We start from the raw sequence: 137775 nt of genomic DNA, 5'->3' as shown, positions 1-137775 counted from the left end.
GGCATAGGGGGACATCTCATGGGGTTTTCCTTTTTTTTTTTTTTTTTTAAAGATTTTATTTATTTGACAGAGAGGGAGCAGGAGAGCACACCAGGGGGAGTGGCAGAGGAAGAAACAGGCTCCCCACCAAACAGCCCGATTTGGGCTCGATCCCAGTGCCCCAGGACCACGACCTAAGCCAAAGGCAGTTTCCTAACCAACTGAGCCACCCAGGTGCCCCAAGCTTTCTTCTCTTTAAAGTAATTTTGATTACTTTAAATAATCAGTTCAGTTGGTTAAGCGTTTGCCTTTGGCTCGGGTCATGATTCCAAGGTCCTGAGATCCAGTCCCGAACTGGGCTCCTTGCTCAGTGGGGAGAATGCTTCTTCTGCCTCTACCCACTCCCTCCTGCTCATACTGTCTCTTTTGCCCTCAAATAAATGAATAAATAAAACTTCCTAAAGTAATTTTGATTCAGCTCTTTTGAGTGTTAACTGTTGCCCTATAGCTAATGATGCACATTCTCTTTCAAAGATTTTGTATACAATAACTCCTAAGAGAGTGATTCCCAGATATAGATGGTTGAAATAGAATTCTTATCAATATATTATTTTCCTTTCATTGGACCTTCTAGAATTAGATTATATAAGTATTGTGTTTCTAAAGGAGTACATTGGCCCATAATTACTTTAGCCATACTTAAAGTTTGACATGACCAGCTGGAGGTATTTGCAGCATTAAAGTCTATTTCTGTATATATCAAGTATACTAAAAAATCTGTAACTTAGTATTTACTTTAATAATTGGTGATGGTCTAAAAGTAACAGAACCCCCTCCCCCACAAAACACAAAACAGCAAAATCCTAGCAAAACTTATTAATGTTTTGTTTCTTCATTCTCTTTAAGAATTTTCCTCGTTTTGGGGGTGCCTGGGTGGCTCAGTTGGTTAAGTGTCTGCCTTCAGCTCAGGTCATGATCTCAGGGTCCTGGGATAGAGCCCCGCATCAGGATCTCTGCTCAGTGGGGAACCTACTTCTCTCTCTCCCTTTGCCCTCCACGCCCCCTCCCTCCATGCTCAAGTGTGCTCTCTCTCTCACACACAAATAAACATATAAAGGAATTTTCCTCATTTTTTAACATATGCTTATCATTGGCAGAATGCATCCATTGTCATTTGGTTGAGTTTTTCGCCCAAGCCCCAGCAAAATATATTAAGTTGTTTATTGGTTTCCGTAATAATTTTATAGACCAATTTAGGGGAGTTGAGTCATAGCAGCAAGAGAACATACATATATATTTAATTAAGACTTCTTTTATATATTCTTTAGCATTTTTTTATCCATGTGCTCCATGTTTATTTTTAGACTTGTTTTTAGATAGTTTAACTTATCAATACTTATGAAAATATAATACTTTAAAATGTTAATCTTTGTTTCCTTCATTTGGGGGAAATTTTCTTTCCTTGACTTAGACTCTTTGTGTAATTTGGGATGTATTTTCTCATAGGTTGATATTAAAGAATGAAATTATTTGTGGCTTTGATTTTTAAAATTTTATGAAGTTTACAAGGGCATATATGGCACACACAGCTAGGCGTAGGCATATCAGAAGTACCCAGTACACACTAAGGAGGGCACTTGCTGGGATGGGCACTGGGCACTACAGGCAACTAATGAGTCATTGGACGCTGTGTCTAATACTAATGATGTACTACTATATGTTGGCTAACTGAACATAATAAATTTTTTTTTTTTTAAAGTACACAGTGACTATGTGAGTACAAGGCCCTTTCCCTGTTATAGCACCTTAACCAGGAGAAAGACAACTGGGATCAAATCCTCCTTAACCTTCTTACCCTTTGCAGTGCTGGGAAGCTGAACCACAAATAAGATTTTGGTTCCTGGGTATGAATCACCAATGTGGCTGCTGCCCAAAGCTTTTGTATTTTTCCTTTTAAAATAACAAATTCCCTCCATTAAATGTACCCTCTTTGTGTAGAGCTCTGGGAGTTTCTATGACATGATGTGTGTACCTGCCTCTCTCAGCAAGGTACAGAGCAGGAATCTCAGCACAGAATGTACCTCTTGTTAATTTAAATTCAATGGATCCCCTACCCCTGCTAATCTGTTCTTTGGCCAGAGCATATTTCCATTGCAGTAATGACATGTAAATGACATCTAACAGTGTGTAGCCATTTGAATCTGTCTTCCTTCACACAGCATAGTACTATTAAGGAGATTAATCTTTATAAAAATGCCATATTCACTTTATAGCTCTAGTGCTACCTGACCAGCAACATCTCTTTCCAAACACAGCCTGCCAGTGTCGCTTATTTGCAAGAAATAAATCATTTTTAATGTTGGAGGGAGACATATAAAGTTTATTAAAATACAGCTTGACAATTACTCTGCAAGTATGGATGAAGATTAATGGGTGCAACGACAAAAGGGCTGAGAGCAGTGAATGTGACACTCTAGAGATGACTTCCTTTTCCGGGCATGGAATTTATAACTTCTTTATCACTGGGTTTATTTCAGCTGAATCATGAAGAGGATCTTGTCCGTAAGAAACAGTGACAAAGGCAGTTTAGGCAAAGAAAACAGTGTGAACAAGGGTATGGCAATGTGAGAACACATAGTACATTTTGATGTCACAGTGTAATACAACGTGGTTACGGAAAACAGTGAGCATCAATCTCAATTTCCTAAACCAAATACGAGACCGCTTTACCATCTGATGGTCTGTAGTCTGGAGAGCCTATCACTGAGTTACATCATGCTAAGCAAGTATGTAACTGGAATTGTACTGTCACCTGAAAAACAATGATAAATTTTTTTGTAATATAATTAATTAGTGAGCATTTTGTTGACCTGTGTTGGTTCATAAATTGGCCTCCATGCAAAGAGGGCAAGGAGAGAGTGAAGAAGGAGGCAGGCCACTCCAGACGGGCAAGCTTAATAAGCAAGAGAACAAGGCTTGTCTTGGGTGTACCCCCTAGAATCTTAAAAGGGGATCGAGTGGCCTTAACTGGGTTCAGTCACATAGAACAGCCTGATTGTCTCAACAACACATTAATCCCTCAAGGCTGCGTCCTTGGGACAGTCCCAGCTATGGAAACGACGAGTAGATCATACATTCCAAGGCAGAGGAAGACATGAGGAGCCACGGGTTCAGCTCTCCTGTCAGCCAGTGGTCTGTCCTCTTGATGACCCCTCCAACGACTTCGCAGGCAGACAGAGCCGATTGGCAGTGATTATGTACCAACTTAGGCTTTTTGCTTTTGTTTTTAAATGCTTGAGGGTGGGGAAAAAAATAGAGGACTAAGCATCCGAGTTTTTAAACAGGTTATCTGGTACCAAAGCCTCGTCTCCCAGCTGGGGTTGCAGAAGCAACTGTCTTCTGAGACCAATAAAGGGCCTTATTCCTAACCCTCATGAACCTACTGACCTACCGTTCTTCATCATTCTTCATCAGCACAATTCATACTATTATCATTTCAATTTTATTTATTTATTGTTTGTTTGTTTGTTTGTTTGTTTAAAGATTCAGAGCGAGCCAGCACAAGTGGGGGTAGGGGCAGAGGGAGAGGAAGAAGCCGACTCTCCGCTGAGCAGGGAGCCCGTTGCGGGTCTTGACCCTAGTTCCTCTCTGCAATTTCTAGAACTGCTAAGCCATCCCCAAACAGCTGCATTCAGCGAGGTGCTTGGCGCTCAGCCCCACCCGGGGAGCCTTCCCTGAGCTTGAGCGCGGGCCGTGGGGTGCGAGAGCGACAAACCACCAGCAGGAGGGGCTGGCGGGCGGGCTGCGGGCCTGCGGGCGGGGGTCGCGGGCAGAGGTCAAGCAGGAGCCCCGCGCAGCCTCACTTGGCTGCTCCGGCCATGGGCCGATTAAACCGGGAGCCAGGACCCCTGGCCAACCCGAAATGTAGCAGGGACGGCGGGGAAGCCCGGAGGTGGATCCATCCTCCCTGTCCCCGCGGCCTGGGCTCTGTAACATCTTTGACTCCTGCCCCGGCCGCAGCAGCGACTGGCGGAGCCTGGCCGAGGTCACCGGCAAGGTCGGAGAGGTAGGAGACCGAGTGGGGCGCAGGGCGCCTCCTGGTGTGCAAATCGGGGGCTTACTGGCAGGCGAAGGGAGGACTGTCACGGGGCATCTTTATGGACGGCTGGATGTTGTGATTGGTTCTGACCCAGGCGCCGCTCCTGCCTTTGCAGTGATCCCTTTGCCCTCGGTGATTTTAGTTTTCCCAGCGGTGGTGGTTGCCTCCTTGCGGTCTTGTGTTTTTTTCCTCTGATAGCCTACTCCTTAAAATCTCTTTAATAAAATCTGTGAGAAACTTCTGCTAGATCCTGAAGGCATCCTAGTGGCGGAACTTCTACTTCTCAAGAAGGATAATCAGACACTGATTCTGTTACAATACCTTTTGCTACTGTAAATTAGATCTCTGTTGAGGGAAGACCCTCCTGTCCTCAACTCCTTAAAGCTAGTCAAAGAAAACCTAGCCTAATACACAGTGTTTAGAGCAGCAACAGTGTTCCGTAGTCATTCCTACTTACTGTTCAGTAGTTATACAGAATATTAAAGTTATTTTGTAATTTTCCAAATACTCTTAGGTTTTACAAGTTTAAATCTGTCATGTATGGGAAGTATAATTATCTACAGCTTTAAAAAGGTTAAGTGCAAGACTTTACTGTTTAGGATATGATCTTGTCTTTTTATTGGCTTATTGATTTTAGTCTATTCTATTAAGGTCAGTTTGACTTGTAAAAATAGGAAGCGAGCCTCTAACCCACCACACAATTTAAAAATTGAATATTAAACCCAGTTTATTAGATCATATCCTGAAAAACCCCTGAGTGCAAGTGCTTTCCATTTTCTCCAATAGAAATACCATGTCTTCATAAAGAATGTTTAAAAGTGGATTTATGTAATATAAAATATGCTTTTATTGTAAATAGACAACATATTTTGCAAGAAAATGTTTGACCCATGTTTAAAAGGAAAGGAGACGTTAAAGTTTATTGCATTTTTACTATAACCCACATATCTCCTTTTCAGCGGTCACGTAAATAGTAATGGCACTCTCTAAGACAAATATTATCACCAGGTTCTAAGCTCCTATGAGAGGAAAGTGGATAATATCCTTCTGTTTAATTGAGTAGAGATACAAGGGGAAGTGAGAAGAAAAATATTTATTGAGTATCTTTTATATTTAGCAAGCATCATAAGGGCAATAAAATATTCAATTAAGTAATCCTTATTAAACTGGGAGATAGTTTCAGTTAGAGTCATTTATAAGTCTCTAGCACCAGAAATATAGAAGATTTATCATTGAGATGTGTTATTAGAGAACACCTTGGTTTCACAGTATATGCAAGCAATAATGGAGTCAATGTCTTTTTATATTGTGATAGTTGCTTTAACAGAATATTACCATGGAATTATAACTGATACTTCCTTTTAGTATCAAAATAAAATAATAAAGATAATAGAGTAAATTTTTATTGAAATCTCAACTCAGACCATTATGGGAACATTTGTATGGGGAATAAACTATTTTTCATTCGTTCTCCTGCAGGAGAAGCTGCATAAAGGAATTAACTATAAGTCAAAAGAGGAGGAGTTTGTTAAAATGGTTAACATATTTCTAGTTATAAGACATAGTCTGAAGACATACAGCAGGCACTGAGGAAAATTCTTTTACATGTTTTCACTTAAGATTTTGTTTGTTTTTATTTGTTCACACGTAAGGCGTTAATAGTGTCCTTGTCCTTTCTTTATTGTATATTTCTTATGGTTTTTTGAACAGTTAGCCCAAAAAATAATATAAGACATTATTAAGTATTTGCAATCATCACAATCCTAGTTTACACACTAGTACTATCTTAGAATTTATTCAAACATGGTCAGAACTAATAGAGACTTGAAAGCAATCTTCATCTGGTTTTCTCCTCTCTTTGTACATACCTACCACAATGAAGATGCAGTTAAAATATCCTAGATCTGATGCTTTACATTAGTAAGTGAGTAGAATTAGCACAAAGATACTAAGTGGCAAACTAGTTGTTTTGCTCATCTTTAAAAAAAAAAAAAATATATATATATATACACATATATATATATTTCTAGGTTATTTTGTACTATCAGTAACAAAAACATTTTCTCTCATCTAATCTCTCATGTTTACACGTGGATGCCAATTGTAATAGAATATAAAATTAAGGAGCTATTTTGTTGTATTCCATAACGGGATTTTTTTGTATAAGTTTCTCCTGTGTCAGAGGGCACAGATGGGTCCTTTTTGGATATGCCGTAACAGTGTAACTATCCATGTGAAAATGTAGTTTTCCAAAAATGTAGATATTTTTGATGACTAGAATTATACGGTATTATATGATGAAAAGTAGAGTGTATTTAATGCTGCAAAGGAAGTTTACTTTTGGCACTCATTTATTTATATCATTTTATGTAGTATTAGAGTTTCTGTAAACTTGGCCATTAAAGCAAGCTTTTTAAGCTTTTAAATTTACGTTATATTTCACAAAGCTTTTGAGTCTCAACTTCCTGAAGAATCCTGACTGGTCTTATCAGAACAAAGTGCCAATGGTTTTGGTTTTGAACCCACAAGTTCTTATAAGTAGCAGTATGTTTGATACACTTTTTCTTCTTTATAGTTCTTCATCGTATTCTGTGTTCTGTGCATTTAGAGTTTGAATTTATGTCTTCTGCCATCTCAGTGAACTGAATGAACAAAATGCATTTATTAATTCCACTTATATGTTGAGCACCTGTTGTGGATTTGTTCCAGAGGAAAATAGACAGGAATTGGGAAAAAAGAAAAGCAATGAAAATTCTCCAAATGTTCTGTTTTCAGGAAAATGTATAGCTAAATGAGGAAAGTAAAATGATACATGTGCCTATTGAAAAATTTGATATTGATAGTTTAGGACTTTTAATTTACGCTCCTGTTGTTGCTGCTTTTTTTTTTGTTTGTTTTGTTTTTTTAAGATTTTATTTATTTATTTGACAGACAGAGATCACAAGTAGGCAGAGAGGCAGGCAGAGAGAGAGAGAGGAGGAAGCAGGCTCCCCGCCAAGGAGAGAACCCGATGTGGGTCTCGATCCCAGGACCCTGGGATCATGACCTGAGCTGAAGGCAGAGGCTTTAACCCTCTGAGCCACCCAGGCGCCCATTGCTGCTATTTTAATGTTAGGGTTATTCAAGACAGAGCCCAATTTAAATGGAAAAGGAGCTGGAAAGAACTTGTGACAATTTTAGAGATAAGAAAACTTCTCAAATTCATATAGTGTGTTGATGTTGGAAAAGGGTTAGAATCATATGAACCCAGTAGTCTCAGTAAATGGTTGTTGACTGATTAATTGATTAAAATTGTTAATTTGTCAAATCTGTTAAGTAGCCAATCCAATTTGAGTGAAACAGATGAAAATATGGATTTTTTTTGCAGTCTAATTTAGCCAGTCTACCTTTATTTATTTTTTTTTTAAGATTTTATTTATTTATTTGACCCAGGGAGAGCAAGTGAACGAGAGGGAGAGAGAGAGACAGAGAGCAAGCACAAGCAGGGGGAATGGCAGGCAGGGAAGAAGCAGTCGCCCCGCTCAGCAAGGAGCAAGATGTGGGGCTCAATTCAGGGCCCCTGGGCTCATGACCTGAGCTGAAGGCAGGCACTTAACTGACTGAGCCACTCAGGTGCCCCCAGTCTACCTTTAGATAAAAAGAATGCTTATCACCATCTTAATATTGTTATTCTAAAATTCTAAAACTCAACCATTATCCTTGATCTTCACCTTTAGTAAGGTGAAGATCTTTACTTAGCTGCCTTATTCTCTGTGTGGATTTCTTATAATGGGAATTTCTTTAAATGTTGTTGGTTTGTGGGCTCAGCAAAAAAGGATAAGCATCACGTTTCTTTATGCTATGTAGTTTATGGACTATAATTGTAATGAACATTAATCAAAAGAAAGAATATGGTTATGTACAACTTGATTAATACAAGAATTTATTTCCTAACATTACTATCAATATAAAGTAGACTTAGCAATAACAATTAGGCTCATGCTTCATATAACTGAGGTGTTAATAAGTCAATGAGAAATGGGACTTGACTTTAGTATAACAATTCAGGGACTGCTGCCTTGATAAGAATACCTTCCCATGCGGAGCCTGGGTGGTTCAGTTGCTTAAGCGACCTGCCTTCAGCTCAGGTCATGATCCGGGATCGAGTCCCGCATCGGGCTCCCAGCACCATGGGGAGTCTCCTTCTCCCTCTGACCTTCTCCCCTCTCATGTTCTCTCTCACTGTCTCTCTCTCTCTCTCTCAAATAAATAATAAAATCTTTAAAAAGAAAAAAAGGTAATATTACAAAAAAAAAAAAAAGAATAGTTTCCTGGTTCTCTGATGGTGGAAATATACCTTGTTGTTGAAAGGGGAAAGAGGAGAAAAGAGGAAGAAGTGAAAAGAGGAGAAGTTGATAGCACAAGCTACTTCTTTCCTCATCACACCCTAAATATGTGTATATATACAACTGTATCTGTATCTTTTTTGTTTCCTTCTTTGGAGCTTGGTGTTAATGATTGCCCCTGACATGTTTTTTTCTGTATAGAGTAGCTTATATCAAATAATAAACTTAGCTGCTTGAAGGCATCAGAGTATACTGAAACAGCTAGGACAGGAGGGACCAAGATCCTGAAGAGAAGAAAGTGTATTGAAAGTGATGAAGTTCTAGAATATGAGTGAGGTTTGGTGGGGTGGAGTCCAGAGCAGATGACCAAGAAAGAATTCTCGAGACATCTTTGGTGCAAAATAGTGGTTTATTTAAAAAAGGGGACAGGACCTATGGGCAGAGAGAGCAGAGGTTTTGAGCGGTGGCAGGTTATGTACGATGGGGTTGGGGGAGGTAAGGGGAAAGGGAGGTTTCAATAGAACTTTCATATGCTAAAGAGGACCTACAAGATACCAGATACCAGAGGCCTTGCCACTTTCAAGGTCATTTTTCTCTTTTTAGCAAGCTATTAACATTAAGATAGTTGGGAGATTCCTAAAGAATGTCACATATGTCCCACCCAGGAGTGAGGGTGAGGGAAGGTTGCAGGGTGTCAGCTTTTGCTTTGTCCTCAGCCAGACTTCTGTTCCCTCATCAAAAGGAGCTCTTTGGGATGCCTGGGTGGCTCAGTTGGTTTAGTCACTCTTGATCTCAGCTCAGTTCTTGATCCCAGGGTTGTGAGTTCAAGCCCTGCACTGTGCTTCATGCTAGGTGTGGAGCCTACTTTAAAAAAAAAAAAAAGTATACTATCAGTATACCATCTGACGTGTCATGAATATGAAAAAGGACAATTCTAATGCATTGCTGGTTGAAATACAAATTACTATTGCTTTCTGAGGAATTCATTGACAAAATTAGACCAGTTTTTAAATATAGTCTTGAGTAAGCATTTTCTCATCTAAATATAAATTCCACAGATATAAAAAGTCCATATTAAGGGTATTTGGAAGAGATCTTTATAACAGATGTAGGTATGAAATAGATTAATTTTAGTTTGGTCCAGTTCAGTTCAATGATGTTTTGGTCATCAGTGTTAAGCATAAGTTAGGCATTGGGTTCATTGGGTTCTGAAGATGAATAATAAGCAAGGTTCTTCTCCTTATGGAGCTTAGAGCCTAGTCGGTGAAATAAAACTTGAAACAGATAAAATTTCAACACAGTAGATAAAAACAGATGTATTGGAGATGAGCAAAGTTTGTTTTCATGGGGTCTATGTGTGAAGCAAGAAGTATGAGTAGCTGAAGCGGAGGAAATACACACACCCAGATCATGGATGAATGTATACATTATAAATGAGCTAAGACTTGGTCATGTTGAGGGCAGTTTCTTATTATATGAAACTGAAGCCCAAGCAAAATGTTGGGACTTAGAGAAAACACATTTGTGCTTCAGTAGATAAGGAAAACAGATAAAGCACCAGAGTTGATGGATAATGTAAAAATATTATACATGGGCAAAGTGAGAGCAGTAGGCCAAGGAGAGAAGTTAACAACATCATTGAGTAAGAATTAGCATTGCAAGAAACCTTTCATGAAATAGAAAAAGAAAAGAACAAGAGATGCCAAGAGCACTTTCAGAGTTTATTGCTGTGCTCTGTCTTCGAGAATCTGGTAAAAAATTTTGATGAAAACATAAGGTTCTTGGGGGCACCTGCTGGCTCAGTCACTAGAGCACGTAACTCTTGATCTCTCAGTCATAAGTTCAAGCCCCACACGGGGTGTAGAGATTATTTAAAAATAAAATCTTACGGGCATCTGGGTGACTCAATTGTTAAGCGTCTGCCTTCAGCCCGGGTCATGATCCCACGGTTCTGGGATCCAGCCCTGCATCAGGCTCCCTGCTCCACGGGAAGCCTGCTTCTCCCTTTCCCACTCCCCCTGCTTGTGTTCCCTCTCTTGCTGTGTCTCTCTCTGCCAAATAAATAAATAAAATCTTAAAAAAAATAAAATCTTAAAAAAACACAAAACATAATGTTCCTTTCCAAAAAGTCTTTGTGTAAAATCCAGCATACAGAATAAATCATACGTTGTATTTTTTATTAGATGGTAATTCCTAAAGATTAATATAAAATAATATACTATAATGGAACACTCAATATTAACTAGTAGTATTTAATATAACACATAATAAATATGAACTAATACTCATTAATATAAGACAAATAATCAGCATTTATATTAACACCATTAGGCATGGCTGGGAGTTATCTTTGGTAGTTAAAAAGGGAAGAAAGAGGTCTATTCCAAGGCTTCATTTTATTGAAAGTCTATCATTAAAGCCCTGTTCAACATGACATTATTTGTAGTAAGTACCATGTTTCCCCAACATTTCTTAATACTCTTACAGAAAATGACATTCATTTGCTTACACATTTTGAACTGTGGTTTCTTCTTGTTCTGCATTAAGCAGGTGTCAAGTAGTGAAGGTGTCACAGAGCTACTCAGTGTGTCACTTGTTACCGGCTAGGCAGATTCTCCCATATGACTTTGATGGACTTGCATGTTCAGGGACCTATGTGGTGAACTACAATCTCACCCCCTCCCTTTTTAGAAAGAGCCACACAAACCTATGGTGGGTGTTTGTTTTATTGCAAAAGAATACACAAATGTATATTTCTGATCTATGTGATAAATTTGGGAGAAGTTTATTCTTTAGACACAAGGGAAAAAGCATATATATTTTTAATCATGCTTACCCAATGAACCTGATTAGGCCTATACTTTCTCTTTTCTCACTATCTCACACTCAATTTTTTACCTCTAACTAAAATTTAGTAATACTTCAGTTCATCAGGTGATTACTGTATGCAGGGGTGAGGATAATGCTTTCCATTTACTATATCATTTCATCATCACCACAGACCTGTGTGATAGGCATTTATAACTATTATGTTAGAAACAGACAAATTGAGACATAATAGGACCCAGAGCTGGAATTCTGGAAAGTTCTGCCAACTTCAAAGTCCAGGCATTTAACTGTTGTAGGATTAGCTCAAACCTCTTCTCGAATCAAAGATAATATGTTATCAAACTAGCATTTGGTTACTGAGGTCATAAAACCATATGTCAGACTTAACCCAAGTCGTGAAGATTTCTGATTCTCCATTCCCTCATCTATACCCTCTTGAGTCGAGATTGCTAATTGGCAGTTGCCTTAACCAGATCTTTCTTTTTTAGATTTTATTTATTTATTTGACAGAGAAAGACAGAGAAAGATAGCACACATGAGCAGGGGCAGAGGCAGAGGGAGAAGCAGGCTCCCCACTGAACGAGGAGCCTGATGTGGGACTCAATCCCAGGACCCTGGGATCATGACCTGAGCCAAAGGCAGCCACTTAACCAACTGAACCACCCAGGTGTCCCTCAACCAGTTCTTTCTTTGGCCAGAACAAGGTTGTTGTTGTGTCTAATTTTTTAATTACAACTTATTATTAAATTAATTGCAGCTTAAAAATTAAAATGTACTATAAAAAAAGAAAAGGGTAAAAAAACATTTTTTTAGTTTTTCTTGAAACATCTGACAAAATAGAACCACATTCCAGTCAGCTGGGATGGACTGTTCCCTTTAAATTGCCAATGTACTTTCGACTTCCTAAGTCCTACTCCTTTCAGTTGCCTTGCCCTGAACAGAAGTCAGCCATTTACATCTTGGGCACCACCTGTGTGGTCATCTAAGGATTCATTGGGACCTCATGTCGTATTTTCCAAACTGCTCTCTGCGTAGGTGGCAGGTAAGACTCCAGAATTCCCACACAATCATCCACCAAAGCCATTGTCACATGCAATTAACTTTGAATAAATCTTAACTAAGCTTAAAAACTATTTCCCCAAATACTTGAAATGTCTTATTTCTTACTTCTCAAATTCTCCTATGTGTTTAATGTTATTTCTAATTTGTTTTTAAAATTATTATTACTTCATAATACATTTATAAGTATTTATAATTACATAACACAAGTTCATGAGTATAATCACTCTCCATTCTTTTGAAGAATTTCCCTTATAATTTTGGTATATTTAACCATCCAACACATATTTTAGGTTATTTTAGAGGACTGGCTTTTTTTTTTTTAAGTATACTCTACCCCCAGTGTGGAGCCCAACACAGAGCTTGAACTCATGACCTGAGATCAAAACCTGAGCTGAGATCAAAAGTTAGACGCTTAACCACCTGAGCCATCTGTGCACCCCAGAGGACAGACTTTTTTTTTCCTTATTAACATATAATGTATTATTTGTTTCAGGGTACAGGTCTGTGATACATCAGTCTTACACAATTCACAGCGCTCACCACAGCACATAACCACCCCAATGTCCATCACCAGGCCACCCTATCTATCCCTCCTCATGCCCCATCAGCAGCTCTCAGCTTGTTTCCTGAGATTAAGAGTCTCTTCTGGTTTGTCTCCCTCCCTGGTCCCATTTTGTTTCATTTTTCCCTCCCTTACCCCCACGAGCCCCTGCCCAACCTCTCAACTTCCTCATATCAGAGAGATCATATGATAATTATTTTTCTCTGACTTATTTCACTTAGCATAATACCCTCTGGTTCCATCCACGTCGTTGCAAATGGTAAAATTTCGTTTTTTTGTTTTTTTTGTTTTTTGTTAGTGGCATAGTATTTCACATCTTCTTTATCCATTCATGTGTTGGCGGACATCTAGGTTCTTTCCATAGTTTGGCTGTTGCAGACATTGCTGCTATAAACATTCAGATGCACATGCCCCTTTGGATCACTACATTTCTATCTTTAGGGAAATACCCAGTAGTGCGATTGCTGGGTGATAGGGTAGCTCTACTTTCAACTTTTTGAGGAACCTCCACACTGTTTTCCAGAGTGGCTGCACCAACTTGCATTCCCACCAATAGTGTAAGAGGGTTCCCCTTTCTCTGCATCCTTTCCAACATCTGTCATTTCCTGACTGGTTAATTTTAGCCATTCTGACTGGTGTAAGGTGGTATCTCATTGTGGTTTTGATTGTCTTTCCCTGATGCCGAGTGATGTGGAACACTTTTTCATGAGTCTGTTGGCCATCTGGATGTCTTCTTTGCAGAAATGTCTGTTCATGTCCTCTGCCCATTTCTTGATTGGCTTATTTGTTCTTTGGGTGTTGGGTTTGATAAGTTCTTTATACATTTTGTGTACTAGTCTTTTATCTGGTATGTCATTTGCAAATACCTTTTCCTATTCTATCAGAAAAGATATTTTAGTTTTGTTGACTATTTCCTTTGCTGTGCAAAAGCTTTTTATCTTGATGAAGGAGGACTGACTTTTTAAAATGCTGCTTTGTGTCCATAAAAAAGGGCAAACTTTTATACTTTCTGAAATCATTCTTCATATATTCATATGCACTCTGACTGTAATTAAACTCTCTAGAATTAGATTAAACAAGTATTATATTTTAATTTAACTTATTGCTCCACCACTTACTTAAACCATAATTTAAATTTTACATGACCAGGTAGTCTGTAACAAAAACAACAACAACAACAACAAAAAGTCTATATTCAGAAGTGGTGGCATGCTCAGAAAATGTGATCTGGAAGCGACTATACTGTGCTGCAAGGAAGTACTTGCTGAGTCCAGGTAATTCCAAGCTGCCTATTAAGGCTGGAGAGCCCTATTGTGATAGGAGACTCCAGAGAAATAGGCGGGAGTGCAGCCCCCCAATGAAGAGCCCTGCAGGCTATCTTATGGACAGAGCTAAAGGGGAGCCATGTAGGACTGTTAGGAGGCTTGGGGATTGGGGGGGGCACGAATGAAGACAGGTGAGTGCACATACTCATCAACACTAGGAGGGGCAGTGGTGAGCTATGCTAATGTATTGTCAGTAGGAAGGTGAGAAATGAATGGAATTCAGTGATATTAAAGAAAAAGACAAGTTTTAAAAAAATTTGTATTTATTTATTAACAGAGAGATAGACAGCACAAGTAGACAGAGCAGCAGGCAGAGGGAGAGGAAGAAGCAGACAGCCTGATGTGGGACTCCATCCTAGGACCCTGGGATCCTGACCTGAGGCAAAGGTACCTTTGCCGACTGAGCCACCCAGGTGCCCCAAAAAAGACAAGTTTTTAAATGCAGTGGCTGCAGGGGCGAAATAGAGGCAAAGATGTCTTTTCTTCAGGCAGAAAAGAATGTGAAGAAACAGCTTCTCTGTGGCAGGGTTTACTTCCGGTGCCCTGGCTTCAGTTTCTTGAGCATCTGTGGGCATTAGAGTGAGCCTGGTGACCACACTCTCTTCCATTGTCCGTCTATCAAGGTTTCGGCCGTTTAAACGGAGCAGTGCTGGCTGCTGCACAGGCGGGGGCACTGTGGGCTTCCTCATCTCCACCTACTGACCGCGGCTTTGGAGAGAAGGTAGTGGGTCCTTCCAGTCAGTATATCCAAGGCAGTCTCTTGATTACTCACATTTCTGACAAGGGCAGAGAGAGGAACCTGCTCATCAGGGCAGACCTTCTTGCCCTGAGATTTCTAGGACCCAGACTGAAGTCTTTTCCTCAGTCCTTGCAATGATTCAGGAGCATCGGATTTCTCTATTAAATCCCTTTGACGTACAACATCACAGTGCCATTGGTTTTCAGCACCGCAACTTAACTGACACAACTTTATCACTATTTGTAAGTGGCCCATATATTATTTATATCTGTTTCCCCTGTGATACCCAACCAATCATGACCTACAGACGAATTTAATTAAATGAAAAACACAATAAATATTACTATTTTGATTTCTTAGGAATTTCTCCCACAACTAGGAGATTACAAAACATGACTGTGCTGCCAATTTGATACTCACTCTATTCTACTGTTTTCCATGATTCTCATAATGAACAGGTCACGATGATTTATTAAAGCAAGCTGTTCACTGTTTAAATAATCAGGTTTAAAGAGGACCATAAAAGGAGAATTTTTCTGCCAAGGACTCCTGGGAGTCTTCTTGTTTTATAACCTGCTTCTAATGGTGAGCTATACATCTGATTTTAAGAAATGAAACATGAACCTAGTGATTTGTTTTTTGAAACCTTTATTTAATTCAGATAATGTCCTCTATCATCTACAAAATCCTTTTATTACAGTGCTTTGGTGGTATGCCTTTTTCATTACTGCCTGAAGTTGAAATTGCCACTCAATAAAAACAACTTGTAGCTCTAAGAAGAAACCAACAGGAAATTCAAGTTCCCTGAAGCAAGATGGGGGATTTTTCTGATAGTTAAAGGGGAAGAAAGGTCTTTTCAAAGGCATTATTTTATTGAAAGTCTCTCACTAAAACCATTGTTCAACATGATGTAATTTACAAGAAGCCATATGTTTCCTCAACATGACAATATCTTTAGTCTCTTTTTGTAGTGAATTATACTCCTGTGTTTGCTTATTTTGAGGTGTAGTTCCTTCCTCATCTAGGGTAAGTGTTACAACATTAAACATGAAACCTAGATATATAATGTTTCACTACAACTTGGAAGACATGAATTGTCAGTGTTACCTATGTGGAGTGCTACATTCTCATTCCATTCCCCCTTTGGAAACTTCCAAAAGTACACAAAGTACACATTGTCCTTGTTGTTTTCTTGATTGAAAACTAATATAACTAAACAATTTTTATTTGTGTGATAAGACTTTTATTCATTCTGTAGACCCAGAAAGACAGAAATGTATATATGGACATAGTTACACTTAACCAATGAATTAGACCTATACTTTCACACTAATTTCTTATAAAAATTTTCATTACTTTGTAAAATTTAATAATAGCCCCATTAATCAAGTGATTACTGTATGTCAGGAATAGGACTAAGTGCTTTCCAATTACTATCCCCCTTAACCCCCACTACAACCTTGGAAAAGATGCTGTTATCCCTTTATGCTACAAATGAAGAAGCTAAGATATAATAGGATCCAGAGCTGGGATTTCTAGAATAGGTCTGCCCAGCCACAAAGTCTGCTCTCTTAACCATTGCATGATCAGCCCATTTTCCCAAGTCAAAGACAATGTGTTAGTGAAAAGGACATTTGGACACTGAAGTCAAAGAACATATGCCAGCCTTACCAAAGTCATGATTTCTGATCTTCCATTCTCTTATCCATGAAATGAATGAGAACCTTGCTCCTGAGCAGAAGCTGCTGATCAGCGAATTGTTTCTTTGGTCTGACAAGCAATGTTTTCTTTTGTTTGTTTGTTTGTTTGTTTGTTTTAAAGATTTTATTTATTTATTTGACAGATAGAGATCACAAATAGGCAGAGAGGCAGGCAGAGAGAGAGAGAGAGAGGAGGAAGCAGGCTCCCTGCTGAGCAGAGAGCCCGATGCGGGGATCGATCCCAGGACCCAGGGATCATGACTTGAGCCGAAGGCAGAGGCTTTAACCCACTGAGCCACCCAGGCGCCCCTTCTTTTGTTTGTTTTAAACTAGTTTCTGAATTTTAGAATTGTAGTGTTTAATAAATACAAAAAAATAAAAATAAAAATTGGGGCATCTGGGTGGATCAGTTGGTTAAGCATCTGCCTTCAGCTCAGGTCATGATCCCAGTGTCCTTGGATGGAGCCCCACATCCAGGCTCCCTTCGCAGTAGGGAATCTGCGCCTCCCTCTGCCTCTGCTGCTCCCCCTGCTTGTGCTGTCTCTCTCTCTGTCAAATAAATAAAATCTTAAAAAAAAAAATAAAAGAATGAAAGAAGAAAAACTTTGCTTTTTAGAAAAAAAGAGAGATGACCCAGCAAAGTAGCCTGGAATTCTGTTAGTATAACAATCAGCTGGTGGTAGCACCTACTTCTATATAATCGATGCAACTTCATGCCCTAGTCCCCACCTCTCCCAGTTGTCTTGCACTGAACCATTGTCCCATATTTATCTCTCCTGCCCTACCTCTATGGAATTCTGAGTATGTACCCTTACCTCAAGCCATGTTTCCCAAACTGTCCTCTGCAGAGCTGGTGGGGAGTGCTTCAGGACTTTCACTCCATTTTCAGTTAGAGCCTTTGGACAAAATGTCTTAAAACAAACTTAAAAATCATTGACCTTGGTGACTTCTCCAGCTCTAAAATAGGTAAATATTTTTTAACTGTTTTTATTAGTATACAGGTAGGAAAATATAGAAATTCTATGATAGGCTTAAAATATTCCAACAAAAAAGTAAGATCATATATTTAGAGATTAAGAAGGAAAGAAATTTACTATGTCCATGCAAATAGATAACAATACAAATAATATTTTAACTTTCTGTGAAAGATCTGCACACCATGGCCCACAAGTCAGATCTGATTTGCAGTCTGTTTTGGGGGATACAGTTTTGTTGCAACACAGCCATACTGAAAAATTTATAATTTATCTATGATTGTTTTCACTTGACAGTGAAAGGAAAGTAGTGTCAACAGAGACCATGTTGTCTGAAAAATATTATATTTGTCCCTTTTTCAGAAAAAGTTTGCCAACCCTAGAGGAAAAGCTGGGCAACATCCATTGAGCAGAATGGTTCTAGCTCAGATAGGACTAAGTCATTATATAGATTTGCCAGTGTTAAGTGATGACTAAGACACTGTTCCTCCCCACTTAGACTACATATTCTGATTGGTGCGTTCACTCTATCACAAAATACTGAATAGGATATTTCAATAAATGGTGCTTATAATTAATACAGATATATACAGAATATAGCTCTGTTACTTAGTATTTGACAGGCATTAGGCTACATATTATGTATAGATAAATATATAGTATATATATATATTAATTTTATTTAATATTTATGCCATCACAATGATAAGCACTATTATATTATTTCCATTTTCCAGATAGTTTAAGTAGCAGGCTTAATGTCACATTTAAACCTAGGCATCAGGGCGCCTGGGTGGCTCAGTGGTTTAAAGCCTCTGCCTTCGGCTCAAGTCATGATCTCAGGTTCCTGGGATCAAGGCCCACATTGGGCTCTCTGCTCAGTGGGGAGCCTGCTTCCTCCTCTCTCTCTGCCTGCCTCTCTGCCTACTTGTGATCTCTGTCTGTCAAATAAATAAATCTTTAAAAAAAAATAAAAAATAAACCTAGGCATCAATGCAACAAGGTAGTCACAGGAGTATATATGGTGGGAGGGGGGAATTTATTTTTTTTAAAGATTTTATTTATTTACTTGACAGATCACTAGGCAGAGAGGCAGGCAGAGAGAAAGGGGGAAGCAGGCTCCCCGCCGAGCAGAAAGCCCGATGTGGGGCTCGATCCCAGGACCCTGAGATCATGACCTGAGCCAAAGGCAGAGGCTTAACCCACTGAGCCACCCAGGGGCCCCAGGAGGGGGGAATATTACCTTGCCTTCACTCTCAGAGAAATTTGCTAGAGGTGTTGTTGTATTAGCCAAATTATAAAAATTTAGAATAGGAGGGGTGCCTGAATGATTCAGTTGGGTAAGTGTCCAACTCTTGATTTTGGCTCAGGTCATGATCCCAGGGTTGTGAAGTCAAGCTCCATGTGGGGCTCTGGGGTGAGCATGGAGCCTGCTTGAGATCTTCCCTCTCCCTCTTCCTCTGTGTCTCCCCAGCTCCCAGGGACTCTCTAACTGTCCCCCTGCCAAAAAAAAAACCAAATTCTTTTTAAAACTTTACCATAGGAGGGGCACCAGGTGGCTCAGTCAGTTAAGTGTCTGCCTTCAGGTCAGGTCAGAATCCCAGAGTCCTAGGATGGAGCCCCACATCAGGCTCCCTGCTCAGAGGGAAGTCTGCTTCTCTCTCTCCTTCTGCCTGTCCCCCCTGCTCGTGCTCTCTCTCTCCAAATAAATAAATAGATAGATAAATAGATAAATAAATAAAATAAAAACCCTTGGGGGAAAAAAATAGAAATAAAGTGAAACATAGACGTATCACATGACCAGCAACTCCATTCCTAGATCTCTGTCTAAAATAATGAGCATACATGTACACCCACAGACTTACACTAAGTTGATGACAACATTATTTACATGACCAAAAAGCAGAAACAACCCCAAATGTCAACTGATGGCTAAACAAAATGCACCATATCCACACAATGGAATATTATTTGCCAACAACAAGGAATAAAGTAAATAAAGGAATAAAATAAAATAGAGTAGGATAAAGCTACAACATGGATAATCTCAAAAAGTGGAAGAAGCCAGTTACAAAAGAACACATATATTCCGTTTTTATAGGATGTCCAGAAAGGCAACTATATGGAAACAGAAAAGAAATTAGTTGTTGCTAAAACTGCAGGTTGGGATGGAGTGCAACTGTAAGTGGGCATGAGATTTATCTTTAGAGTGATGGAAGTGTTCTAATACTAGACTGTGATGATGTTGCACAGTTCTGTAGATAGGCTTACATTCATTAAATTATACACTAAAAGCAAGTGAATTTTATGTTAATGTTTATAATAAAGATACCATAAAAAATTACTTTGCATTTTATAAAATTTTGGTTTATTTTAAATTGGATTAAGTGTGATTGGGAGAGTTGGACAAAAGCTAAATTTACTGATATTTATTAGATTATTTCATAAAAAATCCATTTCCTAAATAATGGAATTTCTGCTTTAATATTATCAAAGTTCCTTCTATAGTTGCAGAATTTAACTAATTATATATTGCAAGTTATAATTATGAGTCTCAAAATGCTTCATGATTTAGAAAGGGATGATAACATAAATCATATAAACAAAAATAGAAATGATACATAGTTTTCCCACCTGCTACAACGTTTTATTTAAGTCTTCTAGAAGAATCTAAATAACATTCAATTATAATCATGATACTTACTAGGAAGATAGTTCAGTTATAAAGGCATTTTATAATATGTACTTTGGAAGCAAACGGTAATACTTATGTATATGGATGGCTGTTGAAAGGGATAATATACACCTTTTCCAACTCCATTCAAAGGAACTTTAGTATTCTAATCTCATTTCTAAATCACATCATGGAAAATATTAAGTTGAAACAAGTTAATTTCCTTATTAAAATAACTATTCATAAAAGCTATTTTTATTGTGTACAAGTGACAAAAACAAATCTTTGAAAAGTAATTTCTCAGTATTATATAAAGTATTGTGACTGACAAGATAGGAAAACTGCTTAGCTGGTAAATCTTATGGCCCTATGTTGCAATTTATGTGGTTTTGCATGGCTGGTGGAGGTGTAATCAATTTGTCAACCTCTGAGTATGAGTTTATGTCTCAAAGTAAATTCTGTCAGAGGTTAAGCTATTTTTACTCAACTGAATATTTTCAAAAAATCTCCTTCAAGCCAATAATGTTGAGATCTGTTTAAATAAAAGGTTTGCTTTCTGGCTGATGGGTGAAAGATCCATTCATTTTACTTGTTTTCTCCTATTGTGGCCAAATATATGTAATATAAAGTTATCAGGTTAACCATTTTAAGTGTACATTTCAGTAGGAATAAATACATTCACTCTATTGTGTAGCCATTACCACCAATCATCTCCCGAAGTTTTTTATCTTTCCAAACTGATTATTGCCCCCACCCCCAGTCCTTGGGAACCACCATTCTACCTTCTGTCTCTATGAACTTCACTACTCTAGGTACTTTGTATACATGGAATCATACAGTATTTGTCCTTTGAACTGGCTTATTTCAATTAGCATAATGTCTTCAGGGTTCACCCATGTTTTGTATCAGAACTTCTGTACTTGTATCAGAATTTGTATTGTATTGTATCAGAATTTCTTTCCTTTTTAAAACAATAATATTCCATTCCACACATATACCACATTTTGCTGACAGTTCGTCCATCAGTGGACACCTGGGTTTCATCCACATTTTAGCTATTGTGAGTAATGCTACTTCGAACATGGGTGTGGAAAGATTCATTATAATAACCAGCATTCATGCCAAGGCAGACAGCCCCCCTCTCCGAGGTTTTCCACATTATTTCCTAGAGGCATGCCCACGATAAACACTATAAAATTCACAGTTAATGGATATTCTCAGTGAATTTTCTTTAATGTATCACATCTCTAGTTCACTCCTCATTAAGAAAAAGGAACTTGCTAGTCTTGGGAGCAAGATATCTATTCCATTTAGTGTCTCTGTCTGGGAGCAGTAGCCTCCTGATATAAACTCAGATTCAGAGCCAAGACATTAATTTATGAAGCTTAAGTATTGATTTGGTAATGCCATTATCCCCTCTCCCCATTCCCCCCCCCCCCCCGGATGCTTTTGCCAAAAAAGGTAGATGTATCTGGGAGAGAGCCAGACTCTCTCATTTAGTAAAACACACACTGGCCAAGGAATTCATATATTATATAAACCTGTGTTTTCAATAAGTGTACTCCAAATTATACTGTACACTGTTACAGGCTAACACTGAGAAACTATGCACCTTTATATAATAACAAGATACAAGAAAAAGAATAATTATGTGGTGTTGCACCTTTACTTTATTAAAAGTACACTATTATATACATTCACTTTAGTTACTCTGAATCAGATGCTAAGTGCTCTCTCTTCACACTCCTCCTCAGCACCCATTCCCACACATATACACACTTTTTTTTCTTAAACTCTGTGCAGTAGGTATTACTATCATCATTCCCATTGTGCAGAAAAATGAGGTTAAGAGACATTAAGTATGCTGTCCAAGGTTACACAGCTAGTAAATAGGTGGCAGATCTAGGATTAGAGCCCAGGTGTCCTGACTCCAAGGTTAGTACACTTAATTTGCTCTGTCTTCTCGCTTCCCCTTGAGGGGTTTTACCCAGACAAGTTCATTATCATTTTGCAAATGAACATGACAAGTGCAGAGTTATTTTCTCCCCTTCTCCCCCGCAAAAAATCATCATATGGAAGTTTCTGTTGGTGGGCTTTTCTCTTTATTCAAGTTACATTATACTTATTAACTCTTGGCTTCATTTCATCTTCCTCCAGATATTCTATACTATTTCTCTCTCAGTGATACCTGCCATAATTTCCCTGGTGTCATCGATATTTACACTAGTGGTACCATGCATCCACTGTTTTTCCCTCCTTTTAAAAAATAAAGAAAAAGTGAAAAAATCTGAATCTTATACCAACTTTTGATGAACTTTACTAGATATATGTTAAAACATCATTTTTATTACTTTGTTTTTTCCCACAATCCTGTAACTAAGTTTTATTTGATATATTCTTGCAGACCCACGCCAGCGTAGATAAATTTTCCATTGAGATTTGGAAAACAATTTAAATTCTTTTTTTTTTCTATCTTAACTCACTATATCAAGGAAAAATGGTTGTTACAAGTCTATTATAAACTCATAAAATAGTATTCATTAGTCAAAAACTGAGGAGAAAAATGGGACCCACTGTATTTTAAATTATATAATTTGTTTTAAGTTGTATAATTTGTTGAGAATTAGGTAAGTAATGTTGTCCTCCAAGAAAATATAAACGTTGCTTGCATTTCTACAGATATTGTTGGACAAAAAAAATTTACAAAAAGCTTTTTACAACTTTATCTTGTTTATAGCTATTACTTTATTCCTTGTGATTTCACAAATAAACTGAGACAATTGATGTTTATTTTTCTGCCCCAGTTTTTTGTTAAACATTTATTCATTTGAGAGAGAGAGCTGGCTTGTGGGGGGGGTTGGGTAGGGTGGAGGAGCAGAGGAAGAGGGAGAGGGAGAGGGAGAATCTCAAGCAGACTCCCCACTGAGCATGGAGCCCTACAAACGGATGGATCCCAGAACCCTGACCTGATACTGACCTGAGCCAAAATCAAGAGTCGGTCTCCTGAGCCACCCAGTTGCCCTTCTGTCCATTTTATTAGGACTTAATATGCTGAAATAAAAGATGTACACTGAAAAATCTCTGGGTTTTCATCCTGCTCACCTTAAATTTTTCTTCCATAATTAGGTCTGAAGATGAAAATCATCTGCCCAACCCCACCAAAAAGTTATATTTCACTTTTGTTGTATATCTATAATTGGGTGCCTTTTTGCATGTAAAAGGGGACTACATACAAGTTATACGCAGTGCAAAGGTTTTTTTTTTTCCCCAAAATGAGTTAATACTTACACTTTTGGAAACAGGCTTAAAATTCTTTAATTGCAATTTATCTTTCAAAAAAAGTTATAAACTATTTTTTTTAAAGATTTATTTATTTGAGGGGCGCCTGGGTGGCTCAGTGGGTTAAAGCCTCTGCCTTCGGCTCAGGTCATGATCCCAGGGTCCTGGGATCGAGCCCCATATCGGGCTCTCTGCTCGGCAGGGAGCCTGCTTCCTTCTCTCTCTCTGCCTGCCTCTCTGCCTACTTGTGATCTCTATCTGTCAAATAAATAAATAAAATCTTTAAAAAAAAAAAAAGATTTATTTATTTGAGAGAGAGTGAGTGAGCAAGAGAGAGTACTACCAGGTTGGAAGGGCAGAAGGAGGGGGAGAAGCAAACTCCCCACTGAGCAGGGATCCCAATGGGGAACTCAATCCCAGAACCCTGGGATTATGACCTGAAAGCAGACACTTAATGGACTGAACCACCCAGGCACCCAAGTATAAACTATTTTCAGAAGGACTTCTTTTGGGCATCTCCTGTGTTTATCATCATGCTTCATCCAAGCCTCAGTCCTCCAAATCCATAAGTGGAACTGTGGCCTGAATCCTGGAACCCACCAGGACATTAGGACTACTTTCTGTTAACTAATGTTTTCTTTTCCCTAAGGTACTAGCTCTGAGGGCAAAGTCCCAAGTGATGGCTAAGGGGACTCAGGAACTGTGGCTGCTGAATAGAACTAGGAAAGTGAGGTTTCATTTAATGACATAGAATGATGCAGAAACAGTTGTGGGGTTTTTTGGGGTTTTTTGTTTGGTTTTAAATTTGTTTTGTTTTGGGCGCCTGGGTGGCTCAGTGGGTTAAGACTCTGCCTTTGGCTCAGGTCATGATCTCAGGGTCCTGGGATCGAGCCCCACATCAGGCTTTCTGCTCAGCGGGGAGCCTGCTTCCCCTTCTCTCTCTCTGTCTGCCTCTGCCTACTTGTGATCTCTGTCTGTCAAATAAATAAATAAAATCTTTTAAAAAATTTGTTTTGTTTTGTTTGTTTGTTTGTTTTTTAAGGCGGGCACCTGCTTCCTCTGCAGAGGCAACCACACATATAAAAATAACTTCAGAAGAAAGACAATCCACCCGGGCAGCCTTGGGAGTCATGTGACTATGTGTGGCAGGATCCTGGGTTACTGGGTCACCATTGGACAACTTGAAAGAACACTGGAATCAACAGCAAATATAAAATGGGTAACCCTAGGTGTTTTGAAGTCTCAATGTCCTCCCTTCCACTTCTTAAAACTGTCATAGAGGCAGAGGAGGAGAGCTACCAGTGTTGAATCTCCGCTCCCTCCTTCCATCCTTCATCACCGAGGCCTGAGGTGATAGGGGCAACTTCTGAGAAGCATGTGCACCTTTGGAGGCAAGTCAGCACCCCCAATTACCAGGTTAAAAATCCGTCTATAGGAGTAATCAAGGGCACTGCCCCTTCCAACAGAACCCCGCAAGGCGGCTTTTATTGAAGGTCCATCTGAACAATTTCCAGGATGATCAAGTTGTCTTAAAGCATTTGTTAAAACAGTGAGACGCGAGGGGCCATGCTATATGCCGTGAGCTTGTCCCCTGGACGCGACCGCTGTTGAGATACAAGGTGGTGGAGCCACAGCCGCAAAGGGCCAGACGCAGCCTCCAGGGAGGGGGGGGGAGTGGGCGTGGCTTCCCGCCGGGTGGGCGTGGCTTGGGAGCGGGACGTAGCCGCAAAGCGGCGGCGCGAAAGACGCTATTCCTGGGAAGGACTGCTGCGTTCCAGAGCGAGAACACGCAGCGGCTCTGAAGAGTTAGCAAGAACCGGCCGAGAGAGTCCTGTGATAGGTCTGAGGTGTCCCCATCCTGCCTGCGCCCACGGCTCCGGGCTCTGCGACACTTTGGACCCCACGAGCGGCAGCAAGATGCTCGGCCGACTCTGGGCACTGGCGCTGCTGCTCCTGGCCCCGGGGCAAGGTCGGCAAGGTAGGGCACCGGCGGAGGGGAACCCTGGGACGACACTCTGGCCTTAGGGAAAAGGGGGCTGAGTTCTGGATGACACGCGGAGGGTCCCTGCGCATTTTTATGGCCGCATCTGCTATTTGTCCCTCACCGCCCTCCGCCGTCCCCTACCGCAATCCTTGAATGATCAACTTGCACCCTTTCGGCGCTCCGTTTTTTTTCCTGCGTTCAGGAGGTTGTCGCCTCCTCTTCTCCCGCTCTGAGACCCTCAGTACTGTTACTGTTCCTCTGGTTGTTTCCTGCTGATATCCTGGTTATCCTGGTCTTTGGGTCCCTTTAGTTTACTCTAAGCAACTTTTACTGCATCTGTCAGGCGTCCTTGCGGAAAGGGAATCCGAATTATTCGAAAAGAGTTGAGTTCCAAACGGCGCGATTTCTGCCCCAGTCCCACCCCACCGCTGGAAATAAGTAATTGATGAACATTTATCCCCACAATAAGTTGGGGCGCCTGAGTGGCTCAGTTGGTTGACCTACTGCCTTCGGCTCGCATCATGATCCTGGAGTCCTGGAATCAAGTCCGGCATCGGGCTCCCAGCTCCGCGGGGAGTCTGCTTCTCCCTCCGATCTTCTCACTTCTCATGCTCTCTTTCACTGTCTCTCTCTCAAGTAAATAATTAAAATCTTAAAAATAAAATAAGTCAGTAAGTTTTGTGTGTGACTTTTTAGTTTATCTGTTAGAATCCCTCTTCCTGCTGTAAGAGATCTCTACGAAAATATAGCGCCACTCCCTCCTCTTTAACCCATGACAAAGAAAACCGTTTAGAATTCAGTGAAGTTAAAACAAAACATTTATTAGGTCTTCCTTATTGTTTTTGTGTATATATAGATAAAAGTATTAAGTGAAGGGTAACTTATTCTTTTAAATTTCCTTATATTTTTCAGAACTAAATCTGATCTGTGTACAACTTCGAAAAAAGTTATGGGCAACTTTCATAATTGCTTAGGGTATAATTTTGTCTTCTCATCTTGTTAATCTCAGTATTTTACTAAGTTAAATTTAACTCTTTAATAAATTAAAAAAGGGAGGGGGAAGAGCAAGCAATCTTTCCCTCATGAAAGAATTTTAAAATAATATTAAACCCCAATTTATTATTTCCTGAAATGATACCTTTTTTTTTTTTGAAGATTTTTATTTATTTGTCAGAGAGATAAGAGCACAAGCAGAGGGAGCTGAAGGCTGAGGGAGAAGCAGGCTCCCAAGGCAGAACTCTCTCCCAGGATCCTGGGATCATGACCTGAGCCAAAAACAGACACTTAACCAACTGAGCCACCCAGGCGTCCCTCCTGAAATGATACCTTAGGAAGGTATCATTCTTCTATACCTTCTTTGGTTTGCTTACAGATGTACTAGATCTTCCTGAAGAACTGTTCTTGAAAAACAGGTAAACATACATGTAATAACATTAAATATGCATGTATTATGGTTAGATAAAATATTTCCAGAAAAATGACCAGTATTTATAAAGAGAATCTGCTTCAGTGTTGACTATAGATCATAGAATCCCTTCTTGCCTCCATATAATCTCTCTACTGAAGGCAGATATTAACCCTTACTAGGTTTTAACTCATATCTTGGTAAAGTTGGTAATTTTTTAATCTTGAATAGAGTCAAGATAGGAGAGAGGAAGTAAATATGAGTTCTTTTTTTTTTTTTTTTCAAACAGCATCATTGAAATATAGCTCATATACCATATAAATCACTCACAGTGTGCGATAGTTATTACTATGTACAGTGATCTGGGTTTTAGCATATTCACAGATAAATGCAGCCACTATCATCAGTTTTAGAACATTTTTATCACTTTGAAATACTGTACTCTAGCTTTAGATCCCCTATTCCTTCCATTACCCTCTCGCCTTTCCAACTGTAAGCCATCTCTGACCTACATTGTTCTATGGATTTGCCTATTCCGTGTATTTTATGTAAATGGAATCATATACTATGTTGTCTTTTGTGACTGACTTTTTTCACCTAGCATCATGTTTTCAAGGTTCATTCACGTTGTACCATATTTAGTCCTTCATCTCTTTTTGTAGTGGAATAGTTTTCCATTCTGTGTTTACCACATTTTGTATGTACATTCATCAGTTGATGAACATTGGGGGGTTTTCCACCTTTGGGCTATTATAAATAATACTACTTTGAACATCCTGGTATAGGTTTTTGTGTGGACACATGATTTCATTTCTCCTAGGCATATATGTAACTGGAGGTAGAATTACTGAATCAGGGAATAATTCTGTTTAGCCTTTTGAGGAACAGCCAGATTGTTTTCCATAGCGGCTGTGCTGTTCTATCATCCCATAGAAGTATACGAAGATTCTAATTCATCCACATTCTTGTCAACATTGAGATTTTGATTTTAGCCATCCTGTTATGTATGAAATGACATTTCTTTGTGGTTTGATTTGCATTTCCCTGGTGGCTAACAATGCCAAGTGCTTTTCATGTGCTTATTGGATATTAGTATATCTTCTGTGAAGAAATATTACTCTGATACTTCAATGGTTTTTTTTAATTGGGTTGAGTTATATGAGTTATTTTTGTTGTTGAGTTGTATGAATTATGTATGTATTATAGATACAATTCTCTTACCAGATACATGATTTGCAATTTTTTTCCCATTCTGTGAGTTGTCTTTTCACTTTCTTAATAACATTATGTCTTTTGAAGCATGGAAGTTTTAATTTTAATGAAATCCAATTTATCTTTTTTTTTTTGTTGCTTGTGCTTTGTTGTCATATCGTGGCATTTGTTGCCAAATCTAAAGACATGAAGATTTACCCCAGTGGTTTGTTTTTTACCCCAGTTTTTTTTTAAGAGTTTTATAGTTTTTGCTCTTGTATTTTGGTCTTTGATACATTTTGAGTTAATTTTTATATATGGAACAGCATAAGGGTCCAAGTTTATTCTTTTGCATGTGAATATCCAGTTTTCCCAGCACCATCTGTTGAAAAGACTGTCCTTTCCCCATTAAATGACCTTGTCACCTAACGCCGAAAATCAGTTGAAAACTAGATGGAAACGTGGGTTTATTTCTGGACTCTCAATTTTATTCATTGATCTTTGTTTATCCATATATCAACACTATGCTGTTTTGATTGCAGGTGCTTGTAGTAAATTATGAAATGGAAAATATGATTCCTCCTATTTAGTTTTTCTTTTTCAAGATTGTTTTAGCTATACTGTGTCCCTTGAAATTCCATATGAATTTCGAATTAGTTTGCCTATGTTTACAAAGGAGTCCCTTGATATTCTGATAGGGATTTGATGAACCTTCACATTAATTTGGGAAGGATTGCAATCTGAACAACGTTAAATCTTCTGATCTATGAACAAGGATGTATTTCCATTTACGTAGATCTCCAGTTTCTTTCAGCAATATTGTGCGATGTTTAGAGTGTAAGTTTGGACTTCTTTTGTTAAATTTATCCCTAAGTATTTTGTTCTTTTGAGGCTATGTAGGTGGAGTCGATTTTTAAATTTTCATTTTCAATCTATTCACTGTACATGTATAAGAGTATAATTAAGTTTTATATCTTGATTTTGCATCCTAAAACCTTGTTAAATGTGTTCATTATAACTTTTGTGTGTATGGATTTCTTAGGGATTTTTACATAAAAAATCATGTCATCCGTGACTAGAGATAGTTTTACTTCTTCTTTTCCAATCCGGATACCTTTTATTTATTTATCTTGCCTATTTGTCCTAGTTAGAACCTGAAGTAGCATGTGGAATAAAATCAGGGAGAGTGGGCATTCCTAATTTTGTGAGAAAGCACCCAGTCTTACTTCATCAAGTATGATGTAAACTGGAGGGGTTTTTTTATATGTTAGTTTTTTGGGTTTTTTTCTGTTTGGGGGTGTGTGTGTGTGTGTGTAGATTCTTTTTTTTTTTTTTTTTGTCATAGAGAGAGAAGTGAGAGCGAGCACAGGCAGACAGAGTGGCAGGCAGAGGCAGAGGGAGAAGCAGGCTCCCTGCCAAGCAAGGAGCCTGATATGGGACTCGATCCCAGGATGCTGGGATCATGACCTGAGCCGAAGGCAGCCGCTTAACCAACTGAGCCACCCAGGCGTCCCATGTGTAGATTCTCTTTATCAGGTTGAGTAAGTTCTATTCTATTGCTAGTTTGTTCAGTATATATATATAAAAAGGGGGGTTAGATATTTTTCAAATTATTTTTCTGGGTCTTTTGAAAGTACTTGAAAATTTTTTTGTTTTTATTCTATCAATATTAGTATATTATGTTGATTCATTTTTGGAAGTTAAATCAATCTTACATACCTGGTTTAAATCCCACTTGGTCATGGTTTATAATTCTTTGTCTAATTTCTGGATTCATGTTGCTAGTATTTTGCTGAGGATGTTTGCATCCATATTCAAAAAATGTATTGGGGCACCTGGGTGGCTCATTGGGTTAAAGCCTCTGCCTTTGGCTCAGGTCATGATCCCAGCTCCTGGGATGGAGCCCTGCATCGGGCTCTCTGCTCGGTAGGGAGCCTGCTTCCTTCCCTCTTTCTGCTTGCCTCTCTGTCTACTTGTGATCTTTCTGTCGAATAAATAAATGGAAACTTAAAAAAAAAAAAAAAGATGTATTGGTCTGCAGTCTTCTTTTCCTGTGATATCTTTTTTTCTGGTTTTTGTATCAGTAATACTGGGTTCATAGAATGAGTCTGGAAATATTCCATCCTTTTATATTATTTGTGCTTGTGAAGAATTGGTATTATTGTTTAAGTGTTTGGTAGAATACAGCATTGATGCCATCTGAATTTGGCCTTTTTTTATGGGTGTGTTTTTTTTTTTAACTCAATATTTTCACATGATGTATCTATTTGGATTGCCTATTTCTACTTGAGTCAGTTTTGTCATGTCTTTTTAGGAATTTGTCAATCTTATTTAATTTATCTAATTTATTATAATATATTCCTTTTTAAAAAATGTTTATTTATTCTAGAGAAAGAGAGTGCACAGCATGTTGGGCAGGGGAGAGAGAGAGGGAGAGAGTCTTAAGCAGATTCCATGCTGAGCACAAATCCCCATGCAGGGCTCAAACTCATGACCCTGAGATCACGATCTGAGCCAAAACCAAGAGTCCAACACTTAACCTGCTGTGCCACCCAGGTGCCCCTGTAATAATATTTCTTAATAAAATCTTTAGTGGTGTCTCCTCTTTCATTTCGGATTCTGGTAATTGAGTCTTCTCTCTTTATTCCCAGTCTCTTTAGAGATCTGCCAATTCTGTTGATTTTTTTCAAAGAACCAGCTTTTGGTTTCATTGATTTTCTCCATTGTTTTTCTATTCTCAATTTTATTAATTTACTCTCTAATCTTTAAATTTTCTTTTCTTCTGCTTCCTTAAGATACAGTCTGCTTTTCTTTCTCCATTGTTAAGGCGCAAGGTTAGCTTGTATTACATTGGGATCTTACTCTTGTCTAATGTAGGCATATATAGCTACAAGTTTTCTGCTAATTTAGCAGCATCTCATAGATTTTGGTATACTGTATCTTTGTTTTAATCTTTTCAGTATATTTTCTCATTTTCTTACTAATTTCTTTTTTGACCCATCAATTATCTAGGTTAATTTCCAGGTATTTGTAAGCTCTTTAAATTTATTTCTGCTGTTGATTTATAATTTCATTCCATTGTGGTCAGAGAACACATTTTTCATGATTTCTATCTTCTTTGAATTGATTGAGGTTTATCTTGCGGTTTAGTTTACTGTCTATCCTGAAGAATGTTTCATGTATACTTCAGAGGAACTTCTATTTGCTGTTGTTGGCAGGTGTGTTCTGTAGATGCCTGTTAGGGTAAGGTGGTTTATAGTATTGTTGTAGCTCTATTTCTTTGTTGACCTTCTGCCCATTTTTCTATTCATATTGAAAGTGGAGTATTGTGGAATGCCTGGGTGGCTTAGTCATTTAAGCATCTGGCTCTTGATTTCTGCTCAGGTCATCATCCCAGGGTGGAGTCTGCTTGTCCCTCTCACTCTGCTCTTCTCCCTCCCATGGACTGAACCTATCATCATTACAAAATGCCCGTCCTTATCTCTAGTAACATTTTTAAAGATTTTTTTGGTTTGATATGAATATAGCCAATCCTGTTTTCTTGTGGGTGCTGCTTGTATGTTATTTTTCCATACTTACACTTTCAGTCTATTTGTATTCTTCACAAGAGGCATTTAGTTTTGCCTCTTGTTATATGAAGGAGGGCAAAGTAAAGAGATAAAGCAAACTAGTCACTCTATCAGACCTTGCTTTTTAGTCTTCTGTGTTGTTGCAGAACTCATAGTCTTATTTTGAATATCAGAAGCCTTAGGGAAGCTATATAAATTTTAAAAAATCACAAATATTTAAAATTACCATAGAGCAATACACCAAAGGTTTATGATTATAAACTCAGGTATAATGAAGTAGCTGTTTTCAGGAGTTAAGCATATTTAAAACGGTGATTTATCTACTTTCCTAACATATTTGTTTGTTTACCAGTTATGAATCTTAAGGATTCTTGGCCATTGTGTTAAAATTAGAAAACAATCTAGTACAGATCATTTTATATCTACAAACAAAAGTAGAAAACCATTTTCATATTGTATCATTATGTACCTATTATTTATAACTTGGCAAATTCTCCCAAAGTATTTGAAATCCAGGTATTACAGATTCTATTATATACGATCTAACTTATTTGAATCCTCCTGGGAAAGACAGAATAAATAGAAATGTCAATTTTAATGTATATTTTATATGTATTTTTGTTATGAGGGAAAAGTTATATTGGTAGTTTGCTAGAAAGCTTAGCACATCATACATGTCATAAAATTGACTTATGAGTGAGCTCTAATTGTAGAGCTCTTCTTTTAGTATTTGAGGAGCTAAGCCCCCAGATTTCCAAATGGGAGCCCAAACCAAGGATGGGATAGGATGGGAATTATAAGGATATAATTCTCACTTAGTTAACTGTATGTTGCATTCTAGAGTTAAGGTTATAATGAGGTTTTTAAGAATGTGGCTTGTTTATTGCTAATAGATTTTAAAATTTTCTGCAGAGACCTTTAACATTTTTTAAAAAGACAAGTAGATTTTTTGGGAAAAAATGAAATGAACAATACAAAATATGGGTTACTATTATATGAGTTAAGAATTTACCTCTATAAATGAAACAAGTTGGGATTGGGAGGGAGACAAACTATAAGTGACTCTTAATCTCACAAAACAAACTGAGGGTTGCTGGGGGGAGGGGGGTTGGGAGAGGGGGGGTGGGGTTATGGACATTGGGTAGGGTATGTGCTATGGTGAGTGCTGTGAAGTGTGTAAACCTGGAGAATCACAGACCTGTACCTCTGGGGGAAAAAAATATATGTTTATAAAAAATAAAATTAAAAAAAAAAAGAATTTACCTCTAAAATAAATACTATATAAAAATAAATTAATTAAAAAATTTTCCTCTGTAAATATTACATAGTTCTTTAGTAATGTTTGATGTGGGGAACAAAGGCAAAAGAAAAAATTAAATTTCCTTATTGCCTAGAGCCCACTGACATGTCCTTAAGATAGGCAGAGTGATTTCCTCTAAGAACTCAACTGTCTCAATGTTAATACTTTGCTAAGGGCAAAAGGCAATTTTACATTAATATTAACCCAACCTCCAGGATCCTTTAAGTCTCCTTTAACATAAAAAAATTCCTTTGAAAACTTCCTTTGTCTCTACCCTCCAAGAGACATGTTAGCAATTATCCCCTAAGCATATGGTCCACCAATACATGAGACACTTTAGGGGTCTTATGACTAAGGTTTCACTAGACAGTAATAAATGACCATTTCCTAACAATAGCTATCCCCCTCAAGGTCCTAGAAACCTTGCCTCCAAAATTCGTTATAGGCCTTCACTATCCCTAACCCCCTCCCAACTTAAAAGTATATAATTGGTCACAACCTCAGTGCAGCTGTTTCTGCCCATGGGTCCTGTCACCATGCATTAATAAATGCACCTTTTTGCACCAAAGACATCTCAAGAATGCTTTTTTGAACGTTTGTTCTAAACCCCAACATTTCCGCACACTGTTGTTGTTACGCTGTGATTGCCAGTACATTTACTACATCTTTAGCTTTGATTTAGAAAACAATTATTCGAAGTGCAAAGTCAGAGGAAATGTGAGCACTACAGAAGCGTTAAAGAAGGAGAAATACTCTTCAGAATCAAGTTAGAGTTATGACTTTTTTCCCAAGACAAAATTCTTTTAGGAAAGAGATCAGTGAAAATGTTTCAATAATTCATGCAAACCTCACTAGGAATCTTTTTTTAAATATTTTCCTTGGTTTCTAACCAGGTACAATGTTGTGGTACTGATAGGATCTTAGAATTATTTCAAAATTAAACGAAATGAAGCATGTCTCCTGAGTTCTAGCCATACACATTTTATGAAATATTTATCTAATGTTGACAGTTTGAGATCATCAAAGTCAATAGTATTTTTTGGATTATACTTTTCTGGGGATGTTGAAAACTTGTGGAGCAAGAGATAAAACAAGGAGAAACCTTTTGTGTTCATTCCTAAATTTTTCTACTATGAAAATTTCTTTGGGAATATCTTTTGTCTTGGAGAACAATATATTTTGTACAATTCAGTTGCTATCTCTGCCAACAACAAAAAGCAAAAAAAAAAAATTATAATAAGTTTTTATAAGCTACATTTATGATATTGACTTATAAATTAATATCTCTAGTTTATTGGGCTCTTATAAGTGATTTTTATTTAAAAACACTTCTGTAACTTAAAATTATGTAATAAATTTTGAGAGTTTTTGTTCAGTTAGATAATTTTTTCCCACAGTGAGGTACTTTAGTAATGATTGAATTTTTCTTTCACATTTCTATTTTATAGATAGTATCTGTATTATAGTAGTTTCCTTCAACATACATAATAGCTAATATTTGGAGATTTTATACCTACTGTATCAACAAGAAACTCTAATATTCAAATAAGGACAGTTCTTTATGCTTCCTATTATTTGAGAGTACAGGAGCTTCAAACAAGAGTTATAATTCTGGTTACATTTCTAGGACATGTTTCTAGGATTACTGCCTCTGTTTCTCTCTTCTTTCTGGGAGAGGAGCTTTATGTTCTGCCTCTGTGGGTTTGACAGAAAAAGTATCCTCCAGGCCAAGTGCTACTCAGAAAATGGCTTCCCTAAAAAAAACCTAGAGAGTCTCCCTTTCTCCAGGGTCTTTTCTTGTTTCTCCTTCAAAACTGTTCTCCTACACCCCTTTCCTTTTCCTGTGCCTGGTCATAAAAAGGGACTTCAATACTTTATATTACAAAAAAAGAAAAAGGAAAAAAAACTGAAAACTATATTCTTTCCTGTACTCAAGAATGCGGGAAACTTCAGTAGGAGGGCATTTTGCAAAAATTAGCTTGGCCTTAAAAGCTTAATTCGTTGCCTTCCAGGACTTGGCAGAGATGGGATGTGGGGGGCATATGGCTATTGGGGAGGGATATGTGTCATGAAGGGTCAGTAATGGCATTCAGATCTGGAGGGCTACTCTCAAGAGGCATCTTTGCAGGGTCTGTGACTTCAGATGATAAGAGTAAACAAATCCTAACTCAACAGTGAGCAGCAGTATTGCTTGTCCAAATTAAATGAAAATAAAGTTCTTGAAATTTAAGTACCTCAAAAATACATTCTATAGTTTATTGATTGGTTTATTGCATTTATGGAAAATGCAAGTCATCTTTGACTTACTAAGAAATCCTGACATGTCATATGGTCATTATGTGCAGTTGTAGGTTTTTGCTTAATTTGGGAGGAGAATCAGTTTTAACTGAGGAATAAACTGTGTTAATGAGGAAAACACATACATAAGACACTGTCTTTCCATCCTAGCTCGGGAGTGCTCTCCTGGGGGACACCGGTTTCTTCAGAGTCCTTACAGAAGTGTGCATTTTGACTCAATGCACCTCCAGCATTCTCCCTCTCAAGACCTGATATGTGACCATTCTCTCTCTCCCGGATGGTATCGGTTTCTCATCTTTGACAGACCTGCTGAGATGCCAACCAAATGTGTTGAGGTATTTCAACTCACTAAGAACTACATGTTTGTTTTCTTATGTATTTTTTCATATGAGGATTGAATCTTGTTAAAACCAATTTATTTCTCTCTCTGGAATATGATTTTACTTTTGTGTCAAGATTGAGTTAATCCAAAGGAATATTGTGCCATGTTCCCTGTTGTAATAATAATAGTAATAGCTAATGTTACGCTCATGCAGTCCACCAAGGGTTTTTACCTACACTATCTTATGTAGTTTTTACAACCCTAGAATAAAGTCTGTTACCCTTATTTCCATCATAGAACACAGGACACACAGATTCTTAAGCGAAAACACCCCTGCTAGAGTTATCCAAACAGCCACATATCGATCACAGGCCACTAGTCTCCAGGGTTCCTGTACTTACCTCTAAGTAACTTGCGAACAGTAAAATACTGTGTTGTCTAAGTGCTTCAAGTTCTTGTCAGTCTTAAATAGAAGGCTCCTTCTATGTGAGGGCTCTTCATTCTCCTTATTGTTACCTACATTTTGTGAATTATGCAGAAGCAGGAATTATTTTCCCTTTCAAACGTAATGTAAAAAAAACTCAGGGAAGATATCCAAATTTTAACAGTATTTAAGCTGTGACACTGTGGCCATCTTATTCTTTCCTTTTTGTTTATTTGCTTGTCACTTTTGTGACATTTTGTTTGTAATAAACTAAAAAAATCAGAATTTAGAAGTAAAATTTGAGGAAATTACAGGAAATTCATTACATCCTTAAATATTTGTGTTTTTTCTCCTTTGGCTGAACTAATTATAATTGAATCTAGAACCTCACACAAATGTAAAAGTGAACTGATTTCACTGGGGCTGTGCCCCAGGGAGAAGTGTTCTCTGCCCCCACTCTCTCATTCCCTACTTGATTCAAAGCTTTAGAGGAGCCACCTGGAGAATCCGTAGGACTTTTTTGTTTTTCTTTTCTTTTCTTTTCTTTTTAACTCTAGAGGATAATACAAGTCTGTGTAAATGAAAATGTTTATTTATGATGATTAAAGTAATTCATGTACATTACAGAAAACTTAGAAAATGAAGGACTATTATTAGAATAACATTCATTCATCATATACCCACACAGTCATAGTACCATAAAAACATTTTGCTATCATTCCCTCTTTTTATATTGTTCTTTAAGGTTCATGCTACATGTCCAATTGCATAACATGCTTTTTTCAGGTAGTTACAGCATTAGCATTTTCCTATGCTATTGAAAATCTTTAATATTAATTTTGAAAATAATATTCTGTCATATGCATATACTGTATTTATATAAACCATTGCCATGTGTGAGCCTTTGGGCTCTTGCTATAATAAGTAATTCTGCAATTAGTAAACATGCATATAAATCACTTATATTTTAGTGTATTTATTAAGATTATTTTATAATTAAAATTAGTAAAGGTTAATGTCTTTTTGAAGTTTTTGATACATATAATTGTTTTTTTAAAATATGCTAATCTCAGGGCACCTGGGTGGCTCAGTGGGTTAAAGCCTCTGCCTTCGGCTCAGGTCATGATCTCAGGGTCCTGGGATTGAGCCCTGCGTCGGGCTCTCTGCTCAGCGGGGAGCCTGCTTCCCCCTCTCTCTCTGCCTGCCTCTCTGCCTACTTGTGATCTCTGTCTGTCACATAAATAAATAAATAATAATCTTTTTAAAAAATATGTTAATCTCTCATTTTAGGAGCAGTAGGTAAAAATACCTTTTTTAATACTGGATACTTTCATGTATTCATTAGACATCTGTATTTCTTTTGTGAATTATGTGTTTGTGTCTTTTACCCATCTATGATCTTACAGTTTTTAAGTGGATAATATTATATAATTAAAATAAAATAAGAAATATAATAATGTGACAATAAATAATATACTAAATATAATGTTATTAAATAGTTCTTATTTAATTCTGTTGGGTTTTTTTTTTAAGATTTTATTTATTTATTTCACAGACAGAGATCACAAGGAGGCAGAGGCAGGCGGGGGTGGGGGGAGCAGGCTCCCTACTGAGCAGAAAGCCCGATGTGGGACTCAATACCAGGACCCTGAGATCATGACCTGAGCCGAAGGTAGAGGCTTAACCCACTGAGCCACCCAGATGCACCCAATTCTTATTAACTCTTATTTGTCTTATATTTTTAAAATTATTATTTAAACATAACTATCAATCTTTTCCTTTATGATTTCCATTGTTTTTAAGTATAGAAATCATAATATTGAGTATTATAATCTGGATAACAATCTGAAAAAAAAACTGAGTCATTGCTATGTAGAAATTATGTTATGTACATAATTATGTTTATACCTTACCATAGCACATACTACAATCCACCTAGAACAAAAAGGAAGGATGCTGAGTGTCTTGCCTGAGGTCATGCTTTTAGCAAGTGCCTGTGTGGGTCGTTCCTAAATCATATGCAGTTTATTTTTCCTGGGTTAGTTTCCTATTTAATTCCATTTTCCAACTGGAAATATTTTGATAATTGGCTTTAAGGGAGACTTTTCTTTCAAATTGCCAACCAATTGTTTCATCACTGGATTTGAACAGTCCTTTCCTTTTCTTCTCATTTTTGATGCCTCGTGAACTATACATTCTTTTTTTTTTTTTTTAAGATTTTATTTATTTATTTGACAGACAAAGATCACAAGTAGGCAGAGAGGCAGGCAGGAGGAAAAGGGGAGAGGAGGCTCCCTGCTGAGCAGAGAGCCTGATTGGGGGGTGGGGGACTTAATCCCAGGACCCTGAGATCATGACCTGACCTGAAGGCAGAGGCTTAACCCCCTGAGCTACCCAGGCACCCCACATTAACTTCTTTTTAAAAAATTATTTATATAAGTTCAATTTAGTTAACATATACTGTATTATTAGTTTCAAGCGTAGAATTTAGTGATTCATCAGTTCTGTATAACTCTCAGTGCTCATTATATCAAGTGGCCTTCTTAATGCCCATTACCCAATTACCTCCTCCCCCACCTCCTTCCCCCCCCAGTAATCTAACATATACTACATCCAGTAATTTTAGAAGAAATTTCCAAGGTGAGTTTATCTTTTTGCTCTATATTAAGATGACTTCAGATTCTCTTATCTTAGAATGTATCACTATGGTGGTAAGTTATCTGATACTGAATTTGTCTTATTTACATTACAAAGGTAATATAGAATAAATTTAAATGGAATAAGATAATATTAGTTATGAACAATTAACCTTAAATTTAGTATTCTTTAAATTTAGTAGCTATATAAATTTCCTCTTACAGTACAGGTACAAGTTATTAGAGTTTTTTAAATAATAGTCTATTATTTTAAAGGTTGTTTAGAAGAAAATGCAAAGTTGACTTATGTGTGAAAATAAATTGGATTTTCAACTTTGTTTTCTCTGTTGCAAAAGGTGAATCACTGTGGAACACAGGCCCCCATCTGGCTATCTCTGAGAGATTCAGAGACACTGCCTTCACCTGGAGAGATCAAGCAACTGACAGCTTGTGCCACGTGGCAGTTTTCATTTAGTGCTACAAAAGACTGCTGCCTTTTTCAAATCCCAGTGTCTGTAAGAAACTGTGGAAACTTTTTTGTGTACTTACTACAGCCCACTCAGGGATGTATGGGATATTGTGCACAAGGTAAGAAAATATGAGTGATATCCAAGAGCTGTTAATCGCAGAACTGTTTGTGTTGGTGTTTTGGGGCCATTCTTTGGATGGGTTGTGTTGAAATAATACAGATTTCAGGAAGAGTCTCGGTCTGCCACTGTTTGTAGGGTGAAGCTAAATTTCTGGTTTAAATTAGCCAAACCTATTTAGGGTTCTTTCCTCCCTTTGGACATGATGATTGAATGTGTTAAAAATTCATTGGTTTCCTCATGTCCCTTCACTTTTTCAATTAAGAGATGAAGAATGGTGAGTAAAAGAGATCATGAAAATATGTTTGATATTATTTCATCTTTCATTCATTAATATGGATTGAATGTTTATCCTTTGCCAGGAATTATTTTAGGACGTAGGGTTATGGTAATGAACAAGACAAATGGGTTATCTTACCTCATGCAACTCATATTCTAGTGGAGTGCCTCAGACAACACACATAAATGAACTGACTATGACCCAAAGAATAAAATAAATATCCGTGAGTCCCTACTATATCGAGGCATGATTAGAGAAATAAATTGGTGGAGGAAAGGAGATAAAGCTTTCTTAAGGACAAATGCAAATATGTGTAGCTACTATCCTACCTATAAGGTGTAGTCTAATTCCTTTTGTTTTGGTTGTGGACTGTACTTAGTGACCTCCTTCCAAATAATAGTATATAGGAAGGAAAATACAGTGGTTTCATAGTGGAGAAATCTAGTAGACACTTTATTAATCAAGTGACCAAGGTTAATATCACTAGTGATAATGTATGTTGATATTGGGCTCCTACTAATAATATGCAATAAGATGCTCTTCTCTTTTGTGGTGTTCTTCCCTAAAAGCCATTACCCTGGTATAATCATGAGAAAATTCATGTAAGTCCAAAGTCAGAAGCATTCTGCAAAATACCTGAACAATACTTTTCCAAAGTGTCAAAATCATGAAAAGCCATGAAAGAGTGCAAAAACTGTCACAGATTGGAAAGGACTAAGGAAACATGAATAATAATGCAATATGATGATAGCCTGGATTTAATACCAAAACAGAAAAGAATGCTGCTGGAAAACTAGTAAAATCCAAATGGAGTTTTCAGTTTATTTAAGAATAGATTCCTAAGGTTAGTTTCTGAGTTTTAATAAATGTATCATGGTTTCATAATATGTGAACATTAGTGGAAGGGGTATTATTACAGGTAAAGATCCATATTATTTTCATAATTTTTATGTGAGTCTAAAATTAACTTTAAATAAAATGTTTTATCACAACCCAAAAATAAAACAAAAAATAAAATTAGTTTTGAAAGCAGTATGTGTATAAATTAGAGAAAAAAACAATTGACTGACACAGGGATGCTGTCTTACAAGAATGCCTGAAAAAGGTTTCTCTCAGTAGATGATGAACTTGAGCTGAGCTCTGAATGAGGGGAATAAGTCAGCCATGGAAATATACGGGGAAAGAGCATTCCGTGTAGGAAAAACAACAAATGCCAGTGTCCTAGGATAGACATGAAGATGGCCGTTTAAGGAACTGAAGGAGGAACAACGTGGCAGGACGACTGAGTAGATGAGACTTTAGAGATGAGGTCAGAAAAGTAGGAAGGGGACAGTAGGGTCTGTAGACCATGGTAGGAACTTAGATTTAGTCATAACTGCAGTATAAAACTTTATGGGATTTAAAGTAGGTGGAGGGCGCCTGGGTGGCTCAGTGGGATAAGCCGCTGCCTTCGGCTCAGGTCATGATCTCAGGGTCCTGGGATCGAGTCCCGCATCGGGCTCTCTGCTCAGCAGGGAGCCTGCTTCCCTCTCTCTCTCTGCCTGCCTCTCTGTCTACTTGTGATCTCTGTCTGTCAAATCAATAAAAAAAAAAAAAAAAAAAATCTTAAAGTAGGTGGATGTGGTCTAAGGATTGTATTTAAAGGGCCACTATTCCTGCAGTAAGACTCTGTTTAGGAAGCTTTGGAAAGACGGTGGTCGCTCTAAGGTTGCAGCGGGGGAAGGAAATGGTTTATACCATGTGACAGAGAAAAGAGGTTATTGAGTTGAGATGTCTTTTGGAAGTAGAGCTCATACACTGGGTATGGGAGAAGATGGACAGAAAGGAACCAAGGACAAAGCCTAGGTTATTTTCTTGGGCAATGGAAATGGGAAAGTAAGACATCAGTTGGGAGAGAAATGGAAAGTTGCACTTTGGCCTGTTCCGTAAGAGGGAACATGAGATATAGAGACATAAAATGTACACCAGGTTCATGAGCCTGCCACTGATACGGTATTGACTAAGGATACTGGGGAATAGGGGCGCTTGTGGGTAGCTCTCATAATACACCATCATGGAGCTCACAATAGATAATCGAACTTACTGAGTTTTTGTTTGTTTGTTTCATTCTCTCTGTACTCTATTATGACTGTGAACATTTTGAAGACCATGTACCCTTTACATCAGGGTCTCAAAACCTTGTGTCCTTAAAAAGTAAGGATTCAACAAATGGATGTTTAATAGAAGTTGTTTTTTTCTTTTAAGATTTCATTCACTCATTTGTGAGAGATGGGGAGAGAGAGAGAGAATGAACAGTGAGGAGGAGCAGAGGGAGAGAGAAAGAGAAGCAGACTCCCAGCTTAACCGAAAGCTCCATTCAAGGCTCGATCCCAGGACCCTGAGATTGTGACCCAAGCCGAAGGCAGATGCTCAAATAACTGAGCCACCCAGGTGCCCTTAGAAGTATTTTATAGAACTAGTGACCCAACTCCTCAGATACGAGGAGTAGAAATATTCTCAAAATAGAAACTCAAAGTAGAAATATTCTCAAAATAGAAACTACATAATCGTGATTTTTTTTTTTTTTTTTTTTGCTTGGGCTGTGTTAGATAAGAATGGAACCAACAATTGAGGGATTTATTCTTGGGGTAGAGGGAGTGTGCTGATATGTGACTAGATTATGGGAGGAAATCAACTTCCCCCTATGTTATCTGGACTCCTTCATATGTAGTCGATTGAAAATGCTGGGAGATACTGTTGTAGATCAGCCATCTTAAACTAGGCAAACACTGGATTGAGCAAACAATAAAAATTGTATGAGTAACACCTATGAATATTTTCATCCTGAGGTTCTTAGACTCTCCACATTAAAATAAAAATAAACAAACATAAACGAATAACAGATCCGACAAAACAATGGCAAAGAGTATATATGTGGAACCACAAATTGCAATGAATGATGTGAATGAGAAGATTAAAAGTTGCTGTAGCTAAGAACACCAGAGGTGAGGGAGGGTGAAATTTATGAGATGCTGAAAAAGCCTCTACTGAAAGCAGGGCATTGACATTGAGAGTTTGAGGGTAGATAGATAGTCCTGGGGCAGATAAAGAGTGTGGGGAAGAACCTCCCAGAGAGCAAGGGCAGCACATGAACAGCCTTGAGGCAATGAGTGTGGTGCTGCTCTCATGAGCAAAGCAGCACAGAGATGTTGGATCACAGAGAGTGAGGGAGAGCCTAACAAGACCTGGATTTGGGAAGGCAGCAATGCCTGATCCTTAGGGAGCTCTTCATTTTATTCTCTGTGCTATGAGAGGTCTTAGGAGAATTATCCTGAGAGCATGAGCCAGTAAATCTTCATCTTTCTTACACAGCTGCTGGCCAGCTAAACCTGGCGGAAAGCAGTACGTTCACTGAGGAAGGACAGCTTCTGCTCAGCTAATAGAGCTAGTGTTACTCATTGGGAAGGAGAAAATCCAGAGAGATGCATCCATTTCATTGAGTGGCCAAGTTGAGAGATTTTGAAAAATGTCTTTTAAGTGTTTTTCAATATTTGTGTCATTAAAAAGTTAATTTTTATAAAATTTCAAATAATATTGCCAAGTATTTGTGGAAAATTGTTTAGGTGTTTCAATGGGAAAAAAAAACAATAATATGCCTACATTATTTTAAGAAATATTGATTACTGTTAAAAATGAAAACAAAACTTTCATACCAGAGAATATCATAAAATAAAAACAACCAAGTCATCAGAAATACTGTTTACATTGAATTTATAAACAAAATACATGAAATTTGCATTTTTATGGCATACCCTTAAAACTTAAAAAAAAATTCCTGTAGATGCCTTTTCCACCCATTCAGTTTTTCAAGCTTGAATATTCGAGAATTACTTCTCTTATTCTCCATATTCAAGTCCTGCTACTGGTTTTAATTAAGGAGAATTTGGGGGCGAAGATTGTTATTTTTTACTCTTTGTGTGTAAGTTATTAGTCAGATGAACACATGAATTATCCTCTCTGATGTGCCAATTTAAAAAAGCTTACCTTAAAATACTATTTAGACTGGAATTAGACTTCATGGATAGCAAACAAAAATGAGTCAATCTGCATTGTGTCTCTTTTTCTTGCTTACCAAGAATCTGTAGCAGATGTTCCCAGTTGATGGTGGTTTGGCCATGTTACAGTGTCAGGCTGAGGACTCTGTGAGTCTCTAGGCTTTTGCTTTGCCTTCACAGTGAGGGGATGAAGGTCCAGTTTAAGCCCTTTATGTGCATTTTAGACAAGATGAAATGGGAAGCCCTAAGGGTGGAAAGAGGGCATGTGCTAACTGGAACACTTCCCTTTAAGGAGTTGATTTGAAAGAAGTCTTATGACAGCTACTTTAGAAGAATTCTTTGGCTTTTTTTCACACAGTTTATCTGTACTTTCTAGAAGCCAAATAAGAAGGTTAATTCAATATTATACTTATCAATGCCATTCAAACAAAAAGACTTATATATAATTATTAAGAATTCATTGGGGGATGCCGTGGTGATTCAATCAGTTAAGCGTCTGCCTTTGGCTCGGGTCATGATCGTAGGGTCCTGCTCAGCAGGGAGTCTCCTTCTCCCTCTGCCTGCCACTACCCCTGCTTGTGTGCTCTCTCTCTCTGACAAATAAATAAATAAAATTAAAAAGAAATATGTAAGGTTTAAACACCCCAACTGAAAGTCAGAAATTTTCAGATGGGATAATAAAAGCAACAACCAACTACACGTTCCCCAGAAGAACCCATTTTAAATATAAAGAAAGATGAGATTGAAGATATAAGGATAGAAAAAGATAAACTTAAGTACCACAAATCACAAGAAATCTAGAGTAGTAATATTAATATTAGACAAAGTAAATTATTGAGCAAAGGATATTACCTAGAAAAACAAGGGTCATTTCCTAAAGATAAAAGGGTCAATTGAAAAACAAGACAAAAGAATTCTAAAGATTTGTGTATTTAATAATGGAATTCAAACTACATGAAGCAAAACTTACAGGACTTCAACAAGAAATAGACAAATCTATGGTTCATGTTGGAGATTAGCACCCATCAGTCGATAATTGAGCACATAGAAACAAAAACAAAAAAATGGAGGAGACTAGAAAACTCTATCAACCAATTTCATCTAAATAACATTTAGAGAAGATTCCACAAATGATTGAGTAGCCCACATTCTTTACAAGTGCACAGGAAGTATTATCAAGATAGATTACATTCTAGACCCTAAGTAAGGAAATTAGAATATTAGAAAAAGTTTGATGTTAGTAAAAAAAAAATTAAAAAAAAACCCACTAAATATACAGTGAAAACAAAGTTTACAAATAAAAAACCCCTCAGCTTATAGTTAAGATTATTTATTTATTTTAGAGAGAGAGAGTGAGAGAGGGAACACAAGCTGGGGGAGTGGGAGAGGGCTTCCCGCAGAGTGGGGAGCCCCATGTGGGGCTCGATCCCAGGACCCTGGGATCATGACTTTAGCCAAAGGCAGATACTTAACAACTGAGCCACCCAGGCAACCATCAGTTCATAGTTAAGAAATTAGAAGTAGCAGCGCAAATGAAACCCAAAGTAAGCAGGAAAGAAATAATGACCAGAGTGAAAATCAATGAAATAATACACAAAACAAAAAACTTAAGATAATCAAAAGCTAGTTTGAGAAATTCAATAAAATTAATAATTCTCTAGCCAATTCAATCAGTACAAAACGATAAGACAGAAATTTCCAATATCAGGATAAGAGAGCTAATACAAGTACAGACTCTATGAATATTAATAAAGAAGAATTACGAATAACTCCCAGTACATTTGACAACTTAAATGAAGTAGACAAGTTTCTTGAAATGCACAGATAACAAGAGCTCACTCAAAAAAGATAATTTCAATGGCCCTATATTTATTAAACAAATTATATTTCTGGTTAAAATCTATCCCATAGACAGAACAAACAAATGAAAAACCCTGGCCCAGATGGTTTGGGAATTCTTCCTAATAATAAAGGAGGAAATAATACTAATTTTACACAACTTTTCCAGAAAAATGAGTAGTAGAAACTACAGGACTCCCCAAGTCCCACATTACTCTGACACTAAGAGCAGACACACATGACAAGAAAACTATGAAACAATATCACTTGTGAATATAAATACAGATGATATCATCTATTTAGAAAACATCCAGTGGAATCTACAAAAAACCACTGGAGCTAGCAGAGATACTGACTAAAAAGATCAACATATAAAAGTTATATGTAATTCTTTATATATCAGCAAAAATTTCGTCTAAAAATACCAATTATAGGGGCGCCTGGGTGGCTCAGTGGGTTAAAGCCTCTGCCTTCAGCTCAGGTCATGATCCCAGGGTCCTAGGATCGAGCCCTGTATCGGGCTCCCTGCTCGGCAGGGAGCCTGCTTCCTCCTCTCTCTCTACCTGCCTCTCTGCCTACTTGTGATCTCTGTCTGTCAAATAAATAAATAAAATCTTAAAAAAAATAAAAATAAAAATAAAAATACCAATTATAGTACTAAGTATATGGAATACTTAGGAATAAATATGGAGAAAGATGTATAAGACCTATTAAGAACAGTAAAACTTTTTTAAGAGAAATTGGGAAACTTAAAATAATGGAGAGATAAACCATGTTTATGGAACAATGATTCGATGTTAAGAAATCAGTTCTCGGGGCGCCTGGGTGGCTCAGTGCATTAAAACCTCTGCCTTCGGCTCAGGTCATGATCTCAGGGTCCTGGGATCAAGCCCCTAATCGGGCTCTGCTCAGCGGGGACCCTGCTTCCTCCTCTCTCTCTCTCTCTCTCTCTGCCTGCCTCTCTGCCTACTTATGATCTTTTCTTGTCAAATAAATAAATAAAATTAAAAAAAAAAAAAAAGAAATCAGTTCTCCTTGGAATAATTTATAGCTCTAAAACAATCCTGATCAATATCTCAGCAAGTTTTTTTGTGGACATTGAAAAATTTATCCTAAAAATTTTAAAGAAATACAAGATATCAATATCCACAACTATAGTGATAAGGAAAAGAATTGGACAATTTATGCTAACTTTTAGACATATTCTAAAGTTATAGTAATCTACAGAGTATTGCATCAAGATAGACAAATAGATGGGTGGAAAAGTATAGAGTCTAGAAATAAATCAACACACATAGTTAACTGATTTCAACACAGGAACACAGTCAGTTCTTAAGGACAAGTTTCAACAAATTGGGTTTCCATATACAAATAAAATGATCAAAATGCAAATAAAAAATAACTCACAATAAATATTAGTTTGAGTTGCAAGTAAAAGAAAACAAGTAAAAAGAATGTTTAAAAATGATGGACTCTAACAATTTTAGGATCTGTCATTGAATCCAAGAAAGAGTTAAATAAGAAGTCCTCAGAAGGTATGGCAATAGAGCAGCTCCCATGATGTTGGCAGTAAGAGTCTGTAGACATTCCTGTAGAGCTTCATCAGTGACTTGACCCAGTTTTCAACTCCTGTCTCTAGGTTCAAATTCTAAATTTTTCCAAGAAGCAATATGATGAGCCTATCTTTGTTCAGGTAGTTACCCTTATCCCAATGAATTGAGTTTGGCATTGAGAATTATTATATAGTTATAGTTATAGTTATTACCATGATAGCTGCTGACTCATTTCTGTAATCCTGCACATGGTTAGAGGGGAGGCAAGTTACATGGAAGTGGTTCAAACCAACTCTCATATAAATTTATGGAAATTGTAGTTTTGTTATTTAATAATGTAGACTAAAATTTAGAAAACAAGATATGAAAGCTGTGGTTGTTTTAAAATATGATTATAAATTATCTCCATTTAATCTCATCTTGAAAAGGGAAAATATTATTATTAAAAAAGAGAACTAGTAAGTCTAGGTCTGTATTAAAACATACTTCTCCAAAGAATTGTCATTTCAGATATTTATGTATTTATATCTTTACGCTCAACTGAATAAGGATACAAATCTGAACCTTTTTCAGCTATTTCTGATGCAGAATTATACCCATGTCATCCTGATGAAATTGAAATTGGAGGTCTCTGTGTTCGTAAGTACCATATTTTATTTTTAAATAATTATTTATAAACTAATAATTTCAATGGGTTTTTATGTACTGTAACTTACTTTAGATGTTAATTATACTATTTGAGAGAGAGAGCTAGTGAGAGAGAGAGAGAGCACACACCAGAGCACGGGTGAGGGATAGAGGGAGATAGGGAAGCAGACTCCCTGCTAAGCAAGGAGCCCAGTGTGGGACTCCATCCCAGGACCCTGGGATCATGACCTGAACGGAAGGCAGATGCTTAACTGACTGAGCCACCCAGGTACCTGAAATCAAAACACATTAGATTCCCAAATTTAATTTTGCAAATGACCAGAGATAGAAACTGCAAAGTCTTCCTAAATTTCTAGAGAAAACTTTAAACATTTTTAACATCAGAAAAAATGAAAAGACTAAGACTATTTTTTAACACTTGATATATTCCACTGAACAGTATAATCACTCTTGTGATGAGCAGCTCTTTCAATCCACAGTAATGATAAGTTGAGTTGTAAGAGTAAATGATAAGAGTAAAACAGTGAGTCATTTAAATTTACATTATAATGACTTTTTAAAGTGAGAAATTATAATGTAAAAGACCTTAATTTTATTGTTTGTTCTGTCTTAGAAAAGGAAATCTTTCAGAAATTGCTTTAAAGGAGGTAAATTACTTTTATGTCCAAGAGCTAGACTCTTCAAGAGTAGACACATCCAACATGCGTTAATATAAACTTGAGCTGATAATTTCTCTGCTGTCAGTATTTCTGTGATTATGGATCAAAATAAGAACATGCAACTTTGCTGATTGCTAGAGAATAATTATCTCTCTAAGTACTATCTTCCTTTTCCTAATATAAATCCCTGAGTTAGTCTCCGTGAGTTTTCCCCATCACCAAGTCTCTGTTCTTTAAGATTCCTGACTTCAGATGATGCATTTTCTCCCATCAGGTCAGCTGTCTGCCTCATTGCCACCACCACCCCCAGAAAGGCCCAAAGTTGTGGTGGAGCTGATTGGATCCAGGCTTTTCTGTAGGTGTGCTTTTGAGGTTTCCTCTACAAACACCTCAGTGGGATTTCTCATAACTTGGTCTAGGCTTTCTTCTCAAGAAGTGAAAGAAGAGCTGAAGCAAGAGACCACAGTTCAGGCATCCTCTCTTTTAGAACTGGATGGCATAAATCTCAGGCTCGGAGATAGGGTATGTTCACAAACAATTGGATTTTCTTTTCTTTTCATGATGTGTTAATTTTCAAAATGGATTTTTTTTAATATAACATATCCTAAACATACTTTTGGCCTCAGAATATAAAGTACTATTGTTTTTCTTTTTCTTTTTTTCCTTTGCAAGCGTGCCAACTCCAGTGATAATTGGATGAGTCAATAATTTTAGTGACTACATGTGAAGATCCGCTGTTGCGGTTGGCTGGATTATCAAGGAACCCATATAACTGCATGTCTCATTCTGGTTTTAAAATGATACGTTTTTATTCTAGAAAGATATTTTCATTTTTTTAATGATGCTATCACTTATTATCTACTTTTAAATATATCTTAAAACACAAAGTCTACAACACTTTATGTTGAGGTTTTGAATAGCTAATATTTTTAAATGATGGACTTTTTCCCAGTTTTCAAGCAAGTTTTAAAACTATTTCATTTCTTATTATCTTGTTTGCACTATCTACCCAAAGTACTTAATTATAATAGTCTACATGTATTTTCTCCATAATTTTATTGCTAAATGATTATTTGTTAATTGTATTCGTAGATATTCTGTAGTGCTTCCGTCTTTTTATTGGAGAAACCACATGTACAGAGTTTAGCCATCGAAAGCCAAGAATTTTTTGCAGGCATTAAGGTATGTAGCCATGGGGGTGGATCAGAAAGATTATTTCTCTATCACTGTGTTTTCCATACTGCGATCTGTGGATGCTGGTTCTAGGACCTCATCACCGACTATTGAGATCCCTGAGTCTGTATTTTTGAAAAGTAACCCAAATGACTGTAAGGCACAATGATGTTTGAGGGCCCCTATTAATGAACAAAAATTGGAATATATTTGCATATTTTTTCAGAAGTAGCTCAGACTAGAATGAAATAAAAGTTTTAGTCCCATAATTCATTCCATCATATAACTAAAAGTTAGAGCATTGATATTTAGTTATACATTTTGGAAGACAGGACAAGGTCCGGTACTGAAGCCTCTGACTGGAATAGAATTGACCCAGGGATCTGTGCTCTGTGAACTGTGATGAGGGGCCTCATTAAAGGAGGCAGCATCTGTGGTCACTGCTGGTAGCACAGGCATCCAAGAACAGGTGAGCTTTTGCAGCAGACGAGCAGGTATGACAGCGAATCCAGAAGGGGTGGAAGGAAATGGGGGAGTATCAGGAGGTCTAGTCAGGCAAGCACTGAACACCCTCTGCGGTCTCAGCCACGGTGCTGGAGTTTGGCCTGGATTCAGCTCCAGTTAGGGGACAAGATGGGATGATTGATAGATTGTGAGATTAACACTCAGAACCAGGGCAGAACCTGTTCCTGGAGAACGTCCACTTATACACAACAGGGACCAGGGAAAGAAGGGAGAAGAGTAACCATGTTGTCGAACAGCATAATTACAGTGGAGGGAGAGCAGAGCTCAGACCTTGGAGCACGGAACTTTTGGATCTCCATTGGTGAACACTCAGCAGACATCAGGGTTCCGCGGTCCGCCGCCAGAAAATGTTTCTGATTAGGCCAACAAGGAGAAAATGTGGTGCGAAGAAGCATCTGTTTGGAGAGCTAGCCAGGAACTAAGATGGATTAAAAACTTGCTGGCTCACAAAAGGATTGGCCTATGAACTGGATAGGACCGGTCCTAGATTTTCAGTACTCAGTAATCCAACGAGGAAAACAGAGGCAGTGAAAGAAGCTGATGGTTGAGATATTTAAAGTGATAATAGTATTTTGATTTATATATTAAAAAATACATAGATATTCTATTTGCAGCGATGTGGATGGAGCTAGAGTATGTAATGCTGAGCCAAAAATGTCGGAGAAAAACAAATACCATATGATTTCATTCATGTGTGGAATTTAAGAAACAAAACAGATGAAATATGGGAGGGGGGAAAGAAAGAGAGGGAAATAAACCATAAGAGACTTTTTTTTTAAATTAAGACTTTATTTATTTATTTGAGAGAGAGGGAATGAGTGCACAAGCAGGCAGAGGGGCAGGCAGAGGGAGAGGGAGAAGCAGACTCCCCACTGACCTGGGAGCCCACTGCAGGGCTCGATCCCAAGACCCTGGTATCATGACCTGAGTCGAAGTCAGACACTTAACTGACTACGCTTAACTGACTGAGACACCCAGGCGCCCCATAAGAGACTCTTAATGATAGAGAACAAACTGAGGGTTGATAGAGCAAGGTGGGCAGGGAGTGGGCCAAGTGGGTGATGGATATTAAGGAGGGCACTTATGATGAGCATGGGTATTATATGTAAGTGGTGTATCACTAAATTCTACTCCTGAAACTAGTATTGCACTATATGTTAACTAACTAGAATTTAAATAGGAGTTTGAAAAAAAAAAAAAACCTTACATTTTTAATTTATGTTAGGAATGGATATTAGTCCCTAAGAATAAATACACTCTTACCTTGGTGAGTCAGTAAATGTTGACAAAGCAATGGAAGAATATAGTCGTCTTTGTCTCCTCCATTCTCCAGTACCCATCCCAGAACCAGAATCACTAAGGCAGTACCAGGCTGCCTAACGTGTTGGGGAACCAGATTATGGCTCAGCTTGGAGCAGTCCAGCAATTTCACATGCTGCCAGTGTTTTTAAGGGTTTGGTTTTAATTGATCTTGTTTAATTAAAAAATTCCAGGGCTTCAGTTATTACTCCTAGCTTATTTAGCAAAATACGAGCTGTCAAGAAAAATGCTCTTGCAGAATTTTATCTTAGGAATAAATTCTGTTTTGACATGACTGCTCTGCATGCTTTCTTTTGCCAGTTACACCCAGAGTTAAGCATTATATCAGAAGATGGGAAAGAATATCAGTTGAAGATAGCGAGCACAGTTCCTGTCATTTGTTCTGAACCCAGTGAGCTTGGCCAGCAGTGCAAAATCTCATTAAAACTGAAAACTGTTGATCAAGGTAATATTTTAAATTCACTTAATTTTATTATTAGATTTCAGATAATAATTAATGCTTTTTTTTTCTTCTAGAAAAAGTCACTGGAGTGTGTACATGTAATTAATTATGTTGTGTGTTTACATCAAGTTATGGCTCACTCATATTAATACTTCTGGGCTATTATCATGACTGTCAAAACAATCTGTGTTGCAGTTCTCATTTATCCCTCCTGGCCTGGAAGCTTTTGTTAAAACCAACCAACAAGCCCAGTAATGAGCAGCTCCTCCTCTTATTCTCTCCTCCTCTCATTCTCTTCCTCCTCTCACTTATTATTATTTTTTTTCTTTGCTTTGTTTTCGGAGATGGAGGGACAAACTGCTCTTGAAGATTTTCCAAATACCCCGAAATAGGGAGGTGTGATATGGAACTTATGCCAACATAAGTTCCAACTTAGGCAACATGAATCTCCTAATGCATTCTTTACTTCTCTCTCCCTAATGTAAGCTTGTGTTTGAGATCTTTTGTTTTAAAATTCTATTTAAATTGCTAATTATAAGGATTGCAGGATGCATGGCTGCATATATGTCACTGTCACAGCCTATAGAGAAAGGTGAAATTCTCCCATGAACATGACAGAGTACGAGAGGACAAACCATTTATAGCAATCATTGGGTTGATTAGATTCTGTTTCTCCCCCTAAGACTCCGATATAGAGACCAAAGCACATAAGAGATACATAAATTAGAATGCAACTTTTAAGAGAGATTCTGTTTATACACCTTTTCACCATAGGACATAAAATGTTATGTAATAAATATATCAAATACAATATATCTAGGTCTTCATGTCTATATTACACCAAATTACATGTGCTGCTGAAGCGAGCACCGTATTACACCAAATTAAACCAGAGAAACAAAAGGATAAAAAGAGAGTCTGATGGGAATGAATGCTGCACCCAGTAAAGAGATGGATATGGAAATAGAAAGAGGCATTGAGAGAGGCCGTCTCCAGGCAGTTGACAATAAGCAGGCTGAGGTCATACCCTGCTACATATTTAGATTTCTGGGAGCACCATGAGCAGTATTGTATTTTGAAATTCAGCAGAGAAATATGAAATTAAACCCTCTCTCACATCACTTGACATAATTCTACTTCAGACAACCTGTGAAAAGCGTATTTTGTAAATTTTGTTACAGTTTACGGGGACAAATAGGAAGAGGAAGATGTTACTGGTATTTTCCAATTGTGTTAGCCAAAGATTCTCTCCAGTTGCAAGTTTACTTTGAGTTATATTTGTGTGCTCTCAATTCTTTCAACAAGACAAGCATTATAATAATAGAAAAGCAATATATTTCTACATTTTCAAAGTTTGCATGTTCCTATTATCTGTCAATTAAAAATAATTTCCTTTTTTTCTGGAGAAGAATTTCTGGATTTCATTTTGGATATGTCTCACCTTATCTTTTTTAAGTGTATCTACTTCCATAGAGAACAAGTTGGTTTCTCCTAATGTATTTCTACAATGACTATGCTGCTTTATTATAAGCTTACAGAGAACAATACTTGGCCCTCACACCATAGACTGAGGAAATGATGTCAGGGGCGATATCCAAGCCAGATGTATTCCATGATCACCTTAGGGAGCTGGCTAAGAGTTTAGATGTTTTTGTTAATTTTTATGTGTATAGGATCAGTATGTATTTCTAGGGGGAAAAAATGCATGAAGAAGAACTTTTTTTTTCTTTCTCAGGAATTTGTAGTCCAATACAGTGTTCTATATCAGACCAATATAATTTTATACCTTAAAATTATGTGTGGAAGAAAAGAAGATAGAAAGTTTTTAACAACTGCTGCTTTTTTCTGGATCTCAAAAGGATTTTGCAATCATTAATTAGATAGGAGAGCAAACTTCCCTTTTTGCCAGTTTTTGGAGCAATCTATCCTTTTTGTTTAGTGGTACATTCCAGAAGTTCTTTTTTCCCTCTTCTCTTACCATTTTCTTTCTAAATTATTATTTTTTGTTCTTTTGTTCTTTTTTTGTGTTTTTGTTCTTTTTTCCATAGGAAAGGGAGCATCTCAATATATTCAAGGTTCTGAATATATTGGGACATTTGGGAGAAGAAAAGGAATAGAGAGTTTATTACCATGTGGAATTACTTAATTTATGTTAACATTTCTATTTTTAAGATGATGATACAATAATCATCTATACCAACAATCGTTGCTATCACTCAACAATGGATAGGACATGAGTACAAACCCTGTGAAATGTCACAGACATATCAGGACCAAAGGCGCAATTCTTAGGCAGAAAGAACATCACATTATGTTTCTTGGTGATGGAATCCTGATTTTTTCTTACAGAAACACAATACATTTTCTATACTGCTTTTGAATTTTATGCAGGTACATATGGATTTATAGCATTATTGAAAATAGTACTATGTATGTACATATATATATATATATATTGAAGTTAATTAATTCATTGTAAAGATTGGGTAGGGTTCAGTAACTTTGTTTTTATTTAGACAAAATTACAACCATATTTTTAAATAAGAAAAGAGGAATAATCTCTCAATTCAGTGTTCCATGTTAATCAAGTTGTTACATGCTTTGGTTGGTATATTTCCTTTAAAAAAAATGTCAATGTATTTTTTCACAAAATAGGTAAAGAACAGCGAGGTTTAAATTTGGCGCTGTCTTCCTGTCACGTGGACCTTCACCGGACATCGTCCTGTGCTAATGGATCATGTAGCCATGCTTTGGTTTACTACACTGCTGTGACAGATTTTTCTCGAGATGGAGACAGAGTGACAAACATTGTAGTGGAACCTATAGTACATGAGGATTTCCTGTGGAATAGCTACATTCCAGACAGCATCCAGGTTGACAAATTACAAAAAATACCTTTACAATTGGAGCTTTAAAAAAGATATATTTATTTTATCAGTACATCTTGTAAACTTTTCATTTCAAAATTGTTTAATAAGCTTTTTCCATTTTTAAATGAGTCAATTTCAGTAACTGTGGTAAAAACAGTAATGACAAAGTCATTGAGATTGCTAAGCAATTTATTGTGTATCACTAAATACAATTAATGATAATATTTACCAAAAATGTCTTTGCTTTTAAGATCAAAGTAAAGGATGTCCCAACTGCTTACTGCTATTCATTTACTGACCCACATATAATTACATTTGATGGCAGGTAATTTCCTGAAAGTTTTTTTTTCTTTTAGTAGTTTTTGTTCTTTTGGATTTTGCTTTTGTTTTCTTTTAAACATCTTCCTATTTTATTGTTTCTTCGTCCTATTCACTGAAAGATTAGACAGGAAGGCATGTATGGATATCACTGGCTTGTTTCAAAATACTAATTTATTTGTGTGGAGTTTTTTTGCCTTCAAATTTGGCCCTTGATAAGTACACTATTTAGTTATGAGGCTGAATTAGTAAAAATGAAGATTCTTACAAATAATCATTTTAACTTGATTTCATTATCTTTAATAGTGGTTAAATTCTTGGCTCTAAAGATATTTACTATATTGCATTTCCACATGATACTGAAATAATCCTTAAGGTTTAGGTGAGATGATTAGGCAAACTCATTATAATCTTTTTAAAAACTGAGTATTTCTATTTCATGACAAGGATACTCAGGGGAAAACTATTGTAGCCATCATGAATACCTAGATATCTGCCCCTGGAATGCAAGTAAAATGGACAAAATGATCAAAAAGTAATCTAAGCTATCTTGCTATTAATATCTGCATATGAGGATTTAAACTCAGTTATACTGTTCTGGGGAATATATGATTTTAAGATGTCCCTAAAGAAAATTATAAGAACAACTTTTTGTTGAGTCAAAATTGTCTTCATCATGTAAGGTAAGATAATTTATTCTTTTTAAAAATTTTAATGTGATCATAGTCAGTAAAATTATTCAGTATGAGCAAATAATACAGAACTCCATAGCAAATGATAATCAAAAAGTTTGAGCAATTATTGAAAAGTTGTAGAAATTGATCCCACATGCAAGATTCCTTTATGGTTACAATAAAAATCTTACCTCTAGAAAGCATAGTGGGGATTAATTCAATTGGTTATAATTAAACAAGATTAATTGTGCAACAGGTGACAAACCCTGTTCTCAATGCTAGGGGTATGGCAGTTCATAAAACAGACATCTCCTGCTGTCATGCAGCTCACTTCTGCATAGGTAAAGAGATATGCACAGTTGATAAATAAAATACAAACTGTATCTGAGGAGCATGGGTCCTATGAAGAAAACTATAGCAGGGACAGGAGGAGAAGGCTCTAGCAGGGTTGACCAAAGTGGTAAAAGGAAGAAACAAATCATAGGATTAGGTGTTTTTCACTACTTTGTTTCATTCAGTGCTCTAAACTAACACGAAGTAGTGGTGTCTCGGTGGCTCAGTCGGTCAAGCGTCAGACTCTTTATTTGGTCTTTGGTCCTGATCTCAGGGTGGTGGGATCAACTCACATGGGGCTCCGCACTCTGCAGGGAGTCTACTTGAGATTCTCTCCCTCTCCCCCTCCCACATGCATGTGCATGCTCTCTCTCTCTCTCTCAAATAAATAAGTAAATCAAAAAAATAAAATAAACTAATATGAAACTATTAGATACATGGATTTTTCATTCTTGTATCAAAATACATTGAATGTGTATAAATAAATTGAACACACATTTTTTGCTTATAACGTATTGTGGTATTTTGTACAGTTGTTAATGCAGTTGATTTTTGTTAACCATAGGGTATATGATAATTTCAAAACTGGAACATTTGTGCTTTATAAGAGTGTGTCACGTGACTTTGAAGTCCATGTACGCCAGTGGGACTGTGGAAGCCTTCACTATCCTGTGTCGTGTAACTGCGGGTTTGTTGCCAAAGAAGAAGGTGATGTTGTTACTTTTGATATGTGCAGTGGTCAGCTACATGAATCACAGCCATATTTATCTGTCAAGAGCCAAGATGTAACCAGCAATATCAAGATAAGTGAATCCTACTTAGGAAGAAAAGTCACAGTATGTATGATTTTTAAAAAGTATTTGTCCTCTTTTTCCTACAGATTTTGGATTAAAATCTGAACTTCTTTTCATCTCTATTAAATTAGGAACTATCATATTTTAACATTAGTTTTCCCCCAGAAATAGCTTTTTGACAACTAATACTGATCTTAGAAGGAATAACTTTTTTTCTTTCTTTGGCTTAGCACACACGAATAGACACAACATAGTTAATACTTCATCAAATCTAACCAGCCTTACTTTAAGATTTCAGTGTGGTAACTTGGTGGGTTATTCCTATAAATTATTTTTGACAGTGCTGAGTAAATAGTATATTAGACAGAGATGAAATATATAATTAAGAATAAGTATTCAGCGGGGTGCCTGGGTGGTTCAGTCGGTTAAGGATCTGCCTTCAGCTCAGGTCATGGTCCCGGGGTTCTGGGATCAAGCCCCACATCAGGCTCCCTGCTCAGCAGAAAGCCTGCTTCTCCTTCTCCCACTTCCCTTGCTTGTGTTCCCTATCTCGCTGTGTCTCTCTCTATCAAATAAGTAAAACCTTTTAAAAAAAATAAGTCTCCAGGAGTAGTTAGCCAATTTTTGAAATGAGTACAGGTGGTTCTGTCTCAGGAATAGGCTGGTAGATACATGGAAAAGATTAGAGATCATTAATATTTTAATATAATAGTTCATGTGTGTAAGCTATTTATATTATAATGTCATTTTCCTTTCATCTTCCAAAAAAGTATATTCCAAGTGAATAAGATTCAAATTTAAATGAAAGTTGTAGAAAATACAGGTGAATGTTTCTATAACATTGAAGTAAACAAGAATTTTTAAACATAATGTTATGTATTTAAATTCCATCCTTAAAAACCAAAATGCAAATGAAAAACTGGGAAAATATTTTCTACATATAAAATATACAGTTAATATAGAGAACACTCCTTTTTGGAAGTATTTTTCTATCTTCCTGTCTTTTTGTTTGTTTGTTTGTTTGTTTTAAGAAACTCTACACCCAACGTGGGTCTTGAATTCATAACCCCAGGATCAAGAGTCTCATGGCGCTACTGACTGGGCCAGCCAGGTGCCCTTAGAAAACACTCTTATACATCACTAACAATCAGCACTCCAATTAAAATGAGCAAATAATATACACAAGCAATTCACGAAAGAAAACTGATAAATATATCCAAAAGTATAAATAACCAACAAAAATATGAAAACCACGACCTCATTAGTAATCAAAGAAATGCAGATTAAACATCTCATACAATGTTGGCAAGAATAGAAATAGTAGCTACAGTCTTTCCAAAGGACATAGCTATATTATGCATGCACACAACCTACGCATGTCATTTTTCAAGAAATTTTACTTCTGAAAATTTACCGTAATAAGTATATTCAGAGTCCTGATAGTGTTCATTGTATCTCTCCTTCTAAGATGGAAAAGTTACAGTTAATCAATGATGAATCTTGTAGTTTAACCAAAACCCCAAGTAAAGTGATGTCACACAATAGAACACTGTCTAGTCATGAAAATTTTGGAGTCAATTGTATTAATTGGCAGGCAAAGATATTAATGGCATATAGGAACAGTTTTAGAAAAATCGGCACCAAAATCTTAACATGAACTAGCTCAGATTGAATGGTAATGTAAGGTTTGTTTGCTTTTAAAATCATTTTTGGGAGTGAGCACTTACGATTTTTATACAGAGAAAAAAATGCCATTTTTAAATTTAAAAAATTAACGGAGAAAGAGTCAGATGAACAAACATAGATCATGTATCTTCAGTGACTTTAGAAGAGAGCATTTCCCAACATTCAGGTCCCTGATCTGGGAGCAGCGGTAGGCCTGTGAGGATCATGGATGATACAGGCTATTGAGATAATTTGACAAACCCTTTGCTCTCATTCCAACTCCCCAGGTATGCCCTGTTTATAATTTGGCTTATGATTCTGTTTGCCTACTGTGAAGATGAGAATGTTGATTAGCCACAGGAACATGTATTCCTCTGGAATTACATTTATCTGTGTAAATTAATTACAGTCTAGTTCCATACTTAATTATTATCAGAGGCATTAGTTGGTAAACATAATCCTCAACATTTATAGCTGTTTTGTTTGTATAAAATACCCCACCTTAGTTTAGAAGAAAAGAGGTTTGAAAAAAGAAAGAGGTTTGAACAATATTTTGCAATAAAAGAGTCAATATAGAGATCAGATTTCAAGTCAGCAAAGTGCAAAAGCCATTGATTTGACACATAGCATTAAAAGGAAAATTGTAATCTGAAGAAAATCAGTATTCTGTTCTCTCTTTATATTGAAGGAATAAATGAATTTGTTTCTTCTCAAATAATATTTTTTTTCTTAATCCATATTGAATATTGCTTAAGCATGTCTTATTTCTGTATTTCAGGTCAGGTTTTCTTCTGGAGCATTTATCCGTGCTGATCTTAGTGAATGGGGCATGAGTTTAACAATCAGAGCCCCTAGCCTAGACTATAGAAACACTTTGGGACTTTGTGGCACCTTTGATGAAAACCCAGAAAATGATTTCCATAATAAAAATGGGATAAAAATTGATCTAACTTTTGATAATTGTGTTGCTTTTATTAATGAATGGAGGTAAGAAAGTAAACTGTTTTCATTAGCTATTGTGTTTAGTGGAGACACAATACTCTGCCTTTTTTTGGCAACATGTTACTGAGAAAAACTGTTCTTGTGCAATTTATTATTCTTTTCTGTTTTTCACCTGGAAGGATTTTGCCAGGGAAAAGCATGTTTGACACAATGCCAGTTTCTCCGCCTTCACCTGGAAAATTGTCCTATTGTAGCTGCTCATCAGACACTAATTCTTTATATCCTTCCAATCGTCTGGACAGTGCTTCTCAACAAGAGATTGTTTCAGGTTGCAGAGATCTCAAACATGTCAGATTCTCTTTCTTGATACCAGAACTAGATGTCACCTCTGAGTATATTAATTCAGAAGCTCTTATCAGAGGGATAAATGAGTATACATCTGGAGAAGAAAATAATTCGAACTTCCTTCCTCAAGAAAAAAAGCATGTGAACCTAACCAAACTGGAATTACATTTACAAAAACATCCTGGAAATGAAAAACAAGAGGCACCAAAAACTCTGGACAATGGGAAACATACACGGGGCGAGGGTAGTCACAGCCAGGAAATGAGGAGGGATCCACAAAACAGATGGAAACGGCAAAACTTTTATGAGTTTATTCCTATGTTTGCTTTCCAAAGTCTTAGCCAAAGTGACCTAGAAGAACTTGCTTATTTCTTCCCTGAGGACCATATTGAGGATGTCCACCAGGAGTTTGTCCCTACATGGCCCACACCCTCTGGTCTCACCGAACATGGAACTTTGGCGCTCTGCCAGCAGACTCTTGCCAACTCTAGCATAGGAAGATACTGTCTCGCCTTTCTGGGCAAGAGCCTAGACACTGCTATAGATATGTGTGTTAAAGATGTTCTCCTAAAAGATGATCTTAGCTGGGCAGAAGCCGGCGTGGCTCTTTTAGAAAATGAATGTGAAAAGAGAATTTTGGAAGAGGGGAAACACAGCACAGAAGAATACAGCAAGTCAGTTGAAGACATTCTCGAGGTCCTCAAATGCCCCAGTTTATGCAGTGGCAATGGGGAGTGTGTGGAATGGGGATGCGCATGCTCCGCAGGCTTTAGTTCCTATGACTGCAGTGATTCACACGGTGAGTGAGAAATCTACAGCTTTGATATTGCATATGCTATTGGGTTATGGAAATTCTTTGTTCTTTTTTTACTTTCAGTATCTTAACAGTGTTTATTCAGATTATTTAGGGAAAAGAACCCCAATTAACTAATCGATACAGTCATAATTCTTCCAAAGCATCTCATCTTAGAGTAAAAGCTGTGGTACTTATAATATCCTATAAGGCAGGCTGTACCTCTTCAAACTCATCTCCTACAACTAAAACCCTCACTCATTTCACTCTACCCACTTTGGTTTCTGTAAGCCAAGTTTTCTTGACCACAGGGTCTTTGCATGCAGTTCCTCCCTCCTGTTGTAGAGAATAATCATTTTTTTCTAGAACTCAGATTTAGTAATTTTTGGATACTGTGTTTCTAATACTCTGCTAATTATGCCAGTTTTCTTAACTTTTTTTCTCTAATCCACCTACATGGTACAAACTATTATATCCCAATATGTAAGAGAAAGAAATTTTTAAATATCAATTTGAGGGGCACCTGGGCAGCTCATTCAGTTAAGCATCTGTCTTCAGCTCAGGTCATGATCACGGGGTCGACCCTGTGATCCAACCAGCATGGGCATCAGGCTCTCTGCTCAGCGGGGATCCTGCTTTCTTCCTCCACCTCTGCCCACCCCCCTGCTCTTGTTCTCTCTCTCAAATAAATAAACAAAATCTTAAAAAAAAATCAATTTGATTCCATTAGCCATTAAACCAGTAATTCCAGATTTTCCTTCTACCCCCACCATCCCACCCTTCTATCTGAGAGACTTTGCCGTCTCAGTAAATGCAAACTTCACTCCTCTGACTGTTCATGTCAAAAACTTGCAGTCATTTTGACTCTTCATCTTTTTTTTGTTCATGCCTCAGGCTTAATCCGTTAGTAGCAAATCTGGCTCTAGCTTTAACAACTTTCATCTCTTTCCCAGCTACAATTTAGTCCAAGCCACCTTTATTTCTCATCTGGATTATTATAGATTTTCTCAAAATTTATTCTCCATGCAGCAGCTAAAGTGACCCCTTTGAAATGGTAGTGGAATTATAGTACTCCTGCTTAAATCCCTCTCATGGCTGTCCTCTCCTTCCAAGTAAAACCTACATGCCCTACCGTGGCCTAGAAGACCCAATGCAGTTGGAGCTTCCTCTCTCACTGAATTTCATCTGTCATTCTCTCCAGAGCTCACGGCCCCCCAGTGTTATTAAGTGGTTGCTTTGCTGTTTCTCAAAGAGGCCAAACCTGCTCCTACTTCAGGACCTTAGCATTTACTTTCCCTCTCACTGGAGCATTCTTCCAACATCTATCTTTGTGATGGACTTCCTTCTCTTCTCTCTTCAAATGTCATTATTTGAGACATCTTCCACGGTCATTCAAAATAAAGTAGTTTCCTTCACACACCCCATAGTCTTTATGTCCCTTCATATAGTTAATATATAAGTTTTCTTCATAGTTTGAAAACAATTATGCAATATACTTTATTTTTCACTTTTTTATTTTTTGTCCTATATTAGAATGTAAGTTATAAGAAGGCAGGAGCTTTATTCTGTTCATATATCCCCGGTGCCTAGAATAACATCAGAAAAATAGAAATTGCTCAGTAAACATTTGTTGAATATGAAAGAGTAAACTAGCAAATATATATATTTTTAATTTTCACAAATATTTTAGTGTTCTGAGCACGCAATTTATGATCTTATATTCCACTGCTAGTAAAGTTATATTCACTTAGATTTTGCCAGTACTTAGAGAACTGTTACTTTTATATGCAGCATTTATCTATTTTGACAGCCAGATCTTGCTGATACAGATAGTGTATCATCTTACTGAGACCAGAATCAGATATGTAACAATATGATGATCAGTTAACTCTGACAGCTAGGAGAAATTTTTTTCCAATGATTGAAAGTACACCTAAGATTGTGGTGGCATATAGGATAGCAATAATAAATAAGAACATTAGTAACATTTTCATGAAATTTTGATAACTCTTATACTGTTTAAGAATTTTAAAATTTTAACACATTAAATTTTAACACATTGCTAATTACACTGTTTTATTACAAAAGTATTTTTTAAGGTTTTTTTTTTTTAGGGATTTTATTTATTTATCTGACAGAGAGAGATCACAAGTAGGCAGAGCGGCAAGCAGAGAGAGAGGGATGAAGCAGGCTCCCTGCTGAGCAGAGTTCCTGATGCAGGCAGGGCTCCATCTCAGGACCCTGAGATCATGGCCTGAGCTGAAGGCAGAGGCTTTAACCCACTGAGCCACGCAGGCACCCCACAAAAGTACTTTTGGTATAACCCATTTCTATGGTATAGACCAAAATGGCAAGAACAAAACACAGGCCATTGTAGTAGTAATTTCTTAATGCTTGTAAATAATTGGTATTAAGCATTATTAAAACATTACTTAAACCTGTATATTTAGGCACTGGTAGTATCTTTAATGCTATTTTTATTGCTTTGATGGTGGGTCACACTTAACATCAGATTTCTCTTAATATTTAATAGTTCAGGGGCGCCTGGGTGGCTTAGTGGGTTAAGTGTCATGATCCCGGGACCTGGGATGGAGCGCCTGCTTGGGCTTCCTGAGCTGCTCAGCAGGGAGCCTGCTTCTCCCTCTCCCTGCCACTCCCCCTGCTTGTACTCTCTCTCTCTCTGTCAAATAAATAATATCTTTAAAATACATACATACATATATATATACATATATAGTATGGAGTAGAGTTCAGAATATATTTTCCGTATGCTTTTAACTTGGACCTTGAAAATAATTAGTTTATTTTTCTGGAATTAAAGAAAATTTGTCCATTTTGTTTTATCATTCTGTCCAAAGACAAGGCTCCTGAAATTATAGAACTCGAGAATGCTGGATTCTGTAATATTCGAAAATATAATTGTATGACAGTGAGAGTGTTTGGTCAAGGCTTCAAAGAATCACCTTCAATTAAATGTGAAATTACTAAACTGCAGGTATGTTAATTATAGTGTTGAAAAACAATCAAGTTTATGATTTATTCAGATTAATTTTATCTTGAATTAATTTAGTCTGTCAATTAATAACATAATCTCAATGGATGTCGTAGCCACAGAGCGCTCAATAGGAAAATGGTTGAATTGCTTGACCTTAAAGCTTCTTCCGTATTTGTTAACTCTATTAAACTATTTTATATAATTTTTATTGCAGTATTGGTTCATTATTCTAGTTATAATAAAAAATTAAAATAATATTAAGCTTGATATGGAAGTTTCTGTATTTATTAAAATGTAAAACCACAAAGAATGGAGATCATTTTTATCCAAGCCAGCCTGTGTGGCTTAAGGGGCACAGGGATATGAACAGTTCCCTTTACAAAACAAAAAGTTGAAAAATAATTGCACTTATCTCTTATTTCAAAAAGAAAATAGTGTTTTTCTTTCTTTAGGCCATAAATAATGGACATGATCACTCAGTTTGAACACTGGTGTATCAAATTACACCTTATTTTGATGATTATTTATATGGTCTTCCTTTTCTTTATTCAAGTGGATTTTTATTTTAAGGGAAATTCTTTTAAAGCACCTACTTGGATAAGCTGAAAACTTAAGACAGCAAATGACATTTTAGCATTCTTTTTACTTTTTCTCTAAATTGCTAAAGCCAAATGGGATCCTGAGATTGAGAATTTAAGGAGGAAATAACTTTTGAATCTGTCTTTATCAAATATTTATACAAGAAAAATATGCTTATTTCCAGATTTTTTGAGTAGAGCTTTTCTAAATAACCATGAAATATTTTAATCCTAATGAAATAATAAGACACACAATAGAAAATGGAATATATATATAATTTTGTTCACTTAGTATTACTCAAGAGAGTAGACATTATATTGTTTGTGGCAGAATAAATCATATGATATCACACTACCATTAAGTGATTTGCCAAGAAAGAGAAAGTACACTTTGTACTTACTTTCAGATATATTATTTGCTGTGATATTTATTCTCATACTACCTTTTTTCCCCCTAATCATTTGATAAAGAGCACGCTATGAAATTTTCTAACATACTGTACAGAACTACAGAAAGAAATATCGATGTTCACCAGCCCAAACCAAACTTACTTAGATTAGCTATTTTCTTCAGCACTCTGTTCAGGGTATTTATATATTTCATTTGTAATACAATTTTTTTTAAAGATTTTTATTTATTTATTTGATAGACAGAAATCACAAGTAGGCAGAGAGGCAGGCAGAGAGAGAAGGAGGAAGCAGGCTCCCTGCCAAGCAGAGAGCCCGATGCGAGGCTCGATCCCAGGACCCTGAGATCGTGACCTGAGCCGAAGGCAGAGGCTTTAACCCACTGAGCCACCCAGGCGCCCCTTTTAATGTTTGTATTCCACTTTGAATATCCTCTGCACTCTGGTTGATTTTAGTTATGTACTTATTTGGAACGTATACAAAATACTATCATGGATCTGAGGGTTTGCACCATACGAAAGGTACACACAGAGAAATGTCACCATTTTATCATCTCTACCACTCTGTCCATTACCCTTTCTTTCCATCCCATTTCCATCTATCCCCTGAAAGTATCCACTCTCACTCTTCTCTGGTTTATTCTTACTGCCTTTCTTTTGCACAAAGGAACAGATAAATCCCTTTTTTTTTCACATGAGAGGTAGTATATTATAGATGTTCTTTTCTACTTTTGCAGTAGTAATTTTAAGCAAGTTTTTATCTAGAGATGCAAGCACCCACCCAATCCTTTCTTTCACTCCCTGCCCCCAGACCAGGACTTTACAGAATCCAATTTTTAAATACTTAGAGGATTAAATCCAAATAGCTATCCTAAAAATGAATGGCCCTTTGTGATCCAGCTCTTATCTATTTTTGCAAACGTGAACCTCCTGGATATGCTCTACTAAAATCTCATGCTGTCTCATGGATCCCCACATTTCACTTGCTATTCCCTCCAAACAAATTGAATAACACTCTCTCCATTTCTGCTCCCTGTGTCCGAATAGCAGTCTCTTCTACTTTCAGGAGGAGAAGCCTCCCTTGACTGCTAGAGTCAGTGGCGTCTTTCTCTTTCATTAAGCTTTATTTGAGTCTTGGTTACAGTAATATTAAAATTATTTTGTCTGTCTTTTCCTTTGTGATCTTTTTCATCAGAAAGCCCTCAGCACCTATAGATACTCACAAAATATTGATCAATGGAAAATAAATAGAACTCTGTTTATTCCTTATTTGGAGTAGGCTTCTCTAAATGTGGGTGGAAATGATTTCTGTATGAAATCTCGTTCAATACACAAAGTCCTGTATCCATCTAAGTGTCCTTATCAAGACTACCCGGAGACATTGTTGTCAGCCCCCCTCCATAGGGGGGTACCAATGAACTGACCTGTCTGTAGGGCCAGACTCTACACATCCCCTTAAACGTGGAGATTTCTACTGTGACCTACTCTGTCAGTCATCAGTATTTAACAATATAGTTTCTGCTGGCTACAGATGACCTCATGTTCTTGCCTTCTTTTCCATCTCCTACTGACCCTCAGTATGGCAGCATCAACATGCTCCTTGCCCATTTCTGAGCAATTGAAAGCATTCTACAGTCATAAATTTTTAAAAAAATGTAAATCAAAATATTGTTAATAAAATATGGCCTTTTAGTTTTCTATGTAGTTACCAGTACCAGAAAATTATTCTGGCTTTTCTTCTTTAGGCACCAATGCATTTTAATACTGAAAAGTAATCCCTTAATATAGATTAAGTATGATTTGCTACTGAGTTATTAAGTAGGGTGAACTGGTTAGAATTAAGTTTTCAGTTACGTAAATTTATCTGAACTACCTTGAGCAAAAATGGTACTTATTATGAGGACAGTACGTTTTTCACAGAATCAGGATTAGAATGTGATTGCCGACTTCTCAGGAATAACTTGAGTTTGGGACTTGAACACATGAAAACTCAGTATGTCTGCATTTGTATGTGTGTGTAGTTATCTAACTCAGTTCTTTTTTTCTCTGTGGGCTTCATTTTTCCCTTTCATTAGATACTGGCTTTCTCCACATAGTGAAAAACAACAGCTACCCATAGCTCCATAACTTTCTGTCTTGCACCTCAAGCCACCAGAAGCAGACTGGTCCAACATGCCCCCTGGGACAAAGTTAAAATAGTCCAAGTAATCAAAGCATTGGCTCAACTTAGATCCACCCCTTGAGTGGTTACATGTAGTCAGGAAGATGGGTCATATAAGAACATGAGAGGGCTCTGGGAACCAGACAAAGAGCAATTTCAAGTTGCAGTAGAAGGTTAGGAGCTTTTGCGGGAGAAATGACTTTCTGGGTAGGAAATCAATCTACTGTTGGCCAGTTATGTAGTCGAATGTGTTTCCTCTTGCTACAAAACTCATGGCATGGTGATTCATTATATATGACTGATATTGGTAACTTCTTTGATTTGAACTCACAAGAAATGCATGAGGTGTTGGAAGCAGTTTACATCAAATTAAAGTGTATATGGTTTTCATTATTCTGGATAAAATTCAATGTTGATGTCACTTTTATTACTTCATTATATATTCCATTATACCAGCCAAGCATTTTAAAATTTATCTTTTGATTATATGTAATTCACTAGCAAGGAAGTTCTATAATTAAACAGAGGTTAATTGCCTTCTCATTATGCCTTTAGTATAATAACAGTAAATGGGTCCTTGGAAAAGCTGTCTACACGAATACTGTTTTTCAAAATAGCAGAACCATTGATTGTCAGCTGCCCCCTGATGTCCAACAGTCTGATACTGTAATTCTGATGGGGGAGAAACCAATTGCAAAGTGGCAAATAAAGGTAAAAGAGAAAAGACATAAGTAAATTTTATATGTTAAAATTTCATAATGAATTTATGAGCTACATTTAGAATAGATCTTCTAATTATAAAACTACATCTTACAGGTATCTAATGATGGTTATAAGTTCAGTAATCCCAGAATAATGATCATATATGATGGGGCTTGTCAAGTTTGTGGTCTCTATGGGAAGGACTCATGTACTGTAAAGGTATGCATTTTTTTCCACTTATTTTCACATTTACACAGTTGGTATTTTCATTTCCCATGCTATTGGCATATTAATGGCATATTAGTTTTTTCACCTTCATATCAGAAATACTAATGGAGAAAAGCCTTTCTCAAGTTTATATACAGTTAACTAAAATTTTTATTCTGCCCGTAACTGTTGTTGAAATGGCAAGGAGAAGGTTTCTACCTTGTATGTTTTGAAATGGCAGTTTGTTTATTCCTTAAAAAAATTCCTTAAAAAAAAAAAAGAAAGGAGGTTCAGATTGAATTTTAACTCTTACATATATTCCTTCTGAAATAGTAATAATGATTTTCCAGTAAGATGTCTCTCCACAGTTACCTAATCTTCTTTGTAACTAGGGGCATGCAGGCTGGAACTTGTGAAATGTATAAGGCTAGCACTTTTATAAGGAGGTTTTTTGTTTTGGGTTTTGTTTGTTGTTGTTGTTGTTTTGTGGCAACTAAATTCATTGGACCTTGCAAATCTCCACCACCGAAGGGATTACGGAAGAGCCCAGCCACAGCTGAATCCTCACAGCCACACCCTCTTCATTTAGCTGCAGTCTGTTGGTTTATCAACAGATCTTTCTCACAGGCCAGCTGCTGATGTAATAGATACCAGGGATCTAATATTATTTGGCTCTTCAAAACTGAGAAGCATATCAAATAATATTTATGTAGATAAAAATTTAAAGTATTATTTTAAATTTTAGATCTTTCTTCCCTTGAGATTACCAACTAGATGTTATCAATAAGAAGTTTCTGTTTCTGAAAAGTTGTTTGATTCTTACTTTCCCTTAAATATTCCATTTCCACATGTCTTATAAGAAATACTTTTAAAATGTTACAATTCACAATTGTTTTATATTGTTGGGGCTATTTTGTTCTTATTTTTGTATCGTGTTCTAAGTGACATCAGAAGAGATTTTTGTCAAATATGCAAAGTTTATATATGCTGAACAAAATTTGGTCTTTTTCTCAGGTTGAAAATGATTGCTACATTTAATGTTTTTTGCAGATCAGCTTCTCTACTAGTTTGTATAAGGATATCCATTGTCAAATGTGGATAATTATATCATAGTTCTTGTTCAGTTTCACCATATTCAGAGGACATAGTGGGCTCCTAGAGCAAGGGAAAATCTTTAGAAACTAATGTTTCTATAAGATGAGCAGGGGAAAAATTGTTTCATTTTTTTATTAATAGAGCATTTCCAGCCTGAGTTAGCAGTAAAAACAAAACAAACAAAGAATAAACAAGAAGAAAAGACAGATTTTCTTCCTTGTTATTTATAAACTAATTCTACACAAAGATAAATCTACATATATGTTTTCTTATTCCCTCCATATTGATCAATTCCATAGGCAAATTACACAAAAGGAAAAGATTTGTTTTCTAACATACATTTATGATGAGGATATATGAAAAAATGTTTCCTAACCAGAATAGACTTATTATATGCTTTCACTGGAATCACCAACATTTATAGTATTACCTTTCTATGTACATTTTTTTTTCCTAAACACTAACTATAATGACATCGTAATTGTTTTTCTCTTTTTAAAATTTCCATTAGGAAAATGTTTGCATTATTGATGGGCTCTGCTACGTTGAAGGAGATGAAAATCCTACCAGCCCTTGTTTGATTTGTAGACCAAAAATTTCAAAATTTACTTGGTCATTTTTAGAAAGTAAGTTAATCTTTATTAATCCAGATATTTTCTCTACAAGATATTTTTAAGTGATTTTAAACCATGAGGTACATAGTATATATATGTACATAAATATATTTAAGATGTGTTTAATTTAGGATCTTTCCTAACTGCATAACTTACTTTGCTTGAACATAATATAAGATGAAATGTTATTTCATGTAATTTCTATGATTATACTACAATAGGGCATGGGATTTTCATTTTCAATTATTAATGGAAGAAATGGGAATGGCTAATTCAGTTACACACAGTCTGTACAAGTCAAATAGCTACTAATAAAATAGGCTCTCAAGTACTATATAAGTACATAAAACGTCCATCAGTAAAGTTGGTGGGTTTAGTGGAATGAGAACATTACTTTGAAACCAATGCTCTATATCCTATCCTTAGCCTTATTTCTTCTTAGTTTTGTGACAAGACATTTAGCTATTTAAATTCCAGAGGCCATGCATTCATCAGCTGTTAAATAAGCCTTCCTGGATTCAGTAATCTATTAAGTGCCTTCCAGCCCTACCTTTCTGTGACTCCGTGAATATAATAGTGGGTCCAGATAATGTCTGGATACTTAGTTCCACCCGAAAAAAACACCCCACCTCATAGTCATGTACCATATAATTTCCTCACTTCCTTAAGTACAGCTGTATATAATTCCACATAGATGTTTCTTCATTCTCTTTCCTCAGTGAAAAGACCAGGCATTACAAAATACAACAAGATACATTTACTCCCTGCCCCCATCCCCATGTAATTTTATCTGAGTCATAAAACCTTTTATTTATACTGTGCTTTGTAACATCACTTTATATATTACTGTATATACAAATTTCATGACTGCATTCGACCATTTGTCAGATGATTCATTGCTCAAGTGCAAGAACCATGGGATGTTATGGGAAGACAATGAAAATCTGGAGAAGAATTTAGTGCCAGGGACAAGGGAAACACACTATAACTTCTGAATTGGTATCTGTGTTTTTAATGGTTTCAGTATGACTGACTCATCATAGATTTACAATGTTCAAGGATACCAGGGGTTTGGAAATACCATCTGTCCCAAGTTTCTTGTATTGAGGGATGAGGAAATTAAAATCAGTAAATTGTATAAAGATATATGAGGGCAGAGCAGGAACCAGAACTATACTCTCTTGGCATCACTGCTTTGTTGATGCAAGTGGAGTGTGTTTGTGCCCAGCACAATGGAAAAGACTATTCTTCCAATCTGTTAAGCCAGTTGGCAAGGGAGGGAGCCATTTTTTAATGTGACAATGTAAAAAGATGTTTTAAAACATTACTTGAGCACAAAAGGAGTGCTCTCTGTCCTCTGAAATAACCAGAGTTCCAGCAAGTGAGCTTGGCAGCAGGAAGGATCTCTGAGGAGCAGACGGTTGCTGTGACTCTGTGGCCCCCAGTTATAAAGGGGGAGACAGGTACAGTGAGGAAGAGTCAGGGGAGTCAAATGAACAGTCCAGACATGGTGGAGAGTAAAGGAGAAATAAAGAAAAGAAGATGCTGAGATGGAAAGTAAAGCTGAAAAGGGTAGAGGACAAAGAAGAGTGAGAGAACAAGCACTGAGTTGGTCGACATGGAGAGGTGATTGCAGACAGGAAAGAAAGAAGAGGCATCCAGTTTGGGGAATGCAAAAGTGTTTCTCTGTTCAAAGTGCTTTTACACTCTTGTGGCAAAGTTTGAAGTCTTGCACCTGTGAGTTACTTTTACATTTCCTCAGAATGCAATTGAATTTATTCTGAATGTAAAAAAAAAAAAAAAAATAGAGCCAGGGTAGGTAATGGAAGTTTTAGCTGAGTTTGAACTTCATCAGAAAGTTCCAGTAGGAGCTCTCTCTATTGTACTTTCCCTTTTCCTTTTTTTTTTTTTCTACATGAGTACAAAGTAAATGTTTTCTCTGTGACAGACAACCAACCCCCAGTGATTCAAATACCGCAAGACAAATTGCAGACATTTTTGGGGGAGAACTTTGCGTACCAGTTCACGGCCTTGGATCCTGAAGGTTCTGACATCCATTTTACCTTGGACTCAGGTCCTGAGGGAGCAGATGTTTCCTCTACAGGACTTCTCACATGGAAAACAGAGTCCCAGACTCCACAGCAATTCACTTTACTCTTTAACGACGACTGCAATGCTGAAACGAGAGTCACGATTATGGTAATATTTATCATTACATAAATGCCACTGAATTAATTAGCAATATCGGTATCCATTTTAAACTTGCAGTATAATCCTTAATTTGTGAAGAGGAACTAAATTATTCAACATTTCATGGAAAATTAAACTGCCAACATGCTGTTTTTGTCAGAATTTAAAATCTTATGGAGAATCTGAAGTCTAGAGCATGGAGCTAAAGGACTGATTCCTAGATCATTTTCACCTGTACTTAATTATGATAAGGATAAAGAATGCATTAATTTCTACCTCTCTGAAAGACCTGTGCTTAACCTCAGGTTGATAATTATACCCTTTCATTCAAGTAAAGTCATTTTTATTGACCATTCTTTAGATATTATCAGTCATGAGCTGTTAATACTATTATTTTTTTGCACTGTATGTGCTCGACATTTGGGACACACTCATACAGAAGTAATGGTATGAAGTGCAGTTGTGTACAATTTCATGGTAACCACATAATTCAAGTGATTATTTACTCTCTATATTTTGGGGTGATAACTCAGGTGACTGACTGCTTTACTCTTTACGGATTTTTGTTCTATTTGTGGTGCGTGCATTAAAGAAATTGATCAATCATCTCGTAACATTTTAAAAAATTATCCCCAGCATTTATATTTTGGCTATGCTCTTGAAAGTTGATATAATTACTTTATTAACATATCTTTTTAAATAGTCTTTTACATTAAATATATATTTTTTAATTAATTAATTAATTTATTTATTTTTGTAAAACTTGTTATCTGGTTTTGTACATAAACATACATGCCAATCATAATTTCTGGAGCATAAATTGAAGTTAATTTTATTGAAAAATAAAGCATCTTACTTTTTGTTTCTTTTGGAGGTGACTGTGAAGTCTTGTGATTGCTTGAATGGTGGATCATGTGTGTCAGATAGGAAGTTTCCTCCAGGAAGTGGAATGTACCTGTGCATCTGCTTGCCTGGCTTTGAGGGGGTTCTCTGTGAAGTGAACGTCACTGAGTGTCAATCGAACCCCTGTGGCCTTGGCAGGTGTATTAGTGGGTTTCCCAGTTATTCTTGTGTATGTCCACCTGAACTCAAAGGTGAGTTTTGGTTCTTCACGAGTCAAATTAGTATGTGATCAGATTAGAAAGGAAAGTTCTGTGGCTTTCCAAGTAATCTACAGATTACTCAAGCACGTGTATGTTCCTAAAGATTTTAATATACATTTTAAAAAGTGTAGTAATAGTCATCAAAAATACGTTTGCTACCAATATCCTTTTATTATTGTACATTGCTTACAGAAACTCTTATAATTTTGCCCATTTTTGTCATTTTAATGGCAATATTCTTTGGCTGTGTTGTATTTTTCAGGTTCCTAAACATTTCTGTCTAAATTTGGTAGGTAGAAATGTATTTAAATGTATTCTATTGAAATATAACATGGATAATGAAGAAACTTGCCATGGGAAATGTAAAAATTATCATTTAAGAAAGGTTTATAATTCATTTACTTAAAAGATCATGATATAAAGTTAGAGTTGAAATCAAGTGAAATTTGCTAACTCATTAATTATCCTCAACTGTTTGATTGTAGAAACCTCAACTAAGAGTATGAATGACACCTTTTAATTTCCCAAAGCTTTTTGCAAGTCATACCAATGTTCCCTCTAATTTAAATAGATACAAATGTTAAATAAGTAAATATGTAATTATTGAACTGCAGTTTTTTCCCTGAAGGCATCTATTTTAACATAAAAATGTTAGAGGTGCCTGGGTGGCTCAGTCAGTTAAGTGTGCATCTCTTGATTTCAACTCAGGTCATGATCTCGGTCTTGAGATCAAGCCCCACATTGGCTCTGGGCTCCATGAGGATTTAGGCTTGTCCCTCTCCCTCCTCTTTGGCCCCTCCTCCTGCTCAGTCTGTCATATAATAAAATCTTAAAGTAAAATAAAAAATTTATCATTTGGGTTAGGCTACAGACTACATTTGAAAGATTTCAAATGTTGATTGTTTCATGATTTTACTCTAGTGAGTAAATGACTGAATATATTCATTCAAATAAGTTTTTGAACATTTCGAAGAGCAACACTTGATCTCAAAAAATTTTACTGAGGAAAGACTAACTTTTCCTAGCACGCTATAAAATTTTCATGGACTTTCACAGCTAATGCAATGACTGCCGTAAGTTGTCCTTAAGCTAAGCTGGCAACCATTCTAAGACCTTTTTAAAAATTCCTGGAGTGTTTTTAACAAAGTAAAAATTGCTGTTCTAATATGGTAAATTTTTGCCTTAAAATATTAATGGGTTTTTGTCTTCTTTTTTATAGGGAAAATCTTATGTACTTGAAGGGTCTTGTTTAATGTCAAATAGAATCTAATTAATGACTATGTTTAACTCTGTTGTAAATTTTAAAATTAATACATTCCTCTTAATATATTACAGCTTTTCTGCAGTTTGTAGGGCATACCTTAATGTAATAGAAGTAAAGATATCTTGTGGAAAGTAAAAGTAAAATATCTTCAAGCAAAAGAAATCAATCAATGAGCACTTAATAAGACACATAATGTTTTTCAAAATAAATAATTTGAACTCTCAATCTTTATTTTGTTTAGGCAAAAATTGCCAGGAAGATGTTGATGAGTGTGAATCCAGGCCTTGCTTTCCAGGAGCAGAGTGTCTCAATACCTTTGGCTCCTATCATTGTGGTGCATGTCCAAAAGGATTTTATGGTGATGGGAAAATATGTCATGGTAAAAGTCCCTATTTTCTGCCATGAAATATTTTTTGCTCCATTTAATCAAATCTCTCAGTCCTATTATCTCTTTTACTCCTGTATTCATTCAGTGTATATTCATTAAGTGTCATGCACTAAGCTGGAGGTGGAGGATGCAAAAATAGGTAAGACATGCCCTCTGACCTAATGGGTTTGAGTATGATACCAGGGAGTCTAATGTAATCACCATAGTTCAGTATGGTATTCTATGTCTGTTGATAGAAGTGCCTGGAGAGACTAGCAGGAATACTACACAGGGAATCACGTCTACCTGGAGGGATAATGAAAAGTTTTTAAAAAAGAAGTGTCATTACAGCTAAATCTGATGTAGCCAATCAAGAGAGAAAAAGCTTTCGAGGTAGAAGAAACATCATGAACAAAGGTGGAGAGGCATGTAACATCACAGCACACTTGGGCACTATGAGTAATTAAGTGTGCTTAAAATATAGAGGGTGAGAGGGACTGCTGCAAGAGTTAAAGCTGGAGTCCTAGCCAGTGACAAGATCACCGAGAAACTGTGAGAAACATGATACGGTTTACAGTCTACTCAAGAGCAGTATGGAGGATGGACCACTTATGTGTAAGGAACTGTGCAAGTCTGAAGGTGGGAAGAAAAGCTAAGACAGTATTACAAATAAACAGGAAAGACATGAAGATATTCTGACCTTGGAGGAGGAGGTAATGGTTGAAAGAAACACTAAAGGAGCAAGGTGATGGTCCATGGTCAGTGATTGGGATTAGCATGGAGAGAGAAAGAGTTACTAAGTGCCAAGTGCTCAGTTTAGGTGAATGGGCCTGTAGAATTGGCTCTCATATTGCTATGCACTAAATAGTGTCACCTGAAAATTCATATGTTGTGTCCCAAAACCCCATTGTGGCTGTATTTGGAGTAAGCAGTTGAATGAGCTCATAAGGGAGGATTGGGGTCCAATAAGATTAGTATTCTTAGAAGAGGATACACCAGAGAGCTTCATCTCTCTCTGCCATGTGAGGACACAGGGAGAAGAAGGACACAGGGAGAAGGTATGGGAGCCAGGAAGAGACTCTCACCAGGAACCAGATGGGCCTGCACTTTGATCTTGAACTTGCTACCGTCCAGAACGAAAGGAAAATAAACTCCTTTTGTTTAGGATACTCAGTCTATGGTATTTTATTAGGCAGCCTGAGCTGACCAAGATACGTGACACACATGACATCTAAGTAAGAAGAAGGGGTTTTGGAAGGGAAAGAATGAGTTCAGTATGGATACATAGAGACTAAGGTGACTCCAAGTGGAGCTCTGGAGGGAAGATAAAGTTAAAGATACAGTTCTTAAGGTTATCAGTCATGGATGAAATTACCCAAAGAGAATATGAAGAGAAAGGAGGACAAAAATTGGTGGATATCAACCTTTTAAAAGCTTAAAAGAGAAAAGTTAATTATAGAAGACAGTGTCAAAGAACTGTATTTTGTTACCTTTAAGTGAATAAGACCTCATATTGATGAAAAATAAATCACTTTGTGAGTCAGATTGGAGTGGGCCAGTCTAGCGATAGAGGTAACAGATTTAAGCCCAGTGCAGGCTGGTAAGGGGAATTCCCTACTATCCCAGCCACTCACATTTCCCCTTCAACACCCAGTTCCAAATACTCAACAGTATTGTACCCTTTACTGTGTGCACTAAAGTGATCTAAGATCAGCCTTTTGCAAACAGAGACTCATTCCCTGAATAAAACCTGTATCAAGTGGAACTTAAGAGGAAAACAAATTGAACCATGTCCCATTACATGAGTGATTAATAAGTTCCTTAACTCTGTCAGAGGCATTTGTGTATTTAGGAAGATGCTTGTTAATACAAAGTAATTTTTTTTCTTATTGGTATTGTTTACTTAGTTTTATGGCAGCCACCAGAGTCACTGATTATAAAAGTCAATACAGCACAGTTCTTATTCTTTAGATTGCTGACTAGAAGAGGAAAGAGACACATGAGTCAATATCAAGGACAAAACTCTGTGGGAGAATACAGATGGATGAAATTGGGTGGGTGGGTGTGTGACTATAGGAACACCTGTTAGTCACATCGGACTGCCATAACAGAATAACAAATAGGATGACTTAAACAACAGAAATTTGTTTCCTCAGAATTCTGGAGGCTGGAAGTTCAAGACCAAGGTACCAGCAGGGTTGGTTTCTGCTTCTCTCCGTGGCTGACAGATGGCCCCCTTCTCACTGAGTCCTCACATGTGCACCCTCCTTGTGGTTCCTTCTATTCTTAAAAGGACACCAGTCATATTGGATTAGGGCCCCACTCATGACTTCATTTAACCCTAATTACCTCCTTAAAGGTAATACAGTCACATTTAGAATTAGGACTTTAACATAAATAAATTTGGGGGACACAATTCGGTCCATAATATAAGGATTTGCTGAAGAGGTGACATTTAAGCTAGCTCTGTAATCTAATTTGTGAAGAGTTCAATCCAAGTGACATTTTTATTCATAGTATTTTGGTTTTATAATGGTGTAATCTGTTTTTCACATATACATCTACAGCTGAAACAGTTTTTACATGAGTCTACCACACATACTGTAGTTCTTACAAGTTCTAACAAAAGTGAAACTAAGGAAGAGTATGGTAAAAATGCCATACAGAGAGACAGGCATTTTAAGTCAACAAATAGAAATGCCTCTACTAAGTAATGGTCTTGCTAAATAAAATCAAAGGACAAGTAATACCTCTCATTTATTTTCCAGAAGACCAACATATTTCTTCCTTAGGAATTTTTCCCTTTAGAAAGATTGCCTAAGATTATACAATGCAGTTTACAAATTATTCTTTTTCTTTCTAACCCGTTCACTCCTTGGCTTATAGTCTAGAAAAATGATGCATGTTGTATAATGAACAAATGATATCTAAGGTGATTTCTGCGAGGCTTATGATTATAAGTGACCATTTCAAACTTACATTTTATAACTCCCTGGTCATTCAACATCGACTTAAACCCTAAAGACTAGAAGAAACTCATTATTTCATTAGGCCTTTTCTTTTCCACAGTGCTGTCCTTATAACTCTTGATTTATTCAATTAATATTCTGATTGTCTTCACAATGACCTTACACATTTTACATAAGCTTTCTTTATGGTTTTGCATTTTATAATATTAGCTATTCATCTTGCAAGATTATCACTGCACTTATTTTGCAAGATATCTTTATCAATTACTGCAATATAGGAAAACTCTTGATTTTAATTTATTCATGCATCCAGTTGCCTTATTAAACACTCTACACTTTTTTTATACTTGATTCTTTTTCTTGGTTTTATAGACAATACCTCTTGCCAATAGTGAGTTTGTCTCTTATTCTTACTTACTTTCTTATTATAATAGTAATTATGATTTAATCTATATTTATGATATGCCAGGACAAATATTTATATACTGTGTCATTCCATCTTCTCAATAGCTATAGACAGTAACAGTTATTATTTCCATGTTAGTCATCTGTACAGAGGCATAGATGGGTTAAGTATTCTGTTCAGATATATACAATTTGTAAATGAAGAGAGATTTGAACGTGAGCAGTCTGACTGCAGTCCCAGCTCTCAAATTTGAGCCCTCATTGTAATGGCTGCACCTCCAATGTGTAGGCAGGGAATTGTTTTTAATTATTTTAATGGAAATTCTTCTCATGTTTCACCATTAAGTATGATATTACGGTAGGTTTCTGCTAGAAACCCTTCATCCAGTTAAGGGATTTTCCTTTTATTTGTTGTTTTCTCAGAATTCTCTTTAGATTTAAGTTAGAAGTGGTTTTTAGGGGCGCTTGGGTGGCTTAGTGGGATTGGGCTCTCTGCTCAGCAGGGAGCCTGCTTCCCTCTCTCTCTCTGCCTACCTGTGATTACGCTCTCTCTGTTAAATAAATAAATAAAATCTTTTAAAAAAAAAAGAAGTGGTTTTTAAATTTTATCAAATGGTTTTTCAGCATTATTTATGACTTGCTGTAATTTCTATTAATGTTTTGTTAGACTAACTTTTTTAGAATGTTTTCAGGAGAAAATCGTATCAAATTTTTAACATTTTATATTTTCTTTATATTATAATCATAATGAAATTATGTAATGTAATTTGGTAAGTAGAGATACAAGTCCATTTCATCCTGATGTTGTAGTCTGTAACTACACTGCTTCATTTCATCTGGTAGTATTTCATTGAAAATGTATATGTATTTTCATAAATGATACTGACTTTAGGATTATGTCACTTGATCAAATGTTTATAAAACTTTTCATCTCGGGGCGCCTGGGTGGCTCAGTGGGTTAAGCCTCTACCTCCGGCTCAGGTCGTGATCTCAGGGTCCTGGGATCAAGCCCCACATCAGGCTCTCTGCTCAGCGGGGAGCCTGCTTCCCCCTCTCTCTCTGCCTGCCTCTCTGCCTATTTGTGATCTCTCTCTCTGCCAAATAAATAAATAAAATCTTAAAAAAAAATAAAAAATTTTCTTCTCTTTCTGTGCATTGCAAGAGTTTTATACAATATTCTTTCCTTGATAATTTGGTAATTTTTTTTCTATTAGGTCATCTGTCTTAGCATCATATTTAATGACTTTAGATTATTTAGATTTAGATTATTTTTGTTTCTCTTATTGCAATTGTTCTATCAACTCCTCTGGCTCTTCTTCAGTCAATTTAATTATATATATTTTGAAAAAAAATTTTAGTCTTCATTTAAAATTATACATAGTATGTTTGTATGATTTAAAATTTGCTTCAGATTATTATTATGAATTGCTCACATGTCAAGAATACAAACGTGAGCAATTTCCTTTGCTTTGAGCCTCAGTGTATGAAGTGGTCAATAAATGTTTGTTGGCTATTTCTAACTCTTAATAAAATTATTAATTATTGGGGCACCTGGGTGGCTCAGTGGGTTAAGCCGCTGCCTTCAGCTCAGGTCATGATCTCAGGGTCCTGGGATCGAGCCCCGCACCGGGCTCTCTGCTCAGCAGGGAGCCTGCTTCCCTTCCTCTCTCTTTGCCTGCCTCTCTGCCTACTTGTGATCTCTCTCTGTCAAATAAATAAATAAAATCTTTAAAAAAATTATTAATTATTGTTCTTTAACTTTTACTTACAATGTTTAACAGTCTAGGTACCTGATATATCCAAAGAGATTGTAAATTCTTTGAAGGCAGGAAGTGTATGATGACTTCTTACTACTGCATGGCTCTTAGTGTAATGGCATACATGTGATAGGCATTAAATGAAGGAATGAATTACTTAATGTCAAATACTGAGGAAAGAACAGAATATTAATAAATGTTATTGACTGACATTTCTTTTTCTTTTTTGGTTCTTCAGATATAAAATTTCAGTCACCATCAACAGATCATTCATCATCCGGTGCAAGCTTTACCCACAGGCCTGCCTCTATCAAAAAGTTCTTGAACACAACCAGTGACATCTCACACTTCTCATTAAAATCAGTTACAACTCAAATGAATAATTCAAAAAACATTATTTCCCGTCAGATACCAGGGTTTGAACAGGCAGATCATACTATCACTACAAATCTCAGTCTGGAGGAATTGGGAGTGTCGACGAAAAACCATATTTCTTTAAGCATCAACCCAAATGGTTCCCCTGGTGAAGTAAAGGATGTTAAACAGAGCACTATCCAGACAGAGGCTGGAGGGAATAATTCTCAAATTAACAGGCCTGCCAAAGGTTACACACAGGATAAGGATGGGTTTGCCTCATCGGTTACTAGAGCCATCACTATTTTGCCAGAAAAGCCTGGATGGACCAGAATATCAACTTGTGCTGATTCACCTTGTTTTCTTGGTGTTTCTTGTGTGCCAACCACAGATGGTCACTTCCAGTGTGGACGCTGCCCCCTTGGATATTATGGAGATGGTATCAATTGCAGAGGTAGTATGAAAATTCTTGAGAAGATGCAAAGAAACTATTTAGTTCACATTTAAGTGATTAAAAAGAGAGGCCTCTCTATTAAGTTCTGCTTACTCCATTTAGTTCACCAATTTCTATTCATTGTATTTATTATTTATATATATCCTCTTCATATTTCAAAAAAGTTAACATGGCTGTTCCTCAGTTATTTTTAAAAATTAAATCAAATGGTACTATAACTATATAATATATTATAAATATGTTTTGGGTACATGCTGTGTTCCAAGGTTTATAGACACATTCTTTATCAATTATGTCATATAATCCGCACATTGACTATTATTTTTCCATTATCCAGATAGGAAAGGCAGAGCCTTACAGGGCTAACTGACTTGCCTAGCATTAAGCAGATAAAGAGAGAAAATAAGGATATGAATAACATTGTGGTCTGGATTCTTTTCAGCTCACAGTGGGCATTTAGCACTTTAAATTACTAATTTGGGTGTATTTGCTTATTTGCATAAACTGGGTTTCTCTATAATCCTCCAGCTCTTGAGAATAAAACAAGTTGGGCATCACTTTAGTTTTGAAAGGAGTGTTTGCTTCTTTTCACAATTATCAGTATTGTTTTCTTTGAGGCAAATCAAATTTTTGGCTTTGATACTGCAGAAGCTATTTTGTGTTGTTGGTATTTTGTTATTTTGTGTTTTGATTTATTTGAGACCAACTTAATTAAGCAATAGAGCTGTTGGGGTATGTATTTCTTTGTTCTCAGTATTACTGAAGTACTTTTTCTGTTTGTTTTTGGTTGTTTTTTTTTTTTTGTAGGAATAGTGATAATAACAACTTTCAATATTTACGTGTTTATAATATAAAATGTCATGTTGTTAGTAAGACAAAACAATCATACATTTTGTTTACCTCAGAAAAATGTTAGATGCCTAATAAAATATATCAGGTAGTTAAGCTTAAGGAATATAAACTTATAAACTTATGACATGTTTCTAGCATCTTGTTCTTTGAAATTCTGATTATTCCCACCATTTACCAACATTTGTCTGATTAGTTTCTGAAACTTTATTGACCCCTGAAAAAGTGTAATCCTGTTTATGGCCAGCAGCCACCTTCAACAACAGGCTTTGCTGTGGGAGAAATTATCTCATATGGTACTTCTTTCTGACTGTATTAGTCATGTTTCTCAGTCATTCTAGTAGTAAAACAAATTCAAAGGGAAAAAATAATTTTATAGATAAATGCAGTGGTTATTGTTCAATAAGCAGCCTCGGAATTTTCAAATTTCAGAGAATTTGACTTTTCTTATAAGTAAGTCTATGGGCAACATGTGTATATTATATCAGCAGTTCAACCTTTTTTCCTTGATTTTTGCAGCCATTTGTAGACACCCATGTGGAAAAAGCAGGGTGTGTGTTGCCCCAAACATATGCAGGTGTAAACCTGGCTACACTGGTTCTAACTGCCAAACTGGTAGGTACAGCACTCACTAGTTTGTATAATGAATTTAATTGATAATGGGCATTTCTAAAACATGAGCTTTATTTTATACAGCTATATGTCATCCTGATTGCAGAAACCATGGAAAATGTATTAAGCCTAACGTTTGTGAATGTCCCCCAGGGCATGGTGGAGCAACATGTGATGAAGGTGATCGTTCAAATTAAAAATCAAATAAGAAGCAAAATAACACTATTTTCTTTAAAGCTTTTTAGAAAGATAATTCAGTTTTGCTGTGTCTATACTGATAAATCTTAATGCTGGCAGGGAAATATAAGCTTTTTAATGTTTATTAAAAATAATTTATTTGAAGCTTCTAAACACTTACGTTTCTAAAATTAGATAGCCAAAGAGTAACAGCTTATTTTTCCTTGGTAAAATTGTCCTCAGAAGTAATATTTTTGAGATTTAGTTATAAGGTGCCATATCCCAATATGTATTTTAGTTTCAAGCAGAGGACTCCTGATTATTGAACGACTTGTCAGTCATGGCTCCAAGAAAGTGCTAAATACCAAATAATTAGAAGATATTAGGTGGTAACAAGAATCCTAAAAAGTGATTTTTAAAAACGTGTATATAGGGACAGCTGAGTGGCTTAGTCAGTTAAGCGTCTGCCTTTGGCTCAGGTCATGATCTCAGGGTCCTGGAATTGAGTCCCACATGGGACGCCTTGCTCAATGGGGAACCTGCTTCTCCCTCTGCCTGCCTCTCCCCCTGCTTGTGCTCTCTCTCTGTCTCTCTTTCTCTGACAAATAAATAAATAAAATATTTTTAAAATATATAAAAAATAAAAACATGTCTATAGCCATATAATTTTTTTTGGAATCTTAAGAGGAGAGTTTATGAAATGGCATTTTCAAATGGATAATATTTTAAAAGGACACATTTGTTATCCTTAATATAATATTCTATTTATTATTTATTTATTTTTTAAATATTTTATTTATTTGACAAAGACAGACACAACGAGAGAGGGAACACAAGCAGGGGGCATGGGAGAGGGAGAAGCAGGCTTCCTGCCAGGCAGGGAGCCTGATGCGGGACTCTCTCCCATGTCCCTGGGATCATGACCTGAGCCAAAGGCAGACACTTAATGACTGAGCCACCCGGGCTCCCCTTAATATAATATTTTAAGGAATATCTTTGATAAATGGTACAAATAACTATGAACAAGCTAAGAGCCACACTAAATACTTCCATGACAAGGCAAAGTACAAATTAACAAATTAAAGTAAATCCAGAGTGAACTAATAGAAACAATATCAATGATGATGAAAATAATTGTGGAAATATAGGAGTATTCCTTTTTTAAAAAATTTTATTTATTTATTTGACAGGGAGAGAGAGAGATCACAAGTAGGCAGAGAGGCAGGCAGAGAGAGAGGGGAAAGCAGGCTCCCTGCTGAGCAGAGAGCCCAGTGCAGGACTCGATCCCAGGACCCTGAGAACATGACCTGAGCCAAAGGCAGAGGCTTAACCCACTGAGCCACCCAGGCTCCCCAAGAGGAATATTCCATTTTTAGGGCAGGAATGTGTACGTCCAGGTCTCTCTCTTAAGAAGAAACCCAAGATGACATATTTACATGCTAACCAAGAGATTTATAAACCAAAACATGCTGATGATTTGTTGGTGTTGTTAGAGTATAAACTTGTATAGTCAATCCCACAGAGCTAAATTTCGTAGTAAATGAGAATTGAGTTTACTATAAACCGCTGTTAGAAGAAAGTGTATTGTGGCTGTGATTCATAAATATCAACTGACCTTTTCCTAATTCAGAGCTGACTTAAGAATATAATCTGTGTCTGCAGAACACTGTAGTCCACCTTGTCAACATGGCGGCACCTGCTTGGCTGGAAATCTCTGCACTTGTCCTTATGGTTTTATAGGACCAAGGTGTGAAACAAGTAAGCAAAACTCTCTTACAGCCTAATGTAAGGAAACTGCTCCTTTGAGTAGTTGGTGGCTTTAGTACTAACTAAAATAAACCCAATACCTACTTAAAGGACATACTACTCATGATCAGTTTTCATTCTGCATACCCCTGGGAGCCCCAGGTGCCAGTACTAAGATAAAGAAGTTTATTCTTGGAAGCAGCTCTCTTCTTGACCCTGTCCATGACCATTCCTTGAGATAATGATAAGAATTCCAGTTCTTTGGTTTGCATATAAGTTTATCTTGTTTAATTTATATCTATGATTATTTTCATTACTAATAATTTTCTCAATCAGCGAACTCTTGTTTATCATTCAGCTCAATGATTTTCTTCCTTCCCCAACTCTATTAGCAAAAAATAGCTGAATGTGAGAATCAGAGACCATTTAAAGCCAAAGAATAAGTTATTTTTCTTTTTCTCTCTGATCCTATTCATTAGAGGATGTGATTGGCAATTACAAGCTAACTAGGTAATAGCCAATAATATGGCCAGTTCCAAGCCTAATCTACCTTGCTTTTATTTTTATTCTACGACCTTAGTGGTTTGTAACAGGCACTGTGAAAATGGAGGTGAATGTCTTACACCAGATACCTGCCAGTGCAAGCCTGGCTGGTATGGACCTACTTGTGGTACAGGTAAAATCAGAAATATGTTCAGTGAATAAAACAGCTAAAACAAATGTAAAGTGCACCGGTATCCTAAAGACCAACACCCCAAAGCATAAAGCTAATGCAACAAGACTGGTATGAAGTTTTATTAGAAACCTGCCTTTTGTCTTGATCATCTTCTTCTTGTATCAGACCATACAATTTCAGCTTTACTGTTGCCCAGACCAATCAGTACTTTTTTTTTTTTTTTTAGCCTTTGTATTTCCATCATCCACTTGCCTCATAGTGGAGAGAAATCTGTGTTACATTTCCTTGATCTCTTTCAAGTTTTCTATCACAGCACAGACATTCTGTTTCAAAAAACATTCAAACAGTTAAAGGACACCATCACGGTATTTGTGTCTTTATCACGATATCAGGCTTACTTCTTTGCCAGCATGTTCGTAGTTATCTATGAATAATCGAAGCCATTGTGATCTAATGACTTTTCTCAACATTAATTTAATTTAATGCTTATGGCTTGCCAACTATGTGTGAAGCATGATGCAAGGGGACACAAAGATCAATTTGATTTTTGCCCTGACTTCCAGTAGCACATCATTAGTGAAGGAGACACAGGATACACTTATTCAAAAAGACTATGATACAAGTTGGATTATAATAAGTAATATAATTAGTGCATTTCTCCTTTGGAGCAGAAAAGACAAAAATTCATTCTGGCAATTACACTTTGGAAGAAAATAGTATTGAGGTATGCTTTGGAGGATGGATAAAGTCTGGGTTGAAAAATGGATTTGGGGGTGACTCTCAAAGTGTAACAAAAGTAAAGAAGCAATAACAGAATGCTTTTGAGCATGCCAGGACTTAAACACAGTGTTCCTGTTTGAATTAGGAAGGAGACTTAAAAAGGTACACATGTGGCCCCATGTATTTGAGCAGATTAAAGACCATCCAGTTAGTGCTGTTGACGTGTCTTCTAATTTCCCATCATTTTTTCAGCTTACAGAGGGCATTCTGAATTCTAATCATAACCTCCATATTCTTAGCGTGGTATTATTTGTAAACTTAATGAACAGACTCTCAAAGCTATTATCCAGTTATTTCATTCCTCTTATGTTTGGCAAAGTCAAATTAATTATAGGTTATGGGTTTTACTTGCAGTAAAAATAAAATATTTCATTATGCACCATTTTGTACTTCAGTGCAGCTTTCATTTTTTAAATAATAAAACTTTTATGGTCTCTCTTCCCCCTGCTGTTCATTAGCTTTGTGTGACCCCGTTTGCCTCAATGGTGGTTCCTGTAATAAGCCAAACACTTGCCTTTGTCCAAATGGATTCTTTGGTGCACAGTGTCAGAATGGTAATTATTCTTTCTTTCTTTCTAAATAAAAAGGGAAAGGCATAAACAGAACTCAGAGTAAACCTAAGACAAGTCTCAAAGGGGAAGATGCCATTTTTTTTTCTCTACTTCTTGTGATGTTGCTGTTGTGGTCACCGAATGATCAGATCATGGAAATGTATGAGTTCTTATGTAAAATATTTGTATTTCTTCCCCATGTATTAGTCTCCCGGCCTCAGCACTTGGCTGGGCAGTTTTGTAGGATCAAGGTGTGAACCAAACAAGCAAAGTTCCCTTGCAGTCTGCTGTGTGCCTGGTGCCATTTTTATTGCCCTCACAGCAAAAATGCTTGATTTGTAGCCAGTCCAATGTCCACTATTATCTCATGATCTCTCAACTTTAGTTTTGTCAAACATTTATGAAAAGCTATGCACAAAACTGTGCAAGGTGATAGGGAGACAAAAAGACACATCATTTCCCCCCTTCATGTCTTGCTATTTTAACACTTTTCCTGTTGTTATTCTAGAAAAAAATCTGTAGCATTGCTATGAGCTTGTCCTGAGGCTGACAGTGTAGGCATGAATTAATGTCAATAAATGAAATTTAAAATGTATTTTCTACATCTTCATATCTTTGAGTTTATGCGAAATGCAGAGTAGATTTTTAGTAGAAACATGTCAAAACCTGTCATAATTTAATTCCTAAAACCTATACATTCCTTGCCATGTTATACTTTGATGTGATTTCATCTCTTTTATTTGGAGGTTGGCTAGGATTCTTAGGTTGCAGTCAAGGTAGAAAAGAAGCCATCGCTGAAGTACTAGTTACACAGTCATAGCAAATGAGTTTTTCTAATTAAGATTTTCTTTAAGGAAATGGCTTGTGAAATGGGAAGAAGTAAAGACTAAGTTAAGGCAAACCTTGAAAACCAAGCAGCTACATCTAAACCCGTATTTGTGAGCTGTAGGTGTAGCTGTAGGTGTTGACTGAGAACGTAAGAAGGAAACAAAAAGCTGATAACCCCCATGCTCCTTGCTGTAGATGTAAGATATAGTGAGAAAACGTCTCTATAATTTATATGCCAACTGAGTAACTGGGAAAGGAGGAAATCTCTAAATTATTAAGTATTGCAGTAAAATGTATTTGTTGAACATATGTCATGTTAGCAGGTTTTGGAGTTAAGTAGCCTCTAAAACTTCTAGCTAGCATTGATTTGGGGATTGACTTAAAGTCTCCAGGATCAGACTTCCTGAATTTCAGATTTGAACTAGACAGTTGACGTAAGGAGTCAGTGAGACATACATACTGTAATGTATGTATGTGCTAGCTACCAGAAATAATAGTACAATTGTTTGGGGAGTTATTTTTTTAGGGGAGGAGGGGAAGGACAGAGGTAGAGGGAGAGAGAATCTTAAGCAGGTCCATCCAGGGCAGAGCCCAGTGCAAGGCTCAATCTCACGAGCCTGAGATTCATGACCAGAGTTCTTGACTCAAATCTAGAGTCGGGCACTTGACCGACTGAGCCCCGCAGGTGCCCCAGTACAGTGGTCTTTAGGACATGCTGCAGAAGATGCAGAAGAAATAAAAACATGATCTTTATTATCATTTAGGGAAAAAATAAGTTTTAAAATTTCCAGGCAGGTTTGCTTATCATTTTTTTTAATAAAGGCATTTATTGTCATTTCTGGAAGAAACATGAAGCAATAAAAATCCTCTCATAAAAGATAATAAATACTAACTTTTGAATTTCATGGAGCAGAATCATATACACAGAAAATACTAGTACAGTGTAGTCAAGGTTATCCAATAAACAGTCCTAACAAAGCCAAGGAATTACTGTTAAAAGGACTTTTCACTAAGCTTTCACAGAAATAAGGGACATATAAAGCTCTGCCTTTATGACCTCAGCAGGTGTTCAAAAGTCAACTTAAAATTATTTTCCAAAAATCATGTGTTAGATTGTTGAGATTTTTCTAATTTCTACAGGCGTAGATACATCTCTTATTTTGAGCCAGGTTTTGACTTATTTTCTTGGTTCTTCCCCAATCATTTCACTTTTTACTTCCAAGAATGGTAAAATATAAGACCAGGTTCGTAATTTAAGCACTATAGTAGCAAGATGCTGTTTGTTATGAACAGTTCATCGATACATTTCAAATTGTGCTAATCCACAGGCTGCTTAGAGCTATGAGCATTGGATTTTATGATTTAGAAAGGATGATTTTAATGACTTGCAGTTGTGATCTTTTATTTTAATAGCACATTTTTCTGCCTTATGGCCCCATAGATAACAAGCACACGAGGCAATATGTAATATGTAATAATCAGAGATGTAATATTCACAGATTGTGGCCATGTGTTCTTTCAGCTCTCTGTCACCCTCCCTGTAAGAATGGCGGACGCTGCATGAGAAATAACGTGTGTGCCTGTCGTGAGGGATACACTGGTAGGAGATGCCAAAAAAGTAAGGCACCACTGAAGGTATTGCCAGCCAGAGGAAAAGCCAACACATGAAATAGTAAAGGATTGCTACTTGAGGGCTGTTTCATTCTTTTCCCTGAAGGTATCTGTGATCCAATGTGCATGAATGGAGGAAAATGCATGGGACCAAATATTTGCTCTTGTCCTTCTGGTTGGAGAGGGAAACAATGCAACATAGGTAAGAGGAACACTCTTAAAATGTTAAAGCCTCATGAGAACATAAAGCAGAATTTACTACAAAGAGCATTTTCCTTGTTTTTGTTGTGTTTTGTCTTTGTTTTTTTATTGTTTGTTCCTACATTAGGGGATCTCTTTTTGAAATAGAGTAGAATAAAAAGAGCTCTGAATTCATTCTTTCAGGTTAGCAGAGAAAGAGGATGTTCCGTATTACCAGTCTGTCCGCTATAATTGCCAGGATAAATGACAAGGCTTTAAGTCCCATCTTGTCTTAAGTAGGGGGCAGGAGAAGGTGTAAAAAGTTACTGATTCCTTGACCCCATTTCAGACCAGCCAATTCAGAACCTTCCAAGGTAGGGTGCCACTCCTTTTAATCTGGCTAGGTTTTGAGGTGATAACAGCTCTCCTCATTCAAATATTTCATTTTTTTCTTTTTATAAATTACCATTTAAAATTACCAGCTATTATAATCTATTGGTCAAAGTGAAAAAAGAAGCAACATAAATGCCCCCAAATTGAGGAAAAGTTAAATCACCACACATTCGATCAGTGCAATGTTATATAACCTTTAAAGTTGCCTTATTCAAGAATCAGTGTGACATTGAAAAATGTTCTTGATAAAATGTTAAGGGAAAAAAATCTCCTTTAAATCATTAACTTTTAACTGGTTCTCTTTTTTCTTTGGTGAAATTTTTTGTGGTTTATTCATGAGTATTTGACTAGCAAAATAAATTTTTAATTTGTTTATATTTCTCTTTGCAGCTATCTGCTTTCAGAAATGTAAAAATGGTGGTGAGTGTATTGCTCCCAGTATATGCCATTGTCCTACCACATGGGAAGGAGTGCAGTGTCAAATACGTAAGCCTACAGAATTTGTTTGTTACTCTATCTTCTGAACCTGAATCTGTTACAGTTATTGAGCAAAGTAGTGTGAGGAGAAATCAGAAAAAAACAAATCCCAGCATGCTGATCCATTCAAAAAATGGTTTTAGAAATAAAGAAAATCTTCTTCATTGAAATACCTATTTAAAAGAAGAAAATATGGTAAAATATATTAAGATTTTATGTGACACAGGTAACTCCTAATTGTGGTCTGTGCATTGCCTTTGAAGTTCTTTCAGGTGTGCTGGAGATGGTTTTTAATATACACTTTAAATATTTTTTTCATATTATGAGAAAAATACACATCAATCATGAAAATCATAAACTATATTAAAAAGTTTTAAAAACTAAATTGCCCTAGATTCTACCACCCAGAACTAATTCCTATTATGACTTTAATATGTTAATACATTTCACTTAGTTTTAGTCATGTGTATTACATAGATGAGGTCTCAGGGTATTGAGGAAAATCAAATATTATATAATTTTAAAATGTATGAAAACTTGAAATAACATGTTAAAATATTAACAAAGATTAACTGAATGGGGGAAAACTGGAAATACCCCCCAAATATTTTTCTTTTTTTTTTTTTTTAAAGATTTTATTTATTTATTTGACAGAAATCATAAGTAGTCAGAGAGGCACGCGTCGGTGGGGGAGCAGGCTCTCTGCTGAGCAGAGAGCCCGATGCGGGGCTCGATCCCAGGACTCTGAGACCATGACCTGAGCCGAAGGCAGAGGCTTAACCTACTGAGCCATCCAGGTGCCCCTCCCCCCAAATATTTTCAAATGATCAATAATTACATCATTTCAAAACTGGTGATCCAAGTGCATTATAAACTGAAAATACATAGTTACTAAACTGAACCATGTGATTTTACTGGAAATACCTGCCCTGTTTTTTTTTATGTTTTATGAACTACACTTGTTTCCATGTATCATAGATTCTGCATATAACTCCCATGCCTCTTTGACTTTATTAGTAATACCTATTATAACTTACACATTTTTCATCTTAAGAAGATATTATCAAAGAATTCACCAAGTGCTAGTATCTACTTAAGAATTATCTGCTCAAAAATCAATAATTCTCTTTGGAAATTAGATGTGATAAATCGCTAAAAAAGAAAAAAAGCTATCACCCTCAGTTTGAGCTGCTTATTCTGGAAAGAGGGCTATGTGGTCCATAGGTGAGAACGATGAGATGTTAAAAGCACATTAGTGTCGGAAGGTACCCCAGTGAGTGTGGGTTAAGGTACTCTGCAGCCTCATGATCTGCACTCTAATTTTGCACCTTGTAGCACTTCTATATGAATTTTTCAAAGTCCCCATTCTCAAACTTTTATTTCCAACTGTCCAGAAATTCTGAATATTGACATTATTTGAACAAGATGTCTTATTGCCATCTGCTGGAAAGTTATTGTAACAAATATTCAAATCTATGATGTCTGTGATATGAGAAGTTCTTCCTTAGCTGTGGTACCTTGTGTATTACACAACCTGCCCAACCATACCCAACGGCATGGTTAAAAACATAACCTTTTAATGTTGCACTTATACCAAAGCAAATATTATTCTTGGGTTACACAAACTTTCCTAATGAGCTATGGAAGAAGGTATCTCTCCCATGAAAAATAACTGTATTGTATGTAATTTTATATTATACTTATTTTCACTCAGTATTACTTAAAAGTATTTTCCATGTCCTTCAAAACGTAATTTTGAATGAAATATTAAGTTCCATAATATATATAATATAATTTTAAATATATAACACAATTTATACAATTCACTTGACTTTTGCCCTTCTGTTGTTTGTGTTATTACTCTGACAAGCATTTTCTGTTTGTAAGTGGATAGGTGATAATAGATACAGATAATAGATGATAATATAGGTGGATAGAGTAGGTGGTTGATAGAAAAATAGATCGATATTGAGGTATGTTGAGATAGATATAGGTATTTTTAAGTTTCCTGAGGAGAAATTTTTAAGGAAGAAATTGCTAGTGTAAAAATGTTTAGGAAGTTTCTAAAACAGTTATTTCACATTAAACTTCCAATGATAGTATATTAAATTGTCAATTTTTCCATACACTGGCTGGTACTGAATTGTTTCTTTTAAATGCTTGCTAAATTAATAAAAAACAAATTATGAATGCTATTTTATGTTACTAATTTGAATCTCCTCTCTAAAGAAAGCAAGAATGTACACCCAGTGTTTAAAATGTAGCCAATGAAAATTCTCTTTCCTTTAATAATATCTTTAAAGAATAGTGAAACTGCTGTGTTAAGTTCTGGGTGTTTTGTTTTTTATGTGTATGATGACTATATGTGTGTGCTCTGACCACACAAGGATGGGAGTGTAGTTGGCCATTCTTAAAGTCTTACAACTATTTTATAGTTGAGTTGTTGAATGGCTTCTGAGCACCAGCATAGACTATGTCCCAAGCATTGGTGTCAAAGGATGTTAATGGTCAAAATTTGTGTATTGCAGCAATTTGCAATCAAAAGTGTCTTCATGGAGGCAGATGTGTATTTCCCAATGTGTGCTCTTGTCGTGATGGATATTCTGGAGTCAAATGTGAAAAGAAAGTACAGGTATTTTAAATTTTAAACAGAAAATAAATATTGACATCTATCTACTCAGATATTCTGCTTAGCAATTGATACCTATCTCTTAATGTTTATTTTATTTCCAAATTTTAAAAAATGCAAGGATTTACTATTTGCCCTGAAACTAAAAATAATACCATTTTTTGTGTCATGATAGAGTTATCTTCTTATTCAAAAGTTTGATGTGCACTTAAGGAGTTTTAATGTATAGGTATAACTGTCAAGTGTAATATTCTATTTCATGGCATTGGAGCTGAAAGAGAGCAAATATTCCCCAATATGGACTTAAGATACCACTAATTTATATTTTGGTCAAATACTAGATAAAAAGACTACCTTCACCCCCCCCTCCATTTTTTTTTTTTTAATCTACCACTTTTATATCCACTGCTTCATTGATTTGAGGATGGGTTGTGTGCCACTAAAACCTTGTCTATCCTCATTCTTTTCCCAGACAGTATTTCTTTCTCTTTACTTGCTCCCCAGTCCATTTCAGGGGTGCCTGGGTGGCTCATTTGGTTAAACCTCTGCCTCCTTGCTCAGCAGGGAGCCTGCTTCTCCCTCTGCCTGCCGCTCGCCCTGCTTGTGTATGTGCACTCTCTCTCTCAAGTAAATAAATAAAATCTTTAAAAAATAAAATAAAATCCATTTCAGGGAAAGCAATAAAAAACTCTTCATATCATTAGAATTAGGATTTATTTTTATTTTTAAAAAAATCAAGAAAACAAAGGAAAAGTAGACACTTTCTTAGAGTTCCTGATATTGCCTCACTCTTAGAAGGCCAGTGCTGTAGAAACATCTATTTTAAAAGTTTCCATGATGAAATCTGTGCTCATAAGATCAAACTGAACTTTACTTTGTCTCCAATCTTAAGTTTCTGAATATCTACAGAGATCTCAAAAATTTCTTAATCTATATTAGTTTTAATATAAAAAGCAATTTTACACACTTCAGAAAGCCCAAGTGTTGTGAATATCAAAGTACACTGGAGTGCCATAATTTGAAAAATGACAAGGAATTTTCTTTTTGAAGTGTGATCCTAGATCAGTCTGGCTCAGAGGCAAAGTGCATGTGCACATGTGTTTCTCTTTGCACAGGAGTTCAGCCTGGATGCATATGGCCTCCATTGTGAAAACAAAGCAAACAAGCTCATGACAGTACTGTGGTTTGAAAACCAGAAAATATAAGTTATGGAGTACCTCTTGGATCAGGTGTTGTTAAGAACAATAAATGTAAAAATGTGAATTTCCTGGCCTAAAGGCAGGGTACACATGTATTATTTTATTTAATTTGGAGATTTTTATGGCATAGAAAACCCTATGACCTCAAAAGCTTTCAATTTCACTCCGACATACCAAACTAGGTGATTTAGTTATAACCTGTTTTTATCTATTTCTTTACTACCTGAATCCTTCCTCAGATCATCATCATCCCCACTAATGGTACTTCTGAGACTGCATCTGGAACCACATTAGGGAAGGAAAAGGAAAACAAAAAAGAGATTAGCTCAAGGACCCCATGTCCTGCTTTCCTATATAATCAGCTCTTCTAAATTCTTGACTTTAATTCTCACTTGAGTTTTACTCTGTTGCTCATTGGTATCTGCGCTTTGTTTTTTTATATTTCTTTGGCTCCAAAACAGAGGATAAAAATAACTTTCTTTTTAATAGGAAACAAACAAACAAACAAGTACCATTTATGAGCATTCACAGAACCTTCCCTGACTCCTACCTACTCCTTTCCTGCTTCTTGGCCCTTCTTCCAGCATCCTGAGGTACTGGGGCGGGGGGGGGGGGGGGGGGGGGGAAAGGAAGAAATGGAAGATAGTGATTGAGTTGCCAGCATTTCAATGAAAACAACAACAGAATGAGAATTACTAGCTAGAAACAAAGGACACAAAGAAAAGGGAAATTGGGTGAAGGAGGTGCTGAAGAGGGGGAGGTTTATGAAAGACTTTCTGAGGCTTCTGAACTTGCTGCCCAGCTGCTGTAGGTACAGTTAGCATTGGCCCTGCCAACTTGTTCACTCTATGACCTTCAGCAAGGTATTGAACTCCTCTGAGCCTCAGTTTCTTCATCTGTACTGTGGTGCTAGTAACACCTAATCACAGAGTTGTTAAAGGACTAAATAGGTCACCGCAGGTGGCTGGTAAGTAAAAGACACTATGTAAGTTGGTTAGTTGGTTATCAGTTATTACACAGAAGAGAGGAATAGACATGGAGAAGGAAAAGAATGAAGAAAGAGACTGGAAAGAAACGCTGCCATGAATTGAAAACAGTCTTTTCCTGAAAAGTATCAGGAAAAAAAATGTACCGGGTTTTATTGAGCAAGGCTGTTTCTTGAGTGTAACCTTTGGTCAAGATGGAGTCATGTAGTCTCTAAGCTCCATTTAGTCACAGCCTTTTTGATATTTAAATATGATCTGGATTAGATCTCCATTTCATGAAAGCAGTACTTAGTCTCCAGTGGCAAACACAGAACCAAGAGCTTTCTGTATCACGCCAGAGAGAAGTAGGTGACAAACAATGAGCAAGGGTTAAACAGTTTTCTAATATTCATTGAAACTTGATTTCCCTCTTCTTATTACAGACAAAACGCCATTAATATCAAGTATGTGAATCACAAGCCTGTCATAAGAATGAAATTTTTATTCAGAAAAAGCTGAAGATAATTATTTGAAGTTTATTTGAACATAATTTTAAAAATTATTTTAAAGACTGAAGAAACTAATAACATATAGAATGATCTTACCTATCATTGTTAGAGAAAAGCGAAGAAGAAATCCAGGTAATCTGAATGGACTTTGAAATGTGATTTGATATTTACTTATTAAAATGATGTATCTGATATTTAAGACATTCACATTATCTAATAAACTGAGTATTTCCCAGTTCTTACTGTGCTGGTGTCTTTATCATCAGGGATCAGTCAGCATAACTGAAGCTATTTGATGTATTCAGATATAAAGTGTTTAATGCAGAATTACGAACTCTCAGGACTCTTGGAAGACCTGGGGGTGAATGTGGGGAGAGAGGGAGATAGAGGTCCCGAAAGCAGCTGCTGAAAGTCAGAGAGGTAGATATTGAAGATGCTAGCCTAAAGCACCAAGCAGATGCTTTTCATCTTTCTTGGAGCTGCTGCAGTACTTGAGAATCTTTAAAAAACTCCACCAACTTCTCAAGAGAAGCGGGTCATTATAAAAAAAATATCTATATCTATATCTATATCTATATATCTGTTGGAAGGCCACTGTGAATCTTTTATCTATCCAAATATCTAGCTGCAAACACCTTTGAAAAAATAATGACTTCCCATTTCCATCTTATGTCTCCCTGGAAAGTTTTTGTCACCAGCAAACTCTAACCCAGAACCACACAGGAAAGGGGTTCCAGAAAACATAGCTCTACCCTTACACGGAACTAACAGTCATGAGGAGACGATAGTGAGCTAACATAGGACATACCTGCATCTTACTGCTTTGGACTGTATTCCAGATACTGAAGCCATCATTTTTCCATGATAAAAACACCATATTTACTTTTGCCTGTTTTTCCCCTCCAGTCTTTCTATTGCTCTGACTTGTACATTTCTGGACAAGGTGGAAAAAAGAATGAAATTTTGGTCTTAGAAGACTTACTTGGTCACTGTGCTGATATGTAAAAAGAACATGAAGATGTCTGTTTCATTTTTCCATTCTTTTGGTACCTTGATCTATTTTGGTGTAGAAGCAAGAGAAAAACTATCACAAAATCAGATCCTTCTACAAATACCAAAGGAGAAGTGAAAGCTAAATAAAAGCAAAATTTAATGGCATTAATTATTGGGGAAGTGGGTAATATCAACAGGGATATACATATAATTGAAAGATTTGTCTCAGAGATAAAAATTACTATAGGTTATCTATAGTTATAAATCTTTCCTCTCCTATTTCATATTTGACCTCACACTGTTTGTCTTTTTCAGAAAATATTTTAATGTTTTTAAAAGATTTTTACTTTTATTTATTTACAAGAAAGAGGGACGGGGGAGAAGCTGACTCCCTGCAGATCCCAGGACCTGGAGATCAAGACTTGAACCTAAGGCAAATGCCTAACCGTCTGAGCCACCCAGGTGCCCTAGAAAATATTTTAACTTGATTGTGTCTATTTTAAATCACAGAAGTTCACAAAACTTGTTTTTTTAAGTGGAAATACTGAACATTCCTAAGCCATGTTTAAAGTATCAGATAAAGCAAGACATTATTAGAATAAAATTATGCTAACTTTGATAAGAATCTTGTAAATAATAGCATTCAATGTTGGAATTAAAGAGATTTTCGTTTATTTCATATTTACTGAAAGATAGTTTTAAAGATTTAAGAAAATATAATGTTTCACTATTTTTTATTTTGTTACCAAAAGTACAGATACATAAATGTAAAATAAACCTTTGACTATTAGTATGTGCTTGAATTTGTACGCTCTTACAGAAATAGAAGTCCTAGAAAGAAAAAAGCAGTCTAGATAAAAATGAATACTTTTTGAAAGTTAATCATTAGAATTGAAATTCCTACAATAATAGTTGTAATAAAAATAGATGTAATTTGAATATTCATCTCTTTGTCACCTTTGCTCAGTATACAACATAGCAGCTTTATCGATAGCCTTATTAATTTTCAATGTATATTTTTATGGTTAAAAAGTTATAATTGCTCAAGGACTTATTCTGAAATGTCTAAACCAACACTTTTAAATCTTTCATAAACATTTTCTAGATCCACACCAAGAATCCCAAGCTACAATTAAAATATTCATCAGTAGACTGCCCATTTATAATAGATTTAATGGGCCTGTACATGCTAATAATGAAGAAATGCTATGGTTTACAGATTTTATATAAAAGCATTCCTTATGAAAGCTAATGACTCATGCAAATGAAAGTAATGTTTTAGAAATATAATGTGAGTTTAGAAAAGCAAGTAATTTGATAAATTTATGGAGAAAAAATTTAATTTTTTCTTATTCTTGTTGATATTTTCACATTTATTAGCTTTAAAATTTTTTATCCAGAATCTATTGGATAATACTTTGAAGATAAAGCAAAGGTGCTTTAAAATATGTACCTTTCAATGTTTACTTTATAATCATTTTCCAAAAAGAATTCAGATCATAGACCTTGTTTAATATGCTTGGTTATTTTGTGTTTATTTATGTTAGCATTTAAATGAAAGGTGTGCATCCAATATTATGCATCCAATATTCTGACCCTTTCTTTGGCCCTCTGTTTAAAATACAAACTTCTCTAAACTTTAAAATAATGCTGCTAGCCCTTACTCCAAAATATTAAAGTATCGTAATCTTTTTGATAGAATTAGAAATATATTTTATTTTTCATATTCACAAATTATAAAACTTATCCAAATTGCAACATACATAATAAAATTTTAAATTTCAGATTAGAACTACTTGGAAATATTTAGAGCCTATAATGGAACATTTTATTTATATATATAATAAGTATCATTATAACCATGTAATTGTTTTTAAAGCATTTACATGCTAGAGTTTTTTTTCTTTTCTTTTTTTTTTTGTTTTAAAGATTTTATTTATTTATTTGACAGACAGAGATCACAATTAGGCAGAGAGGCGGGGTGGGAGGGTGAAGCAAGGCTCCCCGCTGAGCAGGGCGCCCGATGCGGGGCTCCATCCCAGGGCCCTGGGATCATGACCTGAGCCGAAGGCAGAGTCATTAACCCACTGAGCCACCCAGGTGCCCCATGTGCTAGAGTTTAAACCACGTGTATTTATATTAGTTAAATGAATGTAATATTTTCTTTCCTTTATGTCACTTAATAATTCATTCCTTATGATAGGCATGCCACTCATTTCTAAAATGAGATGATGTGACCTAAATATTAAACATATTAAATGGGGAAAAAGCAATAAATACAGAAAACCTGAAAAAAGAAACACAGTATTGTATCTACGATGTTATAAGTAAGAAGTAAATAACAGGCAGTTATAAGATTGTATTTTTTTAAAAAGTGGAATAGCCACGTGTTCATATAAAGCTTAGTAGATGACCTAAGTGGAATGTGTTAATTAATTCTTATATAAGAGACTTGGAATAGCACTGTAGCTGATATTTTCTCAGTCACTGTTTGCAAATGATACTGAAAACATCAACTCACTTCTTGTTTATAGAAAAAGAAAAGCCTGATAGTTTTAAGATTGCATAAGTCTTCCGCACATTTTCCTCATCTGATGAAGTGGATGAAATGGTGTACTTGTGAACAGCAGTAAAACACAGTTGTGCTGAAATTACTAATATTTAATATAAAATAAGAAATACCTTACAAAGCCTTTTCCTAGATACCTTCCATTTTTCATAGAACTCAGCCCTTAACCCTGAAAATGGGTTGCAGAACCTGAGCCTGTTGATGACTTTGTCAGTTTTACCCCCCAGTTTTCAATTTGCCTCCCAAGGACCTCCTCATGTAACTCTTCATGGATGTTGAAAATGATGGACAGCATCGCTGACACTACATCTATTATCTGTTCACAATGGCCTGAACTGCTCCGGAGTTTGCTGTGGACAAGTATGTTGGACAGCTACCTCTCCCTGGTGTTGAAGAGTGGGTAACTGCCCTCAGTTTCCTTCATTTTCTGTCTTGTCTCACTTTGATAAAAACTACCTCCCTTCTCTAAGGTACGAACCATCAAGTTGAAGTTTTACATTTGACTAAACTCAGTAAAAATCGTGACTTAGTGAAAAAGGATATAGAAAATGTCGCAGAGCTCAAAGGCAAGATGCAAAGTTGGGCTTAATGAGAAAGGAAAATAATCAAGAAAATAGATCCACTTTTTTCTCTATTCTCTCTACTCATTGCTATCCTTTATGATCCACCTCAGGATCTCACAAGGCTGCTAAGTCTACCTGGAAATCTTTCAGTTCCTATAGTGGCCACCCATTGGCTAGAAAACATGTCATTTAGTTCAAAAGTCCGAGATAGAAAAACCTCAGAAGGTAAGGAAGAGTCAGAGGATTGGGCAGGTTTGAGGCATTGTCCATCCCTGGGGGTTAGCCATGATCACAGCTGGAAGTCATATGGATGGAATTGTCTGTGTTTAGGCTATGAGGAAGTTCACGCTCTAAGGTAGGCATGTAACACTTCTGAATACTGGAAGATCCCAGTATGCCTTCATTTCCAGAGTTTGACTTTTATGATGCAGAAATTAATTGTAAATAATTAAACGTTTGACTTTTGTGATGCTGAAATTAAATGAGGCAAATAACTAGGCCAGAATAAGCCCCTATTCTTGGGAAATTATGGATTTGTAGGCAGAAAATGTTGTCAAGGGAAGATTTTTGTAATTGGGTTTTTAAATTTTATTTATTTATTTTGATTATTTAAAGATTTACTTGTTTATTTTAGAGAGAGAACATGAGCTTAAGTGCTAACAAATGGGAGGAGGGTCAGAAGGTGAGAATTTTCAGCAGACTCCCCACTGAGGAGGGATTCCTAAATGGGACTCATGACCCTGAAATCATGATCTGGGCCAAAATGGAGAGTTGGATGCTTAAGTGACTGAGCCACCCAGGTGTCCCTGGGTTGTTTTAAATTTATGTATTTGAGACAGGTAAACTAAAGCCCGTGAGAATAAATGTCTGTTAAAGGACAGTGTATGTATGATACTATCTCCAGTCAATATCCACTTTATTTTCATAAATTATTCAGTAGCATACTGTGAGAATCAGAAGTGTTTTCTTGATTGGAAGTAGATCAATTATTTGACTATCAAATTTCAGGCTACACTGAGAGGGAAAAAAAAAACTGAAGTGTATTGAACACGACACTAAGGTTTTTAACTAACATTAATTTTTTTTTAAAAGATTTTATTTATTTATTTGACAGACAGAGATCACAAGTAGGCAGAGAGGCAGGCAGAGAGAGAGGAGGAAGCAGGCTCCCCGCGGAGCAGAGAGCCCGATGCGGGGCTCGATCCCAGAACCCCGGGATCACGACCCAAGCCGAAGGCAGAGGCTTTAACCCACTGAGCCTCCCAGGCGCCCCACTAACATTAATTATTTAGACCTCACAAAATTACTGAGATAAGGAGACTCATCCCCATTTTACAGATGAATATCCTAAAAGTCGGAAGAGTTCAGTTGTTTAGTATCCTGCTGCTTACGTATTGCAGTGATTGTATTCAAATGCCTGTCTGAAACCAAAGCCTATTATTTAACTGCATTGTACCACTTATTTAAAAAAAACAAAACAAAAAACAAAAAAAAAAACAGGAATTTTCAGTGACTTTTAATGGCTCAAGACTACTTGATAACTTCAATAAAGGATTCCTCTTCAGTATCTCTTCCCCCATATCTTTTTGATCCACAGTATGCACTGATATAGAAAGCTATGCATGTTAAAATAAAAGGTTTTAATTTACTCACTAATCCAGCAAAAAATTTTTTTTTCCATTTTACTTATTTTTATTAACATATAATGTATTATTTGCCCCAGGGGTACAGGTCTGTGAATTGCCAGGTTTACATACTTCACAGCACTCACCATAGCACATACCCTCCCCAATAGCCATAACCCAACCACCCTCTCCATACCCCCCAACCCCCCAACAGCCCTCAGTGTGTTTGTGAGATTAAGAGTCACTTATGGTTTGTCTCCCTCCCAATCCCATCTTATTCATTTTTCCTTCCCTATCCCCCAAAACCCCTGCCCTGCCTCTAAATTTCCTCATATCAGAGAAATCATATGTTAATTGTCTTTCTCTGATTGACTTATTTCGCTCAGCATAATACCCTCTAGTTCCATCCATATTGTTACAAATGTGAAGATTTCATTTCTTTTGATGAATGCATATTATTCCATTGTGTCTATATCTATATATCTATATCTATATCTATATCTACACACACACATACACACACACACACCACATCTTCTTTATCCATCTATTGATGGACATCTAGGTTCTTTCCATAGTTTGGCTATTGTGGACATTGCTGCTGTATACATTCGGGTGCACGTATCCCTTCAGATCACTACATTTGTATCTTGAGGGTAAATACCCAGTAGCACAATTGCTGGGTCATAGGATAGCTCTATTTTCAACTTTTTGAGGAACCTCCACACTGTTTTCCGGAGTGGCTGCACCAGCCTGCATTCCCACCAACAGTGAAGGAGGGTTCCCCTTCCTCCTCATCCTTGCCAACATCTGTCGCTTCCTGACTTCTTAATTATAGCCATTCTGATTGGTGTGAAGTGGTATCTCACTGTGGTTTTGATTTGTATTTCCCTGATGCCGAGTGATGTGGAGCACTTTTTCATGTGTTTCATGGCCATCTGGATGTCTTCTTTGCAGAAATGTCTGTTCATGTCTTCTGCCCATTTCTTGATTGGATTATTTGTTCTTTAGGTGTTGAGTTTGATAAGTTCTTTCTAGATTTTGGATACTAGCCCTTTATTTGATATGTCATTTGCAAATATCTTCTCCCATTCTGTCAGTTGTCTTTTAGTTTTGTTGACTGTTTCTTTTGCTGTGCAAAAGCTTTTGATCTTGATGAAGTCCCAACAGTTTATTTTTGCCCTTGCTTCCCTTGACTTTGGCAATGTTTCTAGGAAGAAGTTGATGTGGCTGAAGTCGAAGAGGTTGCTGCCTGTGTTCTCAAGGATTTTGATGGATTCCTATCTCCCATTGAGGTCTTTCATCCTTCTTTGTGTGTGATGTAAGGAAATGGTCCAGTTTCATTCTTCTGCATGTGGCTGTCCTATATTCCTAACACCATTTGTTGAAGATACTTTTTTCCATTGAACATTCTTTCCTGCTTTGTCGAAGATTAGTTGACCATAGAGTTGAGGGTCCATTTCAGGGCTCTCTCTTCTGTTCGGTTGATCTAAGTGTCTATTTTTGTGCCAGTACCATGCTGTCTTGATGATTACAGCTTTGTAATAGAGCTTGAAGATGCCACCAACTTTGGCTTTCTTTTTCAACATTCCTCTGGCTATTTGGGGTCTTTTCTGGTTCCGTATAAATTTTAGGATTATTTGTTCCACTTATTTGAAAAAAATGGATGGTATTTTGATAGTGATTGCATTAAATGTGTAGATTGCTTTAGGTAGAATAGACATTTTCACAATATTTGTTCTTCCAGTCTATGAGCATGGAATGTTTTTCCATTTCTTTGTGTCTTCCTCAATTTCTTTCATGAGTACTTTATAGTTTTTTGAGTACAGATTCTTTGCCTCTTTCGTTAGGTTTATTCCTAGGTATCTTACGGTTTGGGGTGCAATCGTAAATGGGATCGACTCCTTAATTTCTCTTTCTTCTCTCTTGCTGTTGTTGTATAGAAATGCAACTGTTTTCTGAGCATTGATTTTATATCCTGACACTTTACTGAATTCCTGTATGAGTTTTAGTAGTTTTAGAGTGGTGTCTTTTGGGTTTTCCACATAAGTATCATATCATCTGCAAATAGTGATAGTTAGACTTCTTCTTTTCAGATTCAGATGCCTTTTATCTCTTTTTGTTGTCTGATTGCTGAGGCTAGGACTTCTAGTACTCTGTTGAATAGCAATGGTGATAGTGGACATCCCTGCCATGTTCCTGACCTTAGGAGAAAAGCTCTCAGTTTTTCTGCATTGAGTATGATATTCGCTGTGGGTTTTCATAGATGGCTTTGATGATATTGAGGTATGTACCCTCTATCCCTACAGTCTGAAGAGTTTTGCTCAAGAAAGGATGCTGTACTTTGTCAAATGCTTTTTCAGCATCTATGGAGAGTATCATATGGTTCTTGTTCTTTCTTTAATTAATGTATCATATCACATTGATTGATTTGCAGATGTTGAACCAACCTTCCAGCCCAGGAATAAATCCCACTTGGTTGTGGTGAATAATCCTTTTAATGTACTTTTGGATCCTATTGGCTAGTATTTTGGTGAGAATTTTTGCATCTGTGTTCATCAAGGATATTGGTCTGTAATTCTCCTTTTTGATGGGAACCTTGTCTGGTTGGGATCAAGGTAATGCTGGCTTCATAAAATGAGTTTGGAAGTTTTCCTTCCATTTCTATTTTTTGGAACAGTTTCAGGAAAATAAGTAGTAATTCTTCTTTAAATGTTTGGTAGAATTCCCCTAGGAAGGTGTCTGGCCCTGGGCTCTTGTTTGGATATCTTTGATGACTGCTTCAATCTCCTTACTGCTTATGGGTCTGTTCAGGTTTTCTATTTCTTCCTGGGTCATTTTTGGTAGTTTATACATCTCTAGGAATGTATCCATTTCTTCCAAATTGTCAAATTTGCTGGTACATAGTTGCTCATAATATTAAAAATATTAACAAACAATAATAATTGTTTGTATTTCTTTGGTGTTGGTTGTGATCTCTCCTCTTTCATTCATGATTTTATTTATTTTGGGTCCTTTCTCTTTTTGATAATCAAGTCAATTTTCTGTTCCTAGAATTGCTGCTCTTCTCTTCTATCTCCTGTTGAGTTTGTAGGTGTTTGGAATGGTTTGATAACTATCTAGCTGAACTCCTGGGACCTAATGATATTTCAGTCTGCTGCTCCTATGCCATCTTGCTCTAAATCTCCCAGCAAAAATATTTTTGAAAGGAACACATTTCAAGAAGACTTTCTGAATTAGTAGCCTGTTTGATCTTAGCTGTGGAATATGCATCTGTATCTAGAAAGATGTCTGGTAAGAAAGAGCGTCCTTGCAGAGGTAGGACTAAAGCCAAGAGAGCAGCTGGACATTAGGCTATGATTTAGAGTTAGGGACTCTCACTTTAATTCAACCCCAAATCCTTGTTCTACCTCTTCCCAGTGATGTGGACTTGCACAGAGAGCTTCACCTCCTTCTATATTTAATTCCTTCATTTGTAAAATAGGAGTAAATAATATTTATTTCATGGCATTACTGGGTATTTTTAAGTAAAAAATGAGATTATTAGAAATGATTTTTCACAGTGACAATCTAATCTAGATGGTAATCTAATAAATGCCAAATATATGGGTTTGATTATTAATATTTATCAGTATTACTGACAATATTGATGTTTGTTTTTAATATTTACTATTTATATTATTTCTGTTGCTGAAAACAAATCTGTGCAACTAGCTGAAGAAAGGATGGCAGGTAGACTCCCCCGCTTGGGCTTTAGGTTTTCCAGTGATTACTGTATATTGATGAGTCTTGCTCCCTGATTAAAGAATTTACTTTTAAAAAAGCATTGATTAAACAGTATGTGGGTTGAAAACAAGATAAAATAAGTGAATGGAAATTTTACTTCAAGTCTGGCATATGATTAGTAAGAACAAGGGTAAACAGGCTTTAAAAGCAGCTGGCACAGAGTGAGTACAGTTCGCGAGCTGTGTGTGTGTCAGGCTGGGTTGTGAGTGATTTCCAAAGGGTTCGGTGGATTGTGCCTCCTGACGCAGCTGTGAGGAGGTGCTCCCTGTAATTCTTCATCATGGAGGTGGCTGGGGGCCCTAAGCCCTTTTGTCTTCCGGCCCCTTCCTTCACATAAAAATATTTAAAATGATATTCTACAGATGGGTTGGTAAAAAGGCCAATGTATTTATATTTTAAAACATTTTCTTTGAGCTAAAAGGTTTCTTTCCCCTGATTTTAAAAGAAAGGAAAACATTTTCTTGAGCCTTTGAAAGTGCTGTGAACCCTAGTCACTGTGCCTCTTGTGCGTGGTCAGGAAGGTGACCCACTGGCCAGCGTGGCAGCTTGTGGCCCACACACCGTGTTAGACCACAGTACTTCTTAAGGAGGCAGTCTGCATGCTCTGAAAGAAGAAAAGAAAGGGAAGACAAACCAGATGCCATTTCGCTTTGCATTTTTATTGTAAGGACCACCTTTTTCTTTGGAGAAACAATTTTGACCTCAGTGGGAAAGCTTTTGTCAAACTTTCGACTGCCAGATGAAATGAGCCAATTTTTGCCTGCAGGTGGTGCTAGATCCTCAGTTCCCAGGTAACACACCAGAAATGCAAAAGGACTGCTTTGGTGAGAGAGCATATTAAATATTTAATGCAAACAGGATATTCTTCAAAATTAAAATTCATCATTAATACGATATCCGTCTTTCCTGAGAACCTAGATGTCTTCATCTCACCTGGTGAGTAATCAATAATAACAACCACTTGCCTGAGTGCTCTGAACAATTCATTCAAAGAAGTGGTGATTTACCCAATTTGTACTAGATTAAAATTGTTGTGAGTGGTATTAGTGTAAGCAGAAAAACATTTTGCTTTTCATATATACATTGAACTTGGAAAATTCTCGCAATTAAAATAACCAGCAGTTTGAGGTATTTCAAAATTATGATTTGTTTTCCCTGTCTTTAACCAATAATCCTAAGTCAGTATGTAGCACACCCTGTGGGGGAGAGAAAAAAAAAAAATCTTTGTAAAGGATTCTTTCTTTTTTTTTTTTTTTTAAGAATTTTTTTTTTTTTTTTTATTTGACAGAGAGAGATCACAAGTAGACAGAGAGGCAGGCAGAGGGGGGGGGGGAAGCAGGCTCCCTGCCGAGCAGAGAGCCCGATGCGGGACTCGATCCCAGGACCCTGAGATCACGACTTGAGCCAAAGGCAGCGGCCCAACCCACTGAGCCACCCAGGCGCCCCTCTTCCATGAATGTGCTCCTTCTTGGCACCATCATTTTGTCTGAAGTAAGTAAGTTCCCTCCAGCTACACATATTGTACGTGACAATATCTGAAAAATCTTTGACTCAAGACACTATGAACTTGAGAAAAGTAGTAAGACTTACTGGATACAAATATTATAGTGAAAATAATCCCAATTTATTTTATTTTTCAATTCCCTCAGATAGACATGACCAATACATAGATCAAAATATATAGAGTGGCTTCTGATATCAGACTTCAGTCTTCATCATGGAATTGGTGGTAATCCTTGTTAATATGGCCAAGAAATATTGTTACTGTCTAATTTGGATTCTCATTCTAGGATCTAGGGATCTTCATCTGCATTTCCTTCACTGTTTTGGCTCAGTGCTGCCAAAATTGAGATGCTCCTTTCTTGGTTAAGGGCTCTGATTACAAATCAAAGGAAATTTCTTAGAGTTTGCTTATTGCATGGGTCCAAGTTGTGGGTTTTTATTATTTTTGTTTTTCTTTCTTTTTAAAAAGATTTATTTATTTATTTAGAGAAAGAGAGTGCGTGGGAGCATGTGTGAGGGGAGGGGAGGGGCAGGAGAGGGGAATGGAGAGAGAATCTCAAGCAGACTCCCTGCTGAGTGCAGAGCCAGATGGGGGGCTTGATCCCACGACCCTGAGATTATGACCTGAACATGGATCAAGAGTGGGACATTCAACTGACTGAGCCACCCAGGCACCCTGCCAAGTTGTGTTTTTTAGCTGTCAAGACCTGTCACTCATTTTTAAGGAAGACCTTGATGCTGCCTTGATGTTGGTTAATACAGATGGCAGGCGAAGGATGCCTCATCCCCCCACCTGACTGTTTTTGCCACTTCAGCATTCTCTGCTGATGCATTCTCGCTGATGACTGACAATTTCTGAGAACTGTAAAAGTGGATAGGATTTATTATTATTATTATTATTTCAAAACCCTTCTGGTGGTAATTTGCCAATTTCTTCTTTGGAGTTGACCTGAATCCTGTCTCCCCATATCAAAGAGTCAAGCCACATCCAGCGTAATGTCATAAAGACAGCCCACTGCGGCATTACAAAAGAAATGAATAAAGCAGTAGCAATGATATGTATAGTCTGACCACTGTGTTTCCTACAGACTGGACTACATAGAAGAGTAGAATGGGTCAATCCAGGAGAGAAAAAAATCACAAGGCACCAACAGAGCTTGGTGAAAAATGTGGGTTCCTTTACAGAGAAAATGTATTATGATTCACATGAGTCACAGACAAATACTTTGAAAAAGTATTTTAGTTTTATTTGTCTCCCCATAAAAGAAGAAATAGCTATAGGTAATGGAAATTTGCATTACCAGAACATAAAGCCTGAATTGCTCATTTTGAGGGTTTGGCATATGGCTGTGTGCCTGGCTCTGCAGAGCAAGAGTGGGATTTTTCTAGAGCCATATGGTTGAATCAAGAAGGGCAACGGGCTAGAGCGGACAGAAGGCAGTTTACAGTTAATGATAAAGTCCTGATGCATAATAAATTCTAAAAAGCTTCCAACATTAGAGTCACATTAAAAAGGAGGAGGCTGCCAAGGAATAATTGTTGTTGTTGTTGTTTTTCACCTGAAATGAGAGAACGAAGATCCCAAACAGAACACTATTTGTGAGCTCTTTTTAGATGACCTAACCTTCCTATCACTGTTAAGCCAAGCAATTAAGAGAAAATTCCTGTTTGTAATTGTTTTGAACACGAGTCTTCCAAGTGAGTAAATACTGAGTTTCCACTAAAACAAAAAACTCCTTTACCAACCCAGGCAGGCAGGCCGATTACAAGCTCTCCCTGTCCCTATTACTAAGCACCAGTGAGAGAATCTGCTAGAAAGAGTGAATTGATAGGCTCCCTACCCCTTAGGGAATCCTAAAAAGACAAGAGTGGTTGAAACCAAAATGAATAATCAGTGTGTAACTTGTGAAAGAATACTCATGCGGAAAATATACGTGTGAGATTTTAACTAATGAGGCTCCAAGCTCTTTGTAAAAGCCACATTGCAATTAATTAAGATGATTGCTACTCATTATTTTTTAAAAAGCAAACTAAGTTCCTTATTAAAGGTATAAAACTGTCAGAAGAGAGCAAATACTCTTATACTACCATATGATAATTTTTATGCTAAACTAGATAAAATTGGCATATGATTATAATTACTTCAGCTAACATATAATAATAATTGAATGAACAAATGAAAATTAAAATCAAAATCCACAATCTTTCATTGAGGCCCAAATTTAAAGAATTATCACATCTACTGTTAAGAGTAGTGCTATAAACTGGGAACTGTTAGTGAAAATTTTGAGAGATATGGCCATTTAAGAGAGCACATGGAGATTTAAAATAACCCCTGATATGTTACTTTTCTGATAATTTAATTATTAGGGCAATAATTCCACTGCCAAAAATGTTTATTGTGGCACAGTTTCCAATATGAAAAAATAAAAATAAATAATATTTTAAGTGACTGTCAATAGGAAAATAATTAAATTACTACATACTCATCATTAGAATAAAATAATTTTGTAAAATAAAATAATGATTATTGCAGAACTATATCGTATATCTTGTAAAGATAGCTATGTTGTAGCAAACGAAAAAGGTGAGGAGGCAAATTTCCAGGTAATAATTACAGTATACTTTCATTTTAAAATGTGTATGTTTGCATATGTATAAAAACATGTATATTTTTAATATATATTAAGTATAGAAAATTTCTAAAAAGACAAATATCAAATGTTTAAAACTAGGTATGTCAGGGAAATGGGATTGGGAGCTGAAGAATGATAAAGGTAGATTTTAGTTATTATTTCATAAATGTACTGCTTAAATTTTTATAGTGATATTATTTTTGCAATTTATATTTTTGCAGAATCTCCAATTAGTCCTAAACAATGCAGCTTTCTTGAAATGCCAATTAAGAGACATTAATAATAGGAATTGAAAATCAAAGAACCAATATGTAATTTTCTTTAACTGAAGAGAATAAAAATTAATTAAAAATTTAATATGTTCTTTGTATAAAATTTTAGCCATGGTACTTATATACTTTTCAGAGAAAAGATTTTATTAATTCATTATTGCTTATGTATTTAACTTGGAAACTATGGTATTTAAATTAGGGAGAATGGTTTACCATCCCGTGAGTATTATTGTAAGATTAAAATTAATTGCTTAGAATTTTCATATGAGGCCAAACTGGACAGGTAATCAGTCACAGACTAATGTTATTAGTTTGATTCATGTTATCAAACTATATTCCTAATACTATCAGGCAAGGAGGTGGGCAGGAGAGAAACAGACTACATATGAAAATGATGGACCCAGGTTCTTTTGTCTTCATTAGTTCTAATATTTAGAGGTCACATTTACAGCTAAGATTGAGCTTATTACCTGAATAATTCAAGCAAAGAGCTCACATTTGCTTGAATTTATGGGAGAAAATACACCACAAAATAATGTTTTATACTTAAAAGTTGTAGAGTGCCTATTATGTAAAAATTTTGGAACCTTTGTAGGAATAACTTAATGGTACTTTAAAATGAATTAATGAACATTTACCTTACAGATAGAATTCAAATGCTCTGTTCATTATATACATAGTATGGGGCAGACAGAGATGAAGCAGCCGTCCCAAAGACTCATGAACCAAATGAAATGCAATGGCTAATTTTCAGTAGAAACTAAAGAGGTCAGTTTTGAATAGGTAGTGATTTGTTTCAGAAGAGGATCAGTACCAATCTTTTTTAAAAAAATATGTTAAGTGCATGGACTCTGGGGACATATTGCCCTCTGGATTTGAATCCTAACCTTATTCCTTATTAGCTGGGTGACCTTGAGCAAATTACTTAACCTCTATCCCTTTCTTTCCTTGCCTGAAAAATGGAGATAGATAGAATACCTACCTAAGGATTGACATGAGGTTTAAATAAGTGAATACTTAGAAGCCCGTAACAGTAGTTGACATACAGCTATCAGTAAATCAATAAGTGCTCCAACTTCTTTATTCCTAATAATGCTTTTTGCTTAATGGTTATTAAAGGTTACTTAAAGGTTATTAATAGCTATTCCATCTTTTTTTTTTTTTTAAAGAATTTTCCAGGAAAAAAAATCTTCCCGATTAATCTTTTTCTCTTGAATTTTCAACCTTTATTTCTCCTTAGGTTTCAAGCATACCTCTTGGATCCAAAGTATAGCTGGATTTCTTTTAAAAAATACAATTAGTCATTCTGTCTTTCAACAGGAAAAAATTGAATATTGTGATTATAAATACTTTGACCTTTCTATCGTTTTGTTTTTGCTAGTTGTCACATTTTTACTATTTCCTCCCTTTATTTTGGATTGACTGAGGTATTTTTTTTTTAAGATTTTATTCAATTATTTGTCAGATAGAGAGCACAAGCAGAGGGAGCAGCAGGCAGAGGGAGGAGCAGACTCCCCACTGAGCAGGGAGCCTGATGTTGGACTGATCCCAGGACCCTGGGATCATGACCTGAGTGGAAGGGAGATGCTTAACTGCCTGAGCCACTCAGGCATTTCTTGACTGAGATATTATATTTATTTAACTCTTGGTTCATCTTTTCCCTTTAACTGTCTTGGGAGTGATTTATATTATATTTTGATCTTTTTGATAATTTTCTTTGAAATTCTCAATTGATGAACAAAATATAAATCACTTTCCACTCTCATTTCAAAAATATATGAGCCATTTTCACCCTCTTTCCAAGTTACATGTTATTGTTGTATTTTAATTTTATCCTCTTGTGTATCCTAAATAAGAAATTATTAGTTACTTTATTAAGACAATTATTTGCTAAAATTTAATTAAATGTTTATCAATTTGCTCTCCATTCTGCCTTGCCTCTTGACCCTCTTTTTGCAATTAGTTTTCTTCCCCCTGAATTACATTCATTTTGAAGCTCTTTTAATGAAAGTCTTGAATATAAACATTGTTTTTATCTTAGGGTATTTGCTGTGATTCCCTCATACCTGAAAATAGTTTTGCTTGATACCTAATTCTACATTCATAGCTATTTTTCTTTTTTTAAAAGTATTTTATTTATTTATTTGTGTGAGAGAGAGAGCATGAGAGAGGGAAGGTCAGAGGAAGAAGCAGACCCCTTGCTGAGCAGGGAGCCTGATGCAGGACCAATGCTGGGACTCCAGGATCATGACCTGAGCTGAAGGCAGTCTTTCAACCAACTGAGCCACCCAGGTACCCTATTTTTCTTTCTATACATTGGACTCATTCCAGTGTTCTTAAGATTTCTGTTATCAGTCTAATTGTTGATACTGTCTTTTATTGTGGCTCTTTCTTTTTCTCTTTTTATTTGGTATTCTGCAGTTTGACTAAGAGGTGAATGTCAGTTTATTTTTTGTTTATACTGCTCACTAATTACTGTGTCTCTTGTATCTATGGATTCATGTTATACCTACTCCTAAGATTGTTACAATGATTAAATTAGTTGATGTCAATACCCAGCACATAGGAAATGCTATATATGTTTTCTATTATTATTATTATTTCTTAAAGATTTATTTATTTGAGAGAGAACAAGTGTGCATAGAAGAGGAAGAGCAGAGGGAGAGGGAGAAGCAGACTCCCCCCTGAGCAGGAAGCCCAATGCAAGGGCTCAATCCTAGGACCTGGAGGTATGACCCAAGCTGAAACCAAGGGTAGGATACTTAACCAACAGAGCCACCCAGGCACCCCTGTGTTTTCTATTATTATTGGAAAACAACTACTTTTATTATCATCTCCTTTAATAGTACGTACCTCCATTATTTGTGTTCTTTTCTCTAGAACACCCATTAGAAATATAAAACACTTGTCTATTCCATTCTACATGTCAATTAACTCATATTCCTTATTTTCCAAATCCTGTCTCTTTCTGCTGCTGGATGATTTCTTCACACCTGTCTCTCAATCAATCATTATCTTTTAAATTTGTTTAATCTGCTATTTAATACATCTGTACTGACTGTCAGTCCTTCTCTGCCTCTGTGTCCTGCTGTTGATCTTTACAGAGCCCCTTACCTAGGTACCAAGCACTGCGGCTTCTGGTGGGGCCGAGACAGTGGGGGTCAGCAGCAGTAGAGATCTAAGCCTGGAAGGAAGAGATGTCAGGGTATTCTGTCTCCTCTCTCTCCCTGGGGTATCATCGCACTTGCATTTTAATGATTTTAATGGAGTTAATACTTCTTTCCAAAGCTTGGATTTACTCTTCACATGTGAAAGGCACAAAAACACAAAGGGTGTTTCTCCTCAGACAAGAGCGAGTGAATTCTTCAGAATCATGACCAATTCCCAAATAAACCAGGAAAACAAAACACTTTTGCTTCACCTGAATACTACCATGCCCGTCATCACTGGGTATTTTCTGTGAGATTGCTTCAACAATGTTAAAGATAAGCAAATCTTTTTCCCCTCTAAATAGGAGAGGCAGAGCAATTCTCTTTAGATGTAGCACATCTGGTAACAGAATGGGCATTGTTGAATGAAGATGGGGAATCTGATTACAAAATAAAATTTGTTAAATGCTTAGAGATTTGGTGTAATGGATCCAAAGTGTTTAGAAAAGGAAAAAAATAAAGACTGCTGAAAAAGTGAATTTATAAGCTAAAATGTTCATCCCTGCCTTGGTGACATAAAAAACAGATGCTAATCATAAAGATGCTTTGCTACTTTTCTGTACTAGTTATTATTATTATTTATAGACCGCTACTGCAATATTAATGCCACATATAAGGTAGAAATATTGCAAGTTAACTTCTAGATTTAAGAAGGAAGAACAGAAATTTAGAAGTGACATACTACAAAGGAAACTGCTGCATTAGCACAAACTTTCTCCATCCCTTCTGTATTTTACAAACCTTCCCCAACCATCTACATGTAGTAAGTATGAGAACAGGCAATGCCATCATCCAGGCTCATATTTAGTTTCCTTAGGAAGCTCAGCGGAACTGAAGCATGTATACATCATTACCAGAGTTGTTTTTCTTTCTCAATACTATTCCTTGGAGTTAGTAGCTGGAAAGCTTAACCAACTCCCCTGTGCTGCCCAGTGATTATCTCCCAAATCCCAATATAATAGTATCACTGAAGTCCTTGAGACCAGAAATAACAAAATCAATTTGTCCAAGGCACCTCTAACCAGCCCCCTCCATTCTTGAACTTTCCTTCTGACCTAACTGTGCTTTTAACCATCCTATAGTGACAGAAGTAAAATAGTAATGACATCTTATATGACAAATGTTGACCTTGATATGCATGCCTTTAGTTGCTAGGTCAAAGATATCTTATTACTTACATAAAGAAAATTATCTACAATACTTCAGTGCATATAAAACAGTTCAACTATTAAATTATAAAACATTTAAATCAAGAAAGAAAATCTAATGAGATCTGCTCTATAACAAAGATGCTAAAAATTACTAATATTCATGTGTTGGAGTTGGCAAATTAAGTTTGTTTCAGAAGTGCTAGATTTATCTAAAGAGAGACCTTAATTCAGAGTATTATTGACTAATGCAATTGTGTGCTACTTTTGATAAGATGACATTTAAATGGAGGTTTGCTTCAAACCAACAAAGGCATATATTGTGTGTTTTGAAAGTGCTAAGGATGGGGCAAGTATGAATATTTCTAAAACCAAACCCAATTTATTCTAATTTTAAATGCATTGACTAGAGTATAACATCAAGGAAGAGATGTGAAACAGCACTCTGTGTTGCTTTAAGTTAGACAGGGAAAACATAAACAAATATATCTGTCTTGAAAAATATATAACTGAACTCAGCAAACTCAGTATTTTTTTTATCAATTATTAAGGATACATATAAAGGGAATTTCTCTGCATACTTTCCTTCTCCCCTCTACCATATAGCTTTAAAAGTTCTTTGTTCCTTCTGATTTATTGTCCTGTTTGTGCATTCCAGCCCCAGAGTCATAGTTAAGGGGACAGCTAAAATTAAGGGACTAAGGAACAGTCTGTCAATCTTTGCCCTTTGGGTAGAAGCTGCTGTAAAGCAAATGAAAAATGAAGCATCATTAAGAATAAATTGTAGGTTTTGAGTATGTTCCTTTATTCTCAAAATGGTTTTTCTTTTTTGAGAATCATCTCTTTCCATTTGAATTGGCTTGTATTATAAGCTGATTGTGGCATTCTGTTTTCATCTGAGTCTGCCCAGATGTTCCCTCCATTTACAGGAAAAATTTCTACTTCACATACAAAAATTCTGTATTTTTAAGCCCTATCTGATGAGTTAAGTTTCAAAGTCTTAGTAAAGTTTTCAGAAACTTTTTTTTCCTTGACTCTACATTTTGTTTTCTAATTTGAAGAGACTTTTGTTGATTATTTTGTTTTGTTTTATTGAGCTGTGAAAATTATATTGCATTTTACCAGTCAGTTTAGTTACACATTTCAAAGCAGGATCTTTATGTTAAAAACTGTAACCTGAATATTCAGCTTTAAAATGTGTTAATAGCTTTATTTTTACTTTTTATTACCATTGATTATTATTATGGATGGAAGTTTTAATGGTTTCTTTCTAATTATATTCAATTGGTAAATACAGAAAACCATATATAAATGAATTAAATATCACAGTGAGCTAAGTAAATGGTGAAAACACATTTATAATTATGCATGAAAAGCAGGAGAAAAAAAACCCTAATCTTTCAACATCATTATTAAAAGCAATTTTAATCAAAATTTCATTAAATAATAATTCTAAGTTAAATCAAAATCAATGTAGTTAATCTATATATTTAATAAGGACCTCAGAAGAGATTAAAATGGAAAGGAACATTTTGTCTAATACACGTAACATATTTAGGACCTACTTTTATGTTGATCATAAGAATGAAGCAATTTTTCAATACCATTTAGTCCCCTAGTTTCTGAATGTTCCTTGAAATATATAAGAACTTCTCAAACAGGCAAAGCAGTTCATCAGAAAATACTCTCAGGTTTATAACAAAGATGTAAAAAACCTTGGGTATAAAGCTAAATTCTCAGAATAAGAAACATAAATGAACTAAATTTAGAAAGAATATTTCCAAGGCCCTTTTATGTTATCTCAAAATGGGCCTTTAAAATTTAAATAAATGCAACTCTTAAATTGATGTATCAATAAACTGCTTTATTGTGGTGATCATTGTGCAATATATACAAATATGAAATCATTATGTTGTACCTTGGAAACTAACGTATCAATCGTATCTTAATAAAAAAATAAACAGACTGCTTTGATAATTGGAATAAGTTATATTGAGGAACATATTTAAGCAAGGAATTTCTTAAATGAACTGAACACAGATTAATAAAGATAAATGTAATCAATATTATATATACTTCATAATGCAGTGCGTAGTGAATGTAACGTTATATATATACTGTATTTGTAAAAAAATGTAAAGTAACAAATAGGAGAAAGGGGGTAAAGATAATAAATTCAGAATAATTTCTTTTACACATAATAGATATCTAAAGGACAGGACCTCAATTTCTATGATTGTACCCAGATTCAAAATTTTTTAAAACTTCCCTTGATTTGCGTACTTAATAGTCGGACCCAGGAGCATTTCTAGTCAAAGATAAAGAATGGGATATTTTACATATCAAATTTATGGGTTGAAATAAATACCAGCATATCAATGATAATGAAATATTTACTGCTCTCTTACTATAATATTTTTACTACAGTATGATTTTTCTCTAGAAACAACAGAAAGATCTTCAAAGTTACATGAAATTATGTAAGAAAAAAGTTCATTAGTGCCTGAAGGTACATAACAAATGTTGTTAAATCTAACACTAGCTCTAATCTGTGTTCAGACACCCTGAATATGCACTAACCTGTGGTCACAACCAAAATTCATTATTAACAGCAACCTAAGGAACACAATACAAAATTAACATTTATTTTTTAAAATCCAAGTGAACTTAACCCAATATTAAAGAAGATATTAGATGTTAGTATTCTGTGAGCATTACCATAAAATATTCTTTGACTTGAGGATCACGGAAAATTCAGTTTTAAAGTAAATTTCATTATATAATCTGTATAAGCTTTATGTCTGTTAGTGTCTCCCAGTTCCTTGAGACAGATATATCAATTCAAACCAATGTCATATAACCTGGGCAAAATCCTGGTCAAAGAACAGAGTTGGCTGTTTCTCTCATCTTTTGTTTTGTGATCATCCCTTCATGTACACATAGCACCAAGCATTGCCCTTTTTTCTCTCTCCCTCTCCAACTAAACCAATAATCCAAGATTTGCAAGGAGCAGACATTTTGCTCAACAATTACACTGCACTCAGTAAATAACAAACATCAACTGGACATGCTTGTTTTGAATATTTCTAAAACCATCCATACTACTAAGGTATTACCATCATTTTACTCCACACAGAAATCAGCCTTCAGCCTAACACTCTCTCATTGGCACTTTTATTCCATTCTCTGGCCTTTCTTTCCTTTTCTGTTTTTGTTTTTGCTTTGCTTACAAGAGCAGGAAAAAGTAAAAGTCCTCTTTCCCTTCTGCAGAGTAGTAAGCATTCTCTTTGATTGCCTTGGGCCCTGCTAAATACTACCTTCCACCCTAAGTAGCTCAACATGGTCTTTCTTTTCCTTAATAGTGGCAGTTGCTTCCTAGTAAGGATTTGACTGGTAACTGCTGCGGTTAACTGTTCTCCCTACTGTGCATATGTTTGTAATTTCATGACCTAGAGTTACTCACACAACCGTTGTTTCATTTGAGGAAAAAAATATATTGGCAAACCATAGTAGAAAAGAAGCCTGGTCTTATCCACAAAGGGGACTACCCTACAAAATAGAAAGGTAGAAAGGATTTCTCAGACCAGTTATTACAGGAACATCATTGGGATCAAAGTCAGGAATTTACAGAAGCCGTTGCACCCATGTTTCAATATCCAAATACAAGGAAAAGGAAAACTCTTCACCCGATCCCTAGAAGCTGGTGGAAGGCTAATGCCCAGACTCCTGTAGTGGCAGGAAGGACTGGCCAGGGCACATCAGCAAGAACAAGAGAATAACGAAGACTCTACTGTAGCCTAGCCATCTGCCACAGTGTGCCATCCTCAAGGATCTTGTCGTAATATTCAGTGTCCTCCCCCCTCCCCCAGGCTTATTTCCCTGTCCCCCATGCCACTAGGCTCAACTAATTCGCAGTTGAACTACTAAAAATCCACAGACTAATTTTCGTTAACCCTCTTAGTTCTGGTTCAAGTTTTATCTTCTTAACAGTTATTTCCTGGCTCCTCTGGGCAGCTTGAGTATCTCCCTTCCCAGAGCCTTGAGTATATTTTAGCTATCTCTGTTTTCATGCTTCAGTATAAGCTCCTAGCACCATTCATCATTCCTTGTGTATGGGAGGTGATCAGAAACGTCTGGTATATTCATGAAGGAATCAATAGAGCATTTTCATTCTATTTAAACCATAGATTGACACAAGATTTTAAAAATTAAAAGAATGTGCTTAATAAACACTTGGCTACTGTGATAAATTGATGTTATCTTAAGGAGACATGTTCTTTTTTATAACATATGCTAAAACTTTAAAAAACTAACTGTGATTTCTATGAATATAAGTGATTCCAGTATTACTTTAACTGATTAAAATGCTGTTATAAAATTTGAAAAGAGGCCTAATCTTCAGTTACCCAGTGCAAATTGTCAGGCCATCAGTTTTCACCATACTGAAATTAACAAGAGCATATGATTTTTGTTGTAAAGAGGCTCTGAGGTCAAATTATAAGTCGCTCTACAAGAATTATATTCTCACTGTGACTGGAAATATTTCTTAGGGGGAACATAGTTTAAACTCAAAACAGTTTTTAGCTACAAAGTGTTACCTACCAATCAAAGGAAACTGAACATTTTTTTAAGGCTCTCAGTAACCTAGAAGACAAGTGAAAAGGGGAACTGTAGAGATTTTCATGTATAGAGTTGAGTTTATTTTTGAAAAGAAACTGATTGATTGATATCTTTATAGTAAAGGATAGAGAATTAAGACTGTTAGCCTAGCCATATTTATTGACATGTGATCTTTTCTTTCAAATTACTCTGGCTCATGCATATTATCCCCCTAACTTTTATGTTTTAGTGTGATTATCCATTGGCAGTTTTTAAAGCACTTCCTGTGTCAAGATGGAAAGAGACAGCACACAGGGAATCTACAGGAGGTACAGATCTCCTCAGGACTTTTGGGCTTCTTCAATATGTGCTGATTTAAGAATTGGATGACATAGGCCATTATACTCTTCTTCCCATACCTTAATGGCAATTATCACCAACCAACCAACCCCACAATCCTCATCTCATATCCCATTTCTCTCAAGTGCTAGTGATACTACATAAGCCTATGTGTCACTTTCCACTTGTATGTCACCCCCATTCACCGCAGGTGAAGGTTTCACTGTTGCTACAGTAGCCGGGGACAGTCACATCCTATTTGCCAATGGCAGTGGGATCCTGCTGGCATTTACCTGACGTGTGATTCAATTCCATTATTGTGTCCCAAGGTTTTACTTTTGGTACTGTCTTAATTTTGCTTCTCCCTACCCTAAGTCGACCTTAAAACAAGGATTTGAGTTCGAGTAGTTTATTGGAAGGTGATTTGTAGGGTTGTGGAAAAATGAGGGAAAGAAAGTCGATTAAGAGATTTTTTTATTGTGGTCAGCTGAAGCCTGGTCTCACACACAGTGATGGCTTCATATCTCAAACTCATTCACTGAAGTAGCAGTAGTATTTATCTACAAATTCTAGTCATTGTTTGAAGGGTGTTATGGGAGCCTAGAAGGCAGGCATTCGTTAAGTGCCATTCCAGTGGCATGGGCAAAGAGGAACAACTAGAAAAATTCCTCTGGCAAAGAAATACACACGTTAACAATTAGAAGTAAGATCTCTATATCAGGCTTGTTCTAGAAGCGAGATTGAGGAGTAACCAACAAAATCATTTCTCATTTTATATGACTCAGAAATATCAAGAGTAGGCGAGTAGAAGCCTGCTACAATGGAAAAATCATGGATCCATCTAGTTTCTAGACCTAACCCATTTCTCTTTCCCAGTTGAAAGGGATGTTGAGTGCTGTTATGGAAAGATCCTATAACAATATGGCAGGTATAGTAGGTATTCCTACTGTTCCTACTCTGTCCCCAGAGGGATCCATGACATGTATCCATGTAACTCTACATCCGGGGAAGAAGAATACTGAGATTCCTCAAGACTGTTGGACACAGAGTTGAGTTGTGACTGATACTAATGACCCATTCTGTGGCATAGGAGATACAATAGACAGCATATGCCCATGGACCCCACTGGTTCTACTAAACTTATCACCCAAAAGCTGCCAGGGTAGTAAAATTGTGGAATGGCCTCTTAAATGCCCAGCTGATGCTTCAGCCTTTGGATGCTACCCTGAGTGGTTGGGGGTTGGGATATCATTCTTGAAGATGTAGTATATATGTTAAACCAAAAGCCATTGTATGGTGATATTTTCTCAAAAACTAGAAATGCATGAGGCTGAGTCCCAGGCAAGAGAGCACAGGTGACTCTCTGATCATCACTCCTGCTGACCCACTTGAGGAATGTGTGCTTAACTTTGCCCCAACTTTAGGCTTTGTAGGATTTGAAATACTGGTTTAGGGAAGAGTAGGGCAGGGAGTGCTTCTGTCAGGAGACACAGCAAGGCTTGGCTACTAAACCTGTAGTTGTGGTTGCCACCTGGATATTTTGGATTCCTAATACCCAAAGACAAGCAGGCAAAGAGTTACTATAGTAGGAGGGGTAAGGGACCTGATTATCACAAAGAAGTAAAGCTACTGCTAGTAATAGAGGCAGGAAAGACTAAGTTAGAAATTTAGATGGTTGTGTTGAAGGCCTCTTGCTGTTTTGTCCCCAGTGATAACCAGGAGTGGACAACAAACCATACACAATCAGTTATCACATTGGTGAGGAAAGAACAGAATTTTGATGCTATATTGATAGAACAAATGTTAAGAGACCGAGGAAAAAAAGTTTCTAAATTCACTTGAAATGTAAAAAACCTTACTTGTTATCCTTATTATTTTTCAGTATCCATTATCATTACAGAATGTGATTTTTTAAATTAGAAAATGGGTTATGGATAATGTACAATTAAAAGGGGAGGAGGTTTTATATACAAAATCGACTTTTCTTTAATACCAGGGCATGTTTGAAAAGCTACAGTGTAATAAGACTTCAGCTGAAAATTGAGACGGTTAAGCTATTTGTCAGAGAACATCTATTTCTAATTTCAAAGATTATTAAAATCAATTGAGAAACTCTGCTTTGTCTCCACCTCTCATTCCACTTCAGAACTTTCATGTTGACCCCCACGGGGCTTGGACAGTCATGGCAAGCCAGCTATCATGCAGCATCATTTTAAAGCCTGTTAGCTTATTATGTAATCATGTATAAGATTGATTTTCTTTCTAAAGTAATTTTCATATTTCCGATTAAACCTTTCCATGGACTTACTTAAAAAGTTGTGGGACACATCAGTGATGTCTGATAGAGTAAATTGAGCCCAAATTGAAACCTCACTTAAACCACTATATGATATTATGGGGCACCTGGGTGGCTCAGTGGGTTAAAGCCTCTGCCTTCGGCTCAGGTCATGATCCTGGGGTCCTGGGATTGAGACCCTCATTGGGCTCTCTGCTCAGCGGGGGCCTGCTTCCCCCTCTCTCTCTGCCTGCTTCTGCCTGCTTGTGACCTCTCTCTGTGTCAAATAAATAAATAAAATCTTAAAAAAAAAAACCCAACTATATGCTATTTTAACACATTTAACTAATTTACTCCTGAGAGAGTTATGTTTTTGAGAAGTTCCTTTTTGTTTTCCTTCCATGGCTATGCTGACTACCTGCCCATATCCCTGCTGAGTCTTTGCCATCTTGCCTGCCCTGCGTTGGTCCTCAGGATGCTAAGCCCAGGAGGCATCAGTGAATCCCTGGGTCACAGGTTTTGGCTTCAGCCAATAGGACAATGCCAGAAGATTGGAAAGCATGGGGAGAGTAATGTCAAGACAGGCATTCTTTTATCTTCAGCACCTGGCTGTCCGTGATCTGCTGAGAGGCCAGCTTGTCTATACAGCTTTCCTCCCTGGTTAGTTGTGGTTAGCTGTGGTTAGTTGCACAGGCATGGTGCTTCACGCCATGATGCTCTTTCTAAAACCATGCTTTCACCATTGTAAAGTCCTTTGACGAAAAGCTCTCCTTCATGACCAGACTTGAGTGTACCTGTGTTTCTTACCAGGACCTTGACTGATAGATTACTCTATTTCTCTTCCCCACACAAAAAGCTAGAAAAGTTATAGAAGGCAATAATTACTTTAGAATTCATGACCCATAAGCCCTACACTTCATCTCCTTAGACATATTCTCCTGAGTTTATAAATCCAAGATGGGTGACTGAAGTTCTTCCTTTACAGATGCAACGCCTTTCTTCCAATTTTCTCAAATCAGTTTTGTGATCGGTTTAGCTTGTGCTTCTCTCCTGCTCTTCTCTTCTTCCTCCATGTGAACCAAGGATCTATAGTGTGTCAGCCCCCTCTCAAACTAAAGCCTAGAATAACAGTCTCTCAGTTTGGAAACATCTGAGGTAGTTTTCAAGTCCTTCCTTTAACCAATGTCCAAATGAATATGATCAGTTATCTGCTGGACATTTCTACCATCTTCTCAAGCACCTCTGTTTTAATATGTTCCAATATTATCTTTATTTTCTATCTGGTCTGCCACTTTTCTTGTATAATAAATGGTAGCATCATCCTTACCAAACAAGAAAACCATGTTCATTCTCAACTTTACATTTTTTTCCTTCTGATATCAAGTAATAATGCTTATTATAATGATAGCACCAAACATGCATTAATTACCCTTTCTATCCAGGCTCTAAAATCAGTACTCCACATAAATTATCTTATGTAACATTTACAATAATAGCTAATATTTATTGGGAGATTATATTTATCAGATACCATGTTGAGTTTAATTTGTATTAGCTCAATCTTCATAACATCATTTTGATGTTAAATATTATCTTCGTCTTCCCAGATGATACTGAAGCACAGTAAGTTATATAATTTCCCAAAGTTACACACATCATAGCTGTCATGACCTGAATGCAGGTAGTTTGAAGTTCAAAAACATGCTATTAACCACTACTTTTTTTTTTTTTCTCTTACTCCATATAGGAGAACTATTATCCCAATCTCACAGATGGGAGAATGGATTTCTGAAGATGCTTAATAAATCTGTCCAAGATTATACAGTCAGTTGGAGAGGAACACAGGTACAAGACACAGTTTTTTCTTCAAAATTCCCAGAAACTTAACTTTCATTAGAATTTGCTCATAGGTTTTACAGAGAAGTTTTCTTCTAAAACGTCCAAATGTCTCCCCTTAGCATTTGAACAAATCTGGATTGAAAAATTGTGAGCAATCACAGTACCTGGAGAGGTAAAATCTGACTTGTATATGTCTCCCTGGATGAGACTAATTGAAAACCAAAGGAGGAACGCCCAGAACCCTAGACCTCCTTTAAAGTTTCTTGGCTGAAAATGAATAAATAAATAAATAAACAAACAAACAAACAATCAAGTTTCTTGGCTGAAAGCAGCCAGATTCCTACTGCAGCTCCAGGTTCTCATCTAGCGAGTAAATATTTAAAATACAGGTACCTGTAGTGGTCGCGTACTTCATTAGCTCCTTGCCGTGCACGTGGTGCATTGATTAAACTGACAGTAAAAGTGGAGACAGAGTTTGGCTTCAGGCCTTTTGCCACTAAAACATCTGTCTGGGTGCCAGGCCCTTTCCTTTATTCTACTAAGGTGTCCAATCTTTTTTTTTTTTTAATATTTTATTTATTTATTTGAAAGAGAGAGAGAATAAGCAGGGAGGAGGGGCAAAGGGAGAGGGAAAGTAGGCTCCCTGCTGAGCAGAGCCTGATGCAGGGACTGGATCCCAGGAGTCTGGTATCAGGACCTGAGCCAAAGGCAGCCACTTAACCAACTAAGCCACCCAGGCGCCCCTGGAGTAATCTTTTCATTTGCTGTCTCAGGGTTTGCTTGCCAAACCCAACAAAAAATTGTATTTATGGACCATTTAAAAAATTTTGTTAAAGATTTATTTATTTGACAGAGAGTGAGCATGCATGCCGATGAGTGAGAGGAGGGGCAGACGAAGAGGGCGAGGAAGCAGAGAAGCAGACTCCTCACTAAACTCAGAGTTGGACTCTGGGCTCCATCTTATGACCCTGAGGTCATGCCTGAGCCAAAACCAAGAGTCAGTCACTTAATTGACTGAGATTCCCAGGTCCCCCTGGACCATTTTTTAATAAAAATTGTACAGTTATGTTTTAAAAACACCAATATTTGGTTATCCCACTAGCAAAAGGAGAAGCGAGGATTACAGCTTACTCTGTCTCACAGCAAAGCCCAACTCCTTCATCTGTTCTGTTATTATCAAATATAGAAAACAACTCTTTAAATTTTCCCTATTTTCTCTGTATTTCCATCACTACTGCCTCACCATTCCTCTTTTTTTTTTTTTTTAAGATTTTATTTATTTGACAGAGATCACAAGTAGGCAGAGGCAGGCAGAGAGAGAGTAAGGGAAGCAGGCTCTCTGCCAAGCAGAGAGCCTGATGCGGAGCTTGATCCCAGGACCCTGGGATCATGACCTGAGCCGAAAGCAGAGCCTTTAACCCACTGAGCCACTCAGGCACCCCTCACCATTCCTCTTCTTGACTTACCCCAGTGTTAGTAATGTTCTTCCTTCTTCCATCCTCATTCCTCCCAATCAGTGGGAATATCTGTAAATCATATATCTGATAAGGGGCTAGTATCCAAAATATAAAAGAACCCTTACAAGTCAACAACAAAAGAGAAATGACCCAATTATATCATGGTCATAAGATTTGAAGAGACATTTCTCTGAAGACAATATAATTATGGCCAATAAGCACATGCAAATAAAATCAACATCACTAGTTTACTGGCGTTATGCAAATCAAAACCACAGTGAGATATCATTTCACACTCACTATGATTGCTTATATTCAAAAGGATGGGCAATAACAACTGTTAGCAATAATGTGGAAATTCTGGAATCTTCATGCATTGCTGGTGGCAGTATAAAATGGGGCAAGATGCTTTGGAAACAAGTCTGTCATCTTTTAAAAAAATTAAACCTAAAGTTACCATTTTACCCAGCAATTCCACTTCTCACAGTAGACCCAAGAGACCTGAAAACACATGGTCACAAATGTTCATAGCAGCATTATTCATAATAGTCAAGAAGCAGAAACAACCTAAATGACCATCAGTTAATGAATGGATAAACAAATGTGATGTATGCATGCAGTGGGATATTTCAGCCATAGTAGGAATGAAGTACAATGTGGAAGAACCTTAAAAACATCATTCTAAGCAAAATAAGCCACTCACAAAAGGACACATTTTGTATGATTCTGTTTATATAAAATGTCCAAAATAGGCATATCCATAGAGTCAAAAATAGATTAGTAATGGCTGCATGCGAGGAGGAAAAAATGGGGAGTGACTGGTAATGGTTATGGGGTTTCTTATAGGCCAAGCCTTTCACAACTGTTATGGTACATAATATAACCTAACAGAGTAGGTAATATAACCCCATAGGAGTCAAGGTAGACTTGGTAATCCTGTGGGAATAAACCATGGAAAATCTCATTACCCTAACACAATCAAAAGTTAATTTCTCACAAATCCTGTAAGAAATCTCTCATTTAATATCGTTTACTAGAAAAAACCAACTTATGAAACCACTGGTGAAATGTTAACTGTATCACACAGATAATAAAAGGAAAGACAGAATTGCTTTAACCTCCCTTCCATTGATAGCATTCTTAGTAAAATATATTTTCACAATATAGGCTATATTTTGACTTTTTTTTTCTTAAAAAAATCCTTTAACTAACTTATTAAATTTGAATGAAGCCCTGAAAATTCATTGCTCTTTAATGACCTATAAAGGCATTTGTCTTCCTAGTTTAAACATGTTTTATGCCCAATTAAAAATAAAATAAGCATGTCTCATGTGGTGAATTTTCATATCATTTTATTACAGTATGAAATAAAATTAAATTTTGTAGTCAACAGCCTGCTAATTTTTGTAGTTTGGTAATAAAAGCTTAGATGTAATGAAAACATGTAGTAATTTACCTTATAAATAATCAAATAATCCAGCCCATTAAAATAATTTAAGGACATAATTTTTTAGTATAAAGTAATTCCTATTTCGTTACTCTGAATAAATAACCAGTCAGTTAAGACATTACCTCTTAAACTTTAAAAAGTATTCAAAAAGTTCTTAGCAGCAGCTCAAATTTTAAAATTGCCATATTTCAATAAAAATTCATTATATAATGAGACAGAAATTCTGTAACAGTAGGATCAGCCTATTGGATAGAAAAAATAAGGATTGGTCTATATGATAAAATTTGAGGGTATCTCTCCAAAGACACTCCTACTTGCTATTCTGTCTTACATTCCAATCAAAGATTCAGTCACACAAATACTCATTATCTACTATGTATCACACTTTGTTCAAGACTTGAGAATTCAACAGATAACAAAAACAAAGACCCTGTCCATTTTTTGGAAACTTTATTCATTGTCACTTTGATATGGTTTGCTGTGTTTGTGTGCATGTGTGCATTGTGTGTGTCATGAATTTATTATCTCATTTGAGAAAAAAATAAGTCTAGGCTGAGATTATTAATAAGGGAAAAAGAAACCCTGTCATTGGTGTGCTAGACAGTTTTTATTTCCTCAACTAGAAACACTGTGTTCACCCAACTCTGTATTCTGGAAAACTGGACTTGTATGGATTATGTCAACAAGATCCCTTGTTGTAGGACATCCTAGTCAATTGGGTAAGCCCCAGTGGGAGGTTAGAGGAAGGGAGGAAAATGAAGTCTGAGTATGTTTTCTCCCTGGCCTCCTTCCTGTGGGATGACATGAATTGATGGAGTCCCTTGACTAGATCCAGCACCTGTCAAGAATTCCTCTCAAAATGGGGCACCTCGCTCTGCTCAGTGGGGCGCCTGCTTCCTCCTCTCTACCTGCCTCTCTGCCTACTTGTTATCTCTCTGTTAAAAAAAAGGGGGGGGGCACCTGGGTGGCTCAGTGGGTTGAGCCTCTGCCTTCGGCTCAGGTCATGGTCTCAGGGTCCTGGGATTGAGCCCCACGTTGGGCCCTCTGCTCAGTAGGGAGCTGCTTCCCCCTCTCTCTCTGCCTACATGTGATCTCTGTCAAGTAAATAAATAAAATCTTAAAAAAAAAAAGAATTCCTCTCAAAACAGCCCTTTTTATCCTTTCCACTTCTGTCCTAAGGGTGGTATTTGGGCCAGGATTTACTAGGCCCAAGGTATAGCACTATTTCTTGTGGTTCCCTATACTTATCCACATACTTTTAAAAAGCAGGTCATTTTGTTAAACATTCTTCAAATTACCCTATTTTTAAAGAAAGTTTTATTTATTTATTCCAAGGGTGGGGGGGAGACTGTGGAGGGGAGGAGAGGAGAAAGGGAGAGGAAGAGAGAATCTCAAGCAGACATCCCCCTCTCTTGCCCCCCTACCCCGGCTGAGTGCAGAGCCTGACAGTGGGGCTCAATTTCACAACCCTGAGATCAGGACCTGAGCTGAAATCCAGAGTCTGACGCCCAGCCAACTGAGCCACCCAGGTGCCCTCCTCAAATTACCCAATTTGAATGTATCATCTTTTCTTCCCTGGTAGGCCCCTGACTAGCTTAGTCATTTATCTTCTGAAAAACTTCAGTGGTTTAGGACCAAGTATTCAGCACATACAATTAATCTTTCATAAGGAGACCTAATTTTAAAATGACATTTTACCCTAATTGTTTTATATTTCAGAGAAAACACTTTGCACTATCATTAAAAATTTGGGTCCTTGTTCTTGGGACGCCTGGGTGGCTCAGTTGGTTGAGCATCTGCCTTCGGCTCAGGTCATGATCCCAGCGTCATGGGATCAAGTCCCACATCGGCTCCTTGCTTGGCAGGGAGCCTGCTTCTCCCTCTGCCTGTGCTCGCTCTCACTCTCTCTCTCATTCTGACAAATAAATAAAATCTAAAAAAAAAAAATTTTTTTTTTAATTTAAAAAAATTTGGGTCCTTGTTCTCTATTTCATTATAACTTAGGGTCTTTATTTAAAGGAGGAAAAAAGTTTGGGAAATACACAATATTTCAAAAATAGCTAAAATCTATTATGTGATTGTAAATACATATAAAAATGATTTTTTTCCTTATAAATTAGTGTTCAAAATTTAATGACTGGTTCAGGCTACTAGGGAACAGCTGGGAACAGGTTTAAACTCCCATTGTGACTATAATAAAAACTGGAAAAAACTTCTAAATTTAGAAAACAATTTGCAGACAATGAAGAGCTATCACACAGGGTTACCTCTGATCCGTGAGCAAAGGAAGGAAGGTAAGGTGAGCCCCACATTCACTGGCTTTCTGACTGAGGCATTTTCCTCACAGTAATTCAGGAAAACACAGCCCAACTAGAGACTACAGTTTCACGGAGTGAAAGAAAACAAAGATCAAAGTTCAGAGTTACACAGTCAGTTGGGATTTGAGAATCAGGGTAGCTGCACTAAGCCCCAAAAATCTGCATAAAAATTTCCCTCTAATCTTTGGCCAACTCAAGCTTTGCATGTGTAGTAAGCAGCACTGGGAGTTCTAGCAGAGAAGAGCTGGAGTTGAGTAGAGATATTGGAAGCTACCAGAACTGTGCCTTATGAGGACAAAAAACTAGGAGGAAGAAGACAGCTAAGGCAGATCTTCAAGACGTAAAACAGTCAACAGATTCAGACCCAGAGATAACTAAGGAAATGAAGTTGAAGAAAAAGACTGCAAAATAACTATGATTAATATATTAAACATGAGAAGAAAATGAGGAAATGGGTGGAAAATTAATCATTTCTGTAGAACTTTACAATCTATAAAAAATTGAATGGATATTTTAGGACAACAGAACAGCAAAACAGGGTACCTGGGTGGCTCAGTCAGTTAAGCGTCTGCCTTTGGCTCTGGTCATGATCCCAGGGTCCTGGGATTGAGTCTCACATTGGGTTCCCTGCCTATGGGGGAGTCTGATTCTCTCTCTGCCCATCCCCCGCCCACACCCCGGCGCTTATTCTCTTTCTCTCTCTCTCTCAAAAATAAATAAAAATACTTAAAAAAAAAAAAAAAGAACAGCAAACATAGTATCTGGAATTAATCACATTGAAGAGTTTTAGCAGCAGACTAAGCCAGGGAGAAGACAAAATTAGCAAGCATGGAGATAAAACTCCAGAAAAGTAATTCATGTTCTGCATTCCACAATTCTTCAAAGTGACATTTAAGTGTTCTTACCAGTTTGCAACTCAGCTTCTGTTGCAGGTAAGCTGATTTCATCTGGGATTACCTGGATTTGCCTCTCTACAGATTTTGCATGGTGGTTTGCTCTGCACCTCAATTCTCTGACAAGCCCAAGATAAATCATGATTTTCATTTTTTTTTTCAGCATTTTTCTTGTTGCAAGAATCTGAGTGACAGTTTCTGAGTTCCTTACATGTCAGAGTTGAAACTGGAAGTCTGCATACATTTTTAAATAAACTTTTTATTTTAGAACATTTACATATACTTTTCAGAGTTCATCTGTTAATTCAAAACTAACATGTGCCCTAGTATCAAACAGACATTTTTCAGAGTGTCCCCTTTTGGTTTTCTTTTCTCCCCCTGCCTTCTTTCTCTTCTCTCTCTCTTTGGTTTTTGGTTTTTGTTATATTGTTTGTTTATAGATCAGTTTCCTCCAAAGGAAATGCTGTATCTGTCCTTGTTTCTTGCATGTATCTCAACTACAATTTGGGAGAGACATGATGATCTCCATAATGGTGTTGGGTCAATTGTTTTATGCACATTTTTGTTTTTAAATAAAGAACCTAAACCCAGGTGCTTGTGTGGCTCAGTCAGTTAAGCATCTGCCTTTGGCTCAGGTCTTGATTCCAGGGTCCTGCGATTGAGCCCCGCATCGGGCTCCCTACTCAGGGGGAAGCCTGCTTCTCCCTCTACCCTTCCCTCTTGCTCATGTTCACTCACTCACTTTCTCTCTCAAATAATAAATAATATCTGAAAAAATATAGGACCTAGACCCTTATTTTATACCACATACAAAATTATTTCAAGGTTGGTCACAGAGTTAAATGTAAAAGCTGAAACAACCAAACCTCTACGAGATACAAAGTCAAATATATGCATGCAGTAAACCATAAAACTATTGACATTTATTAAAATTAAGAACTTCTGTGTATTAAAATTAAGAGACTGAAAGGTAAGCCAAAACAGAGAAAATATTTCAATACATATATATCAACAGGTTCACATCCAAACCTCCTAAAGAACTCCTATTAAATGAGAAAAAGAACATTCAATTATTAATGAATAAGAATTAAACACTTCCTAAGAAAGTATCAAAAGAACCAATAAACATATAAAAAGATCCCAAAATTAGTTATCAGAAAAATGTAAGTTAAAACCACTCCACATCCAGCACAGTAGCTGAAATGAAAAAGACCAAAAGAAGATGGGATAGGATGTGGAGCAACTGGAACTTTTACTATTATCACCAATTTGAAAAAATTTTGCCGTTTCTACAAATGCTAAACATACTCCCTGATCTACCAATTAATTCACAGCAATGAAAAATAACTAATTACTGACACACACGACATGCATGCATCTGACAGACTCCCTGTTGAGTGAAATAAGCCATATGCAAAAGAACACTTGCTGTATGACCCTATTGATGAGGTTCAAAACGTAACAAAACTGATGTAGTGATCAAGATCAGAGTATGCTGTGTGTGGCGGTGGTGGCAGGGGGAGTACTCGGGGTATGGCCACAATGGAATCTCCAGGGAGGTCTATAATGTTCTGTATCTTGATTAGGGTACTGGTTAAAGGGGTAAGTCAACATATAAAAACTTCATCTTTATATTTAAGATTTGCGCACTTTATTTTGTGTAAGTTGCATCTCAATTTTTTAAAAGACACATTGTCCTTTCCCATGCAAATGAAATCAATATAAGGTTGAAATCTTTCCTCTCCACACAATCAATTTTTAGTGCTGCTGCAGACAAATTGGAAACATTATCTTCAAAATAGAGTACGAATTTTCCTTTAAAATTTAATTGCTAATGTATTTTTTATGATAATAATGTTAAGCTTCCTTTTAATTGTTCATGTTCTAAAAAACTGAAGCAGCTCCTTGCCAAAGTATATACAGAACCATCTACCCTAATGTTTTTGCCAAATATTGAGAACTGGGTGTGATACTAATCGGAGATTTAAAGCACACATATTTTTAGGATTGAATAAAAGTTTCTGTTGGATATTGCCCCCCAAAAGAAAACACTTTCTTTCAGCAGTCCCCTCATTGTCTAGTGACAGTTCTCAAGTAAAGAACTAAGGACCGTGAGTACCCAGTTAACTTTTTATACACAAAATTCCTTAGGTTTGCACAATATTTGCTTAGTAACAGTCAGTCAATTTCATCTAAACCAGTAAGCAATCATGTAACAAACCAAGAATGTAGAGATGTTGGACAGGGGAATGTTTACCCTAATTTAACAAAACATGACCCATGTATAAATTAAGATAGTTTGAACAGAAATATAGTCCACATATGATATTAAGTAGCTTTGGGGGGCATTTTGTATTAATGACAGATCAGCCATTTGGGAGAGTTATAACACAAAGATACCGAGATTAGGAATCTGGCACCAACACTATTCAATTATGGGGCCTTGGCTGAAGCTTTGGGTTTCAGCTCCCTCAAACATATAAAATGAAGGGTTATTTCTTAAGTTCTTCTATTGCCTCAGAGAAAGTTCCATAATACTTTTTATTACACTGTATCATGACTTTCTACATTAATAGTCACTTATAAATGCAGATTAGGAATTTAATCATTTTTCCATTTTCTATATAGATCAGTACTTCGCTAACTTTGAGAGAAAGAGTCATTTTGTTATGGGTGGTAGCACAGTTCTAGGAAAACTTCACAGCATGCATGAGATTCCGCCATTCTCTCTCCCTTTTCTTGCACTGTAGCATGAAAGTATTACAAAAATACTCATCTGAATCAGTAATTTCCCCTCAGTCATATACCAAAAGTAGTAGCGAGTAAAGCCATGAATGCCCTGTTAGGTAATCAGGTCCAGCTGTCCAAACATAAAAGCTACAATAAATAGGCCAACAAACTGTTAAGTATTTACTACCTTTGTAAAACAACTACAGCTTTACAACAATTTTTTTTAATGTGAGAAAAGGAACAGTAAGATGGACAGCATAATTTCAAAATTAATTTCATTTTTCCCCAAAAACATTGCAGAGCAAGATAGGGAAGAGGAAAATTTCTTGAAGGCTTTAAGGTTTCTCTTTACCCCACCCAGTCCAGGCCTAGACTCCTCTGACCACTTGGTGATGCCAGGCTCTACCTCCTGGGCTCTTCCTTAAAAAATCTTGCAAGAAGTCTAAGGCTGAAAGACCAAATTCTATTTGAGACTTTTCAGAGTTTTCTTTGTTCTACAACTAAATGTAGTAATGGCAGGAATTGGTTGCCTCTGTCTCCAGCTCTCCATTCTACCCCCCACTCCTCCTCCTCATTCCTTCCCTCCCCAAGGGCACTCCACACTTGAGCCCCCAAGGCCCGAGGGCACCCTCAAATTCAAGATTCACAGACATTCCTGCTAACAGCTGTCTCTTCACCTCTGAGGTGTGAGGGTATGTACAGTCAGCTGAAAAGTGGGCTCCGGGTTTGAGGAACAGACACATCCAGAGTCTTAAGTACCCATGGAGTGGTCTAGAAGGTGGAACATGGTCTCTGGATGACCACATGCCCTTAGCCCTGTAGGGAGTGTCATGGTGAAGGACAACTCCAGCAGCTGCTGGGGTAGAGCCCTCTGTCCAAATCTAAGAAATGTACCAGTCACGCTGCTACCAGAGCGACAGAATTTAGGACGTTCAACATGTAGAACCATTAACTGTGTTCATTATTATTTTATTATTTTTCCTTTCCTTCTAGAAATTCCCTTTATCTCAAGGAAAGTGATGTCACCTAAGGGAAAGGCAAAATGCAAGGATGGGAAGAGCAGGCTCAACAGAATACTCTCAGAGGATTTTTTATTTTAAAAAGATGATACTGAGAAAAATTCATCTTTCGTTGGTGGAGATCATGCAATTACAGCAAAACTTGTTGCAGAGATTGTTTGGGCCAATGTGCTCTCTCTTTAGCTACCTAAATTTAAATGAGGGAAATACTACAATCATAGTGGTGCATCTTGGAAAATACGGTAAGATACACAGGGTTTTGAAGATTTTTTTAAAACCTAGGAACATTAGAAGTACTAGCGTATTGTGTAAGCAATGTTAGTGGTGGAGGGAAGACTGGAAAGGAGGAAAAGAAGATGCATAAAAATAATTATATACAATGTCTATTAAGTAATAAACAGAAAATTATAATTACCATTCTAATTTCTTCAGTGTAAAAAAAATTAGCTGTCTCCTCCATTAAAAAATTAGTTCTTTCAAATTCTTTATAGTCATTTATATATGGTCTATTCCAGATTTTCATTTTCCTACTTTACAACCCAGGAATAGAAGTGCAATTAATGACTCCGTTCTCTTCCACTAATATGAGAGTGTAATTATTTCATTGGAAATCACTACTATGTGTTACTTTGTGCTTTATTTCTTCCATAACTTTGTTCATATATTAGCCTCATACAGTGCCTACCTTATAAGATATTATAAGATAAGAAATTATCAGGAGAGATGTAATGCGGAAATAACTATGGTATATGATATCCCTACTTATTCACTTATGCTTATATAACTTTGGAGGTACTCAAAGGGTTCCACAAATATTGAGTCATTAAAGCTTAGTACCCCTGTGAGGTGCACTTGGTTATTATCATTATAGCTTATTATTATTCCTACAGATCAAGTTTCCTCCGGAGTGCTGAATGGCTCTTACAGAAATCATCGGCTTTTTAATATTCTGCATCTGAGAATCACATTTCTGGTTTATAAAATTAGCTCATTTTTCTTTGCCTCTTGTGAGTTACCAGCAGCCATCATCCACTTCAGGTAACGTAGCAGAAATAGTGTCACCCAGTTTCAGAATGCCTTCTAGTTAAAAGTTTGTTTTGTTTCTTATCAGGACATTTTGTTTCCTATCAGAGATATGGATAGAAGGCAAAATACTTGAGGGATAAAAAGTAATAGTGGGTGGTTTGCTTTCCCATACCACCATGCAATTCTCCAATTTCCAGTGAACACCAATTCGGTATCCCACAAATTTAACTCAATTCTGACAATCTGCTGGAACATAGCATCGGATCCCGCAGGTTAAAGCCTCAGTCCCACAACACTGCCCCCACTTCAGACACCCAGTTTCAAGTCCAGATTGTCGGCTCTACTTTGGACCTACTGGCTGTTAAACCTGGGCTTCCAATGACCCCTTCCTTGAATTCAGTAATTTTGCTAAAATGGCTCACAGAACTCAGGGAAACATTTACTTACATTTACCAGTTTTTTATACAGGATATGGATGAGCAGCCTGATAAATTGGTACATGGGTGAGGTACAGAAGGTCCTCAGGACAGGTGCCCATAAGAACGGAGATTTGCCACCGCCTCAGCATCTGGATGCCGTCACCAACCTGGAAGCTTTCCAAGCCGTGTCATTTTGGGTGTTTATAGAAGCTTCCTTATACAAACATGACTGGTCACATCACTGGCCACTGGTAACTGAGCTCTGTCTCTAGTCTCTCTCTCCTCATCTCAGAGGTTGGGTTGACAGTTCCAACCTCTAATCACATAGTTGGTTCCCTCACAACCAGCCCCCATCATGAGGGACTTTCCAAATACCACCTCATTAACATAAACTCGGTGTGGTGGAAAGGAGCTTGTTATAAATAACAGAAGGCACTTTCATCACTCTTATCATTTAAGAAATTCCAAAGGTTTTAGGATATCAGTGCCAGGAATGCGATGAAGACCAAATCCATGACTTACTATAAATCACAATCACAGTAGGTGACAGGAAAATTATTGGCAATTTAAGTAGTATCAAAATGCAGATTACGTAAATGAATCACTGTGGTCTTTCATACAATCTTTATACAGTAAAATGTCAGTGTGACTTACAGTAGAAGTATACACAAGGAATGAGCTGCCTTTTTGATACAACAGCAATGTCTGGCCTCCTCTCTGCATCAGGTCACAGATGCCACCACTGAAGTCACTAACGGTAAAGCAATGATGAAACACCCGCTCTATCTAGACTGTGTTTTCATATTGACTATGACAAATAAAAGACGTTGTATTAAAATGATTGTTTAGATTTTCTTCCATTAATGAGTATGTGAGTGGTAGGTAAGTCACTGAATACTGCAGCAGTTAATAGACAAAAATCCCTATTCTCGTGTTTACTACACTCTAGTATAGGTATTCAGACAAACAATTAAATCAGTGAATATGGTGATTGGTGCTATGGAGAAAATAAAAGGGACAGAAAGAAGAACTGGGGGATTCCACGGTTCAGGAGTGCTAAAAGCATCCCTGTTTTTTGTTTTTTTGTTGTTGTTGTTTTTAACCAGGCATAGGCTTATAAAAGAAGTTAATTGGTATTTTAGGAAGGAATGTGCTGTCTAAACAGGGTGTCTCTGGATCAGATGGGGGGCCCCACATGTGGAGCGATGATCAGGTGGAAGCCGGAAGCCGGGGCTCGGGGATAGGGGCACAGCAAGTGAAAGAATTCACCTACAGCTGAGCAAACTTTACTGAACACCCTGCAGAGGAGCAGCAGGCAGGACAGCAGGGAGAGGCTGCGTGAGAGGAGGCGGTGGGTGGGGACTGTTTATAAAGGGGGAAGGTGAGGAGGTCTAGCAACATATGGCAGCTTCCCTTTTTTGGGAACTGTGCCTGGTTTAAGCAGCCCACTGGTCAGTTAGGGCCGACGGATATTTTGAGGTTTTGAGCTGTGTAACCTGAGGGGCCCATCTCTATTCAGCCAGGTCATCCCTGTGGCCCGTTGCTGGAGCCTGTTTGCCCCAAAGTGGCCTCTACAAGGAAGATGCTGATTGAAGAAGGTGCTACTTTTAAAGTAAGTGTGATAAATAATGAGACTATTCAATAATGTCATTTTAGAAAATTCCATATTGCTTAACCTAAAAAAAATAAAATAAAAATTATCTGCTAAGGGCACAAAGTTAAAACATAAACAAGGAGGGATGTGATTTTTAAAAATTAATGTGAACAAATAACTTGGGATAAAAGGTTTTCACTCAAATTAGACAGTTTGTTTTTTTTTTTAAGACTGATTGATTTGACAGAGAAAGAGACAGCGAGAGAGATCACAGCAGGGGGAGTGGGAGATGGAGAAGCAGGCTCCCCTCTGAGCAGGGAGCCCACATGGGGCTCGATCCCAGGACCCCAGGATCATGACCTGAGCTGAAGGCAGACCCATAATGACGCTTAATGACTGAGCCACCATACATGAATATTTACATCTAGTAAACACTCTCTATTAAAAAAAAAAAATCCAGGGGCGCCTGGGTGGCTCAGTGGGTTAAAGCCTCTGCCTTCGGCTCAGGTCATGATCTCAGGGTCCTGGGATCGAGCCCCGCATCGGGCTCTCTGCTCAGCAAGGAGCCTGCTTCCCCGCCTCCTTCTGCCTGCCTCTCTGCCTACTTGTGATCTCTCTCTCTCTGTCTGTCAAATAAATAAATAAAATCTTTAAAAAAAAAAAAAAAATCTGCCTTTAACCTTATTCTTAACTCTACACAGGTTGTTACATATGCCTGGTATCTCCATTTGTATTTGTTCTATACAGTAGAAGAAATTGCTCACAAATTATCAACAAGGCAGAAAACTCGGTTGTTTGGAAAGTATACCCTTTAAAATGTAAGAATTAAATATCTGAAGCAGATATGGGATTAGAATTCTTTGTAGTTCTAGTCTCTTGTGGTAATTAAAAAAATATTATCAATATATTCTAATCAGGAATCTAGAATTCATTAAACAAAACTAAATTCCTTATATAATCACTTTAAGCTGATACACATTGGCCAAAGTCTCAAATCTTTTTTTAAAATTCCTTTTGAAAACTAACCATTAGAAAGATATGTAAAAATGGAAAATCACTAATTAGAAAGTTAGGAATTCCATTTTCCCCTTCATTTTCACTTTTAAAGCTATCCATAAAATATACAGTTAAAATATAAACTTAAGGGGTGCCTGGGTGGCTTAGTCATTAAGCAACTGCCTTGGACTCAGATCGTGACCCCAGAGTCCTGAGATCAAGCTCGATATGGGCTCCCTGCTCAGCAGGAAGCCTGCTTCTCTTTCTCTCACTCTCTCTGCTTGTGTTCCCTCTCTTGCTATCTCTCTATCAAATGAATGAATAAAATCGTTAAAAAAAGATATAAATTTAAGCTTGCATTTCCCCAGTTATTAAAAATGTTCTAGTCATACACAAAAGGAGTTTTGTTAAGTTGCTCTAGGTTGTCACTAAAGAAGTGGCTACACGTTGGTTTCAGAGGCCACTGAAGAAAAGCAGTCATGGACTGCATGTATTCTGTTCCCAACTAAGTGGTTATGTTCTGCTTCTTCTGTCTGTCAAATAAATAAATAAGATCTTTAAAAAAAAATTTTTTTTTAAGTTCAGTTCAAGCAAAAAGTTTTAAGTTCAAAAACAAAACCAAAATCTTGTGATTGGATAATTCTTTCAAAAATTGTGACACATACGGAAGATAAGTTACCAAATGTCTGAATATGGAGGAAGAGCTGGAAAGTCAAGTGGGGCACTTGGGCTGAACACTGAAGAATAGAGAAGATTGAGGATTAAAGAAAGGGTCAAATAATCTTCTCAGAAAAAGGGAACACAATGAGCAAATCATGGATAATGGAAGGAACTATTTCCAAGGAATTGCAAACATCTCAATTTGGCTGGGACACAGGTGAGGGGCAATGACAGGGAAAAAGAATATGAATTTAGGTGTGGACAAACAATGAAAGGTTCTTAACACCAACAGTAATGAATTGGGCTCTTTTTCAGTAAAATAATGAGGAGTAATAGCAATAGAGATTTCAAGTATGAAACAGGTTCCAGAGATATTATAGAGGTAGAACAGACAGCATTTGGCAAAAGAATGAAAGCTAAGTGGGTAAAAGAAAAAGAAATTAAAGATGATGCAAAAGTAAAATTCAGGTAAGAACTGAAAGGATTTGACAGCTTTAAGCTAAACAACTTTCAATATATGCACTGATTTGTTTATGTCAAGGGAATTTTTAAAGTAAGACCAAGCAAGGTACTTGACTGATACAAATTTATTTTTCATGCTAAAATGTTTACAAATTTTATTCTGTCATACACAATTACAAGAGCAACCGTTACAAGTAATTAAAAAAATAGCATCTGGGGGCACTTCTATTCCTTTTACTAATATAAGCATGTTTTGTTACATGAACAGCAACAATAATTACAATTACAGAACTGCTCAACTTGGAAATTTAGTGTGTTATGATGGAAGCTAACACATGATAATAGCAAAGAGTAAGTGCCCAAGCATAGTCTGTCTTTCTGTATTATTCTTTATTCCACAATTAGAATCATGGATTAGAATCTACCCGGTAATGCCATCATTCAAATATATGACCAAACAGATCAAGTCAGCAAGCATTTTAAATCCTTTTCCAAAATCTTACTTTAGTTCTACAAAGGAAATATACAACAAAACATAAGGCATAGCTCGCTGATATTTTATGCCTAAAACAAATCATTACATAATGAAATTATGCATCTTTTGTAACTTTGCATTTGTTCCATCTCACACAATAATTAAATAATTACTTACTTACAGCACTTAGAATCACCTGACCACAGCTGATACAGTATCTCCCAGACTTCTAGTTTCTAAAATTCTGGGGGAGATGGGAAAATTTGAACAGTAATAGTCTACATGGTAGTAATATTACCTCTTGGCCATTGGCCCAATACTAATCCTTTTTGTTTTTTAGTATATAAAATATGCTGAAAACATTTCTCTTAAATACATTTCAATTAATGTAATTAAACAGAAGGCAACAGTTTCCTTCTAGAAGAGCTATTAAGCTATGAAAAACTTTCCAAATATTTGTTAAATTAATTTATGGAATATTTTTAGGGTCAACACAGGTATTTAATTTAGAGCCTGTGCTAAACATGTGTAAAAAGAACTAAAAACATAATCACACTCATTTTTTTAAAAAAGGGAAACTACCAATTTCATCCCTATAGTAATTTATAAATATATCACTTGCTTTAATTCAAAGTAAGGATAAATT

At 36.6% G+C, this 137775-nt stretch overlaps 1 protein-coding gene across 4 annotated transcripts; it reads left to right on the top strand.

Moving 5' to 3' along the window:
• Positions 1 to 25301: 25301 nt before the first annotated feature.
• On the top strand, positions 25302 to 94512 carry LOC116862810 (von Willebrand factor D and EGF domain-containing protein-like). Of its 4 annotated transcripts, none has more exons than XR_004381715.1 (30): positions 25302 to 25525; positions 35445 to 35629; positions 39033 to 39264; positions 48551 to 48798; positions 49369 to 49458; positions 51595 to 51739; positions 54392 to 54609; positions 54858 to 54931; positions 56497 to 56767; positions 59169 to 59377; positions 59512 to 60476; positions 63329 to 63465; positions 67167 to 67322; positions 67428 to 67532; positions 69127 to 69241; positions 71178 to 71428; positions 72294 to 72513; positions 74028 to 74165; positions 79523 to 80092; positions 81461 to 81556; positions 81638 to 81733; positions 83393 to 83488; positions 84057 to 84152; positions 85391 to 85486; positions 87834 to 87929; positions 88029 to 88124; positions 88886 to 88981; positions 91501 to 91604; positions 93290 to 93393; positions 94209 to 94512. XR_004381715.1 is itself a non-coding variant. In XM_032850224.1 (30 exons), exons 1-30 carry the CDS (start codon positions 25465 to 25467, stop codon positions 94221 to 94223), a joined length of 5343 nt encoding a protein of 1780 aa, XP_032706115.1. In that variant the 5' UTR covers positions 25302 to 25464; the 3' UTR covers positions 94224 to 94512. The 4 variants fall into 4 exon arrangements, 1 of the variants encoding a protein (XP_032706115.1); XM_032850224.1 differs by lacking the exon at positions 93290 to 93393 and adding an exon at positions 47543 to 47608; XR_004381716.1 differs by lacking the exons at positions 25302 to 25525; positions 35445 to 35629 and having other exon boundaries at positions 39181 to 39264; positions 48696 to 48798.
• Positions 94513 to 137775: the final 43263 nt, after the last annotated feature.

The sequence above is a fragment of the Lontra canadensis genome, unplaced genomic scaffold (genome assembly GCF_010015895.1).
Source record: "Lontra canadensis isolate GAN:19392208 unplaced genomic scaffold, GSC_riverotter_1.0 scaffold340, whole genome shotgun sequence".
NCBI lineage: Eukaryota > Metazoa > Chordata > Mammalia > Carnivora > Mustelidae > Lontra > Lontra canadensis.
Note: the sequence above shows the minus strand (reverse complement) of the source record. Positions and strands in the feature narration are given on the sequence as shown.

What these genes read in the sequence shown, in the direction of transcription:
- LOC116862810 (XM_032850224.1), top strand. Translation starts at nt 25,465, where the DNA reads ATGCTCGGCCGACTCTGGGCACTGGCGCTGCTGCTCCTGGCCCCGGGG. An exon ending in AATTGGAGGTCTCTGTGTTC is followed by an intron (nt 47,609 to 48,550) that starts GTAAGTACCATA and finishes TTCTCCCATCAG; the next exon opens with GTCAGCTGTCTGCCTCATTG. An exon ending in ATAATTACATTTGATGGCAG is followed by an intron (nt 54,932 to 56,496) that starts GTAATTTCCTGA and finishes TGTTAACCATAG; the next exon opens with GGTATATGATAATTTCAAAA.